The sequence below is a fragment of the Lutra lutra genome, chromosome 9, assembly GCF_902655055.1.
Source record: "Lutra lutra chromosome 9, mLutLut1.2, whole genome shotgun sequence".
Lineage (NCBI taxonomy): Eukaryota > Metazoa > Chordata > Mammalia > Carnivora > Mustelidae > Lutra > Lutra lutra.
Genome location: NC_062286.1, coordinates 116,796,363 through 116,909,161, shown reverse-complemented (window position 1 = coordinate 116,909,161; position 112,799 = coordinate 116,796,363). Strand labels below are relative to the sequence as shown.

The following is a 112,799-nucleotide window of genomic DNA, read 5'->3' as shown; positions in this document are numbered from 1 at the left end:
TGGAATTCTAATTTGAACCTGCCTTCCAGGTTTTTCTGAGGATATATTGGTCAAGAAGGAGAAGAAAACATATTGCATTCGGCACATTAGATTGATGTATAACTTCTAACTCTTTAGAGATATGTGGACCTCCAACTGTAGCCTCGTTCCAGGCCCCACAAATGCCTCTGTTTGATTGTCACTTCTTAGCTTAAACAAACCACATAACCTCTCTGGGCTGTTTTCTTACCAGAAAAAAATGAATTTAATGGTAACTGCCTCATCAGGGATGGTGAGAAAATGAAATGAAACAATTCATGCAAAGGGCTTGGCAGAGTGCCAGGCCCTCAGCGAACAGTAGCTACCCCTCCTTATTTTTCTCTTGTTTGCCCTCCAGCTATCATCTGCCATGATTTTCTCTATGACATCTAAACTGGTCTCTTTTGTAGGATTTCCACACAGCTCCTCCCTACTCCCTCCTTACCCAGTAACCATATAAGCGCCCCATTCTCTCTGCCTAGGCAGATCCCACCCCTCTTCAATTATGAAAACAGCTACTGGTGATTGCACGCTTAGGATGTCTCAGGCATTGTATTAAGAACTTGACATGCATTATCTCGACTCAGTTCTGACGCCAACTCAATGAAGTATTATTATTCCCCAAACACAAAGACACTGGGATCTGGAGAGTTGGAGCCCTGGCAGCTGGCGAGTGGCAAAGCCAGCGGGAATGTGAACCCAGGGAGTCTTACTGCACAGTCAGGTCTTCCAAATACCCAGTCACGATCCTGCGTGCCTCCCCCTCCCTCGGGCCAGCGCACCAGACGACCCCTCTCTCCTTCTGAGGCTGTCATACTCCATCAGTTCTCAGGGTCTGTCTGTGGAACTTCAGCCCAGTAGGGCGGGCACTTTGTCTCACGCCACGTTGCCCACATCAAGGATCCTTCCCCCACCCACACCCCCATCTCTCCTTTCTCTTCCTTCCTCCCGTCCTCCCTTCCATTGAATATTGAGTTCCTACTCTGTGCCAGGCTTTGTGCTCGTTCACATGCAAAACATTACCAATGAAAAAGTCAGGGGCGGATATAATTTTATGTCATTTTTCTCTTTCTTCTTAATGGCTTTCTGTTTGGCTGATTGTTCCCCCCGGTGAGCACGCACCCAAGTTCCTCGAACCCAGTTCCACTGTTGCTTTGCTAGGTAGCTTTGGTCAGAGGAAGGCCCTGTCCCCTTAACTCCCAGCCCCCACGTCTCCTTCTCCGGCCCTCAAATCCAGGCCGCCCTGCCCCCTCCGGAAGGGGGAGTTGGGGGCGAACGCCGAAATCTGAGTGGCTCTTTCAAGCCTCCGTTGCCGTAGAAACCGGCTGCACAGGCCTTGGCGGTCCATTACACCATCCTCCAGCGACTCAGCCAATGGGCTTCGAGCTCCATCCCAGGCGCCCCCGCCCCTTAGCGGCCCGGCAGCCCACCAATGGGCAGGTCCCTTGGCTTAGAGCCCTGCCCTCGGCCCAGGCACACCACCAATGAGCTTCGACCCCGCTCTCCCTCTAGCTTCAAAGTAGGAACAAGACTCGATTTAAAAAAAAAAAAAAAAAAAAGGAATTCTCTAAATTAGAAGGAACTAGTAGTAACGCCTCTGTCAGTTGCAGCCTGAATGATCTTTGACTGGTATTTTATTTAAGAACGAAATTGTTCCAATTACACAACAATATATGTCATTCTGTACTAAATTTGAGACAGCGAAAATGCAGGCAATGAGGATGATATCTGCTCTATGTGGATTTCTTTCATTATAGGTATTCTCATTTAATTTAAAATGGTCAAGGAACCAGTCATCTTCCCTTGTTTATATTTCAAATACATACCAATTAAAGATGCTGTGTTTTTGATGCTGAGTTCATGAGACATTGACGCAAGTAACTAGAAGCCGACTTTTAATCAGTTTGAACTCCTGCCTGAATTCGAAACGTAGTGAAAGTGTAGGATATATGAATATTTATTTTAATCCTCTGAAGAAATTCCATTTTCAAGGTAGGTTGTGTAATGGCTTTGACACCCTAAAGTCTAAATAAACTAAATGTGTATTTAAAACCTTACGTCAGGGGCGCCTGCATGGCTCAACCGTTAAATGTCTGCATTCGGCTCAGCTCATGACCCCAGTGTCCTGGGAACCAGTCCCATCTCTGGCTCCCTGCTCCTTGAGAAGCCTGCTTCTCCCTCTCCCACTCAACCTGTTTGTGTTCCCTCTCTCGCGGTGTCTCTCTCTGTCAAATAAGTAAATAAAATAAAATAAAAAAAATTTTTTTAATGTTATTTTAAAAAATAAACTTTATTTTATTTTTTCAAAGTTTTATTTTCTATTTTTTTCAGTAGGCTCCATGCCTAGCATGGAGCCTAACACAGGGCTTGAACTCAGGACCCTGAGATCAAGAGTGTGAACTTTAACCAACTGAGTCACGTAGGTGCCCCAAAAATGAACTTTATTTTTTTATTTTTATTTTTTTAAAGATTTTATTTTATTTATCTGACAGAGATCACAAGTAGGCAGAGAGGCAGGCAGAGAGAGAGGGAAGCAGGCTCCCCGCTGAGCAGAGAGCCCAACGTGGGGCTCGATCCCAGGACCCTGGGACCATGACCTGAGCCGAAGGCAGAGGCTTTAACCCACTGAGCCACCCAGGTACCCCTGAACTTTATTTTTTAGAACAGTTTTACATTTATAGAAAAATTGTGAAGATAATACAAAGTTCTTTAACCCCCACCCACCCTGTTTCCTCTATTAACATTTTATATTAACATGATACATTTGTTACAATTAATAAATCAATACTGATACATTATTAGTAGCTAAAGTTCATAGTTTATTCATATTTCTCTAGTTTTATCTGATGTCTTTTTCTATGCCAGGATCCCACCCAGGATGGGAATCTCATTTATTCCATAATGCCTTGGTTCCTCTGGCCTCTGGGGCAGTTTCTCAGACATGACTTACTACTATTGGTGTTAACCTTGATTAGCTGGCTGAAGAGGAGTTTGTCAGGTTTCTCCACTGAGAACTTACTTTTCTTTTATCCTTTTTCATACTGTCCTCTTTGGAAGGAAGTGACTGTGCTCAGCCCAACCTAAGGATGGAGAGTTATGTTCCACCCCTCCTTGAGAGGAGAGTACATAAGTTATTTGGAATTTTTCTTTTCTTTTCTTTTCTTTTAAGATTTTATTTATTTATTTGACAGAGAGAGATCACAAGTAGGCAGAGAGAGAGGAGGAGGCAGGCTCCCTGCCAAGCCAGGAGCCTGATGCGGGACTCGATTCCAGGACCCCAAGAACATGACCTGAGCTGAAGGCAGAGGTTTAACCCACCGAGCCACCCAGGCGCCCTATTTGGAATTTTTCTGCAGTGAAGATTTGTCTTTTCTACTTACTTATTCAGTTATTTATTTATATCAGTATGGACTCACAGGTATTTATTTCATACTTTAGGTTATAATCCAATACTACTTAATTTTATTGCTCAAAGGGTTCCAGCTTTGGCCTTTGGGAGCTCAGGTAACTCCTGTGTCCCTTATACATGCCCCCATCTTTGTGTGTTCTTTCTTCTTACTGTTGTTGTTCTTGGGCATTTCCTTCTTTCTGGCACTATATGACACCGCAGGTTTTTCTTGCATATTTCCTGCTCCAGTCTAGAACTAGCTGTTTCTCAAAAGCCCTGATTCCTCCCATTGGAGAATGCTATTAGAAATCAAGATCTGGATGCTAAGTGTGCTCATTGCTATTAAGGTGTCATTTCTTTTAAGCCTTCTCAACAAACAGAACAAAGATATAGGGGTGCCTGGGTGGCTCAGTGGGTTGGGCCTCTACCTTCGACTCGGGTCTTGGTCTCAGAGTCTGGGGATTGAGCCCTGCATTGGGCTCTCTGCTTGGCAGGGAGCCTGCTTCCCCCTCACCCCGCCTACTTGTGTCTGTCTGTCAGATTAATAAATAAAATCTTTAAAAAAAAGAACAAAGAAATATATGTGTATATATTAACCTGTGTGTAAACACTATCTATAAATATTTCTGTATGTAACTGTCTGTATCTATATTAAACCAAACATGAGTTCATATTTATATTTCCAACTCTAATCCATTACCACATGAATCATTATAGCCTTCTCTCCTTGCTTATCTGTAAATTCCCACTCCAACAGTGAGAAACCTAGCTCCCACTATCCACCATCCATTTACCTAATTGTTCAAGTCCCGCGTACAAGTACAGCAGCATCACATTGCTGACCCATACCCTTGTAGAAAACTTTATCAACTAGAGTGCAGTACTTCTGTATACTTCTTTTTGCTTTAAGTTTTACAGGATCCACTCATTTCTGAAGTTACTTAAGTCAGTGCCTTTTTCCCATCCTCTTTGGTGGGATTGTCTTATACATTTGTAATATAATTTGAATGTTTCCTTACATTCTGCATTCCATCTTGACATTCTCCAGATGCTTTAAGTGTTTTTTTTTTTAAATTCTCATGCATTAGCATTTACCCTTTGTGTTGTACACTTCTATGGGTTTTGACAAATGCGTAATGGATTCAACATTATAGTATCATAGAGAAGAGTTTCATCACCCCCAAAAGTCTTCTGTGCTTCACCTCTTCAACCCTCTCTCCCTCAAACCCTGACAACCACAGGTCTTTTTACTATCTCTATCGTTTTGCTTTTGGTGCCTTCTTTAAAAAAAAAAAAAATTTATTTGTGGTGCCTGGATGGCTCAGTTGTTTAAGGAGCTGCCTTTAGCTCAGGTCATGATCCAGGGTCCTGGGATCCAGCCCCACATCAGGTTCCCTCCTCAGTGGCAAGTCTGCTTCTCCTTCTCCCTCTGTGATCTCTCTCATTCTCACTCTCTCTCAACAAATAAATAAAATTTTTTTTTAAAATTTAGAATGAAAAAAATTCATTCTAGAGAGAGAGGGAGAGTGTGTTGGTGGGCAGAGGGAAAGAGAAATTTAAGCAGACTCCATACTGAGTGCAAAACCCAACTGGGGCTGATCTTATTGCCCTAAATCACAAGCTGAGCCAAAACCAAGGGTTGGCCGCCTAGCCAACTGTGTCACCCAGGTGCCCCTGTGCCTTTTTTTTTTTTTTTTTAAGAGAAGACACACAAGAGTATATTTGTTGTTGCTTTTGTTATAGCTACCACTCACTGAACCGTTACCATGTCCCATGTCCTGAACTATTATACTCTCCCATTTTGCAGATAAGAAAATGGAAACTAATGAGTTGAAATAACTCCCTAAAGACTAATTATATTGGATACATTTTTACTTCAAATCCTGGACACATTGATTGTTTAAAATCCCAGTATCTGGAATGCTTGACAGAATTCTGAGTCATCGAAGGGCGTCCACTACATTTAGCCAATAAGATGAGGATGACCTACTTCCTTATTTACCCAGGTCGTCTCAGTTTATTTCTGTTGTTCCAGCATAATTATTAATAGTATCCCTTTCATCATAAACAATATGGTCACTGCCAAAGGAAAAAGTCTAATGAATTTTAGAGTCAGGTTGTAGGGGTAAAGATTAGACTCCAGGAGATGACGAGATGTACCAGTGCTGTGTGATTTCAGAGTCACCACCAGAGCAGCACCTGCTCCCAGATCAAATCCCCTCCCCCATCCAGTCATTTTCCCCTTCTTTCTCCCAATCTGATTAATCCCCATTCCATCAGTTGTGCTGGTGCTGTTAAAATGACTCTGCCATTGTCCTCTTCTCCCCATAAATATGTCCCTAGTTCTGGTCTCTCCTTCCTGTCTTGTGCTTCTCTGAGTCTCAAATTACATCTCATGGATTGGCCATCCAGTGTTCAGGCAGGATTTTTAAGACTTCGACATTTCACAAAGAAGTTAAAAAAAAAAAAAAATCCTCCTCGTTCAAAAGCAAAGCAAAACAAAACAAAAAAACACACGTTTTAAAAATTTGGGGAGAGGAGAAAGTTTGCTCACTTTTTATTTTGCTAAAATGAGAAAAACTTCCATCTTCTATATATTAGCCTTGTCTATTAGAAATATAATAAGGGGCACTTGGGTGGCTCAGTGGGTTAAAGCCTCTGCCTTCGGCTCAGGTCATGATCTCAGGGTCCTGGGATCTGGGCCCTCATTGGGCTCTCTGCTCAGTGGGAAGCCTGCTTCCCCCTCTTTCTCTGCCTGCCTCTCTGCTTACTTGTGATCTCTCTCTCTCTGTCAGATAAATAAATAAAATCTTAAAAAAAAAATAAGCAATGATAGCACGGTGATTATGAAGCTGAAGATCCAGAACTTGAGTTTCTTCAACTCTGTCATTCAATAGGACCACCTGAAACTTTTGGTGAAACAAACTTTATAGTGAAACAAAGAGTGAACCATAGTGTGGCAACAGCAAATTTTATTATTTAGTAAAATTGTATTATTACACTATATTATATTACATTATATTACAATTTCATTTGATAAAATTGTTTTTTTTGTTTTAGGTAGGCTCCACGCCTACCATGGGGCTTGAATTCACAATCCTAAGATCAAGAGTTTCATGCTCTACTGACTGAGCCAGCCAGGCACCCCTGATAAAATTACATTTTACCGAATTTGAATAATATATTTAATCTTAAAATTGATTTTTATTTTCAAAGTGTTTTCTTGTGTTTAAACCATAATGTGACATAATTATCATTGCAAAATATGTATTTTTTCTTTTTTTTTTTTAAAGATATTTATTTATTTATTTGTCAGAGAGAAAGAGAGAGAGAGAGAGAAAGCACACAAGTAGGGGGAGTGGCAGGCAGAGGGAGAAGCAGGCTCCCCGCCAAGCAAGGAGCCCCATGCAGGACTCAATCCCAGGACCCTGGATCATGACCCAAGCCGAAGGCAGCTGCCCAACCAACTGAGCCACCCAGGCTTCCCTCTCTTTTTTTTTTTTCCCCAAAGAAATATCTCAGCGTAATTGAAAACTATTGATTCAATACTCTTTTCCTATTTTTGTACTGTAATGTTTGTTTTTGCTGACATGATTACACATAAAAAGTTCAAAGAAAGAATATTTTCACCATCTACATTTCTTTTCCAGCCATTATCATTAGTGTTATTGCATTTTATGACTATTATTGAAAATATTATCATTTAGGGGTGCCTGGGTGGCTCAGTTGGTTAAGTGGCTGCCTTTAGCTGAGGTCTTGATCCCAGGGTCCTGGGATCGAGTCTTATATCAGGCTCCTTACTCAGTGGGGAGCCTGCTTTTCCCTCTGCCTGCCTCTCCCCTGCTTGTGCTCTCTCTGACAAATAAATAAATAAAATCTTTTAAAAAGGGATGGGGAGGGCACCTGGATGTCTCAGGCCTGCCTTCTCAGGTCTGCCTTCAGCCCAGGTCGCGATCCCAGGGTCCTGGGACTGAGGCCTGCATAGGGCTCCTGCCTCAGCGGGAAGCCTGCTTCTCTCTCTCCCACTCCCCCTGCTTGTGTTCTCTCTCACTGTGTCTCTCTGTCAAAGAAATAAATAAAATCTTTTTACAAAATTTTTTAAAAAATGAAAAAAGAAAAAGAAAAGGAAAAAGTAAATAATGTAATTTAGAAGATATAGGTGTTAAAAAGATGGGGCACCTGGTTGGCTAAGTGGGTTAAAGCTTCTGCGTTTGGCTCAGGTCGTGATCCCAGGGTCCTAGGATCCAGCCCCACATCGGGCTCTCTGCTAGGCGGGGAGCCTGCTTCCCTCTCTCTCTCTCTCTCTCTCTGCCTGCTTGTGATCTCTGTCTGTCAAATAAATAAATAAAATCTTAAAAAAAAAAAAAAAAGATTCTCTCTGTTCCTCTTCCTTTGCCGCTCCACTCCCAGCCCCCCACCTTCTCCAAAAAAAGAAAAAAGAAAAAAAAAGTTCTCTGTCTTGAGTGTCACATGACCCAGGTAGACCACAGATACACTGAAGGGAACAGCAGCGACATGGGGCTAGGAGAGTCACAAGGTGGGAGACAGAGGTGGGAGTGCTAGAAAGGGTGAGGGAATGGACTTCACAATACCCCGTGTGGGGAGGAACTTCAAGTTTGTGAGCTCGTCCCACAAACTGAAGACGCTAATGTGGTTGGAAACTGGTTCAAGACAAAGAAAGTAGGAAAGGAGATCAGATCGGGAGTGGGGGCAAATCAAGCTTGGCCTGGTGGGCCCCATGAAAGCCTAGTGTTCATCTTGAGAGTAATGGGGGAACCAGTGATAAGGGCTTTTACACACAATCAGATTCGTGACTAGAAAATACCATCAGTCTAGCTTCAGGTAGGATAATGAAATGGAAGGAGACCTGGTGGGTGCAGGGACCACAAAGGAGGCTGGTAGGTGCCCAGAAGAGAGGTGATGGTGGCCTGGCCCATTGGGTAGCGGCGGTCATCATCTCTTCAAGAACCTCACTGTCTTCCTATTGCAGTCTACAGTGAACGGCTCGGTGACAAGCCTAGCATTAAAAACCTATGGCCTACAAGATTCAGACTCTGGGGCACCCATTTGAAAGGACTCAAGGTAACCTGTGTGCATTGATAACCTCCACATCTCAGTGGCAGACTGGAGTTTTAGGTTTTACTTTCCAAAATTTTACCTTCTTCTCCGGGCTCCCATAGGAATTTGAGTGTATACTCCCAATAGAACACTGCCTTTTATTCACTCAATAAATATTTAATGAGCCCCTATTATGTGCCTGGCACTCTCCTAGGGATAGAGCCCTAAAACAAAACAGACAAAAATCTCTGCCCTCTTGGGTCTTACGTTCCAGTGGAGAGAAGATGGGCCAAAACCAAGTGAACAAATAAAATAATTCCAGAATGTGAAAACTGCCATGAAGCAAACAAAAAGATGGGCAAAAATGAAGACATCTGACAACATCGAACTTTGGACAAGATGTGGCTGAAAAGGATCTCTTCTGGGGTGCCTAGGTGGCTCAGTTGATTAAGCAACCAACTCTTGGTTTCTGCCCAGGTCATGATCTCAGGGTCCTGGGACTGAGTCCCTCCATGGGCTGAGCATGGATCCTGCCTGGGATTCTCTCTCTTCCTCTTCACCCCCCTCAATCCTCCCACGTGCATAAGGGTAGTGCATATGCTCCCTCTCGCTCTTAAAAAAAAAAAAAAAAAAAAAAAAAGATTAAAAAAAAGAAAAGGATCTCTTCTGTGCTGCTGGTGAAAAAGTTAACTGGTGCAACTGGGAAGTTTGACATCACCTAATAAAAGTTAGCATTCACATGTCCTCAGATGTGGCCATCACAGTTTCCATGATAGACTTCCAGGCACACATTTAGGATTGGTAACAGTAACACTCTTCATAAGAGCAAAACCTGGCAATAATCCAATTGCCCATGGATGGGACAACAGACAGCAAAACTGTAGCATATCCCCACAATGGAAAATGAATCAACCCCACATGCGTGTAATACTTTAGGTGAATCTTAGCACTGTAATACTGAGTGAGAAAGTAAATACCAGAATATTATATGCAGCATGATACCTTTTTGACAAAGCTAAAGGCAAGACAATATATTTTTAAGAAACTGTATTTTCAAAAGTAAGAGAAAGGAGAAATTGCAACCCTCACACACAACCCTCACACACTACTACGGTGCAGCAAGTCCACTGAGACAGAAAGTAGACTAATGTGGGGCACCTGGGTGGCTCAGTGGGTTAAGCCTCTTTCTTCAGCTCAGGTCAGGATCTCAGGGTCCTGGGATAGGGCCCTGCATCGAGCTCTCTGCTCAGCGGGGAGCCTGCTTCCTCCTCTCTCTGCCTGCCTCTCTGCCTACTTGTGATCTCGGTCTGTAAAATAAATAAATAAAATGTTAAAAAAAGAAAGAAAGTAGACAATTGCTTGCTTAGAGCTGGGGGTTAGAGTACAGGTAGAGGAGATGGAGGAGAGATGGATAACAAGCACAGAGTTTCTTTGCGGGCTGATGAAAATAGTCTAAAATTGATGGTTGCGCAACTCTGTGTATATACCATTGCAGCGCATACTTTAAATGACTGAATAGTATGGTCTGTGAATTATATCTTCATAAATCTGTTAAGAGGTCTTTTTTTTAATTTTAAAGATTTTATGTATTCATTTGAGAGACAGACAGAGACAGCACAAGCAGGGCAGGGGCAGAGGGAGAGGGAGAAGCAGACTCCCCACTGAGCTGGGAGCCCACTCTGGGGCATGACATCTCAGAACCTGGAGATCATGACCTGAGCCTAAGGCAGAAGCTTAACCATCTGAGCCACCCAGGGGCCCCATGCTCCCCCTCCCCCCACTTTTTTTAATGTAAAGGAAGTTTACATTACCTCAAGCAAGGGAAGGGAGGAGAAGGGTTGGGAAAGGAGTTCATAGAAGGTTGGTTACTGTCAATGTTTCAGTTCTTGTGTTGGTTGCTGATTTAACTGTTTTTTTTATTTTTTAAAGTTTTTTTTTTAAAGATTTTATTTATTTATTTGACAGACAGAGATCACAAGTAGGCAGAGAGGCTGGCAGAGAGAGAGAGAGAGAGGAGGAAGCAGGCTCCCCACTCTGTTGTAACAGAGAGTGGTCAGGGGAGACCACTCCGGAGAATCCACCTAAGCTGAGGCTAGAACGAGATGCGTCAGCCATGTGGGGATGGGGTGAAAAATTTTCCAGGCAAATGAGATAGCATGTACAAAGGCCCTAAGGTGGGCTCAAGCCTTCTGTGTTTGAGAACATCCAGGAGGCCAGTCCCTTGAAACCCTTAGAATAATAGCAGCTACGGAAAGGCCAGAATAAACCTTTGAGAGTTCTTTTTTTTTTTTTTTAAGATTTTATTTATTTGTCAGACAGAGAGGGAGAGAGAGAGAGCACAGGCAGACAGAATGGCAGGCAGAGGCAGAGGGAGAAGCAGGCTCCTGCTGAGCAAGGAGCCCGATGCGGGACTCGATCCCAGGACGCTGGGACCATGACCATGACCTGAGCCGAAGGCAGCTGCCCAACCAACTGAGCCACCCAGGCGTCCCAACCTTTGAGAGTTCTTAAGCACTGAAAAGAAGGCCATGCCTTCATGTCATTTAGAATAAAACGCCATCTTACATGGAAAAAGTGTAAAAGTGTTAGAAAATTCAAAAAAAACTTTAATTTTCCCATGATTACTTTGGATACCTTCCTTGAAATAAATACATCCACACCCCGCCATTTTTATTATGTTAGTGTCTCTACGTTGTTAGTGCCCAGAGTCCCAGATAACTAATATTTATTGAACATTTACTAGGTATCAGGGACTTGTTCGCAGCCATTATCCCGTTTAACTTGTTCAACAACCATATGAGGGAGAAACCGCTTTTTCCCACTTCAAGAAGGAAAGGGAGGCACTTGGATGCGAATACAGTAATTCTGACTCTGGAGGACTGAACGGGCCAAGCTCCCATTCTGAAGGTTCAAACCCGGGGGATCTACAAATCTCAGCATTCAGCACATCTGCGGAAGAACCATTTGGTCCGGAGCAGGGCCTTCCCCCTCCGAGCGCCCTGTGCCTTTAAGAGTCGCCCCCTCCCTCCCGCCACGCTCCAATTTCCCTCCCGGGCACCCAAGAGCATCACCCCGCCCCCCGCGTCTGCAGAGCCTCACCTCAGCCCTTGCTCCCCGCCCCACACCCTCCTGCTGGGCTCTGTCCCCACCCGCCCGGTGGTGGGCGAGTTCTGCCTCGAGGCTTTCACCCTCCACCCTCCGCCCCGCACAGTGCCCACTACACCCCAGCGGAATTCCACTTTAGAGACCCTGATCCCGACCCCTCCCAGCTTCTGATTCCCAGGGGCGAGACCTCAGCGCCCCCTCCCATCGCCCAGGCCCTTGGCGCCTTGAAGGTGACCTCCCCCGGGGCAGCACAGAGCCCGCGGTGCCCGAGCGGGCTCACACGTGGTGAGCCGGGAGCGGGGAGCGCGCAACCCCTCCCCGCCACGCGCCTCGAGCATGCGTCGCGGACACGCCCCTTGGCCTGGCTCCGCCCCCGTGCCCGCGCACGCTTCTCCAGACTCCGGAGGGACGTCGCGCCCTAGTCCCTCAACCAGCTGGTCGCGGTGTGGAGTGGGACCTGGGATGGGACACTCCCGCATCCTCGAACCTCTCCTGAGGACTGTGAAAAGCAGAAAGTCAGCCCTCCTCGGGACCCTTGGCTGGTAGGCGAGATGCCCCAGGAGATGCTCTGAGCTGGGAAGAGAGAGCTGGGACCACGAGCCTGGGATTCGAGCCCTATTCGGCTGCCTTCCTTGTTCCGAATCCGGAAAGTGGGAGTCGTATTCCCTTCTTTCTCAGGACTCTTGTGGCGCCTCAAACGAGACTTAAAAAAATATTCATTGGATTTGAGACAAAAATCATTTGTCGAGCCCCTGTGTGGCTGGACCGTGTGTGTACTAGGCAGGGGCTACATTTATGAAACGAGGAGTCTGTCCCCTTGAAGAGCTTTCCCGATCCTGAGTCCTCTACATTCTGTTCTGGGATGGTCCAGAAAGACGCCTCCAAAAGAGGAGGGCGCGGAGGTCCCACCTGGCAGCAGGTGTCACTGAATAAGCTAAAAATTTCAAAGGCAACGTGGGGCGGAACAAGCTTTTGGAGGCAGATGGGAAGGGCGCTCCGCGTTCTCCCACCCTCCTTCCAGTCCCCAGCCTAAGAAAAGAAACCGACCTCATCCAACACCCTCCAACCCAGCCGCGAGACCGCCCCGCCCCGCCGCCCGAGCCCCGCCCCACCCCAGCAGCCAGCGATTGGGAGATGCAAATACCAGCTTCTCTGCCCAGCAACGGGTGACGCGTCGCCCGAGCGCGAGGCGTGGCCCGGCCGCAGCCCAAGCGGGCACCTCGGTGTTTACACGGGGCGGCCCCGCGCGCGCCGCAGCGGCCCGCAGACGGCGAGGGGGAGGGGTGGCGCGCGCGCCGGCGGGGCCGCGCGGGGAGAAAGACACTGGAAGGCGGCGGGGCGGGGAGCGGCGCGCGCGGGCCGCGGCGGAGCAGGAGGCTGCGAGGAGAGCCCGCGGGGGCCAGAGGGTGCGATTCCTCCGCCCCCGCAAAACAATGTGCAGCGTGCGGCAGGGCGCAACTTGCCGGAGGCGGCGGGGGCGCGCCGAGCCCGCCTGAGACCGCGCCGCTGACCTTCTCCCCCGCCGTCCGTTGGGCCCGAGCGCCCAGCTCCTCGCTCCCCAGCTCGCGGGGGCCGGGCCGAGCTGCGGGGCGGGGCCGCCCCTCCGTCGCTGCTGCCTCCTCCCCCACCCCCAGCCGCGGAGGATGCGGACGGCCCCCGGCGGCGTCTAGCGGCCCCGGGCCCAGGCGCGATGGTGCAGCAACGGGGCGCGAGGGCCAAGCGGGACGGCGGGCCGCCGCCCCCGGGGCCCGGGCCGGCCGAGGAGGGGGCGCGCGAACCTGGCTGGTGCAAGACGCCGAGCGGCCACATTAAGAGACCGATGAACGCGTTCATGGTGTGGTCGCAGCACGAGCGGCGGAAGATCATGGACCAGTGGCCCGACATGCACAACGCCGAGATCTCCAAGCGCCTGGGCCGCCGCTGGCAGCTGCTGCAGGACTCGGAGAAGATTCCGTTTGTGCGGGAGGCGGAGCGGCTGCGCCTCAAGCACATGGCGGATTACCCGGACTACAAGTACCGGCCGCGCAAAAAGAGCAAGGGGGCGCCCGCCAAGGCGCGGCCCCGCCCCCCCGGCGGTGGTGGTGGCGGTGGCGGCAGCCGGCTCAAGCCCGGGCCGCAGCTGCCTGGCCGCGGGGGCCGCCGAGCAGCGGGCGGGCCTTTGGGGGGCAGCGCGGCGGCGCCCGAGGACGACGACGAGGACGACGACGAGGAGCTGCTGGAAGTGCGCCTGGTCGAGACCCCCGGGAGGGAGCTGTGGAGGATGGTCCCGGCGGGGCGGGCTGCCCGGGGACCAGCGGAGCGCGCCCAGGGGCCGTCGGGCGAGGGGGCGGCTGTCACCACCGCCTCCCCCACTCCGTCGGAGGACGAGGAGCCGGAGGAAGAGGAGGAGGAGGCGGCGGCGGCGGCGGAGGAAGGCGAAGAGGAGACAGTGGCGTCGGGGGAGGAGCCGCTGGGCTTTCTGTCCAGACTGCCCCCCGGCCCCGCCGGCCTGGACTGCAGCGCCCTGGACCGCGACCCGGACCTGCCGCCCCCCTCGGGCACGTCGCATTTCGAGTTCCCGGACTACTGCACCCCCGAGGTTACCGAGATGATCGCGGGGGATTGGCGCCCGTCTAGCATCGCCGACCTGGTTTTCACCTACTGAGCCCACCGTCAGCGGGGCGCGCACGCCCCCAAACCAGCTGTTTACATACAGGAATCAGGTATTGGGGCCCCTCGGAGGCCGAGGCTGGCACCCCATCTCCCGCGCAGCCTCCCCCCTCCTAGACGTGCCCATCCCCCTCAAATCCAGACATGCCCCTCCCCCGCAGACACACCCCAAGGCAGCCCAACCCCCACTCTTTCCCTGACATCCAAGTCCCGCCCCATCTTGCCCCCTCCCGCACAGCCACCAGCAGCCAGCCCCCCTCCTCTACACCGCCCGTCCACTCCTACAGACCTGCACCCCTCCCCCACCTTGCACACGCCCCTCCTCGTGGCCGGAGGACACGCCCCTGCCCTTGCTCCTGAATCCCTCCGCCTTTGCCTAGCCCGCCTCCTCTCTTGTTTAGGGGGGCGCTGCGGCTGGGCGGCACCGCACGCTCCTCCCATGCCCCCCTCCTCTCCCTCGCCGAGCGCCAGGGCCCGCCCCCTTCTCGCGCATGCTTAATGCTTCTTGGGAGGAGGGGGTCAGTCCCAGTCGAACCGCATGCCTCTGTGGCCCGCTTCGGGAAGAATTGGGGCGGGTATTGAACGATCCTGAGAAATCTTTTGATCCGGGAGCCGCGGCTTCCTTTCAACCCGACGGGGCGTCACTGCCTTAATGGGAGGAGCGCTAAGGAAGGGGGAGAAAGAGACTAGCTGGCCCGGAAGGATTTGGTTTGGAGCTTGGAACTCTCCCTGGTGGCATAGCCCCTTTTCCTTGCGGGGTTGCCCAAACTGAGGTGCACCTCCTCCTCCTCCCTCCCCCCCACCCCCTGCCCATACACACCGCTAGGCTGCCTCTACAGTCTACCTTGGTTCCAGAAACCTCCCTTTTTTTTTACCCCACCTGGGAATTGGGAATAGGGTCTTCATCCGGAACTGGACCACGAGAGGACTGCCCAAGAAAACTCCGAACCAAGGCATTTCAGTCTATCTGGGGACAGGGTTCTTGCTGCTCCCCACTCCACCCCCTCCAAGTGCCCCATCAAGTCAAAGGCACACTCGCAGTCTGGGCTCCTCCCTACGCCGACCACTCCTTTCTATCACTCGAGTCCTGTGCCCACAGTGACAGTATTCAGTGGGAGAAACTGAGGCACGTTGGTACAGGGTGGGGGGTGTTGAGACTGAGGCATGATAGCAGCCGGCGTGGCAAGAAGACCCCCACTTTTAAACAGCTGGCTTGAGAGAGACTAACGACTGGGCCAGTGAGACTGAAAGGAGGGTCAGAGTAGTAGAGGTCCGCCGTTTGCGCGTGTTTTTCCATGTGAAAACTCGGGATAGCGCTGCTGCCTGAGGAGGTTGTGTTCCGTTCCGTTCCGGGGTGCCCTCAATGATCCTACCCCTCTTAGTCCTCAAATCCTGCCCCTCCGGCCTCCCCACGCCCCCTTCAGCCCTCACTACCTGTATCTCACCGGCGTGTGTTCACCCTCTTGGGTGTGCACACACTCTCATTCACACACACACAAATCTCAGGAACAAACGGTCCCAGAGTCCTCTCGGACCCCTGCCCAGGGTCTCCGCAGGTCTCTGCCCCACGCGTTCCCGTCGCTGACAAAGCCACCAGCTGCCTCCTTTAAGCTTGGTGCTCCGGCTCTGGGCCTTTCTCGCGCTCTCTCTCTCTCTCTGTCTCTCTCTTTCTCTCTCTTTCTCTCTCTCTCTTTTTTTTTTTTTTAAAGAAAAACAACAACAAAAAGACAATGAAAAAATCCAGAAAACGTCATGTGAGTGAAGAGATGTCACTGTCTGTGGTCTTGGAGAACTAGTCTAGTAGCCGAGGGGAGGGGTCCCTCTGATCTGGGGCACTGGCACCCACAGCAGGACTCCGCCAGTCTGATGCCAGGACTGAATAAAGTGTATTTGCCCCGACCTTGCCCTGTGGTTCTACATGTCTGTGCCTCTCCTCAACCCTCCCCCAGACAGTTTGCCAGAGGGAAGTCCATGTGACTTAGCACCGTGCAGGAAGAGCGGGGGTCCTTTGTCTCCCCCTATTTCAGGACTCTCTGGTCTTCATTAAGGATGACAAACTCATCCCTGCAGGGCCAGGCATGTGACACAAGTGACAGAGTCTGGGTAGACATGGGCTTCCTGACCAACCTCAGCGGGGGGCAGCCACTCACCTCAAGCCAGTCGTGACCTTGTGGGAATGCAGCCCACGGTGGCCAGATTGTTCAAGAGAAGGTAGAAATCTGGATGTTTCTATGAACTTCTCAATTGCAAATGAAAGCTGACTCATAATATTTTTAAAAACAGGTGTGCAGGCATTACCTGGTCCAAGGGGGGCCAGTTTGACCCTGCCCTTAATGAGAAGTAAGAAGGGTCGGCCACATTGTCTGGGCTCAAAAGCCCGAGTACCACCACCCCTGAACACCTGTGTGACCTTGAGCAAATTTACTTCACCCTGACTCTTTTCATAGGATTAACGTGTAAGAACGTTTAACAGTAGCTGCTTCAGGCTAAAATGAAGTTTGAGGTCAGAAATATTTAATAAGATGCTCCCTAAAGTGTATTACTCCATTGTCCAGAGGAGGAAACAGGCTCAGGGTGGCGAAGCAACCTCTAGGAGGGCCTACCAGCAGCCAAGGTCAGAGTTGGGCCCCACATTTTGGTTCTCTCCTTGTGGGTGCTGCCTCTCCTTCCCTGTCCACAGATGGTGTTAGGCTGTCCTCTGGGGGGGCCCCCAGCGGTGGTGGGGTTGGTCCCAGTATCTGGCACATAATTGGCCCGTGGTGTAATTTTATTAAATAACTGAAGAAGAGCAATGGGAGCCACAGTGATTCTTGTCCCTGAGATTCTTACCAGAATGTTCTGGAAACAGAGGAAGGCCAGTTCCGGTGAATTCCTAAAGTTGAACAGAGCCTGTTTCCCCAAGTAAGAACCAAGGTCAAGTGTACAGACCTCATCCAGAGAGGGTATTTGGGGACTGGGATACCCATAGACAATTGAAAAGAAGACTATAGCAGGTTTGGGAGCGCCGGGTTCCTATAGAAAGGGGGTCTGGTTGAGGGAGGTGAAGCTTCTGATTTAAAGCAAGAAGGCAAAAAAAAAAAAAAAAAAAAAAAATCCTCTAGGATAGAATTGAGAAGGTGAGAAAGACAGAACTAGGTGCCACCAGAACCCCCTAGAAGGAGGGACTTGCCCAGCGATGAGAAGTATGTCAGTGGATAGCCTCCTGCTGCTGAGAGCCCTTTGACCCAGGGCAGCCTGCATCCGGTGTCCCAGGGAGATCAGGTATCTAGACAAATGCCTGGCCATTTTGGTTCAGCGCTGGGGACTGGACAGACACCGACAGGCAGCGCCAGTGCACAACCTCCCCCTGTGGTCACTCACCCAGGGCAGCCGAGGCTCTGCCAGGCCTGCAGTACAGTTTGACCCCCTGTACCCAATCCTGCTTCCTCTTCTTTTCACAGGTGTTTATACCTAATAAATATCTTGCACCCCAGACCCTGTCTCAGCGTCTGTTTTGGGGGAACTCGGACCGCAAGGGAGGGGGTGAGGGGCCCGACAGAGGGAATTGGGTCACTGGCCCTCTACCTGCAGCTGGGCACTTCTGATGCCCCTGACCTCGGGAGGGGTCTCTTCCCTTCTCCACACAGGCCGGCAGCCCCTGCCTTAGGGCTGCTCCCTCTCCAGTGGGCATCAGTGAGAAACTGCAGCCTCTGTCTATCACTGCAGATCCCTCCCCTGGTCAAAGCTGGAGAGAGGAGGGGGGTCAGTCTTTTGCCCTTCAGAGTGCCATGGAAGGGTAAAGTGCCAGGCCAGAAGTAGTCCTAGATCACGGTGGCATCTTGGGTGGTTTCCCCCATATATAAAGTTTGGGAGGGGAAAGTAGGAACGGAATAGTTGAGAGACGATTTATCGTTACTTGGTTCTTTCCATTTCAGAAGGAAATGGATTCTGACCTGGAAAAGGCGGGGAGAGACTTGCTTATGTGGGCTCTGGGGACACCTAGAGGCTGAAAGGAATAGGAAGCATTTGAGGGTAGGGGTGGGGTGTGTCCCATTCCAATCTCACTGGGTTCCGGAGGTCATTGACTCATCCCCGTTGGATCCCAGACCTGGGCTTTTTTTTTTTTTTTTTTTTTTTTTTTTAAGATTTTATTTATTTATTTGACAGAGAGATCACAAGTAGGCAGAGGCAGGCAGAGAGAGAGGAGGAAGCAGGCTCTCTGCTGAGCAGAGAGCCCCATGCTGGTCCTGATCATGACCTGAGAGGAAGGCAGAGGCTTTAACCCACTGAGCCATCCAGGCGCTCCTCAGACCTGGGCTATTTGAACCATCTTGTTTCCAAGGCTTTAAGAACACCTGTACACTGAGGGGTTGGTTATCTGTAACCGGTAACAAATTGCCACAAATGTATCAGCCTGAAATAACACACATTTATTGTTTCAGTCTCTGTGCCCTGGAAGCAGGCGCGCCTTAGCTGGGTTCTCTGCTCAGGATCTCCCAGGGCTGCATCAAGGTGTTGGCTGGATTGCATTCCATTCTGGAACTCCGAGTCTTCTCCCAAATTCACCTGGTGGCGGGCAGAATTCAGTTCCTTGGGGTCAAGGAACTGTGTTCTTCCCGGCTGTCAGCTGGTGCCACTCTTGAATCCTGGGGGCCACTATCAGTGTCCTATCTTCCCAGGCTCTCTCACGGAGTGGCACCTTAAGCTCTTATTTATTTACTTAGCAGTTTCTGTGCCCAGTATGGGGCTGGAACTCCTGAACCCAAGGTCAAGAGTCACATGCTCTAAGCCAGCCAGGTGCCCCAGGGAAGGCTCTCTTTTTAAAGGGCTCACCTGATTAGATCAGGCCCACCCAGGAGGTTCTCCCTTCTAATAAGCAAAGGCTCAACTAATTTGGGACCTTAATCACATCTGCAAAATCCCTTCACTTTTGCCATATAATGTAACCTAATCACAAGAATGACATCATCCATCATACTCGCTGGTCTCTCCCACCCAGAGGATAGCAGGTTATGTGGATCCTGCACACCACGGTGGGAGGGGTCGGGGTGGGGGGGAATCTTGGGGCCATCTTAGAACTCTGCTTAACATAGCTGTGGATTCTCAAGTCCGTATCTCCATCCTGATGTTGCCAGACTCTTCTATCTAGCTGCCTCCTCCTCATCTCCACTGGGATGTCCAACTGGCACCTTAAACTTGGCATGCCTAAATATGAATTCTTGTTTCTGCGGTGCTTCCAAGGCTGTTCCCCACTCCACATCTTCCCATCACATGTGACTTAAAGGCCAACAACCTGTTGGTCATCCTTAGCTCCTCTTTTTCCCCATAGCTTCTTGGCTCTACTTTCAAAATGTGTCCTCTGCCCTTATCACTTCTCACCCTTTCAATGGCCACCCTCACAGTCTCCCTCAATCTCTTGCCTGGTATCCTGAACCAGCCTCTCACTGGACTCCTTGCTTTCTCCTTTGCCTCAATCACAGTCTTATTATCCACAGCAGCCAGAGGGATCTGGTTAGACTACAAATCAGATGATGTCCCACTTCTCAAAACCTTCCACCGGTGCCCATCTCATTCAGACTAAAAGCCAAAGTCTTCAGCATGGCCTGCAAAATCCTATGTAACCTAGCTTGGGGCCCCCCGTGGGATTCATCACCTATTGCTTTTTCCTTCCCTTGCCATACCATAGCCACACTGGCTTCCTTGCTGTTTCCTAAAACTACCAAGCACATGCCCACTTCAGCCCTTCTGAACAGCCAACCCTTTTCCAGTTCACTTTGCTGGAAGTGCTCTTCTCCCAGATACCCACATGGCTTACTCCTTCACTTCTTCAACACTTGGCTCCAATGTCACTACCTCAAAAAGGTCTTCCCTAATCATTCTTGTAAAGTATTACACATAAACCTTTAGGCTATCCCCTTACTTTGCTTTATTTTTCTTAATAGCATTTATCGCTGTGGTATTTATCATATACAGTTTCAATTTTGTATCTCTCCCTCTAATTAGTATATCAGCTTCACAAGGAAGGAATGGCTTCTGGATTGGACTCCTTGCCTTAGCTCATTCAATCACTCCTTCACTCACCCAGTCAACAAATATTTATTAAGGGTCTGCTTTGCCAGGCTCTGTGCTGGGTGCTGGCGTACAAAGATGAAAAAGACAGACATGGCCTGTCTTCACTGAACTTAACTCCCAAGGAGGAGAAAGACACATCAACAGAGGGATGGAAATGCACTGATGGAGATGGACAGTGGGGCTGGGGGCACACAGACATGGAGCAGGGCATGGTCAGGTCACTTCATGGAGAAGGTGATGTTTAAGCTGTGACCAAGACCTCAGTAGGTTGTTGTGATTTTAGAACATGGCTACAAGTTCTTTGACATTCTTTCCATAAATTTCCTTCCTCTTGAGTCTGGGCTGCCTTCACAATCCACTCATAACCAATAGAATGTAGCAGAAAGATGCTACAGGTTTCTACACTGAGCCACCAAATAAGAAGTCCAACACCCCTAAGATGGTCATGCAATGAAGAAGCCCAAAACAGGTGCAGAGCCTCCCCATAGGTGCTCCAGGTGATCCAGATCCCTCCTTGGGTGCTGGACTTGTGAGCAGCGGAGTCTCCAGGTGATCCTAGCCCCCAGTCATTCAAGCAGTGTCTTCCCAGCTGGAGTTCAGCCGTCATGGAGCAGAGACAAGCCATCCCCTCTTACCCGGTCTGAATTCCTGACCCATAGAGTCCATGGTTATCCTGAAATTGAGGTTATTCGCACTACTAAGTTTGGGGGCAGTTGGTTATGCAGTGGTCATCACTAGCGCAATAAGACTAAGCAGATTCAGATGAAGGGAAAAGCTTTCCAGACACCAGCAATGGCAAGTGAGAGGACTCCACAAGAGAAGGAGACATGGAAGGGAGTTGGCTGTAGGCTGGCGGGGGTGGTAGGGAGAGAGGAGATAGACTGGCAAGAACAGGAAGGCCTGGAGGGTATTGGGACTTTGTCCTGAATCTCTGTACTGCAGCCCATGGGCTCCTTTTTTTTTTTTTTTTTTAAAGATTTTATCTATTTATTTGGAGAAAGAGAACACAGCAGGGGGAGTGAGAGAGGGAGAAGCAGGCTTCCCACTGAGCAGAGAGCCCAATGTGGGGCTTGATCCCAGGACCCTGGGATCATGACCTGAGCCAAAGGCTTAATGACTGAGCCACCCAGGTGCCCCTCATAGGCTCATTTTAATGATCTGTTTATTTATTTGAAAGAGAGAGCATGTGCACACGTATGGGTGCTCGCGTTGTGGGGTGGACAGAGGATGAGGGAAAGAGAAACTCAAGCACACTTGCATCTTGAGCCTGGAGCTGACCCAGGGCTAGATCTCATGACCCTGAAATCAGGACCTGAGCAGAAACCAAGAGTCTGGAGCTTAATGGACTGTGCCACCCACGTGCCCCCAAACCTGAGGGGTCTTTTGAAAACAAACATGACTGGGGCACCTGGATGGCTCAGTTGGTTAAGTCTCTCACTCTTGGTTTCAGCTCAGGTCATGATCTCAGGGTTGTGAGATCATGCCTCATGGCCAGCTCTGCCCTCAGTGGGGAGTCTGCTTAGGATTCTCTCTCCCTCTCCCTCTGCCCCGCTCCCTGCTCTCTCTCTAAACATAATAAATAAATCTTTTTTAAAAAATAAAAGGAAAGAAAGAAAACAAATGTGACTACCTCCGGAAACCTTTCAGGGGCTCCCCATTAACCTCAGGATGAAGGTTAAGATTCTTGGCCTTGGCATTCAAGGCCTTTTGCAGTTGACTTCTTTATGGTTTTTACAGTCTCTTCTTCAGCTACCAGCTCTGCCCTAAAGCTCTGCCTCAGTCACGCCACTCCCCAAGACAATGTCCTCCTATGCCATTTGTCTTTGCTCCTGTTGAGAAATTAGAGGGAATCTGGACTAATCATCCTGCCTTTTGAGGCCTTAGTTTCCCCATCTATGCAGTTAAGTGGTTGGACCAGAAGCATTCAAGAGCATGTCCCGTCTGGCATTCAGGGAGCCTCTGTAAAGGAGGGGAAAGCTGCTTGCAGCCAAACCTGCCTCTCTGGCTTCTTTTAGGTTGCCTAGCAATGGATGCCAAACATCTCCCCCGTTCTAGGAGGTTTCTTAGCAACCCAGTTTCTCACCCTCAGTTGTTTTCAGGGCTTTCTGTTAACTAAATGAATGTTAAGTTCTGCTCTTTCTCTTCCAAGAAAATCTGCGGCCAAGGATCTCTTTGGAGTCCTGGATCTCATTGGCCAGAACTAATCACCTGGTTTTGTCTAACTTCAAGGGAACTGAGAAATGTATGTGATGCACATGGAAGTTTGGTGAGCGGTCTATGTCTCTACCAAAGTGTTTAAACAAAGCCTCTTATGAGCAGAGGTCTGAATAAAGCCAGAAGCTAGCCATGCAGATAGCTGGAGAAGGAGCAATAAAGCAGAGAAACAAGTACAAAGGCTCTGACACCTTGAGATAGGGGTTTGCCTGATGGGCTTAGTTTACTCAAGGATGCTGGTGTGGCTGGAGCGGTGAGTGAGGGAATGGAAGAAGAGGAGAACACTGAGGTAAGTAAGGTTGTGGGGAAAGGGCAATCATAGGTCCTAGTAAGAAGTGGTTTGGAGGTGCCTGGGTGGCTCAGTCAGTTAAGCATCCGCCTTCAACTTGGGTCATGATCCCAGTGTCCTGTGATGGAGTCTCACGTCGGGCTCCCTGCTCCAGAGGGAACCTGCTTCTCCCTTTCCCTCTGCCTGCAGTTCCGCCTGTTTGTGCTTGCTCACTCGCTCTCTCTCTGTATCTGTCAAACAAAGAAATAAAATCTTTAAAAAAAAAAAAAAAGAACTGGTTTGGGATAGTCATTGCTGTGTAACACACCATCTTTCAACTTAGCAGCTTAACATTGTTCTATTATCTTTCACGATCCTGTGGGTTTATGGGATTCAGTGGGATAGCTCTTCTGCTCACGTGATGTCATCTGGGGGCTCAAGTGGGTGGACATGTCCGAGAGGACTCGCTCACACCATGCCAACTGATACAGTATTTGGTGCTGGCTATGGGCTGGAGGTCTGGCCGGCACTGTCAGCTGGAGCACCAGCATGGGACCTCTCCATGTGGTTTGGGCTTCTTTGGCATGGGGACTGGGGTCCAAGAGGGAGCTTTCCAGAGTGAGTGTTCCAAGAGGAGGGAAGAGGAAGCTGGTCTTCTTGAAAGCTAAGTCCAGAACAGACACAGCCTTGCTTTTGCCATGTTTGGTTAGTTGAAGCAATGGCAGGGCCAGCTCAGGTTGAGGAGCAAGAAACGCCACCTTTTGAAGGGCAGAGTGACAAAGAGTTTGTGGCCATCTTTAATCCACCACAGTTTTCTCCTTTTGCCCTGAGTAAGATGAGATGTCATTAGAGGGTTTTGACCAGGGAATGAGACTCCTATATGAGAATCTGACTCTTGCTTTAAGGATCACTGTGGCTACAATGTAGAGAAGAGACCACTACAGGGCAGGGCAAAAAAACTAGGTAAAAGGGGTTGGATGATGGGGGTCTGAGATGACAGTCATGCTCAAAGTAGGGCCCTGGCAGCAAGATTTGTCCTACTGACACATGACTGTCCAATATGATGACCATTAGCGGCATGTGGCTATTTTAACTTGAGTTTAAAGTAATTATGGTCAGGGGGCACCTGGCTAGCTCAGAGGGTAGAGCGTGTGACTCTTGATGTCAGGGCTGTGAGTTCAAGCCCCATGTTGGACGTAGAGCGTACTTAAAAATAAAGAAGTAAATAAAGTAATTAAGGTTAAATAAAATTTAGAGTTCAATCATCAGCCTCACTAGCCACATTTCAAATGCTTAATAGCCAAATATGGCCAGTGGTTCTGTTCAGAGAGCACAGATCTAGACCATTCCCACCTTTGTAGAAACTTCTGTTGGATAGCACTGGCTTAGTAAACCTTCTCATCTCTTACAGAGTTCTACATCTAAAATGTTTAACTACAACATCCCACACTCTGACCTCAGGCTCCCTTTCTTCCCATATACCTATTTTTGGACTTCATTGAGCTCCTCCGTCTGGAATCCCTGCATCTTCTCCAGATCCATCTGCTCTCTTTCTCAGCTGCCTTTGGCATCCTTCCCCACTGAGCCAGGATCCATCCTGAGGTTCATTATGGGATCTGTTTACCCCTCTGCATTCCCATTCACCCCTCTTTTCTGTCCCACCTGTCCAGGAGAACCCCCTCACCCAAGAACCGGAGTACCAGCAGCCCCCTTCATTTCCGTTTCTCCTGACACTGCCAGAGAAAGTCACAGCCATGCACGCCATTGCCTCTATAGATCATGGCCTCAGAGCCACCAGAGCAAATTCAGATTCTTCTGCACCGTGACTGAATGACCTCAGGTGGGTGATCTCAGGCAAGTGACCTCATAAGGTTATTGAGAAGATAAATTACGCTGGCACCTAGTAAATGCTCAGTAAGTAACATCTGTTACCACCACCACCATCATCATTATTGATTATTCCAAATCTTGACCACATTTTGAAATGATTGTGGTAAAACTTACATAACATAAAATTGTCATTAGTGATGGTACATTCACAGAATTGTGCACCCATCACCACTATCTAGTCCAGAATATTTCTATTACTCTAAAAGGAAACCCATAGAGCAGTCATTCCTCATTCCTCCCTTTCCCCACCCCCTAGGAAACACTAATCTGTTTTCTGCCTCTATGGATTTTCTGACTCTGGCTATTTCATCTATATGGAAACATACAACATATGGCCTTTTGTATCTGTCTCACCACCCTTTTTAAGCCTCCTGTTGAACTAAAACCTTTCTCTTCTTTTTCTTTTTTAATAATTTACATTTAATTGCTGCACCCAGCCTGGGGCTCAAACTCACAACCCCAAGATCAAGAGTCACATGCTCTACCGACTGAGCTGGCCAGGCACCCCTAAAACCATTCTTTCTTAATAGATGATTCTTCTTGTTTTTCTCCAGAGCATTCAATTTATCAGATGTCTTGTCATTCAACTCCCTGCCCTCCTTACCTATAAATTAATGCACCAATAATAGCAGTAGCAACAACAATCATTTGTTGAGGTCTGACTCTGTGCCAAGGTGCTTCACTAAGGGTCTTCAATGCACATCTCATTTCACTCTTATAAACCCTCTGAGAAGCAACCACTAATCTTATCTCTATTTCGTGGTCAGGGAAACAGAGGCTCAGAGAAGTTAAATCATGCAAACAGTGAGTGGCAGAACCAAGATTCAAACCTGGGTCTGTTTCAGGCAGAGTTCAACACATAACCACCACACTGTATCTCTTCTCAGTGGCCACCTTCCCTCCTTCCCCTAGGTCTCAGAGGTTACTGGATCCTTCCTGGGCTGGCTCAAAGCCTATCCCTCCTGTACACTTGACCTCATCCCTTCCCATCACCTCTGGAACCTCTTCCATCCCCTCTCCCATTATTATCAGAGCTGAACCTGATTCAGACAGTTCCGGACTGGAATCATCTGGTTGCTTCTTCACTTGTCTGATGCCTAAACTGGGACGACTCAAAGGCCAAGCCTAGCTGGGACAGGCAACTTTATATGGGCTTCTCCTGTAGTTCATTTTACCCCCTAACATCTCCTGGACCCATTCATTTCTCTGCAAGCCCACTAGGCCAAGTCATAGTTATCTCTGATATGGAGGTTCTTCTTGGATCTCTCTGCTTCCTCTCTGAAGCATTCTAGCCTGTTCTCCAGAGGGATCAGCAGCCAGAGGGATCTTTTCAGTGTGCAGTTCAGAACACATCCCTCCTTCCAAAGCTTCCATGGGTCCCCACAACCCTTGGGTTGAACTGCAAACTCCTTACCTTGGCTTATGAGGCCCTGAAGGGTCTCATGTGTGCTTGCCTCTCCAGCATCATCTCCTGTCACTGCTCAAGGTCTTTAGTTTTGGGCTCTAGGACTTCTCTCTGTCTCTTTTTCTGTCTGTCTGTGTCTGTTTCACACACACAGTTAAATGAGTAAGTAGTACATGTAAAGCACTTAGACAAGCCCTTTGCACATAACAAACCATATATTTATTATTATTACTAGTCTATGTTCAGTTAATATCAATTGAGCTGCCTAGTCAACGCCAAACATGACACAACTCTCTGGGATACAACAGTGAATGAAAAAGTTCTGGCCTCATCTTGGAATTCATTCATCTCTGTATCCCCAGCCCCCAGCACGTGGAAAGACAGAATGGTTGCTTAAGGCAACCACTGGGGTGAAGGCATGTGTGTGCAATGGGGTTTGATGAAGCTCAGAGCAGTGCTGTGACTTTCATAAGACCACACAGCAAGTGTAAGACAAAATCAAGGCTGTGGGCTCATGACAAGGAATGAAGTAGACACAGTTGTCTGGCAAGGGTTGGTTCTCCAGAGAGAGGGGCCACAAGGCACACACTGCCTGGGGCAGAACTGACGGTAGGTTAGGAGAGAGAACAAGGGAGGCTTCCCCTCTGGAAGGAACGGAAGTTTCTCTCCCAATCCCTTCTCCCCAGCCTCAACTTCCTTTTCGAGATAAGAGGAGCTGAGTCTTAGCAAGGGTCAGTGGCTCAAAGAGGGAAAGAGAATGGAGAGAGGATGAGGGATTCGGTGACAGGTGAGGGCCTCAGTAAGAGGTAGGGGGCTCCTGAGAGAGAGAGGGTGAGGGCTGAGAAAGAGAGAGAGAGAGAGAGACTGGAATCTGTGGAGAAAGTGGGGGGGGTGGGCTCAGCAAGATGAGCACTTGTACACTTATGGTGAGGGGCTCCATGAAGGGGATGGAGACCCAGAGAGGATACAATGAGGAAATGACGGCTCCGTGAAGCAAGGGTCTTCAGGGAGAGGGGTGGGAGATTAAGGGAGTGTTGGAGAGTCGGATCAGGAGTTTGAGGGACTGCAAGAGTGGGTGCGTTCTGGGGAGGCGATAGGGTTTCCGCGAGCGGCCTGGGGTCTCAGAGAGAGAAGGGAACTCTGGAAGGAGATAGGGGCTCTCATTCTGAAGGGGTCCGCAATCTGCAGAGCCAGCCCTTGGGGCTGGCGGGTGCCCCCGCCTCACCCCCCAGCCCCGTATCACCCCCGCCCCCCGACTGCGGCGCAGGCGCCGACAGAACCAGCTACTGTTCGGCTCTCGCTCTGGCTCCCGCTCGGCGGAGACAGCAGGCAGAGAGGTGAGCTCAGCCCGGCTCCACGCGCGCGCCCCGACCCCCACCCCTCCTTCTCCTGGGTTCCGGGGAACCCCACCTCAGCCCGCATCCCCAGCCCCGCCACGTCCAACCTCGGACGGGACGGCGGCGCCCAAGCCTTGGTGTGCCTCGAGCTTTGGGAGGTGAGGTCCCAGGAAAGTCGTAGGGGGCAGAGATCTCACCAGCCCCGTCTCCCAGAGATACCTCAATGCTGAGAGGATGGGCAGAGGCTTCGGAGGACAAGACCCCCACCCACCTCTTGATTAAAAACCTATTCCCACCCTTCCGTGCCTCAGTTTCCCCCTTTCCCCTGGGGGAAATGATACGGTTTATCTCGGCCAGGGAACTGGTGGTCCTATCAGAAACAGCGGTGCGGTAGCGAGAGGGAGGAATTGGCCCGATTTCCCTGGCCTTGCCCCCCAAGAGGGCGCCCCTTCTCCCATCTCCGGCAGCGCCGGACACTGTTGTGGGCAGTGGGGGTCCAGATTGGGGTCTGGAAAGGAGAACTGAATGAGGCCCTTCAGGCAATAGGTTCCAACCATCTTCAGGCCCTTGCGCCTATCACCTTCGCGTACTTCTCCCTCTGCTCGCCTCCGCCGCAGTCTCCCCGCTCCGACCCTGTAGCCCCCCTCCTCTTCCCGCTCCTTTCATACTAAGCTCCTTCCCCCCCTCCCCTCGCCTAGGGACACCTCCCCAGCGGTTCCCATGGCAACCCACGTCCCGGGTACTCGCGCGGTGTCCGGAGCATCCTCTCTCTCCCTCCCCCTGACTGCCAGACCGTCTTCTAGCAACCTTAACACGGGAGGAGGAGGGGCCAGACCTAGCGGGAGGCTGCGTCAAGGTCACCTTCCTTCTCCAGTACCAGCAAGATTGAGTGATTAGGTATATTTGAGGTTGAGGGACGGTGAATTGCAGGGGAGGAGCTAACCCAGACCTACAATTCCCGAGCCTCTCTTCCCTGCCCCCTCCCCTAGGTCTTTAATTAATAGTTGCAGCTTTGACTCTGACTGCCCCCAAGCCCCCATTCATTCTCCCCACCCAGGCCTCCCGAGGGCCCGGGCCGGGGGCGGTCCCTGCAGTGGCCACACCCCCTCGGGGCCCCGCCCCACCCTCCTCCCAGGGAGATTCCTACTCTCTCGCGGGACCACTTGTCTTCTTCCTTATCTTTCGTTTTTGGTCTGTGTCTTTTTCCATTCTCTGTCCAAAACTTTTTTTTTTTTCCTTGTCTTTTCCTTTTCTTCTCTTTTTCCCTGAGTTATGGGTAACAGTTGTGAAGAACTGCGATTTATAGACAGGTTATAAGAAGAGAACTTCTGGCGCTTGTGTGGATCCGTGGGGGCTCCAAGAATCACCCCAACACACACTTTGGCTCTGTGTCTGTGTGTGTGTGTGTGTGTGTGTGTGTGTGTGTGTATCTATGTGTGAGTTTCTCCGTGGAGTGTCTTTGTGTGTAGTGTGTCTGTGTGTCTGTTTCTCGGTGCTATGTGTGTCTATCTGAATATGTCTCTAGGTAGTATATATGTGCCTGTCTCGGTATGTCTCTGTTATGTTTGTGTATCCATGTTGGTGTGTGTCTCAGGTGTGTGTGTCTGTGCATCAGTCTGTGGTATGTCTCTGTTTGATTTGTGTGTGTGTGTGTATATGCCTGCCTCTCTGTGCTATATGGGTATGTGTGTGCTAGTGAGTCTCTCTGTGCAGGAGATTGAAAGCTACATCTGATTGGAAATTGGGGGGAGGTCCAGAAATTTGTCTTGTCCTTCAGTGTAAGCACATTGCTTTATTATTATTTTTTAAGATTTTATGTATCTAGTGAGAAAGAGAGAGCGTGCGCATGAGCAGGGCAAGGGGTAGAGGGAGAGGGAAAGAGAGAATCTCAAGAGACACTGCATGCCGAGCCCGTGGGGGCTTAATCTCATGACCCTTGAGATAATGACCTGAGCTGAAGTCAAGAGTCGGAAGCTCCACCAACTGAGGCCCCCAGGCACCCCGCTCATTGCTTTATTTTGTTTGAAGCTGCTCAGGGGTGCTGATGCAGGACCCCAGTCCTTTCCCAGTACAAACAACTCCCCTCCCCAAACCCACCCTTCTCCTCATCCCCCACTTTGGTTTTAGTCCTCTCCATGTGTAGATACACAAGTACTTTCCATTACCAAGCCCTCAGTGTCTCCATCTGTTAAAAGGGAGATTCTTAAGGTAAGTGGTTGCCAGAGGCAGGGCAAAATGTGTGAAGGGGGTCAAAGGTACAAACTCCATTTACAAAATAAATAAGTCATGAGGATATAATGTGTAGCCTGGTGACTATAGTTAATAATACTGTATTGCATATCTGAACGTTGCCAAGAGAGTAGATCTTAAAGGTTTTCTCACAAGGAAGGACATTTATTGGTAACTAGGTATGGTGACAGAGGTTAACTAGACTTATTATGGTGATCATTACAAATACCCAATCATGTTGTATACCTGAAACGAATACGATGTTATATGCCAAGTATACCTCAATAAAAAAGGGTATTATTCTAAAAGGAGGGGTTCTTAGATAGGTTTCCCTAGAAATCTAAACACCCCCCAAGGGATGCCTGGGTGGCTCAGTTGTTAAGCATCTGCCTTCCTTCTGCTCTGGTCATGATCCCACCGTCCTGGGATCAAGCCCTGCATCGTGCTCCCTGCTCAGCGGGGAGCTTGCCTCTCCCTCTCCCACTCCTCCTGCTTGTGAAAAATCCTCAAAAAAACAAAAACAAAAACAAACACACCCTGAGACTAAGAGGGACCCTGGCTTTCACCTCCTTTGGAGTCAAGATGATTTGGGACTTGGAGGCTCTTGCCTTGTGGGGGGCATCCCCGGGTAGGATTTTTTTTAGAGCCTTGCACCTTGAGAGCTCAGCCTGATTGGACAAGTGTCAGTCATGACAGTTACCCCCAAGAGTACCGGGAAGAGGGGAAGATTTTGAGAGGAGGTGGGGATGAGAACCTCTTACTCCAGATACAGGGCTCAAAAAGTTTAGAATAAAAATAATAAGGAAGAAATTACAGTAATGGTAATGACAACTGGTGCCATTCCTTGGCCTCAGATATAGTAAAGCAGGGGTGATTATTAGCCCTGCTCTACAGGTAAGGAAACCAAGTTTCAGAGAGGTGAAAGCACTTGTCTAAGGTCACACAGCCAGGAAGTGGTAGATCTGGGATTCCGATCCAGACCTGGGATTCCGATCCAGACAGTCAGACCCCCAGAACCCACAGTCCCAGCCACTGGGTGGCCTCCAGATTAAACAAGCATATTTACTGGCATCTATAATTGTTAAGCACTGGCCTTAGTGCCCCTATGCGCTGGCTCATTCACAGCGTACTTAGGGAAAGACAAACCAGTACCTAGAAGGCCAGGCTGCGTTATGAGCGTGGGTTATCTAAAATAGGAGGAAAAGCGGATGACGCACAAAGATTCCGGGGGTGTGGGAGGGTCTCACGGATCTCTCCCCCTGTCTGCACCTTGCTTCCCCCCACAGAGATCCACAATGCAAGGCTGTGACCGTTCCTGCAGCTGTAGCCGCGGCCCCAAGGTAGAAGATGGCAAATGGTATGGGGTCCGCTCCTACCTGCACCTCTTCTACGAAGACTGTGCAGGTGCGGCCCTCAGCGATGACCCTGAGGGGCCTCCCATCCTGTGTCCCCGCCGACCCTGGCCCACACTGTGCTGGAAGGTAAGGCCAGAGGAGGAGCAACTTCTGGGATTTCTCGGGGCTGCAGGGAGGAAATGGGATCAGTGAATGGAAAAAGAGATGGTACAACAGGTAGAAGCAACAAAAACCCAATTAGGGGACACCTGGCTGACTCAGCTGGTAGAGTGTGTGACTCTTGATCTCACGGTCGTGAGTTCAGCCCCACATTGGATGTGGAGCCTACTTTTTAAAAAATTGGCAAATGACTACTGTTGATAAGTCATTCAAAACCGTACAAATTTGGGGCACCTGGCTGGCTCGGTTGGTAGAACGTGAGACTCTTGATCTTGGGGTTGTAGGTTTGAGCTCCACACTGGGGATAGAGATTACCTAAAAAGAAAATCTTAAAAAACAAAACAAAACAAAAAACCTCAAGTGGGCTTAAACAAGGAAGGGAAAATACCGCTCACTTTATTGAAAAGACCAGAGATTGAGCAACTTCAGGCAAAGTTCAATCCAGCAGTTCAAGATTTCTCTTAGTCTTCAGGTTCCCCATGGTACCCCTGCCCACGTGGCCCCTTTAGCTTCAGAATCTATGCACATGTTCTCCAAGTAGCTGCTACCATTCTGACTCTCAGCATTTTCACTCCACACCATCCGCAGGAAATCAGAATTTCCTCCAATATTTCCTTCAGAAAAGAAACACTGCTTTCCATTTCCAGGAGTCCTGTCAAGCATTGCATTGGCTCTGATTGGATCACTTGCCTGTCTCTAAACTAATTACTATGGCCAGAGGGCACAGTATACACTGACTGTAAGGAAGTGGAGTTCATCTCAGCTAACTCTTCCTGTGGCTTCTCAATGACACATTGGGGCAGTGGAGGAGAGGAACAGTGAGTGTCTCCAACAGCCAGGGAGAGTGGTCAGTGAGGGTGCAGAGTGTTGGGAAAGGGGTGGAAGTGGCAGTAAGCTGAGTCCCTACAACGGGCATAGCTCTTTGCTAAATACTATAAGGTGATTGGGGCAAAGAGCCCTTCCCCTTGGCTTTCAAAGGGCTTCACTCTACTGGGGAGGCAAAGTGTAAAGATCTAGAGACTTCAGGCCAAGTGATCAGAGGGTGCCAGGAAGGGAAATGTTCTCAGGACCTGGGGTGAGCAGGGAAGACTCCCAGGAGAAAGTGAGTACGTATTTTAAAACTTTGAGAATCTTCTAATTGTCAGGCAATGTGCTAGGCTCTTGAGGACAGAGAATTTAAGATGTGGTCCCTCTCCTCTAGGAGCTCCTAGCTGTGGTTCACGTAGTCATTCTGCAAACATCCACTCAGCTACTGCTCTGTACCAGCATCGTGCTAGGAAGACACCTAGTGACCCAAAACAGACAGTGTCTGTTCTCATGGCTCTCCAGTCTCTCATTCCAGTGGGACAGGCAGATATCACTTACATAGTAATGAAAGTCCATGTTCAAGTGTGCACCATGGTGAGTGCACTGAGGAAAAAATGTGCACAGTGTTTGTACAAATGCAAAGCAGGGGACCTGACCCAGGCCAGGGGCATCCCAGAAGGCTTCCCTGAGGAGGTGAATTTGAGATGAGATCTGAGGGATGTGTAGGAGTTATCCCAACTGCAGGAAGGGGGCAGACAGGATACAGAGATGAGATGGGACCCAAATAATGATGGAAAGAAACTCAAGGTACTGGAAAAACCTACTGCTAAGTGGGAGTTGGAAAGACATTGATCTAGGGGTTTCAAGACTCCAAGTAGAACATGACAGTTTGTGCCCCTCATCAGTTCGATCTTAGGAAGTATATTCTGTGACTCTCCTGTGATTCCCATCTCTTAAGGTTAGACCAAGTTGTTACTGTTAAGTCTAGTTGGGATCACCAGTCAGGCTCACCCTGACTACCTCCCAATCTGTCTGCCTCTCTCCAGATCAGTCTGTCTTCGGGAACCCTGCTTCTGCTGCTGGGTGTGGCGGCCCTGACCACCGGCTATGCAGTGCCCCCCAAGCTGGAGGGCATCGGAGAGGGGGAATTCCTGGTGTTGGATCAGCGAGCAGCTGATTACAACCAGGCCCTGAGCATCTGCCGCTTGGCAGGCACAGCTCTCTGCATGGCGGCTGGGATCCTGCTGGCCATTTGCCTGCTCTGGGCCATGACTGGCTGGCTGAGCCAGGACACCAAGGCAGAACCCTTGGACACCGAAGCTGATGGCCATGTGGAGATCTTCGGGGACGAGCCAGAGCAGCAGCTGTCCCCCATCTTCCGCGATGCCAATGGCCAGTGTTGGTTTTCACCACCTGCCAGCCCCTTTGGGCAATCCTCTGTGCAGACCATCCAGCCCAAGCGGGACTCCTGAGCTGCCCACAAGGCCAGAGGAGGAGCCAGACCTGGGGTCTGGACCATTACTCTGTCCCACCACACCCGACCCTCCAGTTGTCTCCCTAACTTCTCCCCTTCAACGGGGCCCCTTCCACCTATCAGAAGACCCAACTCCAGGTCAAGAGAGTCTGGAGCTCAAATCCCAGTGCCCCTTCCCAGGGATTAGGCCCCAATTCCTCCAAGATGCCAACTTTCCCCAGGTCCTCCCAAAACTTCCCACCTACCCTTCCTTCCCAAGACCCTTCAGGAGCAGAAAACTTCCCTCTCAATCTATCCCCACTCTACTCTGTGTGACCCGGGGAAGCCCCTATTCCTTTCAGACCATCAGTTCCTGTCTCCATACTATGATGGGTTTGGATCAGATTCTAGAGTTCCATGACTTTCCTCTCCCCAGATATAAGCATTACCATAGACAAAGTGTGTGGGGGGGGTGCGTAGTGGAGTCATTCTCATCCTCTGACCCCTTCCTCTGTCAGCTGCTCCAGCATGCCTGCGGATGGGTCAAGAGCGCTCAGTGGGACTTCCCTTCCAGGATGATGCAGAAGCAGTCACCTCCTACAGATTGTTTTCTGTGCGTTTTGGCCTCAGAGCCCCTGAGTCTGGCCCATGATGGGCTCTTATTAACCTCAGTTTACAGACGAGGTGGCTGAGGAAAGCTGGCAGTCCGCGGGAGTGGGGACCCACATCTTCTGCCTCCTCTTGGGCCAGCTCTTGTTCTATGGCTGGAACAGGGGACCTGCCGGACACTTTCCTGGCTTCCAGGGGACCTCCAGTGGTGGGAAGCAGGTGGTCCAGGGAGCCTGGTTGGAGGCCTGATGGTCCTAGGTAGCTCAGAAGAGAATTTGGACATGCATTTAAATGGTCTCTTAGAGCCGAGGGGCAGGAGAACTGGGATGTCTTTGCCCTTCAAAATCCGCCCACTTAGTAACCATCACCCACAGGTACTGACCTTACCCTGTAACATAATGCGTCCTCCTGGGGGCACCAGAACCTTCATCCCGCAGGCTCTCCAGCCAGATGCATCACCTCCGTTCTTACCACTAGAGGGAGCTCCAAGACAGCTGGAGAGAGGAGCCCACGGATCCCGCCCCTACCCTCCCCCTCTCCGTCGCAACTCCACCCTGGAGGGATCTCTTGGGAGTGTCCTCTGTTCTCCCAGACCAGGCAGGCACTACTGCCCCTGTGCCCCACACCCCTTCCCCACTCGGGACCCCTTCCATCTTACTTTCCCTTTCAATAAAGAGCTGGGACGGATGCTGGCTTGGCTTCTTTTCTCCCTGACCATGGGGCATGGGTAGAGAGAATAAAAGACTGTTAGGAGCTCCTGCTGTGTGCTGGACACTTAAATCCACTATTTCTCATTAGCTCCTCACGATAACTCTTTGGGAAAGGGGACTATCATCCTCATTTTATTTTTAATTTAAAAAAAAAGATTTTATTTATTTGACAGAGAGAGATCACAAGTAGGCAGAGAGGCAGGCGTGGGGGGAGGGAGGGAAGCAGGCTCTCTGTTGAGCACAGAGCCGGATGCGGGGCTCCATCCCAGAACCCTGAGATCATGACCTGAACCGAAGGCAGAGGCTTAACCCACTCAGCCACCATCTGAGTGCCTCTCATCTTCATTTTACAGATCAGTTAACTAGTGGTCAGAGAAATGGGGCGACTTAAAGGGAGGATTTAAATGCTAACTTGTTGGGGTGCACCTGGGTGGCTCAGTCGGTTAAGGGCTGCCTTCCGCTGGAGTCATGATCCCAGGATCCTGCATGGAGCCCCTCATGGAGCCCCCCATTGAGCCCCGCATGGGCTCCTTGCTCAGTGAAGGGTCTGTTTCTCTCTCTCCTGCTGCCCTCCCTACTTGTGGTCTCTCTCTCTGCAAAATAAATAAAATCTTTTTTAATAAATTAAAAAAAAAAGTACTGACTTGTTGGGAAGGAGATTTCTCCAGCGTCTTGACAACCCACTGCCCCCATCCTTGAGGGGGAGGTAAGCTCCTGGAGCCCAGAGCTCTGGGATCTGGAGCTGGCACGAGCTGGGATCGTTTCCAGGGCAACGCAAACAGCTAACCCCTATGAGCACTTACCAGAGGGCAGACACTGTTCTCAGTGCCTAACAGACACACATTCATTCATTTACCCTCACAACAACCTATGAGGTAAGGACTATTATTCCCAAATCTGGCTCCCAGACAGCAGGTTTGTATTTCCAACCATGATCACCCGGATGCTGAGTTCCGGCTCAACTATGCCAAACTGCTCCTGTTAACCCTGTCCTTCAGACCCGCCCCTGCGAGTCCCCTCTCCCCTCACCCTCACCCTCCCTTAGAGGGCGGCGCTCCAGCTCCCTGCTGGCTCTAGTCCAACCCTTGGAGCCGTCTTGGCTCCTGTCTTTCCTCACCCTCTAAATCCAACCCAGTGGCTAGCCAACCTCGCAAATACAGCCTGATCCGGCTTCTCTCCGTCCCCACAGCCTGTGGCATTTGTCCCCTCTCAGTATACTCTACAGCGTACCTATTTGTTATATGTGCTTCTGTTACCTGTCTACTCACGCCCCAGTGTGATCTCCGCCAAAAGGAGGATCTTCGTTAACTTTGTTTGCTGACATACCCCAAGGGCCTAGAAAACGCCTGGCACAGAGTAGATGCTTGATAAAAATGGCTTGACTAAATCAATCGTAGTTTTATAGGTGAGGACCCGGAGGCTTGGGAATATTGAGTAGCTGACCCAAGGATGCACAGGTAGCAAGGGGGCAGAGCTGAGGTTCAAACACAAGCAAGCAGTTGAGCTCCTGAGTCCACAGTCTGGATCATTGCATTGCACTGTCCCTTGGTTTGAAGGTGCAGAGCTGGGGAGACGATACTGAGCGCCAACAAACCTATTTAGGAATGTTTGTTGCCCTGTGGAATTGTGAGCTTAGTGTGAACAGATTTTTTTTTTTTCCAGAGAAGTTAGAATCCAAATTTGTATATGAGATGTATCCATTTTTAATTTTTTCAAAGATTTTATTTATTTATTTGACAGACAGCAAGAGAGGGAAACCAAGCAGGGGGGAGTGGGAGAGGGAGAAGCAGGCTTCCTGCTGGGCAGGGAGCCTAGCATGGGTTTTGATCCAAGGGCTCTGGGATCATGACCTGAGCCAAAGGCAGGCACTTAACTGCCTGAGCCACCCAGGCACCCCAGAGATGTATCCATTTTTAAAACATCAGTATGGGGGTTGCTGGGTGGCTCAGTGGGTTAAGCCTCTGCCTTTGGCTCAGGTTATGATCTCAGGATCCTGGGATAGAGCCCCACATCGGGCTCTCTGCTCAGAGGGGAGCCTGCATCCCCCCCCCCACCCTGCCTGCCTCTTTGCCTACTTGTGATCTTTGTCTGTCAAATAAATAAATAAAAATCTTTTTAAAAATTTTTTAAAAATTATTTATTTATTTGACAGAGAGATCACAAGTAGGCAGAGAGGCAGGCGGTGGGGGGGGTGGGGGGGGGAGAAGGCTCCTTGCAGAGCAGGGAGCCCCATGCAGGGCCTGATCCCAGGACCCTGAGATCATGACCTGAGCCGAAGGCAGAGGCTTTACCCCACTGAGCCACCCAAGTGCCCCAATAAATAGATATTTTTTAAAAATTAGTATCTGGTTCAAAATTTGACTGAGCACTGAGCAAGAGGAAACATTCCCAGGGATAGCTTCAACTCCTGAGAGGCCACGTGTGACCTATGACTTGGACACTCTGAGTTCGTGCCCTCAGCTGGACAGAACCAGGGATGGAATTTCACATTGACAAGATGGCCCCAGAAATGGAAGTAGGCCTCTACTCCCGGAATATCTATGTCTCACTTTAGCTTTCCTTCCCAGCTGCCATGGAGGAAGCCAACCCTGGTCTGTAAGCCCAATAAAACCCAGGCCCTCACAAAACCCCATCCCCACAGGGAATCTCTTTTCAGAGAAGCAGAATCCAATAACCAAAGTTAATTCGCACCGACACCAACTGTCGCGTGAATCCTTGAAGCATGTTAAAGGGGGCTGTTCCACTGTCCATACTTTGCTAGGGGGAATGTATACTGGGTTCAGTACTGTTTCCCCAAAGTTCACGTCCACCTGGAGTCTGTGAATGTAACTTTATTTAAAAATAGGGTCTTTGCAGATATAATAAAGTTAAGATGTTCCCATTGGATTAAGATGGGCCCTAATCCAATAACTCATCCTAAGAAGAAAAGAAAAGGGAGATTTGGACATGCCAGACACACAGAGGGCCGATGTCCACCTGAAGACGGAGGCAGGGTCTGAAACGATGTGCCTATAAGCCGGGGGATGGCAATGGTCACCTGTAACCACCAGAAACTAGAAGAATCCAAAAAGTCTTCTTCCCTAAAGACTTCAGAAGGAGGGTAGCCTTGCCCACTCCTTGATTTCACACTTCAGCCTCCTGAACTGTGAGGCAATAACTTTATGCTATTTGAAGCCAGTACTTTGTGATGTACTGGCTTCATCACATGTAGGGCATGTAGAGCAGCCCTAGGAAACTAGCATGGGTGTAGATTGGTGCAGACTCCAAGAAAGACAGTTTGGCAATATCAAAATGGACAATACACGTGCCTTTTGGTCCCCCCCGCCATGTGGGCATGTCTGTTGGGTAAATTCCACATGTAGGAAGAACAACGCAGTATTGTTTGTAAGAGAAAACCTTCGGAAACGACCTAAATGTTCATTGGCAGGGGACTAGTTAACAAAAGCATGGCACATTCATACGCCGCAACACTAGGTGGAAGAGTGAGAACTCCTTTATGTACTGATCTGGACTGACCTCCAAGTTATATTGTTAGTTGAAAAGGCATAGGGTCGGCTCAGGTGGCGATCTTGGGGTCCTGGGATCCCCCTCTGTGTTGGGCTCCCTGCTCAGTGGGAAGTCTGCTTCTCCTTCTCCCTCTACCCTTCCCCACCACTCGTGTGTGCTCTTGCTCTCTCTCAAATAAATAAATAAAATCTTTTTAAAAAATAAAATAAGGGGCACCTGGGTGGCTCAGTGGATTAAGCCTCTGCCTTCAGCTCAGGTCATGATCCCAGGGTCCTGGGATCAAGCCCCGCATAGGCCTCTCTGCTCAGCAGGGAGCCTGCTTCCCCCTCCACCTTTGCCTTCCTCTCTGCCTACTTGTGATCTCTCTCACTCTGTCAAATAAATAAATAAAATCTTTTTAAAAATAAATAAATAAATAAAAATAAAATAAAATGTAAAAAATATAGATAATTGATCGAATACATTTAATAAAGGAGGGAGAAGGGACAAATCTTCCTCACAGGAGAGTTCCAGTCAATAGATAGAGTATTGAGAGAACTAGAAAAATTGCCCCGAGCGCACCACAGTAGTAATAATGGCTGTAGGCCAAACCCACCTATGAACACTCAGGTTAGCAAGTGAAACTTCGAAGTGAAAAGGGATATTTGTGTGGTCTCCAACTCTCTCCCCTGTGAATATGGGCCATTTCTGTGGGAGCTTTAATATGCGTCGCCAGGTCCTCTGATGCCCTCCTCCCCAGGTGGCGAAGCTTGGTTCCCGCACCATCCCGGATCGTGAGCCAGACTTATCTTCCAACAGATAGAATGTGGAAAGGGGAAAAATAGAGACTTGATCGTGGAGGAATCTGTCAGGCACCACCTGAACCAAACCATTAGGTTAGCACCCTCAGTAACAAGCCTCAAGATCACAGGGCCCCCTAACATGATACGACGGGAACCACACTTCACCCTGTGGAGTTCCTCTCCCCAAATTCCATAACTTCAGGCTGACCTTGGGAGAGCCAAACTGAAGGACACTCCAACATATCCGACCATCCCTCTTCAAAAGTACCAAGGTGACAAAAGACAAGGAAAGACCAGGAAACTGTCGCTGATTGGAGGACAGTGAGCAGACAGGGCTGAAGGGTATTTACGAACTCTATTATCTCTGCAACTCTTCCGCAAATCTAACATTACTTTTTTTTTTTTAAGATTTTATTTATTTATTTGACAGAGAGGGAGAGGACACAAGAAAGGGGAGCAGCAGGCAGAGGGAGAAGCAGGCTGCCCACAGAGCAAGGATCCTGACTCGGGGATCGATCCCAGGACTCTGGAACCATGGCCTGAGCCAAAGGCAGACTCCCAACCCACTGAGCCACCCAAACATTACTTTGGGCGTAGAAATGAGATGACAGAGGGGACATCATCATTTGGAAAGCATCAAAATAAGATGGCCTGCGTGGTTCTCAGGCCTACCACCTACAGAAGTCGAGCTGGGGCAAATGTGGCTATCTTGCCAAGTGGAAGAGAAGGTAGAACTGGGGTGTCAAGGTTAGAAGACAAAATACTATGGGGACCGGGTGAATGAGGCACCTGAAAATTATCTACCAAAGATTCAGGCCTGGATTCTGGGAAGGAACACAGCCTCAGCCCAGGGGGGCCTCTGTTGTAGCCTCCAGTCCATCTGAAGGATTTCAGGGATGAGTCACACAGTAAATGTTCTGGTTTAAAATAAAATAAAATATAAAAAAATAAATTAAAAAAGATGATAATACAATTTTTCTTGTCAAGATGGAGTAACAGGAGGGGTGCCTGGGTGGCTCAGTGGGTTAAGCCTCTGCCTTCAGCTCAGGTCATGATCTTAGGGTCCTGGAATCGAACCCTGCATCGGGCTTTCTGCTCAGTGGGGAGCCTGCTTCCCTCTCTCTCTCTGCCTGCCTCTCTGCCTGCTTGTGATCTCTCTCTGTGAAATAAATAAATAGAATCTTAAAAAAAAAAAGATGGAGTAACAGGAATCAGGTTTACCCTTCTATCTGAAAAAGACCAAGGACGTACCAGGAAACGAGGGAGTGAGGGAAGCCCTACAGGACGCTCAGCTGACTTCCCTGGGACGTTCCAGCCTGTGGTGTGGATTATAATAATAAATGAGGAAACAAGTAGACAATCAGTAATGATGTCAGTAAGGGGAGATTCAGATGACGTTATCACCGAATCGAGTTGACAGTTGCAGAGTGCTCCATCCTCAGCAGGAGAATTCACAAGGCCTTGGGCCTTGGTGGCTCCTGGAGACCCAAAGGGCACTGGGGGGACTGAACCGAATTGACACAAAGCCCATAGCTGCCGCGTGTGCCCTCTGGTGTTCCTTCGAGGTGATGGCAGCTCAGTCAGCCAACCATTTCCCCTTCCTCAGAGGGAACCCGGGTTTCCTGTAGCCTGCATTCCCTGCTCGCTGAGGTGGGGGCCCTGGAAGAGGGAGGGAGGCTGACGGGCTTGGGGCAGGGAAGGTCACCTTCTGCTTTACCCGTTTCTTTCCCAGAGCCTGAGCACCAGAGGCTGCACCTCCCTCCTCTTGGATCTTGTGTCCCCTCTCCCTGTTCCTACGAACCCAGGGGACCAACGAGGTGACTTCTCAAGGCCAGCTTCAGAGGAGGTCCTGCACTTCATCCCCAACTGGATCAAAAAGGCATGAGCTGAGGCCACGGCCTGGCCTCTGGGGGTGCTGTGAAGGGCAGGGAGCTGAGATGGCCCAGGGCGAGACAGGAAGTGAAGCCATATTGGTAGAGGTGGGGAAGGCATTAGTGGGAGGTGCAGATGACCAGCAACATCCACGCCCCGACCCTTGACCCTTCCTCCTAAACTGAGAGCAGGCTGAGGAGGGGGGCAGCCTGCCAGGGTTCAAGTCACTCTGTGAGCCGAGGTGGTCCCTAACTCCTCCGAGTCTCAGTTTCTTTCCCTCTAAAATAGGGTGCACCAGAATGGCTGTCTCTTGAGGTAGTTTGAAGACCTATGAGCTGGACAGTGCTTGGCATGTCAGAGTGCCTGAAAAGTGCTAGTGTTGTGACCCCAGAGGCAGAGTCTGAAGTTCAGATGAGCAGGGTATTTATGAGCTCTATTACCTCTGCAACTCTTCTGTAAATGCACAGGTTATAATTGTGGATGACTCAGACGCGGTCCTGCCGTCCGTCATAGTCTGGTGGAAAGGCGGGCCCTGCAGGCGGACAATCGGACGACGGCAGCAGGCAGCATATCGTAGTCAGGGCTGCAGCTGGAGCACCAGGTAATATCACAGCTCAGAGGACAGACGCACAGACACTCAGACAGGAACACACACAGCGCTTGTCTGCTCCATGCTCTGTACTCGGTACCTCACAGAAAAGAACTCTCTTTGTCCTCCCACCTCCGTAGCATGGTGACCATTCTCTTCACCTCACAGGAAAGGAACCTGAGCACAGTGTGTGAGCCTCTTGCCCAAGGCTTCTCAGGTGACATCTGAGCCCAGACAGCCCAGGTCCAGAGTGCCCCATACCTCTGGCATCTATGGATGCAGAAACACACTCATCCCCCGGATTCTGCCAACTGATCAACCTTCAACCTGAGAAGCAATGAGGTCATACCCACAAACCCTCACGCAGGTCCACACAGACACAGGCAGGAATATGGGTGTTGGGTAAATACTCAGGCATCCCGTTTACCCAGATAAACACACTGCTTTATCCTGCCTATGACAAGTGCTCGGAAAATCCTCTGGAAAACCACCTTGAGAATGGTGTATGTTGTTGGGAAAAAGTAATCAGTGCAAATGAGCTCACAGACACATGCATCCATATGTGAATCAGCAGACCCCCACACAAGGCTTTGGATATGCACATAACATGTGTGGGTGTGTCCCAGTATCCATGTGTGTGCACACAGCAGGTGTGTAAATTATTTTTTTTTATTTTTTAAAGATTTTATTTATTTATTTGTCAGAGAGAGGGAGAGTGAGAAAGCGAGCACAGGCAGGCAGAGGGAGAAGCAGGCTACCTGCTGAGCAAGGAGCCCGATGTGGGACTCGATCCCAGGATGCTGGGATCATAACCTGAGCCGAAGGCAGCTGCTCAACCAACTGAGCCACCCAGGCGTCCCCGGTGTGTAAATTATTATAATGGTATGTGTGTAGACATGCTGATACACCCAGTGTGTGTTTGCACTTACACTGCTGCTGATTTTTTTCCCACTGCTACGTTTATTGAGCATCTACTATATGTAAGTGAAGAAAAGTCTCAGAGACATGAAGTGGCTTGCTCAAGGTCACAAAGCTAGTAAATGGCTGGGATTCAGACTCTGGTCCCGTAGTCCTGTCTCCACTATGGAGCAGATGTGTTCAGAAGTGAGTAGTGCCACGGTGGGATTTTCACATGGATACTCCCTATGACCTTGGACACATCGCATCCTGTTACAGGCCATATCCCCACATGTCTGTTCACAAGTGTGTTCCCTTGGCCTGAGTGGTGGTGGGACCTGTGACTCCGGCCCCACTCCAAGTCTCAGCCTGGGCTGGCATCACTAAGGGCTGTGAGCTTCCTGTCCTGGCCTTGCCAAGCCCCAAAGTGCATGACTCAAAGCCAAGCCCTGGACACCGGGCCACCAGAAGCCTGGTGATGGAAGAACCCATGGGATTTCATAAGCATCTGGCCCTGGATGTGCGGTCAAAGCAGGGAGAGGGAGGGAAACAGGATGTCCGCCGGGTGTGTGCCCAGCTTGGCTCCCTGGCTGGGGTTGGCATGGGGAGAGCTGTCACGCTGTGGTATTTGATGCACATTCAGCAGATGTTTGCTGTGTGAGGGAGGGGGAGTGCAGAGGGAGGGGTCAGGACCTCACCATTGCCTGATCCTCGTGGCCCTGAGCAGGGAGGGGAACGAGATCAAGAGGGGTTAATAAATACAAGATGGAAAGAGGAAGGGAAGGAATTTATCTTCTCCCCATATTTTTTTTAATTTTTAAATTTTATTTATTTATTTGACAGAGAGGGAGAGAGCACAAGCAGGAGGAGCAGCAGTGGGAGGGAGAGGGAGAAGCAGGGTCCCCACCGAGCAAGGAGCCCTATGCGGGGCTTGATCCCAGGATCCCGGGATCATGACTAGAGCCGAAGACAGACACCCATCTGACTGAGCCACCCAGGTGCCACGCTTCTCCACGGATCTTGAGTGCCTACCCGGGCTGGGCACTGTGGGTGCTGGGTGGGTGGGACAGACTGAGCCTGCTGTTGCCAAGCCCAGAGAACTCAAATGGCTCCAGTCAGACCGAGGAACTGGGAGGGCCCTGCCAGTGCGAGCAGTCATCTGTGTGTCTGTGGGGAGAAGAGTGTGCAAGAGGTGCGGTGTGTATGCAGGTGTCCACAAGTGCCTATGTAGCTTGGTGTGTACGTGTGTCCCATAAGCACAAGTGTGGCCTCGTTCCTCCCCTCCCAGGCCTCCACCTGACCCCATCCTGTCCCTTCCAACCACACGACAAAGGCCCCCCCTCAACGCAGACCCTGGAGCTCAGGGGTATAGGCCTCCTAGCAGACAGACCCCTCGGGCCCCTCACACAGACCCCTCCACAAGGAGCCCTGAGTTGTGAGGAACACGAGCAGCCCTGGGCCTCTACCTGAGTGCCCAGTCTTGGGGGAGGGGGTGTGTGCCCAGGCTTGTGTCCTGCCTTGCGAGCACCAGAAGAACCTCTGGGAAGTCCAACAGGTGCATGATGCCCTTGGCCACTGTGTCCCCACTGTGGGCATAGGCACTGTCTTAAACCTCATGCTTCAGACCAGGTGGGTGACCTTAGGCATGTCAGCCTCTCCGAGCCCTGGCTTCTCATGGACAAAAATGGAGTGGTGATAGCCACTTCCGGTCTTGTTAGAGTAACACAATGCGTCATGATCTCAATAGTCTCATTATTTTCCCAAAGTCTTAGTCTTCCCAGCGATCCTGTCTCTTCCTCAACAGCAGGTCCTGGGTCTCCTACTTCTGTTTTTCTCATAACTCTTCATCACACAGGATCAAATAAATACTTGCTATAAGAATTTTTGAGCAAAGCTATGCATTCCCCATAAATAATGACAGCCATTCGCGCTTACATAAAAAACATACCTGGCAATTCTGAGCTTTTATTACATGTCAGGCATTGTGCTGAGCACTTTACATTCATTCTTTTGACAATTCATTGAACACCCAGTAGGGGCCCGGCTCTGTGCTAGACAGAAGGAGGGGGCTTCACTGCCCTCCAGGTTTGTCATTTCTGGTGGGGTTAGGAATGCAGATGATAAATAATTCAATATATAGGGGCGCCTGGGTGGCTCAGTGGGTTAGGCCTCTGCCTTCGGCTCGAGTCGTGGTCCCGGGGTCCTGGGATCGAGCCCCGCATCAGGCTCTCTGCTCGGCGGGGGGCCTGCTTCTCCATCTCTCTCTGCCTGCCTCTCTGCATACTTGTGATCTCTCTCTCTATCAAATAAATAAATAAAAAAAATAAAAAAAATAATTCAATATATAAGTGAGATCATTTCAAACCTTGGCAAGTGCTGTGGATACATTAAGACAGGGCTCTGGGGGCACCTGGGTGGCTCAGTGGGTTAAAGCCTCTGCCTTCGGCTCAGGTCATGATCCCAGGGTCCTGGGATCGAGCCCCACATAGGGCTCTCTGCTCAGCGGGGAGCCTGCTTCTTCCTCTCTCTCTCTGCCTGCCTCTTTGCCTACTTGTGATCTCTGTCTGTCAAATAAATAAATAAAATCTTTAAAAAAAAGACAGGGCTCTGGAGTAGAGACAGACCACCAGGACCTGGGTGGGCATGACGCCTCGTGAGTGGTTAGGGAGAGCCTCTCTGAGGAGGTGACATTTGACCTGAGACCTGAAGGAGGAGGAGGAGGAGGAGGAGGAGGAGGAGGAGGAGGAAGCTGGACAGATGGAACAACAAGGACAAAGGCCCCGAGGCAGGACGACTTTGGTTTGTACAAGGACTAGAAAAGGAAAGGAGCATGGTTGGAGCAGACTGAACGGGGGAGGGGGAGAGGGAGGGTTGGAAGGAGACAGGCAATGCTGGTTGTCATTCCAGGTTTTCAGACCTGGAGCTGATGCTTCTAGAGGGCAAGTAACTGGCCCAAGGTCACACTGCTGGCTAGTGCCTAAATAAGGATTCAAACCTAGGTCTGGCCTGGCTCTAGACCCAGGCCTTTTCTCCTTCACTGCAGGTGGCCAGAGAGACACACATCTGTGCAATACCCAGCAATGTCCACACATGGGCACACCCGGACACAGGACCCACACTCTGTCTGCTGGCCCACGATGAGGGGGTGTGGCCTTGACAGTCACCAAGTGTCAGTAGCAGAGAGCCTAAGATTCTGATATTCTTCCCTGTCTTGTGGGGCCCAGTAGGAGGGCTGTTTGTCACCTGAGCCCAGCATTCCAGAAGCTCTGGGCCAAGGAAAGGTCAAACTACAGGAAGAGGAAAAGGGCTTCCCAAGGGAGGGGCGGGAACTCTGGGGTGGCCTGTGGGGGTACAGACATGGGAGGAGATGAGAGAGAAATGACAGCCCAGCCCATGGGCACGCCTGGGAGGAGGAAGGGAGGTGAGAAGGGAGGAAGCAGAGGGAGCTGAAACCTATCTCAGAAGCATAGTCCCTGCCAGGCCAGCACCTGGCCTCCTCTTACCTCTGCTGGGTCACCTCCCCAGATGGGATGCTCACCACTCACCAAGGCAGCTGGGAGGTGATGACCTTGATTAGCTCCTCTTCCCCATCTGGCTTTGTGACTGTGAAATGTGAAAAGATTCATTTGCCAGAACTAGAGAAACATAGGGAAGCTTCATGAAAACACTTCACGTTGGTACAAATCAAAAACTTTGATAAGGCACTGTGCTGTTGAAGTTGAGGGGAAGCAAGCCGTCATACCCTCTGCTAGCCAGAGGTAGATTGACACAATCTCCATGGATGATCATCCAGAAATTTCCATTAAAAGTGCAAGCACCCAGGGGCGTCTGGGTGGCTCAGTCAGTTAAACATCCGACTCTTGATCTCAGCTCAGGTCTTGATTTCAGCGTTGTGAGTTCAAGCCCCTTGTTGGGCTCCATGTTGAGTGTGGAAACTGCTTTAAAAAAAAAAAGCACAAATGCTCAAATTTTTGACTTAGCAATTCTGTTTCTAGGAAATTAGCTCAGAGTTGCCCATGTATAAACATTAGTATATGCTCCCATCTGTGTATAAAAGAGACGATAGTCATCACTGTGTCTTTAAGGAGATACAAGAACATTGGTTGCCCCCAGAAAGAGGAATTAGGGGGCTGGAAACAGGAATGGGAGGGAGACTTCAAGTATTACCCACTGTGCCTTTTGAATTTTGAGCCAAAAATATGAATAAATACAAATATTTAAAAATCTATCCTTGGGACGCTTGTGTCGCTCAGTGGGTTAAAGCCTCTGCTTTCGGCTCAGGTCATGATCCCAGGGTCCTGGGTTCAAGCCCCGCATCGGGCTCTCTGCTCAGCGGGGAGCCTGCTTCCTCCTCTCTCTCTGCCTGCCTCTCTGCCTACTTGTGATCTCTGTCTGTCAAATAAATAAATAAAATATTTTAAATAAATAAATAAATAAATAAAAATCTATCCTCTCAAAAGTGCCACATTCCTGCATGCTCCTTGCCTCCAGCTGACTTCTGTCACTTTGGACAAAACATCCTGGAAGAAAAAAACAACAAAACAAGAGGCCGGGGTGTGAATCCTGATTCCATCACTGACCCACAGTGTGACCTCAGGCAAAATGCTTTCCCTCTCTGATTTGCATCATATGACACCCAGATAATGGCCCCCAGCTCTGGCATTCTGTGTCCTCCTACTAGACCCAGCACCTGGAGGGTAGGCACCACTGCTCCTTGCTTCTTAATTCATCTGATCCACCTAAACTGAGTGCCTCCCATGTGCCAGATTCTGGGTTCTCCATTTCTTGCCCAACAAGCCCCCACCCCCAGTGCCGGTATGGCAGTTGGTACATTATAGGAATTCAGGACACACTTCTTAGCTTACAAACGAGAAATGGGTATTCGGGCAGATGCATGGCAAATGGTGGATGGACGGGTAGATAGATGGTAGATGGCAGCTGAATAGAGTCATGGTTGGGTGGTAGGTTAATGGATTCTTAAAACAACAGCTTTCACTTGACCTTGCAGCTCTCCCCACAGTTGCCACCTGTGGTTTTGGGTTTTGTTCCCTTTTTGCAGCAAAAGACTTTGAAAAAGTGCCTGTACTCATTGTAACTCCTCTTCTCTCTTAAAACTAGTCCAGTCCCGGGGCACCTGGGTGGCTCAGTGGGTTAAGCCTCTGCCTTCAGCTCAGGTCATGATCTCAGGGTCCTGGGATCGAGCCCCACATCAGGCTCTCTGCTCAGCGGGGAGCCTACTTCCCCCTTTCTCTCTGCCTGCTTCTCTGCCTACTTATGATTTCTTTCTCTGCCAAATAAACAGAATCTTTAAAACAAACAAACAAACAGTCCAGTCCTGCTTCTATCAGTTCACCCCATCCCACACCCACTGAAACTGTAATTGTCAAGGGCATCGTGTCTCAAAATTCGACACTCAATTCTCGGTCTTCATCTATCAACTGATCAGCAGCTTTTGACACAGTTGACCCTCTGCTCTGAGCCTCCGGAGCTTCCTAGCAGAATTCTGGCAAGAGCAGCTCCGTTCTCCCCAGAGTCTTTTCAAAGGTCTTCGAAGCTCCAGATGCTCTGAGTCTCTAAGAACTCTCAGACCTCATCCACCACCACCTCCCCTCACCTGTTCCTCTCCAGCCACACCGACCCCCTTTGCCCCAGCACACCAATCAAGCTTCCCCTTGGAGCCTTTGCATAAGCCATTCCCTGGCCTGAGTAACTTGTCTCCAGGCATTCTCATGGCGTCCACTAGACCAGCTTACTCACTACGGCCACTGTCTGCCTCTACCCTATCCCCTGGGTCTTCTTTGCCCACTCTCCTGGCACTTTTTTTTTTTTTTAAAGATTTTATTTATTTATTTAACACAGAGAGAGATCACAGTTAGGCAGAGAGGCAGGCAGAGCTGAGCAGAAAGCCTGATGCGGGGCTCGATCCCCAGACCCTGAGATCATGACCTGAGCTGAAGGCAGAGGCTTAACCCACTGAGCCACCCAGGCGCCCCTCCTGGCACTTTCTAAAATGCTCTACTATTTAGGTATTTTTGTGTTAATTATTTCTTGCCTGTTTTCTTCCTACTGGGATATAAGCACCATTTTTGTCTGTTATCTTCACTTCAATATCCCCACGCTTTAGAACAGTGCCTGACATAGAGGTGGGTATGCAACACATATTTTTTTGAATGAATGAATATATGAATTATTTGATTGACGTTGGAAAGATATATAGGTGATGGATAGATGGATGGATGGATGATGATTGGAGGGTAGATGGGAAAATAGAGAGATAGTAGTAGAAATTTGAAGGCAGGAAATGAGTTATGAGTGAACAGTAGATGGATGGGTGAGGGAGGAACACACCAGTGGTGAGATTTAATCCATTCAGCTGCTACTCACTGAGCACTTACCATACACCGGTGAGCCAAACCAACCGTGTCTGCCCTAAAGGAACGTATAGTTTCATGGGAGAGACAGACATAGATGTGTACCATATATAATTAATATACTTATTAATTATATTAATGTGTTGTTTTATTAATTTATTAATATTTGATTACATATAATTAAATGGATATGTAATTCCAAATTATAGCTCCAAATTATAATGTGTGCTACGAAAGGAAAAAGGGTGCTCTGAGAGAATGATATGGATGAGGGACAGAAAAATGGGTAACAAATGGGTAGATGGTGGTGGCTAGGACTCGGGCTGGGCTGCATTGCTTCAGTGGTCCTGGCCAGCCACATGTACCATCCATTTCCAGAACCAGGGTCTCCCCACACCCCACTTATATGTCTAACCTCAAAGAGACCATCCTCTCCCTCTCTCCAGTGACACAGTCCCTGCTCTAGCCCATCCCCAGTGGCCCTGCCTGACTCTGTGTCCTGCCCCCACCCTGCTGAGTCACACAGTCTTGAGCTACTCAGAGCACGGCTCCATGGGGTTTCTGGTTCAATCCAGCCCTTTGGCCATCTTCTGCCTGGAAGGGGTAAGACTGCCAGAAGGGAAGCCAGCAAGTGCCAAGCTCTTGATGTCTGTTCTTGAGCACAGCTCTCTGTTCTTGATGGACCAGACCTAGGGCTCCAGCTGGAGTTTATCGGGGGGCTGGAATCAGGAGTGAAAGAGTAGAGCTAGGTCTGCCTGCAGCATTATAACTTAATCATGAGCTGGAATTGGAATTTAGGTCAAGGGCCAGTGCTATAGAAAAGACATTAGGGCTCGAAGCCGACAGCCAAGAAAGAATTCTTGAGATGTCTTTGGTGCAAAAGGTGATTTTATTAAAGCAGAAAGAGCTGCACTGGGTCATGAGGAGTGGCCCATTTTATATTTTCAAGTTGGGAGGGGGTTAGGGATAGCCTAAGTCTCTAAGGAATTTTGGAAACAAGGTTTCCAGGACCTGGAGGGGGCTAGTTATTGTTGGGAAAAGGTCATTTATTACCCTCTAATAAAACTTCAGTCATGAGACTCTTCAGATGTATATCAGTGGGCCATATGCTTGGGGGATGATTACTAACATGTATCTTGGAGGGGGGAATTAGAGATTAAGGAAGTTTCCAAAGGAATTTTTATATGTTAAAGTAGACTTACAGGATCCTTGGGGCTGGGGTGGGGGAGGGGTGATGCGGTGTCCGAGGTAGGATTGCCTTTGCCCTCAGCAAAGTATTAACATCGAGGCAGTTGAGTCCCTAGAGGAATGTCACTCTGCCTGTTTCAAACCTGTCAATGGGCTGTAGGTAGTAGGGAAATTTAATAATTTTTCTTCTGCCTTTGTTTCCCACATCAGTCAGGATGGGAAAAGGTGGGTACCTAGATGGTGACCAAGTCAGTGCTTGGTATGGGCCAGGGTCAGGATTTAGCTGTGGCTGTGAGCAGCGATGGGGGCTCAGGCTCTGTCCAAGTTTTCCTCAGGGTTCAGTAAGAGTCCAAAGTCTGGAATAGGGCTTAATTTATGCCCAGAGTCCAGGATCAGGGCTCAGTCAGTGTCCAGGGCACCTGCCTAGTCTTGTCTTTCTCCAGGGACAGACAGAGTGAGCAGATTAGCTCTGGACTCCTTTCTGCCTAGAGTTCCATCATCCACATGGATGGATCCACAAACCCTCTCCTCCTTTCCGTCGCCCTCCCTGGGTCACTCCCTGAGGCCCGGGCCTGGCTCAGTATCCCCCGTGCAGCCTAGCAGTCCTCATTCTGGTGCCCAGGGGACCAGAGTGGGGGTAAGGGCTATGGCCCAGGGCTCTGTGCCTGACCCAGGAGGGCACCTTGCGTAAGTTTTTCTGATGCAACTGGCTGCTGGCTGGACACTTCAGTACCCACTCCTACTCCTCAAGCTTTTCCCAGAAACAGGAGGGCTGGGTAGTGGCCAGAATCAAATAACATAATCCCTTTCCTTCCCTTTTTTTCCTGCCCCCCCTCCCCCCATGGCTTCAGGACCAGCAGGAGGCAGGCAGGCAGGGATCCGATGACTCAGCAACATCTCCAGTATTGGGAGCAGGAGGATCTAGGGTTTCCCCCTCCTCCCAGTGGGAAGACAAGGGAGAGAATCAGGATCCCTGGAAGTGGGCAGAGCCCCCCCTCCAACACACAAAGCCGTAATTATGTGGCTGAGCCCAGAGGACTAGTGGCTGCCCAAGGTCACCCAACTGTGGGCGGCAACTTCAGAACTGGAACCAGCTTTCCTCCTGCTGTCTCTGGCTCCTCCCACTACAGGTCGAGGAGAGGATCCCTCGCCCTTGAGGAGGACATGGGACTTCCCCAGGAACTTCCTATCAGTCTAGTGGAGGATTCTGGAACAGCCAATGACATGGGCTTTGGAACTACACATGCCTGGGTGCAAACCCCTTGGGTTTGCTGTGTGATCCTGGGCAGGTTTCTCCTCCTCTCTGACACCTGATTTTCTGATGGGTGAAAAGAGCATGAAATTCACCCTTAGCTCACAGGGTTGTGGACAGGGTTGCATGAGGAAGCAGCTGAAAGAAACAGCCCAGACCTGCTATATGGGGGATGCACAGGAAATGTCCTCTTACCTTTCCAGCCTCGGCTCTCAAAGCATCTGTGTTGCAGGGGAAAGGGTGGGGGAGGGGGAAGGGTTGAGAGGATCCTGGACCCCTGATCCTGTCTGGAGGCTCTACTAGGTCAATTCCGGTTTTGTTTTGTTTTTTTTTTTTTTTACGATTTTATTTATTTATTTGACAGATAGAGATCACAAGTAGGCAGAGAGGCAGGCAGAGAGAGAGGAGGAAGCAGGCTCCCCGCCGAGCAGAGAGTCTGATGTGGGGCTCGCTGGGACCATGACCTGAGCCGAAGCAGAGGCTTTAACCCACTGAGCCACCCAGGCGCCCCTTAATTCCATTTTATAGATGAAGGCTCTGGGTCTCAGAGCAGCTAAATGACTCGCCCAGTGTCCCACAGCCAGTATAGGTCAAGGAGGTGGCACAAATCTATAGACAAAGACCATCCAGATTTTGAGCCAGACTGGCGGCTTCCTAATCTCACTCTTCCTACTTACTCCCTAGGCCAGTGACATCACTCTCTGAACTCTGGTTCCCTCATCTGTCTCCAGGTGTGAAAACAGGACCCTGGTGGGGACGTCTGGGGGTGTAGTAACATGATATAAGGGAAGCACCCGCATGGGGCCATGCTCCATCCAGGGGCAAAGAGACACATTCCCACACTCGATGGACGGAGCTGGATCACCCAGCAGGACTGCCCACTACTGGGCTGATGTGCCTGGCACTGGTCTCCCTGCCTTTCCCCAAGAGGAGCCCAAGCTGAGGGCTGCAGCTCTCGAATCACCCACTGTCAGTCCCAGATCCACTGGCCCAAATCTGTTTACCCATTTGTACTAGTAGTTCTGTAGTTTTTCTTTCAGTCAGCTCGTTTTTAAAAACGTAGGGAAATTTAGTTAAAATGGAAGAGTTAAATCACTGGCTTAAAATAGAAAGCCATCATTTTCCATAAAGAGGAAGTGACCCTAAAATTGAATGCAAGGAGGCGCCTGGGTGGCTCAGTCATTTGACTGACTCTTGATTTTGGCTCAGATCATGATCTCAGGGTCCTGAGATCGAGCCTCATATTGGGCTCTACGTGGAGCATGGAGCCTACTGGAGATGCTCTCCCTCCCTCTCTGTCCCTCCCCCTCCTCTCTCTCTCAAAAATAAATAAATAAATAAATAAATAAAATAATAGAATGCAAGAACAGCAAAACAAGATTCTTTTTTTTTTTTTAAAGATTTTATTTATTTATTTGACAGAGATCACAAGTAGTCAAGGAGGCAGGCAGGGAGAGAAGGAAGCAGGTTCTCTGCGGAGTAGAGAGCCCGACGTGGGGTTCGATCCCAGAACCCTGGGATCGTGACCGGAGCTGAAGGCTGAGGTTTTAACCCACTGAGCCACCCAGGCACCCCCAAAACAAGATTCTTAGATTTTAATTAAATCCTGTCACTTGCTGAAGGCTCTGACCCTGCTCTCTCTCCCTGGAGATATGTGTCTTCTATGTGTCTTTAACACATAGAAGCTGGGGCCCCTGGGTTGAATGCCCCTTGTTTTCAACTCAGGTGGAGAGCTCAGGGTCCTGATCTCGGGGTTGTGAGATTCAGCCCCGCATTGGGCTCCCGGCTCACCATGGAGTCTGCTTGGGACTCTCTCTCCCTTTCTCTCTGCCCCTACTCCCACCCTCAAATAAATAAATACATCTTAAAAAAAAAAAAAAGACATAGGAGCTGTTAAATGAGACTTTCTCCTCAGTAACTGGAGGAACAGGAAGAAAATCAGAAGGAAATACCCGTATCACAATCTGATGCAATGTTATTTAATAGTCTTGAGACCCTAATACTACCTGGCGTCCTACTATTGGTGTACATTGTATATTTTGGAAAACACTGACTTAATCCAACTCTTTGTTCCTATTTTACAGGGGAGAACAGTAGGGCTCCCAAAGGGGAGATGACCTGCCCACCATCTCACAGGACCCATGGCTTTAGCCAGACCCGGAATCCAACCACAGTTCCTTCCAAGGAATTGTTCAACTTCTGTTGGGAAAGAGGATCCCTCACCCTTGGCGGGGGCGGGGCGTGTGTGTGTGTGTGTGTGTGTAGAACTTATACAGATGAAGGACATGAATGGTGGAATCTCAGGCGTGTGGCAGGTACCAGCCAGGCCAGGTGCAAAGGAAGGAGGCGAGCAGTTGCTTCCAACCTCCATGCTTCTCCTCCCTTGGAGCACAGCCGGAGTCTCTTCCTGCAGTGCTGAGAGCTGGCAGAACCCTAGCCAATAGAAACGCAGCCTGTTGGGCTCAGAAACCAGGGTAGTGCCTTGTCTAAGCCTGGAGAGAAGGAAATTCATAAAAGCCAAATTCTCTCTCCAGGAAAGTGCACATTTTTGTATTCAATTGGGGAGGGGAGTTGGTCACCATTTCTTTTCTTACTTTTTTTTTAAGATTTTATTTATTTATTTGACAAAGATCACAAGTAGGCAGAGAGGCAGGCAGAGAGAGAGGAAGGGAAGCAGGCTCCCTGCTGAGCAGAGAGCCCGATGTGGGGCTCGATCCCAGGACCCTGGGATGATGACCTGAGCTGAAGGCAGAGGCTTTAACCCACTGAGCCACCCAGGCGCCCCTCTTTTCTTACTTTTTAACAAATATTTATGTAGCATTTATATTCCAGGCACTTCACAATATGAAATCATTTGATCCTCACGACAAACCATTGAACTAGGTACTATTATTATCTCCATTTTACAGAGGAGGAAACTGAGGTATAGAGAACTTGAGGAATATACATCACTGGGAAGTGGTAAGATTTGAACCCAGGAACTGTGATCTGACTCGATGATGCCTTAATGCGTTTAATCCTTAGGACTACAATGCAAGGAAGGGTATAATTAATCCCATTTTATAGATGCATAAAACTGAAGCTCAAGGCTATTTAGCATCTATGCTATAAACCCAACAGGTCTTTCACTTTTTTGCTACCTTCCCTGGATCGTGTGCCAGGAATTCTTAGCCTAGGGCTGTGCTATTCAATTTGGTAGCCATTTACTACATAGAGTTATGGAGCATTTAAAATATGGTAGTGTGACTAAGAAACTGAATTTTTTCATGTGATTGAACTTTTAATTTTAAATCAGGTGAAACATTTTTTCCATTAAACACAATTTAATTGTTTTGGTGGAACAACATTTCACTTTAAGCACTGACAGTTTAGCTCCCATGCTGAATTCTTTCTGAACTAAGTATAAAATACCAGATTTTGAAAACATTAGTAAGAAAAAAAATTAGAATATCTCATTCATAATTTTTTTTATTACTTGTTGAAATGATAGTATGCTAGATATATTGGATTAAATAGAATACATTATTAAAATTAATTTCACCCAGCGTGCCTGGGTAGCTCAGTTGGTTGAATGTCCCATGATTGATTTCAGATCAGGTCATGATCTCAGGGTTGTGAGATCGAGCTCCCTGTCAGGCTCTACACTTAGCGGGGAGTCGGCCTGAGATTCTCTCGTTCTCTCGCTCCTTCTCCCTCTGCCCCTCCCCGCCTTGTGTGCATGCATGCTGTGTGTGTCTCTCTCTCAAATAAATAAATACATCTTTAAAAAATTAATTTCTTTTTGTTCTTCTTTAATGCATGACTAGAAAATTTGAAACTACATGTGCGGCTTGTATTTTATGTTCTGTTGGTCTAGAGAACTGGGATTCGACACCCTCAACTGTGACAAAGCCCACCCCCAATCTCGGAGGGCCATACGCTAGGTACAGTTCCAGAAGCCTCATCCACCAGTGCAGGTGAAGGCAGCTGGGTTGCAAAAGTTGTAAAATGTCCCTGGACAGTGTGGCCACTAGAGTTAGCTGCCCCAGCAAATCTCAAATCTGCTTCATACTACAAGCTGGGTGCTCTTGGGTAAGCCCCTTACTTTCACTCATCTGTAGAATAGAGGTCATAGTGCCTATCTCATGGTTCCTTAAGTGCCTCAGGGTCTTTGCACTTACTTTTCCTGTGTCCCCTCAGATCTTTGCACGTCTCACCTGTATCCTCCTTAAGATCTTAGTGTAAACATCACCTTCTGGATAAGCCCTCATGAAAATAGACACTCCTCGGTCATATCTGATAGAGGACAAATCTATCCTATTCAAATCGATCCTATCTCTTTATTCAAGAAAATACATGACATTAGTTTTATTTTTTTAAAGATTTTATTTATTTACTTGACAGAGATCACAGGTAGGCAGAGAGACAGACAGAGAGAGGGGGAAGCAGGCTCCCCGCTGAGCAGAGAGCCTGACATGGGGCTGGATCCCGGGACCCTGGGATCATGACCTGAGCCAAAGGCAGAGGCTTTAACCCACTGAGTCACCAGGTGCCCCATGACATCAGTTTTAAATGATCTTGGTTATTGATTTTCTTTTCTTTTCTTTTCTTTTTTTTAAGATTTTATTTATTTATTTGACAGATAGAGATCACAAGTAGGCAGAGAGGCAGGCAGAGAGAGAGAGAGAGGGAAGCAGGCTCCCTGCTGAGCAGAGAGCCCAATGCCAGACTCCATCCCAGGACCCTGAGATCATGACCTGAGCCGAAGGCAGCGGCTTAACCCACTGAGCCACCCAGGTGCCCTGATTTTATTTTCTTGATAATGGTCTGTCTTCCCACTGATTTATGAGACCTAAGAGGGCAGGGATGGGTCAATCTTGTCACTGTCGAGTCCCCAGCATTCAGAATATGGTCTGACACAGCATGAACCAAGTTAGAAATGTCTGAGCAAACCCAGCACAGTGCTGGTTTCATAGAGAAGTTCAGAGAACAACCAACCCCACCTTTCTTTGTCCCTTATCGCTGTGGGATTTTCCACTTGAGTCTAGATGTCCTGGTGTAGAAAATGAGTTCATTAGTCCCTCCCTGGCAGGGGAGTCTCCAGGGCTAAATGAGATCCCAGAACACCTTGGTGAGCCCTGAAGGTTCTGAACACAGGTGAGCTGGTCCCTGGGGCTCCAGAACCTGAGAAACAAAGGTAACCACCTACGGCTCATCCAACCTCTGCCTGAAGGAGTTATTTCTGGCTCTGGTGCCTTCAGACAGGAAGACCTAAAAGGGATTTCCCAGGAAGGTGCCGGACCCCTAGGGCTGCATAGGGATGCTTCACCAAATAGCAAGTGGCCCCAGGGCCTCCTAGGCTTGGGGTAAAATCCCTGTTTTGGGTGCCTTCCCCTCTCCGAGCCTCCATTCTATTTACTGAGCACTTAGGATGTCCACATAGTTCTAAGCATTTTGTCCCAGCAACCTCTTACGAAGTCCTATAAGCCCATTTTACAGAGCAGGACCTTCAGCTCCAGGAGGCTTTGAAATAGCTTTCCTGAGATTGCCCACTGCGTCTGTGCAAAGGTGGGAGGCTGCACTGCCTCTATCCAATGAACACTTTGAAGTCTGCCCGACCTCAGGCGACCATGCCAGCTCTTTGGCGCTGGAGTCAGCTCCTAAGTCTGCAGTCTTTGCAGAGCTCCTGGGCTGCTTTCCCAGTGTTCGGCCTCAGGCTACCACTTAGTAGGACTGGTGAGCCGAGCTTCCTGATAGCCCAGGGTCCTCCTAAAGTTCATAAGGCAACAGTTTATAAACAGTAAAGCACCCGGAAACTGTCACGGTTTGCTCTTTTTCTCCCCTGCATCCTCGGAGGGAAGGCTATTCTTCCCATTTCACATACGGGGAAACTGAGGCTCGGAAAAGTAAACTGCTCTTTCCAAGGTGATCGGGAGAGCCAGTAGGGGGTGTCTGCGCGGAGCTGGTGAGGGAGGAGGTTGAGCCCAGACACCGCTGGAAGACCCGAGAGGCGAGAGGGACGGGGCGGGGCGCGCTGGGGCGGTGACCCCAGGGGCGGAGCCCGGGGGATGGTGCAATCCCTGGCCCGAGCGCATCAGGCAGCCGCAGATTAGCACAGGTTTGCATCACCCGGGCTGGGACCGGAGCCGGCGCTGGCGCCCGGAGACACTCGCCGCGGAAGCGCCGGCGGCTCCACACGTGTCCGGCTGCCGGGGGCCGGGGGCCCGAGCTCGGTCGCTTCGCAGCGGGCTCTCTGCCACGTGGGAGTGTCCCGGCGACTCTGGACCCTGCCGCACGCCCCGGGCAAGGTATCCAGCGGAGCCCGAGAGGGGCCGGAGCAGGGAGCTGGTGGGTGGGAGGGTGAGCCCTGGCGAAGGTGGCGGCGGTATCCGAGGGGCGGAAGGAGGCGGGGACAGAGGTGTGGGAGTGTCGCCCCGAGCAGTGAGTGTGGGGCGGGGGACGCGTGTGTGCGAGGGCCTGTGGGGGGTGGTGGTGCTGGGGACTCTGTAGGGTCTGTGTCGCTGTAGGCTGAGCCTGCGGGGCTGGGTGGGGGGGATGTGTGTCGGCAGGCGGTGCGAGCTGTGGGGAGCGCTGCGTACTTGGTGGCAGGTGTCGGCCGAGAGCGGGACACGGCTGGGCCGGGCTGGGGTGCCCCGGGGGCGGTTCGGGGCGAGTGGAAGCGAGGATGCCCCGCGCGAGGTGCTGGTCCCCGGAACGCACGGAGCGCCGACCGCAGGTGTGCACCTGGCGCTGTGGCTTCGGGTCGCAGGTTGTACTGTGTGCGCGTGTGTTTTGTCCCTGCGGACCCTGGGGTGTGCCCACACCCGCCCCTTCTCGCAGCCCTGCGACCCAGCCTCCTTCCCTTGCTTCTACCCCTCCCGCCGCTCCGTTTCCGCTGAATCCTCTGCCTCCAGGCACCCGCCGCCTGCCGCCCGCCGCTTCCGCTCCCACGGGAGGAGCCTGGCTGGGGGAGGCGGGGCGAAGCCGCCGAGGGGGATGGGGCACGTGTCAGACCGTGCCGGTGACCTTACTGTTATCAGTCATGCAGTGGGGTGCGTGATCGATGGGAGAGCAATGTGTGTGGATGCCTGGCACACTTGCCCACGGAGGATGAGGTGTGTGTCACTTGATGAAGGCCGTGCCCATCTCTGCCCTTGAGGTTGGTGTCTCAGCTAGCTGGCTGGGACAAACTGGGGTTTTGAGGAGTGTGTGCGCACCTGTCTGCCCTGGGTTCTGTGAGTGTGTGTTTGGTATGACCTGCCTGTTCCCCCAGAGGTGTCGGGAAAGGGCGAGAAGTAGATATGAGGGGCTACCGCCAACCTACAGCGGAGATTCTAGTCCTGCAGTGTGGCCTGCGAAGTCCCTTGCTCAGTTAGTCCACCTGCCGCTGGAGCTTATTCCAGGCCCTACCAGCCTCTGAGACCTGGATACAAAAGTAGCCTGGAGTGCTGCCATGGCCGGGGGAGAGCCACCCCAGGGACAGTCCCCAGAAGAGCACCGCAGCACCTTTCGCTGTGAATAGTGGTAGCAATGGACCAACGGTGCTGACCATTTTCGGACCTCACCCCCAACAACAGGGTCACTCTGAATTATTTGTGTTTTCGTTTCATCGTTGTAAAAATCCTATGGGCTTGGCATGCTGCTCCCACTTGACGGATTAGGGGCTGAGACTGGGGGAGACTACAGGACTTGCCCAGGGCTACCCAGCCAGGAAAGGTGTGAGCCAGGACTAGAACCCAGGCATATCTGTCTACAGCCACCTGCTGTTGCATCCTTACTGCACTGGGATTATGGCCTTTCATTCAGTGTGGGGGTCTCCCTCCTGAGGCAGCCCATGTGCGGTAGTCCATGATGTTTAACCAGCCCCCTGCTGCTGGCTATTTGGGGGGTGTTTCCTGCCTTTTGCTATTAGATACAAGGCTCTCCTGAACAGCCCTTCATGTGTTTAAGATTTTGGTGAGCATTTTAATGGGAGGAGAAATTCCCAGAAGTGGGACACCAGTTAAGGGTATGTACATTTGTCAGTTCAGTGCAGACTGCCAAGTCCTCCTCTGTAACAGCGAGGGAAGAGGGGGGCACTGAACTCCCTTCAGTGCTTTTTCCCCTTCTTTGTAGATGCGAGCCACCCCTCTGGCAGCTCCTGCAGGCACCCCCTCCAGGAGAAAGCGGTTGGAGTTGGACAATGACCCAGGCACAGAGAGTCCCACCCGCAAACAACCTCGAAGGGGGCCCCAGCCCCAGCTGCCTCCCTGCCTGCTGCCTCTGAGCCCACCCCCTGCTCCAGCCCGAGCTCTCGCTGTGACCACTGCCTCCCGGCTTGGGCCCTATGTCCTCCTGGAGCCTGAGGAAGGCGGCCGGGCCTACCGGGCCCTGCACTGCCCCACTGGCACTGAGTACACCTGCAAGGTAGGTCTTCTGGGGTCACTCCCCACCCCACCCCCGGCATCAGAGGGGCCTAGAAAGGGCCTTTGCTCCAGAGGATTATCAGGGAGGAGGCGTCCTTTGGGTTACATTGTTCCTGTGTTTATTGGGGAAGCAGCCAGTGAGCCCCCAGCCTTGTGTCAGGCATGGCCTGGGCTGAGACCAGAGGGCTAAACCTGACATGCCCAGCCCTGGGGAATGCACAGTATAGGCCCATAGTATGATACATGCCAGAGGGGTGGAGTTTAGGGGCTGTGGGAGCACAGAGCGGGAGCCTCCAGTGTGTTCGAGGGGGATGTCAGAAAAGGCTGAGCAGGGGCGCCTGGGTGGCTCAGTGGGGTGAGCCGCTGTCTTCGGCTCAGGTCATGATCTCAGGGCCCTGGGATCGAGCCCCGCATCGGGCTTTCTGCTTAGCGGGGAGCCTGCTTCCCTTCCTCTCTCTCTGCCTGCCTCTCTGCCTACTTGTGATCTCTCTGTCAAATAAATAAATAAAATCTTAAAAAAAAAAAAAGAAGAAGTGAGAGAATGGAGATCCGTGCAGGGGCCTAGAGGAGCAGGAGCAAGCGAGCCATCGGGGGGTTCAAAGGACTTCACCATGGCCAGAGTGGAGGGACAGGAGATGAGGGCTGCCGGCCACGGGTTGTGAAAGCATAAGAAAGGAGCTCACACTGGGCTGGGAGGGAGGTTGGGGGGGGGGGTGCTGAAGATATTTGCACATGGGAAGGATAAGGTCGGGTAGACACCAGAACTCCTTCCCAGGAGGGAAGGACCTGGAGGTCATTGGGCCTAGCCTGTGACCATTTCATAGATGGGAAGACTGGGGTCAAGAAGGAAGGGCCAAGCACGAAACTCATTGTATTGGGCCTGGCTCCTAGGGTGAAGGCCAGGGTTCTTGGCAGAAATCAGGAAATGGGCAGGGTCAGGCCCACGGGACATTGGCAGGTCGTAGCCTAAAAAGACAGTAGTGAAGAACTACAATGATAGGTATTCACTGTGCACTGGGTACTACTTTGATGGCTTAGTGTGTGTAATCTCTTCCAATCTTCACATAGTCCGTGAGGTAGTTACTATTGTTGGCCCATTTTGTAGATAGAGGATACTGAGGCTCATAAAACTGTGGTCACAGAGCCAGGGGGTATCAGAGGTGAGACTGAGCCCAGGGCTGTGTCCCCATGCTAGGACATGGGTTTCAGACACAGCAGGGTGGCTTTGCTCCTGGTGGGCAGGGCAAGGAAGATACAGGAGACCCAGTTACACATGAGACAGGAAGAAGAGGGCCCAGGTCCCTTTAGGAATGCACAGAGAAACAGGTGGACAGAAGCCTCCTCCCGGGAGCAGTGGCAACTGGCTTCTGCTGGGTAGGAGGGGTGCAGTGGGCAGGGGGGTAGAGGCAGACCTATGGTCCAGCCATCGGCTTTACCTGGGCTCTGGGCTGCCCCCTGCAGGTACCCAGTGCTCTGTCCCAGGTGCTTTAAGGAACCCCTGAACTCTGGCTCCTTTTCCTGCAACGTTACAGTTTTCTTCTGTTCCTACTGGGTAGGGGAATCCATGACCAAAACAGGCTCAAGCCAGAAGCACCATGCTTTCTCATGGCCCCAGTTACTCAGAAACATTTAGGGGGGTGTCTCCTGGCACGTGCTTATCCCCATGCTAGCGGGAGCCTTGGGGCTGCCATTTTCACATCACCTTCTCTGCTCAGTGCGTAGAAGGATCACCATCCTGTCTGTAGATTATCACCTATTCATTCATTCATTCAACAAACGGTCACTGAGCACCCTACGTGCCGTACACCAGGCTGTGGTTCCAAGATAGAGTTCTGTTGTCATCAGGCTGATGCTCTAGTGGAGGACATGGGCAGGAAACAAGGGAATAAGCAAAATACAGCACAAGGGAAGGCTGATCCTGAGCCAGGTGATCCTAAAAAAGGGAAAACCAGGAGCTGGGAGAGAGGGGGACAGGGACCATGGGGGAGCAGGTGAGCAGCAGAGCCCAGGAAGGACTCTCCAAGGAGGTAACATATGAGCAGTGACTTGTGTGAGCTGGGGGAGCCAGCCCTGTGGGTATCTAGGCAAGAGCATCCAGGAAGCAGGAAAGGCAAGTGCAGATGTACAGAGGCAGGAACGTGCTTGTCCTAACTTAAAAAAAGTAGTCTTTGTTTTTTGGATTCTTTCTTCCATGCCACCTAACTGTGTGTTAAGACATGCTTACATGTTTTTCCATGAATTAAACATGTATGTGCTTTATTGGTTTATTTTCTGTGTGGCAGAGCCAACATAACATGGGAAGGGTTAAAGGCAGACAGACTGAGTGAGTGTTCCAGCTCTGCCTCTGTTCAGCTGTATTGGCTCCAAGTGCCCTTGCTTCTCTGAACAGCAGTCTGAACCAAAAGAAAAACAGAACACGGTTTTCAGGGCTGCCGCGAGGCTCCCGTCTGATGTCCATACAGCCCCTAGCACATTTTCCGACAACCTCGCCGCTGGCACCACTGCCCCTCTTCCCTCTCTGCTCCAGCTGAACTGATCTGGGGCTGGTTTTTTCTCGAGCAATTCAAGCTCTTTCTTGCCTCAGCGCCTTTGCACTGCCTCTGTCCCCCACCTGGAAAGCTTACCCCATGGACATCTCTGAATTATTCAGGTCACTTTCCCAGTATGGAGTTTAGACCTTTTTCAACTAGGTGCCCCCTTCCTTTTTTTTTTTTTCCCCCAAGATTTTATTTATTTATTTGACAGAGAGAGAAAGAGAGGGAGAGAGGGAACACAAGCAGGGGGAGTGGGAGAGGGAGAAGCAGGCTTCCCGCTGAACAGGGAACTCTACATGCGGCTCCAACCCAGGACGCTGGGATTGTGACCTGGGCCAAAGGCTGACGTCCAACGACTGATCCGCCGGGGTGGGGGGAGTGGGGGAGGAGGCTGCTTGCTGCTGGAGCACCCAGCCCAGCTCCTAGCACACAGTACTGACTAAACGCTTGGCTCTGGCTGTTTCCCAGGCCGGCCAGCACCCCCCACCGCCACCCCCGTTGGCACCTGTGCTCATGCCAAGCCCCCCGCCCCCCCACAGATGTACCCGGTCCGCGAGGCCACGGCGGTGCTGGAGCCCTACTGGCGGCTGCCCCCGCGAGGACACGTGGCCCGGCCCACCGACGTCCTGGCAGGCCCCCGCCACTTGTACACCTTCTTCCGGCGGTCCCACGGGGACATGCACAGCCTGGTGCGCCGCCGCCGCCGCCTCCCGGAGCCGGAAGCGGCCGCGCTCTTCCGCCAGATGGCCGCCGCCCTGGCTCACTGTCACCAGCACGGGCTGGTCCTGCGCGATCTCAAGCTGCGGCGCTTTGTCTTCAGCGACCATGAGAGGTGAGTGTGATCCCGGAGACCCTCCTCACGGACGTACCTAAGAGATGGGCCATGATGGGGAAAGTGAGGCCCACGAAGTCAAGGAACTTACACAAAGAAATGGAGAAGCCCCGACTGGCTCCTGGGCCTGGTTCCCGGGAAAAGCTTGGCTCAGGGCAAATGAAAGCCCCCTGGGCTGCGGCACTGCGTCTGTGACAGTCATAATAGACAACAGTGATGAAGAGCTTGGCTGTGCTGTCTGACTCCATGGGGGGCTTACAAAGAGGAGGTGGGCACTGTGCTTGTTCCCATAGGCAGGGGGGAGGAAACAGGCCCAGAGAAGTCAAGTTACCCCCAAGATTCCACAGTGAAATCGATAGTACAGCTGGGACTCGAATCCAGATGTGACCCTGAGCTTCAGAGGCAGGAGGCCTGACTGCCCATAGCTACTGACTCTGTGTGACTCAGGGTCTCTGGACCTCAGTTTTCCCACTGGTGGGGGAAAGGCCTGGACTGTGATGATGTTTCCAGGAAACCAGGGCCACAGACAACAAGCCACAAGGGGCCCTGAGGTTCCTCACATGGGAACTTGCCTGTGAAACGGAATCCGTGATCTGGGAGGGAGGGAACAGAGGGGGACCTGGCATGCTTTCTCCTCCTCCAGACTCCTGGGGGGTGAGCATAGTGTGTTGGGGAGCACGGCAAGCCAGTCAGGTCCACATGAACAGCCATCAGGGGCATGGATTACCTGGCATGATGCGTGTGTGTGTGTGTGTGTGTGTGTGTGTGTTGGGAGAAGGAGGGCGACCTCATTGCACATATTGTTGTTGTTGTTTTTTTAAAAGCTTTTTTTTATTTGTTTATTTGACAGAGATCACAAGTAGGCAGAGAGGCAGGCAGAGAGAGAGGGAGAGGGAAGCAGGCTCCCCGCTGAGCTGAGAGCCCGATGTGGGACTCGATCCCAGGACACTGAGATCATGACCTGAGCCGAAGGCAGCGGCTTAACCCACTGAGCCACCCAGGCGCCCCGCACATATTGTTTTATTATTTTTTAAAATAATCTCTACACCCAACATGGGGAATCAAACTCATGACCCCAAGATCAAGAGTCTCATGCTTTTCCAACTGAGCCAGGCAGGTACCCACCTCCCACTGCGCATCTTAAACTTTTTGAAATACTTTTAGATTTTCCGAAAAGTTCCAAAAATTGGCGCCTGGGTAGCTCAGTAGGTGAAGCCTCTGCCTTCAGCTCAGGTCGCGATCTCAGGGTCCTGGGATTGAGCCCCACATCAGGTTTCTCTACTCAGCAGGGAGCCTGCTTCCCCTTTTTTCTCTGCCTGCCTCTCTGCCTACTTGTGATCTCTCTCTCTCTCTGTCAAATAAATAAATAAATAATCCTTTAAAAAAAAAGAGAACTTCCAAGAATAGGGCAGGTTACCATATCTCTTTCACCTACTTCCCTTACTGTTAACTTCTCACATAGGCACAGAACAAGTATCAAAACTAAAAAACCAGGGCTCCTAGGTGGCTCAGTCGGTTAAGTGTCCGACTCTTGGTTTCTCAGGTCATGATCTCAGGGTCGTGAGATGGAGCCCTGCGTGGGGCAGGGTGTGAAGCCTGCTTAAGATTTTTTCTCCTTCTCTCTCTCTCTCTCTTTCTCTCCCTCCCTCCCTCTTTTTTTCTCTCAAAAAGAAAAACAAAACACCAAAAAACTAAGAAATTAATCTTGGTCCAGTACTATTCACTAAATCATGGATTAATTCCGATTTCACTAGCTTCCCACTAATACCAGTTTTCTCGCCAGGATCCAATCTAGGACCCCGGCCTATGTTCAGTTGTCCCGTCTCCTTAGTCTCCTCCAGTCTGAAACCTTCCCTTAGTCTTTCCTTGTCCTCCTTGACTTTGACACTTTGGAAGAGCACCAGTCAGTTATTTTAGACATTGCCCCTCAACTTGGATGTGATGGATGTTTTTCTCATGGTGAGATTGATGTGCATTTTGGGCAACAGTATCATCAGGAAGGCTGTCTGGGTGACTCAGTCAGTTGGGTGTCTGACTCTTGGTTTTGGCTCGGGTCCTGATCTTGGGGTCTTGAGATGGAGCCATGCGTGGAGCCCCATGTAGGGCTCTGCATGCAGTGCTGAGTCTATTTGAGATTCTCTCTCCCTCTCTCCCAACTCACACACACATGTGCACCCTCTGTCTCTCAAATAATAAATAAAATACTAAAAAAAAAAAAAAAAAAGAGTACCACAAGAATGATAGGCTCTTCTCAGCACACCGTGTCAGGAGACACGTGATGTTAACCCCAGTTATTTGGTTAAGATGGTGTCTGCCAAATTTCTCCACTGTACGGTTCCTAATTTACCCTTTCTAGTTAATAAATACCTTGTGTGTGTTGGTGGGGGGGCAGCACCTGGGTGGCTCAGTCGGTTAAGCCTCCAACTCTTGATTTCTGCTCAGGTCATGATCTAGGGTGATGAGATTGAACCCCGTGTCAGGCTCCGCATTCAGTGGGGTGTCTGCTTCTCTCCCCCTCCTGTGCCCCTCTCCCTGCTAGTGCTCCTTCTAAAATAAAAATAAAATAAAGTCTTTAAACACACATACATATATATGTACTTCGAGGCTATGCGTGAAAATACGGTTTCTCCTCAAACTTGCCCGAGCATTTTCGTTGGGCCTTTGCCTTGCCCCTAGCAGTTACTATTGTGATGCTGACCTCAGAGTGATTTTTCTAGTTCCTTCTCTCCTTCTACATTTTATTTGAAAATGAACATGCCTTTAGTAAGAAGTAGAATATAAATTTTATAATGATGTTTAAGCTAATACGCAGCTTCAAATAATTTTTTTTAAAGATTTTTATTTATTTATTCGACAGACAGAGATTACAAGTAGACAGAGAGGCAGGCAGAGAGAGAGGAAGGGAAGCAGGCTCCCCACTGAGCAGAGAGCCCGATTCGGGGCTTGATCCCAGGACCCTGGCATCACGACCCGAGCCGAAGGCAGAGGCTTTAACCGACTGAGCCACTCAGGTGCTCCTTCAAATAATTTTTTACCTAGGCTGAGTAGCATCACCCACAGACCTCCTAAGGTGAGAAAGTGCTTCCTTGTTTCACTCGTTGTAGAATGTTTGTAGAAGAGGGTTGGTGGAGATAGACCTGGCTTCGAATCTTGGTTCTTCTTACTACCTGCTCTTTGGCCTTGATCAATGGCTTTACCTGCCTGAACCTTGATTTTTTTCAAATGCCAGCAGGCACCCAGGAAGTGGTGTCATAGGATAATCTTAATAGCAGCGGTAATAAAAAAAAAAAAGGCATTGGTAGCAGAATGGTTATACTTGAGTTAACATAGAATGTTCTGTGGGAATTGTTTAAGGTGGAAGTTGCAAATGGCTGGCTACACACACTTTTTTTTTCTTTGCACCACATACATGTTCATTTTTTTTTTTAAGATTTTATTTATTTATTTGAGAGAGAGACAGTGAGAGAGAGCATGAGCAAGGAGAAGGTCAGAGGGAGAAGCAGACTCCCCTTGGAGCTGGGAGCCCGATGCGGGACTCGATCCCGGAACTCCAGGATCATGACCCGAGCCGAAGGCAGTCGTCCCAACCAACTGAGCCACCCAGGCGTCCCTTTTCATTTGTTTTTAATTGAGATTGGCTGCCGACATTTCAAAAATTGGGATTTTTCATTGACATGATTTCTGGCTTCTCTTGGGGAAAAACGGGAACACGGGACCCCCTTGGGAATGGTGAGTGGTTCATAGCAGTGGCTCTGGGTGGGTGAGAGCTGGGGTTCACATTTCCAGCCCTGTGCCCCGTGGCTCTAAATGGCGTCTTCCTCACAGGTTGTGTGAGGATGAAATGAGATGGACCAGGTAATGAGCTTAGCTCTGGGTCAGGTTCCCCGTGAACACTGCAGAACATTGACGGTAATGTTGTTAGTGGTCCCTTTTTTAGACAGGGTTTGTGCTGAGGTGTTTGGCGTGGTCCCCACTTCTGATTTCTCTCACTTTATTACCTGCCTGGACCCTAAGTTTGCCTCTGGTTTAAGAGGGGCTGTTGGGAAATGTGCTCTTCTCAAAATCCTAGTTCACACTCAATTGCTCTGTGGCCTTGAGAAATGACTCAACATCTCTGAACCTGGGCCTCCTTGTGTGTAAAATGCCATCAACCAACCAGTCTCACAGGACAGGCTCAAGTCTGCCAAATGCGGCAGGCTCTCAGGAAATGGGTGCCATTAAGGGTGAGAGTGTGCAGGGGTGGCATGGGGTTCCCCATGGGAGCTGACCCCTCTGTCTCTCTCCCCCTGCCACAGGACAAAGCTGGTGCTGGAGAACCTGGAGGACGCCTGTGTGCTGACCGGACCCGACGACTCCCTATGGGACAAGCACGCATGTCCGGCCTACGTGGGACCGGGAGATCCTCAGCTCCAAGTCCTGCTACTCGGGCAAGGCCGCCGACGTGTGGAGCCTGGGCGTGGCGCTCTTCACCATGCTGGCTGGCCACTACCCCTTCCAGGACTCAGAGCCTGTCCTGCTCTTTGGCAAGATCCGCCGCGGTGCCTTTGCCCTGCCGCAGGGCCTCTCGGCTGCTGCCCGCTGCCTGGTCCGCTGCCTCCTTCGACGGGAGCCGGCGGAGCGGCTCACAGCCACGGGCATCCTGCTGCACCCCTGGCTGCGGGAGAACCCGATCCCCTTAGCTCCATCCCGATCCCGCCTCTGGGAGGCTGACCAGGTGGTCCCCGAAGGGCCGGGGTTGGAGGAGGCTGAGGAAGAGGAGAGAGGAGGAGAAGTGGGTCTGTATGGCTAGGTAGCCTTAGACTCTCAGCCGCAAACAGTGGACCGAGTTTGGAGTCTCTCCAAGCTCTCTCCTGCCTTTTTTGCACTGAGCCAAACCTTAGTGCCTTCTAGAAGAGAGAAGGGAAGAGGCGTGTGTGGACTGTGCTGTACGCACACCTGTGTGGTTCCTCATACCTGTGCACACAGGCCCGTGCATTTAACACATCATACTTGGGAGTTCACTGTGTGCCAAACCCTGTTCTGGGTGCTGGGAACACAGCAGTGAACGAAAGGCAAACTCTTGCTCCCAGAGCTCCCCACACTTCTCCACGCCCACAGGTCAGTGTCCACACGGGGCCCTCTCCATACAGGTGTCAGCACCCACTTGAGCTGGTGCCTAGGCCCTTCTGACCTGGGACAGTCCCTCTCACAAATTGCTGTGCCAAAGGCTCCTGCCTCTCCCTCAAAACTCAGGACTCCAGACCCCAAGCCATGGTGGGATCTGTGCTCCCAGCAGCTCTGCCTTCTCCATCCAGGCCTGAGCCCAGGATTCGGGCTGGAGGCTCACTAGTTCAAACTGTGAGGCTGGTCCTCATCTAACTCAAGGAGTGCTTTGGAATGAGGGTCCATGTCTGTCCACCTCTGGCCGAGCACCAGAGTTTGGGGTCGGAGGAGGCAGGGTCTTCCTCCTGGCAAGTCTCAAGCCCTATTCTGGGTTTTGGATCAACACTATGGGTTTTGGGTGCCATAAGAATATATTTTTACCTTTTGCTAATAAGGAGTTATGAGATATTTTAATGTCTGCTGGACATTTGTTTGAGCCTCTCCTCCCCATCTCTTACCAGTTTTCCTTATCCCACAGTGAGGCCAGAGGCTTGTGGTGTGTGAGAACAGATTTCCTGCAGCCCAGCGGGTTTTGCACATGCCCTCTCTGTTCCTTCTGGAGGCACTGGTGTCTCTGTTAGGGTACTTTTTGGCTGCAAGTAACTGAAACCCTGGGCCAGAGTGGAAAGAAGGAAATTTCACACAAAGCAAGAAGTCAAGAGGGGCTGGCTGATTCAGCTCTCAGAGCTGTCAGCAAGGACTGGCTCCCCGGGCTCATTCTCTCTCTGCTGTTGTCCCTGGTGACTACGGACACAATGGCCACAGCTGTCCCGTGACCAGAGAAAGCGGTGGGGGGAGGGTGTGGACATTGTAGCCCTGGAGGACTCAGTCCTCTGGAGTCAGGCTGCCTGGAATTAAGTCCACTCACTAGCTGACCCTCAAGTGTCTTAACTGCTCTGTTGTATACCTCAGCTTACCCTTCTGTATAATGAGGGCAACAGTGCCCACCAACTCACGAGAGCTGAATGAGTTATTTCCTGGAAAGCACTTAAACCCTCATTAAAGGTTAACTGTTACTATCACCCCAGAACTCTTTCTTGGGATGGGGAAACTTTCCCAGAAGCCCTCCTAGCAGACATTTGCACAGATTTCCTTGGCCAGGGCTGAGTCCACATGTCCCTTTCCTTGACCAATCAACAGCAGGGAAATGAGGCTACCTGAATTAACCATGATGTGGTACAGCCTCCCTGAGGCTCCTGCTTCATGTGGGAGGGGGAGTGGTCACCTTAGCAAAGTCAAATTCTGGGAGGAGGTAATGGGAGAAAAGCAACGAGGAGAACCGAGGTGTGCCGAATAAGGTTATGGCTGGCTGCAGACAGGTGAGGGAGACTGTCCAAGGATCATCCAGCCACCAGCCTGCAAATGGACGGATCAGTCAGCTGGCCGAGACCAGAAACTTGCCACAGGTTTGTGAACTAATAAAGAGATCTTTTTTTTTTTTTAAGATTTTATTTATTTATTGACAGATCACAAGTAGGCAGAGAGGCAGGCAGAGAGAGAGAGAGGAGGAAGCAGGCTCCTTGCTGAGCAGAGAGCCCGATGCAGGGCTCGATCCCCAGGACCCTGGGATCATGACTGAGCTGAAGGCAGAGGTTTTAACCCACTGAGCCACCCAGGCACCCCAAGAGATCTTTGTTTTAAGCCACTGAGTTTTAGGGTGTTTTGTTACATAGCAGAGCTAACTGATAGACGGACAAGTCAACTTCCTCTCTCTGCAGCCAGGATTGCGTGGACAGGGGTCCCAAGCTTGCTTCTTTCCCTGCTTCCAAAGGACAGTTGGAACCACACAAATGAACAGTCCCAGTTCCCTCACTGAGTGTCCTCTCTGGTACCAGTGGAGTGAGGGGAAGGGACACAACTCATATAAAATGGGGGTGCCCAGTGGCAGGTACTCTGCTAACTTTTTATCTACATACATGGCGGGACTTGTTTGATTCTCACGCAACTCTTAAGAGGAATGTGCTTGAGGTAAGAAAAATGTGGTTTAGATTAGAGAGCAGAAGACTCAGCCAAGACCACACAACAAAGAAAAAGACTCACCCAGTTTTGCCTTGAAGCAGGAACTTTTTTTTTTAAAGATTTTATTTATTTATTTGAGAGAGAGAGTGAGAGAGCACAAGCAGAAGGGTAGAGGGAGAGGGAGAAATAGACTCCCCGCTGAGCAGGGAGCCTGATGCAGGGCTCAATCCCAGGACCTTGAGATGGTGACCTGAGCCGAAGGCAGACGATTAACCGACTGAGTCACCCAGGGACCCCATGAAGCAGGAACGTTTGACAATGTGGGTCAGAGGCAGCCGCATTAGAACTGGCACAGAAAAATGCAAAATCCACTCCCACCAAGTAATGCATGTGGCCACACCCTGGATGCAATCAGTGAGGACTTCATGTTCTGTTTATATTCATATATGATCATTGTAAACGTTTACATTATCAACTGGCGTACATGTATATTATTGCAAATGAGGGACTATAGGAAAAAAAATTTTTTTAATTGTATTTATTTATTTGACACAGAGAGAGAGATCACAGTAGGCAGAGAGGCAGGCGGGGGCTGAGTGGGGCGGGAGGGAGGGGGAGCAGGCTCTTGGCTGAGCAGTGAGCCCGGTGCAGAGCTCTATTCCAGGACCCTGAGACCATGACCTGAGCCAGGCAGAGGCTTAACCCACTGAGCCACCCAGACGTCCGGGACCATTACAAATTTAATTGAGGTTTTTCTCTATAACTGGGAGCTAAACACAAAAGATAATATGTGGCCTGCCCCATTATTATTCGCTTTCGCAATTCAACCACTACTATGAACGGAGGCTATTGGCCAAGCATGGAGCCAGAATGAACGCAAAACGTGGTCCCTCCGCTCAAGGACTCAGCCTAATAGAGAAGCCAGATGTTAAACAGGTAAGCACCCATTCAGAAGCTAATAACCAGGGGCACCTGGGTGGCTCAGTTTGGTTAAGCGGCTACACTCTGCTCAGGTCACGATCTCAGTCGTGGGATCCTGTCCCACGTGGTCCGGTCCGGCTCACTGCTCAACAGGGGGGTCTGCGTCCTCCCTCTCTCTCTCCACCCCCCTACCCCATGCTCCGTCTCTCAATGAAATAAATAAAATCTTGAAAAAAAGAGAGAGCGAGAGAGAGGAGAGAGAAACTAATTACCTCTGTGGTAATTAAGTTCTTTGTTGCCTAAGGTGGGAGTCATCAAATATTCCAGGTGCTCCCCTACTCCCCCAGTCACGTGATCAGTTCCGACCAATGAATAGTGTGTGTGCGTAGCCCTTCTTGGGCTGAGGCCATTGAGAGCTGGTGAACCTTACACCCCTCTCGCAGGCACCTTGAGGCCCACAGTTTCCCCTGGCTACAAGACGGAGGAGGAGGACCGCCAGATCCACACTGGATTTTACTGAGCAAGACACGAAGCTTCCTGGGTGATGTCTTTGTGAGTCTAGGTGTGTCTGTTGGGCCGTTAGGTTTAATGACCAGATTAAGGAAAATTGCCCCAGAGGAGGGGAGGAAATTTCTCTCCATCAGGAACTAGGCTGTAGCAGTCTTTGCTGCATTACTAACAAAAACTCAGTGGTCCCTGCTTCTGTGGGTCAGCAGTGTGAGCTGGGCTGGGGCTGGGCTGGCTCACTCACAGGGTGGCGGGCAGCCCCACTAGAAGGGCCCCCAGGCTCACTCCCAGCTGTGTGTCCTGCTCTGTCATTGTCAGTCAGCAGGCTCCAAGGAGGCAGGGCTGGGTGGCTCCCCTCTGTTCCACCAGGTGTCTCTCCAGCAGGCTTAGCCGCAGCCCCCTCACCTGGTGGTCTTGGGTTTCAGAAAGCAGTAAGAGAGGACAGATGCGAATGTGGAGCTATGCTGGTGTCACACCTGCAAAAGTCCCATTGGCCAAAACATGTCACACAGCCAGATTTGGGAGGTGGGAAAAAAGATTCTCCCTCTGGATGAGAGGAGCTGAAAATGATTTATGGCTTTTTTTTTTTAAAGATTTTATTTATTTGATAGAGGTCACAAGGAGACAGAGAGGCAGGCAGAGAGAGAGGGGGAAGCAGGCACCCCGTCGAGCAGAGAGCCTGATGTGGGGCTCGATCCCAGGACCCTGGGATCATGACCCAAGCCGAAGGCAGAGGCTTTAACCCACTGAGCCACCCAGGTGCCCCTATACTTATTTATTTTAATGGGCAGCACGAGATCTACTTGATCAAAGATGTTGACCACTGTGTACCCAAACACTGACCCTGTGGGCTGTGGTCCCGAACAAATTGCTGGGTGTCTCTGCGTCTCTCCCTGTTCCCCTGCTCTCTGCTTGGCTAAGCCCCATCTGGCCTTTGAGGCTGGACCTGGAGACTCTGTGAGAGTGGGCCAGCCCTCCCCTGTGCCTGTGGTGGGTCGGCCCCCTGGGTGTTTGTTTACAAAGCTGATCCTGACCTCTGCTGACCTGTGAGTCAGACTTTGTGCAGTCGTGCATCTTAGCAAGCTCCCTGGGAGATGCTTCCGAGCATCTGATTTGGAGAAACTCTGTATTCTGGAAAAATCCTGACTCCTTGGGGGAAATCAGAGCTCACTTTAGCTCTTTGCTGAGCTTGCTTAACCCCAGCCCAGTTATAAAATGGGTAGAAGTTCCACCTGACCAGGATGCCAGGATGGGCTCAGAGGTCTGAGAGGTCTCTATCAGGGGTCAGATCTGAGCCACCATGCCTGTTGTACCGACTTTACCTCTCCCCTCACCTGGCTTTGTGGTTCTTCTTTCCGCTTAGCCCCACCTGGCAGGACATTCTATCTCTGTTGTTTGCGGGAGTTACAGAAGGCCAGGGACTATGTTTTGTTCATAACAGTCTCCCCCTAGAACAGTGCCTGGCACCCAGAGCTGCTCAATTAAATGTTTGTTGCATGACTAAATGAAAGCGGTTGCTATGCAGACCTTACATGGCTAGAACAAAGCAGGACACTTGTTAGGGAAGGTTAATGTTTACTGAGCATACATCACATGCCAGGCATGGTTCTAAGCACTTTGTCTGCACTATCTCATTTGACATGTGTTAGCCAGCCTCTACCATGGCCCCCATGATCCTTGACACATGGGATTCATGCCCTTGTGTAGTTCCCTCCTACCCTGAGCTGGGTTAATGGGGGTAACAAATACGATGCTGTGAAAATGAAGAAATATGACTTTTTTTTTTGGTAGCAGTCCTTAAGTAGTGTATTATGTCTTCAAGACACCAACAATGTCAACTCTTATCTTAGAGAAGAATCTTTCAGACCAAGGAACCATCACCCTGATGAGTGGCCCATTTGTCATTTTCTTTCCTTCTTTTTAAAGATTATATATATTTATTTATTTGACAGAGAGAGAGACAATGAGAGCAGGAACCACAGGCAGGGGGAGTGAAGGGGGGGGAGAAGCAGGTTTCTGGCTGAGCAGGGGAGCCCGATGTGGGGCTCGATTCCAGGACCCCGGGACTATGACCTGAGCTGAAGGCAGACGTTTAACGCTGAGCCACCCAGGTGCCCCACTTTTGTCATTTTCATAAGCAGCTGAATTCTTCCCCTTGGATTTCTCAAACTCGTGGGTCCCCAACGTGTAGCTAAAACAAAACCCTACAAATGGTGGCCCAGTGCCAAGGGTGGATGTCCGAGTGTGGTGCCGCACACTGGAGCTGCCCTCACCGAAGTGTGTGGGAAGGTGCGATGCTCGAAGGACCACAAAACTATGTGTGGTCCCATGTTGCATCCATGTTAGATTCCCAAACTCGTGGGCTAGGGTCGCGGCGACGCCTCACTCCCACACAGGGATCCCCTCGCCCTCCCCAGTCGTGGGGAATCACTGTCTGACTGAAGGAGTAAGGCTCCGCCATAAATATATCATGGCTCCTGCCTCACTCTCCCAGATCATCTGCTCTTGGGAAAGCCGCTGCCATGTTTCAAGGACACTCAGACAGACCTATGGAGAGGCACGAGCGACAAGAAACTGAGACGTCCTGCAAACCAGCACCAGCCAGGTGTAGAAGCAGCTTTCCTGAAAGCAGCTCCTCCACCCCAGTCAAGAGTTCAGATGACTGAAGCCTCCGCCATCTTTGCAACAACCTCTGAGAGACTTTGAGCCAAAACCAACTAAGAAGGTGCTCCTGGATTCCTAACCCCCAGAGACTATGTGAGGTCTACATGTTTACTGTTGTTCTAAGCCACTAAGTTTTGGGGTAACTCATTAGATATCACTGAGCAATAACTGACCAGATCCTCAAGACAGTCCTATGCAGGAGGGGCCATCGTGATTACCATTGTACGGGGTGGGGGGAGGCCAAGGGCCAGAGAGGGGGCATCTTGTCCCTCATGCACAGATCGTGAGCAATGGGACTGAGCCCAGGTTTGAAGGACTGAAGAGCCTACCTTCTGGGATGAAGGATATCCGAAGTGAATGCCAGCTCTGCCCTTGAAGCCCCAGGCGAGGACCAGAACAGCCAAAAGAAAATACCTGCCCCCACTATAGATTTGTGTAGGTGACCTCAGGGCTGAAGGGGCCATGACTATCACAAACCGGCATGACTATCACAAACCGGCAGGGTCACCAGAGGAAAACAAGGCACTGGAAGTGAAAACCAGAAGAAACAGACACTCAGAGTTCAATTCGGCAATATTATCAGATATAGATTATAAAAGAAAAAAATGTGCACCACCCTGAAATTAATAACAAGCTTGAAACTATGGCCAAAGTGTAGGAACTTATATCAAGTGAAACAGATTTGAAAACCTAATAGAGGGGCACCTGGGTGGCTCAGTTGGTTAAATGTCTGCCTTTGGCTCAGGTCTTAATCCCAGGGTCCTCGGGTCGAGCCCCTCGTGGGCCTTCCTGCTCAGCTGGGAGCCTTCTCCCTCTCCTTCTCCCTCTCCCTCTGCCCCTCGCCCCTGCTCATTCTCTCTCTGTCTTTCAAATAAATAAATAAATAAATAACATCTTTAAACAGAAAAAAAAAAAGAAAGAAAAAAGAAAACCTAACAGAACTTCTAAAATAAAAATACAATAACCAAAATAAAAAATTCAAAAGCTTGGGGGGGGGCGCCTGAGTGGCTCAGTTGGTTAAGTATCTGCCTTCGGTTCAGGTAACAATCTCAGAGTGGTGGGAGTGAGGCCCACATTGGGCTCTCTGCTCAGCGGGGAGTCTGCTTCTCCCTCTCCTTCTGTGTTCTCTCTTGCTCTCACTCTCTTTCAAATACATAAGTGAAATTTTTAAAAATAAAAACCATTCAAAATCTGGGTTAAACCACAGAGCTCTACAGGCGATTCAAATGTACAGCCCAGGTTGAGAACCTCTGTGTTAAGAGATGCATTTCAGGGGAAAGATAAGTGACCCTAGATGAAAGTCAGAGATTCCTTCATTCGTTTAAGATATAATCCTTGAGCACCTATTACGTTAGGAACTGTCCCAGACACCAGGAGCAGTGAGCAAAATATATAAGAGTGTTGGCCTCTAGAAGAGGGAAACAGACCAAACCAAACCAAACAAAACAAAAACTCCAACCAAGATATGTAAGTAAAATATGTCATTAGATAGTAATATATGCTTTAGAAAAAAGAAAAAATAAAGCCAGGAAGGAGGGTATGAAATGATGGATGTATATGGTTGTGTGAAGTTTCAGACAGAGTGGATGGGGAAGACTCTTGGGTAAAGACCAAACTAAAGGGAGAGAGCAAGCCATAAAGATATTTGGGTTATGGCATACGCAAAGGCCCTGAGGTGGAGTGTGTTTGCCTTGTTGCAGGAGCTAAGAGGCCAATGGGCTTGAGTGGAGTGAACCAAGGAATCGAGGGAGACCTCATTAAAATGGAGGGGAGGCCAGAAAGGGGAGCTCTGACAGGTAGTCTTGGAGGTCCCTTACAGGAGGAATTGTCAATTACACATCCCAACAAAGAGTCCTCAACTGGAAAGAATAAACTACAGGCCCCAAGAGGGAAAGAAAGATGTGCATTGCATCTCCCACAAGAAATCCGCTACCTCTGTAACTCCGCCAATGAGAAACTGCCATCACCCTGAGCTCTTGCTTTTCTCCAGCAGACTTGGTTCAAAGCACCAATTTCCTCCTCCTCAGTAAAATAATATTCCTTTGCTTTGTTAGACTTGCCCGTTGTTTTCATAGCTTGAATGTCCCAAATCGTAATTCTTGGCTCTTCCTGAATAACCCATTTTGCTGGGAAAATAACGGGCTGTTTTATTTTTTAGGTTTAACAGTAGACAGAGAAGGGGAGGCAATCTGCAGTCCGTGGGGGAGGATCTCGGCTTTTACTTTGCCATGAGAGTGTTGGGAACTACTGGGAGTGTTTTGAGGAGTGACGTGGTTTGATTTACATTCTTTTTTTTTTTTTGAAAGATTTTTATTTATTTATTTGAGAGAGAGAGACAGTGAGAGAGAGCATGAGCGAGGAGCGAGGAGAAGGTCAGAGGGAGAAGCAGACTCCCCATGATGCTGGGAGCCCGATGCGGGACTCGATCCGAGACTCCGGGATCATGACCTGAGCCGAAGGCAGTCGTCCAACCAACTGAGCCACCCAGGCGTCTTGATTTACATTCTAGGGACCCTCTGGCAGCAGGTGGAAAATGGACTGCTGCGGCCAAAAGGAGAAGCAAGGAGCCAAGTGAGGCTAGGGCTTCCGTTGGTCTTGGGCATACAGAGCTGAGGATGGGGGCGACTCTCAGGTGTGCGGGTGGGTCCACTGAGGCTGAGCCCCACCCCAATAAACCACCCAAGTCCCCGCCCCCGCATGCACGGCCCCGCCCCCGTCCGGGCCCTGCCCCTCCGTCCGGGCCCCGCCCCCCCTCCCCGCGGCACTGCGGGCGCGGCTGGGCGGGTGAGTAAGGGTCGGGGAGTCGTGGGTCAGCCCAACGGTGTCACTCCGGCCAAGGTCCCGAGGACCCGGACCGCCGTGATCCGGAGTAGGCGGGGACCGCCGGGGACTGCGTAGGTGGCAGCCGCCGCTCGGTGGGCCGGGTGGTGTGTGTGGAGGGGGTGTCCGGATGTCCCGACAATCCGCTGCCCCACTTCCGGGGCCTCCACTTTCACTTTCCCTTCCGCTGTGCTGCTTTTCTCCCCTCCCCTCCGTGTGAGACCGCCCTGCTGGGGAGGCAGTGTTGCTGCAATCCCGGGCACCGGGCGACGCTCCCAGCAGCAGAAAGTGGGGGCTCTCCCCGGGGACTAAACAGCACCCGCATTGCGGCGTCACTCTCATCCCCGCGGGCTTGTCCCGTTTCCTCTGTCGCCCATTGTGGGCTTGGCTTGGTGCCGCCTGCCCTTTCACCTCACACGCGGGGTCCTGCCGGTTCCCAGACCCAGACCCCCGTGCTTGTGATGTTACCTGATTGCCGCTGGGGACATCAAGGCACAAAGAGGGCTCGGGCCGCGTTGGAGGTCACCGGCCGGGGCTGAGTTGCTTCTGGTCGTCCGTCCTCTGCCAGGTGACCCAGGGATAGCATTTCTCCGGAGCTGCTGCCCCCGCCCGGGGGGATGGGCGCAACCACGCCAGATGGACGAGAAGACCAAGAAAGGTGGGCACCCCCTGGAGGCGGCTGGGAAACTTCCGTTAAGAGATGGGCCCCGGCAGGACCCGGCCTCCCCTGCCCAAAAGGGTCCGGAAGAAGCAGCTTTAACCGTGTCCTTCCTCTACCCACCGGTCCCTGAGTTTCCTTCCTTGAGGCCTGGTTGCTGCCAGAAGCTTGTCATTCAATTATGGGATGCCCCTGAGGCCACCATGAGCCAACCTGGCTGCAGTGGGGTAGGGAGCTCCCAGAGGGCACAGAAGACCTCACAGGCTGGTAGGGGAGACAGATCTCAGCTGACCTGAGTACCAGGCACTCTTGCCTCCCCTCTTGCCTGCTCCAACTAACCTCGTAGGACATGTCAGGTCACCACCCTGCTTAATCACCACTCCCCCATCCCTCCTCCCCGGCAACCCGGTGTTCCTCTGTGTCCTTAAAACTGAGGCCAGAGCCCTTGGTTAGCCCACAAGGCCCTTTGGGCTTTATTATCCTCATAATCTTATCCCACTCACCCCCTTGCTTGTTCTGATGGAGCTCCACTGGCTTCTTTCTGTTCTCATCTAACCATTTCTTGCTCAAGGCCTTTGCCCTTATCCTTCTCTTCACCTGGTAGACTCTTCTCTAACTAGGTCTGGACATATGTAGCTTCTCCTTCTGGTCTCAGCTTCAGCATCATCTCCTCCTAGAGGCCTTCCCTGATCTTACCCTGTCTATTTCCTTGCCAGCCTGGATCACAATCTGAATTTTTTTCTGTTGTCTGTTTCCTTACTGGGCTGGGAGGTCCATGAGGAGAGGGACCCTGTTTATCTTACTCAGTGCTGAATCCCAGTTTCTGGGACAGTGGTTGGTACACAGTTGGAGCTCAGTAAATGCTTGTCAGATAAATGAATGGAAGTATGGGGACCTGGGAGTATGAAGGAAAAACAGAACCAAATGAATAGGGAGGTGGAATGGGAGTTTCAGAGACAGCCATTCAGAGAAAGGGATTTTTAAGCTGGGTACTGTTGGATATGTAGGAGTTCACCTTGAAGACAGAGGAAGCAGCATATACAAAGGATAACCACCCCCCTCACCCCCAGCTCCTAAAAGATAAACTCTGTGCTAACCTGCTTCCACTGTGCTGGGTTTCAGCGGAGGAGATGGCCCTGAGACTCAGCCGAGCCGTGGCAGGCGGGGATGAAAAGGTGGCAGTGCAGTGTGCCATCTGGCTGGCAGAGCAGCGGGTGCCCCTGAGTGTGCGACTAAAGCCTGAGGTCTCCCCAACACAGGATATCAGGTGAGGAGTGCACGGGTGGCCAAAGATGTAGGGTTTCCCGAACCCCAGCAGACCACAATGTATTCAGTGATGCTTAGTGGCAGGTTCTGGTTCTGGTGTCAGGAGACCTAGGTTCAGACCCAAGCTCTATCACTAATCAACTGTGAGATCTATGGCAAGTCACCTCCCCTCTCCGAATTTCAGGGTTTTTTACATTTTTAAAATGAGGCAATAATAGTAAGCTATCTCATAGGGTCATTAGAAGGTGTAATAGAATGTTAGTCCTCATGTAACAGAAAGAAACCTAGTAACAGTGGCATGAACAAGTTTGAGGGCAGGCGGTGGAGATGTGGAGGCTGTGCTTCCCAGGGTCTTCAGAGACTCAAGCTTCTGTCCTTTTATCCTGCCATTCATGGACTCCATTGTGAGGTCTGCTTCATGGTCTAAAGTGGCTGTTCCAGCTCCAGCCATCACATCAGCATTCTTGTCAGCAGGAAGGAGAAAGGTGTAGTGTCTCTCCCGATCAGATGGGGGAGGCCCCCAGATGTGGGGCCGCCCACGCCCAATTGGGTGGCAGCCCCAGGGGCTGAAAGAAGTCACCCTAGGCTGAACAAAGGACATAGAAGTTTATTGCATACACTGCAAGGGAGCAGTGGCAGGAGAGCAGAGCAGAGACTGCGAAGAGGCAGACTGGGGGGCTGAAATTAAGGGGCAGAGTGAGGAAGTAGGGGACCGGAAAGGATGGAATTTTCCCTTCATTGGTAAGTGTGCCGGGTGTAAGGTAACCCATTGTCAGCTAATGCTATGCGTGTGTTGTGGTGGGTCTGTTTGGAGGTGGGTTGCTTAATGAGCCTGTTTGCATTCAGCTGTGGGCCCTTTTGCCTTGATCACGTTTCCATTGCTCCAGCTAGTTGCCCCAAAGCGGCCTCCACAGAAGGGCAAAAGGATACCCCCTCCCACACTTGAGAGCACACAGCTCAGAAAGTTGCCCACTTCTTCCACTAAATTCCTGTGGACCAGAATTTATTCTCGCAGCCACGCTCAGCATGAAGGGAGGCTGTGAAATGTGACCAGGTATCCAATAGAATTCGGGGGTTTTGTTAGCAAGAGAAGCGAGGGAGGATGGCTACTGTTCGTCTTTCCCCAGGAGACTTAAACTTGACGTTGTAATGCTTAGCACTGCGCCTTGCACATGTCAGTCACTCAATAAACAGTGGGGTTTGTCTTTTTTTTCCTGCTGCTTTTCTGTTGTCTTCTACTGAAGACAGTAGTTTCATAGTTTGTGATTTTCAATGTTCCTGGTGGATCCCATTTGATTTTTTTTTTTTTTTTTAGATTTTATTTATTTATTTGACAGAGAGATCACAGTAGACAGAGGCAGGCAGAGAGGGAGGGGGGGGAAGCAGGCTCCCCGCCGAGCAGAGAGCCCGATGTGGGACTCGATCCCAGGACCCTGAGATCATGACCCGAGCCGAAGGCAGTGGCTTAACCCACTGAGCCATCCAGGCGCCCCCATTTGATTTTTTTATGGTTTCATTGAGGTAGGGTTGACATACCATACAATTCAGCAATTTAAAGTGGATAGTTCAAGGCTTTTAGTATATTCAGAGTTGTACAGCCATCACCCTCAATCAGTTATAGAACTTTTTAAAGATGTTATTTATTTATTTGAGAGAGAGAGAGCAGAAGCAGGGGGAGTGGCAGAGGGAGAGGGAGAAACAGGCTCCCCACTGAGCAGAGAGCCCAATGGGGGGCTCCATCCCAGGACCATGGGAACATGACCTGAGCCAAAGGCAGACGCCTAACTGAGCCAGTGCTCACATATTGAACGTTTTTCTCACCCGCCTGCAGAACCCCGGTCCATACTTATTAGTAGTCACTCCTCATCTCCCTGCCTTTCTCCAACCCCAGCCTTAGGCGGCCACTGATCTACTTGTTATCTCCAGGGTTGTGCCGAGTCTGGATATTTCATGTAAATGGAATTGTACAATATGTGGCCTTTTGTGTCTGGCTTCTTTCACTTAGCATAATGTTTTCTCAGTTCACCTATGTTGTAGCATGTATCAGAACTTTATTCCTTTTATTTTTATTGTTATTTTTTTAAATAGGCTTCCCTAAGTGTGGAGTTAAGCTGGGGGCTTGAACTCACGACCCTGAGATCAAGAGTCAGATGTCTAACTGACTGAGCCACCCCGGTGCCCCAGAACTTCATTCCTTTTTGTTGCTGAATAATAATCCACTGTACGAATATACCATATTTTCTCTATTTGTAATCATTTGATGGACATTTGGTTTTTTTTCTACTTTTTGGCTAATATGAATAATGTTGCTGTTGTGAACATTTGTGTCTAAATATGGACATATTTTTTTCCAGTTTACTGAGATAGCATTGATATGTAACATTGTATTAGTTTAAGGTGATGTGATGTTATGATTTATAATAAGGAGTATATATTTGGTCTTTGTCCTTTCCTGGCACAAAACTCCTTGGAACTTTGTAAGTAATGAGAGTGGTAAAGGTGCCTTTTGTTATGTGAATGAGGTGACTTTTGGAATGTCCCCAGATTACTTAAGAATAGGGGCTGGGTGGCGTGCCTGGGTGGCTCCATGGTTTAGCCTCCGCCTTTGGCTCCTGTCATGACTAGGGGGAAGGAGGGCTTGATCCTGGGATCAAGCCCCGTGTTGGGCTACCTGCTTAGCAGGGAGCCTGGTTCCCTCTCCTACTCCCCCTGTTTGTGTTCCCTCTCTTGCTGTATCTCTGTCAAATAAATAAAGTCTTAAAAAAAAAAAAAAAAAAGAGGAATAGGGTCTGGTCCAGAGAATCCAACCCTGTGATTAAAGGGTTGGAAATTTCAGTACTATCCCCCTGACGTGGGAGGGGTCAGGGGCTGGAGTCTCCAATGACAATGGTTTAATCAGTCATGCCTGTATAATGAAATCTTCTTAAAAACTGAAAAGTACAGCATTCAGAGAGCTCCAGGATTGGGGAACACATGGAGATTTGGGGAGAATGGTGCAATCCAAGAGGGCACAGAAGCTCCTCACCCCTTCCCATATACCTTCCCCTAAGTGTCTCTTCCATCTGGTGGTTCCTGAATTATATCCTTTTATAAAAAACCAGTGATCAGTGATCTAGTAAGTAAAATGTTTGAGTTCTGTGAACTGCTCTAGCAAATTAATTGAACCTGAGGAGTGGTTTGTTGGAACCCCAAGTCTATAGCTGGTGAGTCAACACAGGTGACAACCGGGCTTGTGATTGGCATGGAGGGGGGAGGGGCAGTTTCCTGGGTGTGAGCCCTCAACCTGTGGACACAGCTGCTGTCTCTGGGTAGATAGGGTGGGAATTGAGTTGCAATGTAGGGCGCCGTGCTGGTGCCCAAGAATTGCTGGGGGCTGTGTAAGGAGCTCCCCTCTTCTTGTCCAACGTTGGAAGTGGAGTCTAAGAATCATTTAGATGTTCGCCATAATGATTTGGTACATGTGTGTAGTGGGCAGTGATGACCACAGTAAGTTAACATCACATACTGACATACTTACAGATTTATCATTATTTTTTTTTAACGATTTCATTTGTTTATTTAACAGAGATCACAAGTAGGCAGAGAGGCAGGCAGAGAGAGAGGGGGGAAGCAGGCTCCCTGCCGAGCCGAGAGCCTGACTCGGGGCTCGATCCCAGGACCCCAGGACCCCAGGATCACGACCCAAGCCAAAGGCAGAGGCCCAACCCACTGAGCTACCCAGGTGCCCCCAGATTATCATTATTTTTAAGTAAACTGTATACCCAACATGGGACTTCAACTCACCCCCCCCCCATCAAGAGTCACATGCTCTAGGGGCGCCTGGGTGGCTCAGTCAGTTAAGCGTCTGCCTTCGGCTCAGGTTATGATCCCAGGGTCCTGGGATGGAGTCCAACATCAGGCTCCTTGTGCAGCGGGGAGCCTGCTTCTCCCTTCCCTCTGCCTGCTGCTTTCCCTACTTGTGCTCTGTCAAATAAATAAATAAATCTTAAAAAAAAAAGTCACATGCTCAACTGACTGAGCCATTCAGGCACCCCTATTTTTTCTTGTGATAAGAGCGTTTAGGACTTATTCTCAGCAATATTCAGATATAAACACAGTATTGTTAACTGTAGTCACCATGCCATACATTACCTCTCCATGGCTTATGACTTGGTATCATACCTATGAAGGAATTATTAGTAATAATTCCTTAAATCCATTTATATTCAAATTTTCCCTGATTATCTCATTAACAATTTTTTTTTAAAGATTTTATTTATTTATTCGACAGAGAGAGAGATCACAAGTAGGCAGAGAGGCAGGCAGAGAGAGAGAGGGGAGGAAGCAGGCTCCCTGCTGAGCAGAGAGCCCGATTCGGGGCTCGATCCCAGGACTCTGAGATCATGACCTGAGCCGAAGGCAGCGGCTTAACCCACTGAGCCACCAGGTGCCCATCATTAACAATTTTTACAGTAGGTTCCCGTCAGGACCCAAAGGAGATCTACATGTAGCATTTCTTAATATTGTCTCTTTTATTCCCCCTCTCTTTTTAATTTAAGAAACCTACTCTGTTAATTTAAGAAATCTACTCTGGGACTTCCAGAATTTTCCCACATTCTGGGCTTCTTAATTGCTGTCTCGGGGTGTCATTTAGGATCTCCAGTTTTCTTGTGAACTTGTAGTTGGAGCTGAAGGTTAGGTTCATCAGGAGTCACTTTTTACATTTCCAGGTGTTTGTCCTCGTTTCCCGATGGCTCCTTGCTGTTCTTGTTCTGTTCTATGATTTTTCTGTTTCCTTTGGGATCAGTTCTGGTTGTTTTGTTTTAACCTTAGCCCTTCCTTCCATGCTTTTGATCTTCCAGAAATGTTGAAGGGTCCTTGAGAAGGCTGGTGTTTCTGGAATGACCCCGGGTTGGAATCCTGCCTCTCACAGTCACTCAGTGCTTACTGGGTAGAGTCTATGTGATCTGGCTGTGCCTCGGTTTTTTATCCTAATATAGTGATGACAACAGTATCTGCCTCGTGGGTTCATGGAGAGCATTAAAGGAGCAAAAACATATGAAGTGCTTTGAAGTCTTGACATATAGTAAATGACTGTTGGTGGCTTGGCTAAGGAGCAAAGGACAGAACCAGAGAGGAGGCTGCGAGTAGGGGAGTGGGGCGGGGCCGATTGCAGAGGCGCTCTGTGGGGGGCTGTGGTGAGTGTGGATTTGATTCTCAGAGCAGTGCAGATTCATTGCAGGGGCTTAAGCAGTGGGTTCTGATCTAGAAGGAAGCCCAGGGCTGCAGGAATCCAGAAAAGATCCCTACCGCAGTCTGGGGGGCCGTGGGCATGTGCACATGTGTCTGTACACGTGTGCGCAAGTGTGCAGACACATACGTGCCAATAGCTGGAGGCCGGGCCTAGACCTGTGACCTTCTCCGCAGGCTATGGGTGAGCGTGGAGGATGCGCAGATGCACACAGTCACCATCTGGCTCACAGTGCGTCCTGACATGACCGTGGCTTCCCTCAAGGACATGGTGAGTTGGCAGGGGGCGCGGCCACACTGAAGGGACGCATCAGGGCACATGCTTCCCATTTCGCTTCCACCTCCCTTTACTCTGGTCTTCCCTTTCCACCCTCTCGCTCTCCGTATCCCCTGCCAGGTATTCCTGGACTATGGCTTTCCGCCCGTCCTGCAGCAGTGGGTGATTGGGCAGCGGCTGGCCCGGGACCAGGAGACCCTGCACTCCCATGGGGTGCGGCGGAATGGGGACACTGCCTACCTCTATCTGCTGTCAGCCTGCAACACCTCACTCAACCCTCAGGAGCTGCAGCGGGAGAGGCAATTGCGGATGCTGGAAGGTGAGGCTCGGCCTCTGAGTGGCCGGGGACTCACCTAGATCCAGGGCGAGGGAACAGAGCCCATGGCTTTTGGTCAGGAGCTCTCACCGGGAGGACCTTATCCATAGTGGGGAAGAGAGGACAAAGGGCACCCTGGAGGGAGCCATTTCAGAGCAGTTCTGAGAGCAGCAGGAGAGGGACTGAGTTTCAGTCCTGGCATTCACCAGCTGTATGACATCTGGCAGTCCCTTCTTGTCTGTTCCTCAGTTTCTAAATCTGTACACTGGATATGATGATGATGATAACAGCGTTTATTCTAAATGTTTTGTTTATTATCTGGAAATATTTCAGACTTACAGAAAAGTTGCAACATTGTACAAAGAATTGTATAACAAACTTCCAAGTACCTTTCACCTGGATTCCCCCAAAAGTAACATTTCACCACAATTGCTTTGCTTTGTCATTATATAAAATTATTTATGTACGTCTAAATAACTTTTTTTCTGAACTGTTTGAAGTTGCAGACACGATGTCCCTGTCCCCTAAATATTTCCGTGTGCATGTTCTTGGAAAAAGGGTCATTTTCTTACATTACCACATACAACTACCAAACTTAGGAAATTAGCAATGATGAAATACTATTATCTAATCCACAGATGTTACCCAGATTTTACCAGTTGTCCCACAAATGTCCTTTTATAGCCAGACACCTGGCAGTGGCGTCATGTCTCTCAGGGCCTTTCAGTCTTTGGTGTCCTATGTTCCTCTGACTTTCCTGGTATTTGAAGAGTCTGGCCAGTTTTGTTTTTTTCCTGTCTCATATCCCCTCATGAATGGATGCAGATCAGTACTTGGCAGGAGCATCTCAGAAATGATTGTGCCTCTAGGTGCAATGACCTTTGGAGCACAGGAAGCCGGTCTTTAAGCCGGGGGCTCGAAGGGGCACTCACGGGTGGAGGAGGGACCCCGACCCTGTGGTAGCCGGACATTCAGCCAGGTGTAGGCTCACCTGTCGAATCTGGGGGGGGGGGACTTCCCCCAGGGAGAAGCGAGCAGTGTGGGGGCGGGGCTCATGGCGCCTGGCTGGCTCAGAGAGTGCACGAAGTGGGCTGCTTGGAAATGCCACCCCCTAAACCCTCCTCCCTAGATCTGGGCTTCAAAGACCTCACGCTGCAGCCCCGGGGCCCCCTGGAGCCTGCCCCCGCGAAGCCCGGGATCCCCCAGGAGCCGGGGCGGGGCCAGCCTGATGCCACGCCAGAACCCCCGCCGGTAAGCCGCCCCCGCCTCCGTGTGCGGGTGACCTAGCGCCCTGCCCCTGACTCCGCCTCCATGCTCCTGGGCCCCGCCCCCCATTCGACGCCTCGCGTCGGAACCCCCGTCCGCCCTGCGCGGTGCTCAACCCCCCCATTCCCCGACTCTGCTCCCAGGTGGGCTGGCAGTGCCCGGCTGCACCTTCATTAACAAGCCCACGAGGCCCGGCTGCGAGATGTGCTGCCGGGCGCGGCCTGAGGCGTATCAGGTCCCCGCCTCGTACCAGCCGGACGAGGAGGAAAGAGCACGCCTGGCCGGTGAGGAGGAGGCGCTGCGCCAGTACCAGCAGGTAGGCGCGGGAAGTCCCGGGACACAGGCCGCAGACTGGGCGGGGAGGCGTAGAACGGGAAGGGAGGCCTCTCCGCAATGCCGCTCCTCCCCCGTTGCTGCCTTGCCCTCTCCTGACCCCACCGCTGGTGGAGACTCTGCACTTGACTGCGACTGACCCTCTCCTGGAGATCTTGGGTGCTGAGACCTTGCTCCCTGGCTGTGATCACATGCCCCGCCCCCAGCTTTGACTTACACACCCACTGTGCTTACAACTCCCCGGGCTGTGACTCCAGTACCCTAGGTCCAACCATGCTTTTGTCCACCTCCTCCGTATCCGCCTGTGACCTAGCTCTTGCTCCACGCAAACGTCACCTCACCCTGGACCCTACTGTTCCTGACCCCTACGTCCCTGTTGTGTCACCCCTGACTTCCTATGAGCCTGGATCCAGCCTTTCACCTCTCCCTGGGAGATTGAGCCCGTCCTCTGTCCTGCCCTTCCCATAGCTCTGCCCCCGATCCTGACACAAGCCCTGATTAACAGATACCACATCCTGAGTGCTCCCCATTCTGATCGGATGCCCCCTAACCCCCCACCTGCATTCCCCTTGGATCTGGAGCTGTCCTTTTCCCACCCCAGCCATGACCTCATTCGTGGTCTTACCTACAGCCGTGGCCCAGATCCATCCTCTCTCCCATCTTGCTTTGCTGCCTAGCTTTACCACCAACTCCATACCCCTGACCCACTCTGTGATCTTGGCCGGCTCCAACCCCACCCCGGCTCAGCCCTGCCCTACTTCTTGGCGGGGATGTGAGCCCTGTTACCTCGGACTACCCCCTCAACCTTAACCCTCTTCCTTTCCCTACCGCCATCACTCGCTCACGTGGTTGCAGCCCCAACCTGCCCCAGCCTGGTCCACTTCCTGTCCCTTGGCTTCCTCCCCTCCGCTCCTGGCCCCACTCTGGCCCCACCCTTCTCAGCATCTAGTCTCCTGCCGGCGACCAGGTCCCACCCCCCACCCAGGGATCCTGCTGTACCCCAGCTTTGCCCCGCCTCCGGGGTATGACCTGGTCCCCGGTCCTGCCCCCTTCCCGGTCTGCCCCTCCCCTGAGACCCTGACCGGCCCCGCGGCCCCACCCCGTGTGCCCAGCGGAAGCAGCAGCAGCAGGAGGGGAACTACCTGCAGCACGTCCAGCTGGATCAGAGGAGCCTGGTGCTGAACACCGAGCCCACCGAGTGCCCCGTGTGCTACTTGGTGCTGGCGCCCGGCGATGCCGTGGTGCTGCGTGAGTGTCTGCACGCCTTCTGCAGGTGCGGCCCCCACCCCCACCTCCCGCAGCACAGCGTTTCTCACAGCCGCCAATTCCCGGAGGGCTGAGAATGGGTGGGGCCCGTGCTCTTACATCTCATTGGATGCCCGCAAAAACCTGCGAGGTAGGCGCGGTCTCTGCATTTTGCATAGGAGGAGTGCGAGGTTCAGAGAGGTCTGCGGCTTGCTCAAGGCCACACAGCTCAGGCCTCTGGTTCCAGCATCTGCTCCCTTTGCTACTGCCTGGGCAGGCGCCTGGGAGGGCAGTGGGGCCCTGTCTCCCGCAGCCCAAGCCGAGCCCGCTCTCTGCCTGGCTGGGGGGCAGGCTGCCAGCCCCGGGCTGTAGAGATCGCACCCTTCTTCACCCCCAGCAGACCTTGGTTGAGTGGCCCCTTGGTGCCAGAGACTGTGCCAGGCCTGGGGATCCACGGGTGAACAAAAAACTGTTCATTCCAGTGGAGAGCCTGATGGTAATCAAAAAATGACTGGTATAATTGTAAATTGTGTTGGATGCTAAGTCCTGGTGAGTTATGAGAAGAAAACAAACAGAAGAACAACCCAGGGCCTCTGCTTCGGGAAGGGAGTCAGGGAAGCCCCACGGGAGGTAGCCCTTGAACAGAGACCAGAAGGTCTGGTACAGGGATGTGCCTGGCTCATCTGTGTGGCCAGAGCAGAGGGATGGACAGAGGGGTGTTAGGATGCACCCCCGGGGTTCTTGTGAGCTGTAGTGAGGGGTGCGGGTTGTTCTGGGCAGGTCGGGACGGGAGGCTGCTGGGGACAATGCGGCCACTGTTGAGAGTGGATTGTAGGGGCAAAGAGGACTCAGGGATTCCAGTGAAGTTGCACCTGCAGTCCCCCAGGCAAGGGGTGATGGGGGCCTGGGCCAGAATAGTGGGGGTAGACAGAGGTGGAGGCCTTGCTGGTGGATTTGTGGGCAGGATAGGAAGGGAGAGAAGTACTGAAGCAAAGCCTACCTGGGGTCAGGCCTCGCCATGTGAGGGGTATAGTCTGGGTTGATGGGGTTCAGAGGACGCTAACCTCCACCCATCACCCCTCTCCCCCTTTAGGGAGTGTCTGCAGGGCACCATCCGCAACAGCCAGGAGGCGGAGGTCTCCTGCCCCTTCATTGACAACACATACTCGTGCTCGGGCAAGCTGCTGGAGCGGGAGATCCGGGCGGTAAGGCCTGGGGGCTGGTGGGGGGGCATGCCTGGAGCTGGCAGGTCTCAGGCTGCACACATATATCCAGAGCCTTCTGGGTGGGATGCTGGGGGCCAAGCAGTGAAGAAGATGGGACTTGGGGGGAAGTAGCTGCTTAAGAAACCGCTGTTGTGAAGGAAAGACAGCACAGGTGTTAAGAGTGGGGAAACCTAGGGCCATTGGTCGCGGTGGCCTCAAGTCAGATACTCAACCTGTGCCTTGCTTTTCTCATCTCAGGGTCAAAGTTAGTTTCTTTGAAGGTTGTCTAAGGTTGTGTGTAAAGACTCTAGAGTAGTGCTTAGCACATGGTGAGTGAGCCCTTGTATCAGCTTGCATCTGCTGCGTAACAAGTTATTCCAGACGCTGTGTCTTCAGCCACTGTTTATTTAGTTCATGCATTTGCAAATTTGTCATTGGGCTTGGATGGGTTTAGCCAGATGATTCTTGTAGCGCCTGATTCTTCTAGCTTCTGCTGGCCCTGGCCAGTCTCGGGTGGGTTTAGCTGGTGGGTCCACTGTCCTGGACTGGTTCATGATGGCCTTACCAGCAGTGGGAGGGGAAGGGCATCTGGGTGTCTTTCCACTTTGCTCTCTCCACCCGGCAAGCTGGCCCGGCCTGCCCACTGGCTGGTGGTCCCCAGGTTCCTAGAGCAGCCAGCAGGGGGCTCCAGTGCAAGAGTGCTTGCCCTCTTCTCTCACTTGCTGCCCTCCCAGTGAGCGTGCTTAAGCCCAGAGTCCCTGCAAGAGGGAACCACCCAAGGGTGTGGAGTCAGGGAGACACAGTAAATTGGGGCCATCGCTCCAGCAGTCCATTCCAGTGCTGTAGGCATCTGGGTGCACAGTCGCCTTTACTGTTACCAGTGGCATTACCAAGTTCTCACCCTCTGGGAGTCTCCATATCCCCCCTTGGAAAATTGACTGTTGGGCTTGATTCATGGTTTTTAAACTGCTGGGGAAGGGGCCTTCTCAGAATTGGGCATCTTGGGATTACCAGGCCAGAACATGAGGCAGGGTCAGAGGTGGCTGAGGTCCACATGGGGAGACCCCTCCAGGCACATCCCCAAGACCTCTGTTCCTTCTGCCTCTCCCTCCTGAGAGCCTCCTTGGCTGCACCTAGTATTTCCTGGAGTCCAAGGGGTCTGCCTCAGCTGAAAAAGGGGAGGCAGAAAGGGTAGAGCTTGGGGAACTTACCCCTACAGCAAGAACAGCCCCTTTTATCTGTTGTCTGTGGGGCATCAGGGAAGGGCGGCTCCAGGGGGCTGCTGAGGCCTTCTCACTGCAGCCTGGAAATCTCCCAGACATGGAGTCAGTCATTCCATATGTTCTGACACCCATGTGGTTACCCAGAGGTTTGTCCTTGAGGTCCATCCCTGCCAAGGGCATTGTGATGGGACCAGAGTTCCTGCCGAGGGGTGCAGGGCCCATGCTTCCCCAGAGCCCCTGGGGATTAACCCAAGACAGAGAAGGTCAGGTGTGGCAGAGGGAGAAAGGGGCATGGATCAGCAGAGTAATGCAGTTATCTTTATAAAACACATGCCTAAACCACCTAGAACTGGAACAGAAATCAAAGAGAAAAGTCACCCACCACCCTGCCATCCCAGGGAGTCCCCGACTGCATTTTCCGGTTTCCCATGTCCCAGACATGACTTTATTCTTTTTTAAATTAAGTTTACTAAGGGAAACTTGGCATGCAATAAAATGCACGCATTGCATGCAGTTGGGTAAGTTTTGACAAGTGTTAACTCTTGTAAACACCGCCCAATTGAGATGTAGAAAGTAGGCATGGTTTTTCCTTTGTTGTTACCAGCAGAGATAAAACAGCTTTTGCTCTGGAGCGCCTGGGTGGCTCAGTGGGTTAAGCCTCTGCCTTCAGCTCAGGTCATGATCCCAGGGTCCTGGGGTCGAGCCCCGCATCGGGTTCTCTGCTCCGCAGGGAGCCTGCCTCCACCTCTCTCTCTGCCTGCCTCTCTGCCTACTTGTGATCTCTCTGTCAAACAAATAAATAAAATCTTAAAAAAAAAAAAAACAGCTTTTGCTCTTTTGTGGTAGAGTGTTTCTAAGGATTATCAGAAATCTTATGGCATCTGTCCTGCTTACACCTCTTCTCATAATAATTCTTGTTTCTCAGTTTGGAACGAATGCTTCAGGGGACATTTGCGTGGTGTCTCTTCTTCTATGTTGTATGTAACAACATCTTCCCCAGCATTGCCAGTTATTTTCTTATTTTTCCTTTTTTTTTTTTTTCAAATTATAGAATATACATAACAAAATTTACCTTTTTTTTTCATGTATACTCTCTGTAAGTGCACAGCTCTGTGCCATTATGTACTCTAACAGAGTTGCGCAGTCATCGCCATCATCCATCTCTAGAACTTTCAATCCACTTTCTGAATGGAGTTTTTAAACACTGAGGGTGATGCAAAGTAAAGAGCTGGGGCCAGGTTGAACTTCATGGGTTGGGGGCTTTCTGGAGGATATTTGGGAGCAAGGAGGGCCCTCACGGGCTGTTCTGAACCCCAAGCAAACTGGGTTGTGGGTTGTGGCCTTTTGGCAGCTGCTGCCCCCTGAGGATTACCAGCGGTTTCTGGACCTGGGTGTCTCCATCGCGGAAAACCGCAGTGCCTTCAGCTACCACTGCAAGACCCCGGACTGCAAGGGATGGTGCTTCTTTGAGGATGACGTCAACGAGTTTACGTGCCCGGTGTGCTTCCACGTCAACTGCCTGCTCTGTAAGGTGGGGACAGGGACCCGTGCTGTCTATCCCCTGGTCCTGCCAGGAGCTCACTGCAGCTCAGTGCTTGTTCTCCTGGGAAGGGAGCTGGGGCACTACTAGCCTGTCAGGACAGATGCCCACACGTCTGTGATGGGGCCTGGCCTGGGCCCCAAACTGAGCCTAGGGTTTGGTCCAAGCCTTGGCCCTCGGTGGAACCTCAGCCTAGACTGACCCCTGACCTTGGCCTCTAACCAGACCCTGTTCCCAGTCACAGACTGACCCCAGCCCTGGCCCCTGACGGAGTCTTGCCAGACCCTGACCTCAGGCTGCTCCCTCCCCTCATCATCTCACTTCTTGACTACTGAAGAGACTGGTCTCCAGCAAGGAGACAGATCTGAGCCTGGTCACGGCCTCAACAAGCTCGGTCTCGGAGCATCGGGCCTGCCATCACGCAGTCTAGCTGGGGCTGCAGCTGTGGGGAGGGGGGGCGTAGGGATTTCTCTGGCCTCAGGACTTAGCGTACATGGGTATTATTATCATCCTATGGGACGACCCTGGCCTCCCCTTCCTGACCCCCTTGTCACCTTCCATAGAATGGGTAGCTGGTGTATACAGCAAGGCCCTGTCCCTGACATCATCTAGAGGCAGTTAGTGCCCCTCAGGTCTCTCAGCTTCATAACCCCTTAAGGAACCTTGTCACCTCGAGCCCCTCACTCTGCCGCAGGCCATCCACGAGCAGATGAACTGCAAGGAGTACCAGGATGACCTGGCCCTGCGAGCTCAGAACGATGTGGCCGCCCGGCAGACGACAGAGATGCTCAGGGTGAGGCAGGGTTGGGGCTGAGGGCCTGGAGACTGGAGTTCCGGGAGGTCTCGGCGGGTGGGGGACTTCTCAGCGCTGTCAGCCGGTCCTGGTGTCATCGCCATCCGGAAGTGGGACCTGGTTAGGACAAGTGGGCAGGTGGCAAGCAGCAGGACGGGTGTCCGCAGAGATGAGGCCTGGGTGGAGTGGTGGAGCAGAGTGAGCCCCTGACTCCTGAGGGGACAGTCGGCTTCCCTGTGTGGGGGGCCAGGGGCTGAACCCCCGTTCCGCCCCAGTCCATGCTGCAGCAGGGCGAGGCCATGCACTGCCCACAGTGCCGGATCGTGGTGCAGAAGAAGGACGGCTGTGACTGGATGCGGTGCACTGTCTGCCACACGGAAATCTGCTGGGTCACCAAAGGCCCGCGCTGGGGCCCCGGGGTGAGTGCTCTGGAGATCAAGGGCTTGGAAGTGCTGTGGGGCGGTGTCCTGGGGGCCCTGCCCGAGAACAGGGCACAGCCCCTGGGCCAGGTCTGACTACTGCCTGTATTCATGCAGCTAGTAAAGTAAGAATGTTCTTTACATTTTTTAAATGTTTGAAAAGTACCAAGAAAAGAAGACTGTCTTGTGAGCTGTGAAAGTGACACGAAATCCAAGTGTCTGTCTGTACTTAGCATGTTCCGGGAGCACTGCCCTATACATCCCCTGTGGCCCATGTGCGGCTGCGTTCGTGCCACAGGTGGGGACCGTATGGACCCAGCAACCTGAAGGTCCCGGCCCCCACCCCACCGAGGGCGGCGAGGCGGCTTCGGTCTGGGGGTGTAGGGCAGCAGAGGCAGAGTGGCCCCCGGCACCAACACGCCCTGGCCTTGTGGTTAGGCCGTTCATCTGGAACCCGGAGATGCCGGCAGGGATGGGGCTGGGGCCTCTCACCCGCTCTCCCAAGTCAGCTGGAAACGCGCATGGGTTGCTCCGTGGCAGCCTGTGGGTGAGCGTAGAGGCAGCTGTCTTTATCAGGAGTGTGGTCGTGGAGACGGGCTCAGCATTGTGTACTGCCGGACGTCAGGAGAGACGGAGGCAGAGGGAGCTGCCCTCTCTCCAGGGCCCGGGCGTGAGCCCACCCAGGATAGGCAAGGGTCCATCACATCCTTTGGCTGCTCTGGGTCCAGGGGAGCATAGACTGAGACCACGTACTTAGGGGTGCCATGGGAGCCCAGAAAGGTCTTACTGCCTCCACCAGGTAGCTGAGGCCGAGAGGGCCGTTGGTAGCAGGAGGACCTGCCTGAGCAAAGGCCTGGAGTGGGAACGTACAGCGCTTGGGGGTGTGATGGAGCAGCCCGGCAGAGGGCACTTTCTTAACCGCCATGACCTTCTCTCCTCCCCATCCTCTAGGGCCCAGGAGACACCAGCGGGGGCTGCCGTTGCCGGGTGAACGGGATTCCTTGCCACCCCAGCTGTCAGAACTGCCACTAGCTGAGGATGGCCAGGTCCCCATGCTGGCCCAGCCCCACATCCCCATGCTGCTGTGGGACAGGGCTACTGCTTTGGCTCTGATTTCTGGCCTGGGAGATGCCGTTGTGCTTGGCTGAGACGGGCCTTGTAGAGACCACAGCCCCTGAGCCGTGTGGATGGCTCGTCTGCAAGGGGTATTACAGGGGGCCCTGCCTAAGCTCGGTGTTGTCTGTGGCTCCCTCTGCCCCAGGGCCTCTGCCCTTCCTCTGGGGCTGGCTGGCCAGACCTCTCCACTCTTCTCTGCATCTCTTCCCTCTGCCTGACACAGACGTAAACACAGCCCTGCCGGATGAAGCCTCTGAGAAACCCATGTGAGCCCACACTCTGCCCTTCCCCCGCCCTCATCTGCTGAATGCTGAGCACCCAGAGCCCACCACTTCCTTGTCGGCTCTCTGGGGCTGACTTTCCTGTCTTTGCTGTCGGAGGTTTGGGGCCTCACAGCTGCTGCTAAGCCCGTTCGGAGACGGGGGAGACCTGGTGCTGTCTGAAGCACGGTCTGTCAGACTTAGCTTCTGGGTCTCCCCCTTTGCTGCCTGTGTGAACTAATTAAAATGGCTTTCCAGAAAGGGATGAGTGTGATGTCGTGAGAGGGCATGAAAGCGTCACGGCCGGTCCCCTGCACGTGGGCAAGACAGTGAGTTCTGTGGGCACCGGGGCAGGGTCGGGGAGCCCCTGGCCATGGTGGAGCAGGGTGTGACCTGCACGGGGATCCTTGCTCTGGTCGGGGCACCCTTGTGCCCACTGGAGGGGCTGCATGCTCTTGAGTCTGCAACCCCCTGGACGGGCAATTTGCAGTATGTCCCGGGACAAGGAAGTGGGCTCTGCCGATGGGCCCCTGGGCGGAGTGGGGCAAGGCAGTGACCAGACGGCAGGCCAGCCTTGCTGCAGACTTGGGGCCCCTGAGTGGATGTCCAGGGTTGGACAGCGATCTTTCAGGAACACATGAAGCTGCTACAGTTGAGGGGTGGGGTGGGGGGGCTGGCCATCCTCGTTTAATACCTCAGGCAAGATGGCGCAGTGTTGGGGCAGCAGCATTTACCCGTCATCACTCCGCTGGTCAGAGATGAAGAAAGCATGTGGTGGGTGTCCATTCTGGAAGTTCTGCTGCCTTTTCTCACCAACCCCTTTTCCCCGTTGAGATCTGGTATTTGATGGCGAACACGTATCTGAGCTTCGATGTGGGTTACCATCACGACAGGCAGAGGGTGTCTCTGCCTCTCAAGGCCTGGCTGGATTCAGGCTCCAGAAGTTGGGTTATGTGGCTTTGGCTGGGGTTAAGCGATAGGGCAGGGGTCATTCCGGTCCCTGGATAGGCACTGCCACCCCATCCCTGAAACACAAGACTCAAGAGTAGACCCCAGAGGCATCTGGGTGGCTCAGCTGGTTAAGCCAACTGCCTTTGGCTCAGGTGATGATCTCAGGGTCCTGGGATCGAGCCCCGCATCGGGCTCTCTGCTCAGCGGGGAGCATGTTTCTTTCCTCTCCCTCTGCCTGTCACTCCCCTGCCTGTGCGCTCTCTGTCAAATAAATAAATCTTTAAAAAAAAAAAAAAAAAAAAGACTTGACGCAAGACGCTGGAGAGGAGATGTCTGAGAACATGAGTGCCTTGTGTTCTGCTGGCCTCCCTGTCCTGGGAGGAAGAAAGGGTCAGACAGAGCCCCTGCCTGGGAGGAAACAGAACATGCTAAGGGGAACCTGGCTGCAGGAGAGTGAGATGGGCCCCAGCGGGGGTGGGAGGTGTTCTGTCCCCAGCACCTCCCCCATCCTGCCGAGGGCTGGCCCCTGGGGGCCCGGGCACAAGATCTAAGCAGAGACCGTTCTCTTAATGCAGAGGGGATGAACTGACGAGCCACAGGCTGTAACCAGTCTACCCAGTATTTTAGAAATTTGAATTGGTTGTCAATGATTTTAAATTAAGAGATACTACATAAAGCCTAGATGCCCAGCGTCTCTTGAAAGAGACAACACCTGTTAACCCTGGTCCTCGTTTCCTAGGTCAGGACTGGGCCACAGTCGTGACTGGCTCTCCGGTCACCCAGTCCTCACCCCCAGTACGCCCACGCTGTGGCCTTTCCCGGGGCCTTGTACCATTCCTTGTCCAGTAGCATTAAGAGGTACTAATGGGGTCTGTCTTTCCCCACGGCCGTATCAAAAATGAAGACAAGACAGGCCCCAGGGGCTGTGCAGCTCCACTCACTCGGCCACTGTGCCAGACGAGTCCGAGAGTTTGAGTGTGATGCAGCCAAGCAGAGGGTCAGGAGTACAGATTGGAGGGGTGCAGGGCTCCCAGGCTCTGCCTCCAGCACCAGACCATACACGCCAGTGGCGTGAAGGAGCCAGGACGGGCGGGTTCTCAAGGGCTCCCTATGTTGGATCGGGTGGGGGCACTTCCCTCTCCCAAGGGGTCAGCCCATTTCCAGGAGGCCCCGACTGCTGAAAGCCCCATGCAAACTTACCAGGACAGGCTGGAAACCAAACCCCACGGGCTTTGGGACTGGAGCACCCACATGAGCAAGCAGCCAGAGGTCCCTGCAGACGTGGAGGATAGTCTCCGTCCTGGGGCAGGAGACGGTGAGTGGAAGCCTGCTGCTCCGATGAGAGCAGCTGCTGCTGGCGAGGGTGGCCGTGGAGGTTGGGCTGCCCAGCCCCTGCCGAGCTGAAAGGTCTTCCTCTCGTGTCTGGGGCTGACATGAAAGCCCCCGCACTGCAAAGGCAGGAAGTTGAGGCAAGCCACAACCTCACTGGCTCACGGAGGCTGCTGGGCCAATTCCAAACCCGTCTGTACCTCTGGAGAAGACCACTATGCGAGTAGAGGGCCTTTGTAAGGACAGGGGGAAAAGGCAGCAGGAGACACAGAAGGGTGAGGGTAGTAAGGGGATGAGGGACGCAAGACGGGGAGAAGAGCAAGCCGGCTGAGCTCAGGGCCCATCACCTCTTGGTGGCATTTGGCAAAAGCCTCCGGCCTGTTCGTCCCTGTAGTCCCCACGTAATCCCCTGATGAGCCCGGTGGGCCCCCTGGCGTGGGGCTGACTAGCGCATTTATGGACCAGTAAACGTTCACTGAAATGGAAGTAAAGCCCTCGCACGTGCTTGCACACCTCTGCTCACGAAGGCTGCCGGTGTGGGGAGGGGCCGATCCCCAACTCACAAGGCCAGGAAGTGACACACTAGCCCTCCCGCCACCCCAGCTGTGGTCAGGAGTGTCAGGTCAAGGGGCAGCATGGGGGCTGGCCTGTGGTGGTGGGACAAGGCCTAGAGTTGCGTGATGCCTGTCCAGCTTGGGCGCGCTCCCATCTCTGCTCTGGACCAGGGAAGCATCAATAAACGTCCTAGACAACAAGGATTCATGCCTCCGAGATGGCCCCAGGCTCAAGGTGGATGCCACTTGGTACTGCCCTGGGCTCCCACTGTCCAACGGTTGGCAGTGTTAAGAGGTGTTGGTAGAGTTTGGCTAGAACAGCTCTCAACACCTCCTCTGAGGAGGCAATTACATGTGGAGATAAAGTTGCATTCACATCAGACTTGGATTACGTTCCAAACCAAATGTCCGCTTTTAGAGCCTAAGGCATCTCCAGAAGTATGTGGAAAACAGGCAAGATCCCCCCAGACAAATGTCCCACGCCACCTGTGCTGCTTAACTGGGACCAGTGCCCCCAGGCAGCACCTGGAGTGTGTAGGTCATACCTCTTGCAGGTGAAATAGAAACAGGACTGCAGGTGTTCCCCAAGCTCTCCAGGTAAGTCAAGGCCAACTGAAGTCCCTAGACTCCAGCGCAGTCCCAGGCCAGGAGTGGGAGGTGGGGGAGCACAAGGACGGAAATGTCAGGAGATTGATTAGTAACCACATATGGCTGTTTATTTTATACAGGGCTCTGTACAAAATATTTACAGATATTCTTTACAGAATAGTAAACCACCTGAAGATAAAAGGATAATGCTTTCTTCTCATTGGCAGGGAGAATCCTGATGTCAGCAAAGCTACCAAACAAATGAACCCCCTCCTTACGCTACAACAGAAGCCTGTGCCACTTGCTTTCTGGGATCCGAAGGCTGTGGCCCCGGGAGCCTGATCTCACGCCCCTTCTTCCCTCTTCCCCAACAACCCCTTTACTCTTTACAGACAGGCTCCAGTGCTGGGCAGGAGGTGCAATGCTGCTGTCCATCTGTAAAGGTGATAAGGGGACAAACCTGCTGGGGAAGAAGACTGGGACTCCCTGCTGCATCACCACCTCTAGGTCCTGGAACAACTTCCTCTGTCTTCATGATCCCACCACTGTCTAGAAGAATCCATCCACATTACACTTACCCCAAGTGGGACTCCCGCTACAGAAAATGACCCCTCACTTTAACCTTTGGTATTAAAGTGCTTAGTGTCACTCACGTGACGTGGCGGAGACACCTGCGCTCACAGCTCTGGGCTGCCGGCTGCCCGGCGTACTAAACACCCTCCACTCTGCAGTCTGGAGCTGCTAAGGGAGAGGACTTCTGGCACATTCACTTTAAGAAAACACCTGCCAAGAGAACAGTGCCCAAGAGACAGGAAAATGAAAGTACATGGCTGCTTCATACTCCACACCTCGATTCTTTAAAGCAGCGAAAGGCACTTTTTTTCAAGCCAGCGTTCATCGCACACAAACTTGGTTTCGCTTACAGGAAAAGCTGGCCAGGACTGAATGATCCATCTTGTCCCCTAAGTCCTGGAGAGTCCTCCAGAAGCTTGGGGCAGGGGCTGGCTGGTCTCGGCCTCTTCTGCGCTCTTCAGGATGCAGTGTGTCCCTTCTGGTGGCTGACAAGTCTCCAGTGACATTTCCAACCAGGAAGGAGAGACCAGCAGTTGAGGAGATAAAGTGAATCCCCCCAACGAAGCCAAGGCAGGAGTGAGTGGGAGCCTACTTGGGAGGAGAACAGTGGTCTGAGGAGAAGAGGAAGGAGAGCAGGCCTGGGGGCGCTCTGGAATTGTGGGGCTGGTGACACACAGAAGCTCTAGCTCGAGTGAGATGTTCAACAGTTGAGCAGAAAGGAAACTTCAGGGCCTTAGAAGCTCATCTTGCTGATGAGGACTATTCTTCCTGTGAAGGAACTATCATTTTTAGAGTGAGGGTACCTTACGTGTTGGGCATATGTAATTCTAAAAATAATAATAAAAGTGTCCTTTAAGAGCAACACCATGTGGCTTGTGGGAGAGAAAAGGGAGGAAAAAGAAGGCAGGCAAAACCAGTTTATCTCTGGGCCCTACAAGCTCACATTCCTTCCTGTTTGACTGGGAATGCCCAAGCGATTTCTAGGCTGAAAATAGGTTGGATTTACCTAGTAACCTAGTTCACGTCTGTCTGATTTCTGACCAGCTAATGGAGCTGCTCTCGAGAGGGGCCGACCTTACTCCCGGCTAGCAGCCTCTGTCCCTCGCCTCCAGTCCAAGGCCTAACTCCCTCGGCCCAGCGGCAGACAGAACAGGAGGCACCTGGCGGCCCCACTTACTCACTACAGGGCTGCCAAGAGGGTCCCCAGTAACCAGGCGAGGCGGGCTCCCCAGCAGCTGGCAGCTCCCTTAACCCACAGCACCCCCCTCCCAGAGGCGCTGGTGGGGAGTGTGGGGAGCAAGTGGCGGGGAAGGAGAGGAGTCCCACTGCTGGGCCCCGGGGGCAGCTGCCAGGTGCCAGCAGCCTCTGAACGGAAGGCGGACCAGGGGCAGGTGGTGGGGGGGGCTGGGCAGGAAGAGAAAACCCTTGACAGAAACCCTTTTAATAAAGGAAATGCCACCCCCTCCCAATCCTTCCATGGAAGGGTGAGACCTCAGTTGTCAGAGGAGGACGCGCCCTCCCTGGCCTCTAGGGGAACAGCTGCAGCTGGAACTTCGGGGCCCACTCCAGGGCGCTTTTCACCACAGCCAGGGCGGCCCGCTCCAAGCGCCACCGTCAGCCCCATCACCGCCAGCTTCACAAAGCGGTTGGTCCTCGGTTTGGTCAGGACGTCTTTCGTTCGGTCCTCAGGTCGCAGGAGTCCCCGAAACCGCTGCCGCAGCACCATGTCAGGCCTCTGCTGGGCGGACGCCAGCTCAAAGTCTTTGAAGGTGGAGGCGGCTGTCCTGCAGGGGTGGAGAGACAGAAGAAGGAAATGCTATGAAGGAAGAGAAGGAAAGAACAACAGATCCTTACAGAGGCTGAGGGCAGAGCTGCTGCTGCTCAGAGGCTCTCCTTGACAGAGACCCATGAAGACCAAAGGAGGGATTCCTCGGGCCTGAGCTTAGAGCTCTGGAACTATCCCCTGGCCCTGACCCCGCAGACACCATCCCCCACCACTTCTGCTCATTCACAGACACCCCCAGTTCGGCCAGAGCCTCGGCCCCACTCACTTCTCGGCCTGCTGTTGGGCAGCTGCCTCCCGAGCCAGTTCAGACGGCGGAAACTGAACAAACAGGTCTCCGGCTCTACTGATCAGCGTCTCATAGGGCAGGTCCTGAGGGATCTGGGACAACAAGTGGTGGACCGAGGCCATGTCACAGTCACAATCCAGGACTTCCTGCTCTCGATACAACACGATCTGTGGGGAGCAAGGCCTTGCATCAGAGATCGGGCCACCCACGCACGGCCTTCGCCACTTACAAGTCCTTCTCCTTAAAGAGGAATTTAAATCAGTAAGATGGCAGACTCTTGCATCCAGCTACGAAGGAATAATGTATGCATGCTTTTCCCAGGGGGCTGGCCCTTCCTGCTACAGGCAGACTTCCGCCCCAGGATGTGGAAGGCTGACCAACGAAATGCAGGAGGTTCTTTAAGGAGGAAGAAAAGGAAAGGGATCACAGGGAGACTCCTGGAGCTCCCACACAGCAAAGAATGGTTCAAAGCAGCAGAAAGAACAATCCTGCTCCCCTTTCAAAAGCCCTGAAGGGTGTCCATGCGCTCCCACCTCCGCCCTGACCTCCACGATTCAGGCCGTCCTAAGAACTGGAACCCCACCAAGCCCTGTCAGTGCTCCCCCGTCGTGGCGCACCTCCTCTCTCCCTGGCCTGCAGCCGGCAGTCTCTACTAGTTCCGGGAGAGGTCAAGAGGAACACGGACAATTCGTAACACGCAGGAGCATTTTAAAGGTCCTGAAGAATCATGCAGGAAACAGATCTCTTTAACTTGGTTTAACCAAGTATTTCCCAATCCTATTTTTACACAGGGCCTCATCCTTCCCCATGATGCTCATTCACATTGCACAAAGTGGTGTCTGGGGGCATCAGTCTGGGAAATGCCATCTTTCCCACCTTCCCGTAATCACCAGGTTTCCCTTGAGGGAAAACGATCAAGCTGGAATAGGTGATGGTGAATCTAGGTGTTGGCCTGTGGCCTGTACCTACCACGGCTGCGAAGTAAATGGGCATCAGTGGGTGGCAGGCCAGGAAGAAGTCATATAACCGCACGACGTGCCTGAAGTCAGACAGCACATGCCCGAACCAGGTGATGAGCCAGCTGAGGGCAAAGATGGTTCCCACCTCAGCACTAGGAGCAAGGAAATTCAGATGTTAGATTCCCCGATGGGCTGTCCCTTCCTGCTCCCTGGAGCATCTTTGTCTCCAGTGCTCATGAGAAGGAAGAATTTCGGAAATAGACTTTCTGGAAAATTCAGCCCCCTAGGAATTCAGTATCTTCTCACCAAATACAAAGTCCTCAAAACATACCCACCATCATGACACTAAAACTATGATGGGGTCCTGACTGCCTTATCTCGATGGATGCTTTCCTAATGCCCAACCGATGTCAATTACAGGAAGCAACAGCAGCTGTTTTCACAGAATACCATGGTTTTCTTTCTGAGAAAATCCTATATCCTTTTGGCAGACACCGGCACATATTCTCAGGCTTAAAGACACAACTGTATTAATTGTTACCATGAGATGATTGAAACATCTTAAGACAAAGACATTATTTAAAAAAAGGGGGGAGGGGGAAGTGAGGCATTGGCCAAGGACTAATTTCTAATTACACAAAACAGAAAAAAGAAATCATATGAGATTTGCAAAGAAGCATTTCTTCCCCTTATACCCTGGAGAATAAACCGACAGACGGCCTTGTCCTTCTTGATTCGGGATCTTACAGTAGTATGTCCTTCTCTTGCAGCAATAACCTCAAAGTCCACCTCGGCACACTCACCTCCCTCCACCCCCAGATGTGACCTCCTCAAGGGCTGTGACATCTTGCATATTCCGCTCCCATGAGCACAGTACCGATTAAAGTGCTCCCAGACTTCAGAACTGAATTATCCAGCTCGCTGGCGAACAAAAAGGACAACTTGAAAGAACTTAACACTGGTCAACACGTGACGGCGGTGAGATAGAGCTGGACTTGTGAAGAAGAGACCAGGGCCCGGAGAGAGTCAAATGGGTGTGGGTGCGCGTGTGCACGGATGTACCTAAGTGGAGATGCGTACGGGGGTGCCTGGGTGGCTCAGTCATTAAGCATCTGCCTTTGGCTCAGGTCATGATCCCAGGGTCCTGGGATGCAGCCCTGCATCGGGCTCCCTGCTCAGTGGAAGGCCTGCTTCTCCCTCTCCCACACCCCCCCGCCTGTGTGCACTCTCTCACTGTGTCTCTCTGTCAAATAAATAAAATCCGTAAAAAAAAAAAAGTGGAGACGTGTACATACCTCTGCATGAAGTCATGCAGCTCGGGATTCACCTGGTCAATGATGGGCATCAGATAGTTCAATATATGCTTGGTGTTGTCCATTGTTGGATCCATGAAGTCCCTGGAAGGAGACAATTCGGTGAGCTCGGTCAGATCAAATGCTCAGATCAGGGCCGAGTGGGTAGAACGGGGTTCCCACCACTGGAAACACAGATGAGCAAATGGGCCGAGGACTGAGCCCCAGCCTCGCATCTGCCTGCGCCGGTACCTGAGGTGGTGGGTGGACAGTTTTTCCACCAGGGAGGCCGTCAGCTTCTCGCCCACCACCAGCAGGAACGTGACCACGATGTCGTGGTAGCCCTGGTAGTAGTGCAGCTGGGGGTTGCGCTCCAGGACCAGGAGGATGATGTCGATCAGCTCTTCCTGGAGCCCCTCTCTCTGCTGCTCCGGCATGCCTGCGGCGGGGAGAAGGGAGATGCACCTGAACACCCCGAGCAGCCTGCTACCATGGAGGGGAGGAAGACGGTCAGCAAACGATTCGCCAAGGAGGAGTTATGAACAGCCAGGCAACACATCTAAAACCCCCGCCCCACCAACACTACTCGCATATGGGAAAGAGCCATGGGGGCGGCGGGGTGGGGGGGACCACCGGCGCCCCCTCAGCCCGCTGCCAAGGCTGACAGTGCTGGGCACGAGACCACCTGCCCGTGTGTGCCCCCTCACATGGCACCCTGAAAACAACTCGGGTTCGCCGCTGGGGGTTGCCTATCGGCAGGCACCTGCCCAAGTCTACACATGACATAATCCAAACTGAGGGAAATTCGGTAAAAATAACCAAGCCATAAAACACAGAGGAACTTCTCCAGGATCAAGGAGGCTAACGAGAGGGAATGACTGAATGGGAACTGCTTGCACTCGTATAGCCTTTTCCTTTAAAGGACTTTACAGCAGTGAAGGGTGAGACCTGAATAAAACCTACACGTTAGTAGCAGTGGTTTTCAGTATGTTGCTGATTTATTGTAAGAGCCTTGTTTTTTGGTTCTTTTGTGTTTTTTTAAAAGATTTTATTTATTTATTTGACAGAGAGAGAGATCACAAGTAGGCAGAGAGGCATGCAGAGGGACAGGGGGAAGCAGGCTCCCTGCTGAGCAGAGAGCCCGATGCGGGGCTCGATCGCAGGACCCTGAGATCATGACCTGAGCTGAAGGCAGAGTCTTAACCCACTGAGCCACCCAGGCACCTTTAAGAGCCTTGTTTTTAAGAACAACACCCTGAAATATTTAGGGGTAAAGGGACACCATGTCTGTAACTGATTCTTAAATAGTTCAGGAAAAAAAAAGTGTGTCTGTATGTGTGTGTATGTGTGTGTGTGTGTACAGGAGACAGACAAAGCAATATTACAGCAATACAGCAAATACAGTTAAACGTTAACATATAAGGAAATCTGCATAAAAGGCATCTAGGGAATTATTTGTCCTATTTTTGCAACTTTCCTATGGGTATGAAATTATATAAAAATAAGAAAAGTAAGAGTTGCATGTTTTCCAAACTAAGACTCACAGGAATATATCTTGATCCAAGACATATCTGGAAACCCCTTCTCAAAAAAGCTTCCTCTAAAAGACCCAATTAAAAGAAAATGGAGTTAATGACTACGGTTAGGGAAAGTAACCGAAGTGGTAAGAGAACAAGACTAAACTCTGTTTGAATTTTCAGAGTAAGAGAGGTTAGCTGAGCTCAAAAGAACATGGATGTAGGAAGAATATGAAACCACATGGAAAGTGCAGCCCACACAGCGAACCTCACAGACCAATGTTCCATAAATGGAAGAGGAAGAAAGGGTTCAGAGGAAAAGCAGGTTACCTAGAGGGAAACGAGGGCACCTGCCTGCATGGTCTCATCCAAACCGGCAGGAGAGGGAAAGAGGACTGGGCCATGGGCAGACATTTTTATCAAAAGCAAGCGGGCAGGCTACTGGCTACACAGGAATCACGAGCAGAGGCTCAAGCAAGATTTAAGAGGCAAAGTCCAAGCCAGAGCATGGTTTCAGAAGAGTGAGGCAATGGGTTTAGAGGCTCCTGTCCCCTTTAGCAATCCTCCTTTCTTCATTGACCTCAACAAAGGTGAGGCTGCCAAAGGAAGAGAAATGGATCATAAACATGAGGTCTGTTGCCCAGCTTCCTTCGCTGTGAACATGGAGACAAGAGTGGGTCATGCTCAAGTTTCCCGGAATGGGAAGTGATTTTTTCAGACCCTTAAAATGTGCAGGGAATGGCCTCCCTTCTGGTCCAGGGACCCAACAGAGGCATAGGTAAGATATCCCTATCTGTACATCTAATCAAATGAAGGTATGATACCTCTTAGTGCCCCCTTGTAAACCCATCTGCTCTTTAAGGCCAGGTGATGCACCTAGCAGTCCCTATGGAGTCTCTTCGGTGGCTCTGAAGGGGGGAAAGCCTCTAGGTCTTTCATCCACCACCTCTAGGCCAAGAGAAATCACTCTAAGCCAGGCTTTCAAGGTGGGGGTCTGAACGTGACTGAGCCGGTGAGAGAATGTCTCAGCAGACTGAGAGTACAAAGGGCCCCTGAGGAGGCAGGGGCCCCCTCGAGGTCACACTGTGGGCCCGGATGGAAGCAGCAGCATGAGGACATGTGCAAAGCTGGGACAGCAACTCCCAGGTGGCGGGACTGAGGGCGCTTCTCACCAGGCGGGAAGCGCCGCAAGGAGCGCCTGACGTCCAGCAGCACTTGCTGGTAGTCCTTGCTCACCTGCCGAAGGTCCTTCCCTGTGGGAGAAGAAGGAACATGTTATTGCAGGAATGTCTGGGAAGCCAGATCAGGGACAGAAACGTTCTCGTGTGGCATCAAGGGCCTGGAGGACATCCTTCAGCTTTTTCCTGAAGAGGGCGGGACACCAGGAATCCCCAGCTTAGTTCCTTCCACACAGGTTGTTTCATTCAAGTCACAGCGACCGTAAGAGGAGGGACGTAAGAGGAGGGACGCACACTGTTTGGGGTGAGGCGGAAGGAGCAGGAGAGAAGTCAGGAAGCCAGAGGCCTCTTGGAGGCTGCTCCTGCGTGTCACTGGGGGACTGCTCTGAATTTCAACGTCCACGTGGGTAAAATGGGGCTATTTCCTTCCTATGTACCTCTCAGGTGACTACGCTGATCAAACAAGATCACGAATGCCGAAAGCACAGATCCCCGGGAAACCCGAACATCTGTGCAGCCTGGGGAGCGCTGAGCTGTTCAGGAAGGAGCACTAAGATACACTCACACAAAGAAGAATGTAACCTCTCTTAACCCTGAAATTTAAAAACTGGACACTGCGAATAGGAGCCTGTGCTCGGTGGGGAAGTCCAGGGCAGTGTGAAGTGAGGCTACAGTCTCTAGCTGTTGAAAATGGAACCGGTGTACATTTCCCTCAACCCCAACCCAGTCTTATCTAACAGGTGCACATTTCCAGCACAACCCAAATCCAAAGCTCCCAGAGGAGCCTGCGTAAACACTTCCCCGCATATAGACTTCATCTTCTAAAGATCTGGAAAGTCTGGAATCTGACAGAAGAACATCATCTCAGGGTTTAGAGTGTGAAACGTGGCAACATCTTTTCCTTCCAACTGAAGGCTGACTGCTCTGACGCAGCCGGTTTCCAACAGCCAAACACTTACTGGGCTGCCCAACAGGGCCCTGAGAGCATCAGCAGAGGCTGTGGGACTCGCGTGTAGCACCTGGCACACAACAGGAGCACAACCAGTACCTGCCACACGAATGAAAGCTCCAGCACCTGGATTCTGGCCATACATAGCAGGAAAGCAATCAATGTTTGTTGAGTGAATGAATGACAAAGTGGACTCACTGCTCTCCCATACTTTCTTGGTATTTTGTATTATATTCCAAGGAACTGCTTTCTCATGGGCCTTGCAAACAGTTAAGTAACAGCCTTTCTTTTCTTTTAAAGATTTATGTATTTATTTTAGAGAGAATGTGCACAAGAGCACATGGGGAGGAAGTGCAGAGAAAGAGGGAAAGAGAATCTCAAGCAGACTCCTCATTGAGCACAGAGCCCCACATGGGACTTGATCCCATGACTGCGAGATTGAGACCTGAGCTGAAATCAAGAGTCGAACTCCCAGCTGACTGAGCCAGCCAGGTCCCCTAGTAACAGCTTCTCATATTATTGCAGAACTTTAGAATTCAAAACGATCTTAGTATTTCCCCAATAAAAAAAAGTTTTGTTTTGTTTTGCTTAAGGACCAGAGACATATTCTCTCTCCCCACGAACCAGTGTTTCTCAAAATGAGTTCATCTGCACCATAATTAGCTGGGGAGCTTGTTAAAATACAGGTTTCCTATAACCCACCTCTAAGTGAATATAGAACCTGGAATAATAAACTCCCCTACCTAGCCAATAAAAGCTATCGATCAACCTAATAAAAGCTCATTCCAATTTTTGAAGAAAATTCTACTTATCAGTTTTAGAGTGGGCCCAAACACGTTCTAAATTGCTTTAGGTTTACTCATTTACTGTTAGCTTAAAATGAGTATAAAAATCAAAGATCCTGGAATTCTTTTTTTTTTTAAGATTTTATTTATTCATTTGAGAGAGAGTGAGAGCAAGCGAGAGAGCACAAGCAGGGGGAGTGGCAGGCAGAGGGAGGAGAAGCAGGCTCCCCGCTGAGCAGGGAGTCCAATGTGGGACTCGATCCCAGGACCCCGAGACCACGACTTGAGCCGAAGATAGCCCAACCAACTGAGCCACCCAGGCGCTGCCTGGAATCTTTTATCCTTGTGTCTTAGACAAGTTTCCCTCAGAACCACCCCCACCATTACCTGATATAGGAGGTGGGTCATTGGTATTGACATTGAGGAGCTTGGGCCACACTTTCTGCCTGATCTCATCAGTGAGGAGCCCTCCTTCACTGATAGCCATGCGTCTAAGGGCAGCCACATCGGTGGGGTCACTGTCCAGGGCCTGGTATATCTCTGCCACTTTCTTTTTCTTTTTGGCGTTCAAGTCTGCAAAACAAAGGGGAAAAGGCATCAGGTGCATATTCAGCATGTGTGCATTTTCTGTGCTGGGCTCAACCTCCTTATTTGGTTTGAGGTACAAGTAGGTATTTTTAAAGTTGACCTACAGATCTGTAATTAGTGCATAATGTGCAAAACACTAAGGAGATATGCCATATAAGTAACGAGAAAGGAATTACAATGATAATAAACACTCAGGGAATTCAGGCATATCTGACACTATTAATGTTTTGGAATAGAATAAAATGCTTGTTCTTTCCTAATAACAAACTTCACAGAACAGACATATGTCTTTATATAAAAACTTTTTCCTGTTGTTTATATACATGCCACCAAAATTCAATACTTTTAAAACTCTGTGAGAAAAAATTCTCCAGTTACATGCTAACACAACTGGTAACATCAGAATTACAGAGAGATTTTTTTCTTTTCTTTTTTTTTTTTAAAGGAGACTCCACACCCAATGTGGGGCCTGAACTCATGACCTAGAGATTAAGAAGAGTTGCACGCTCTATCAAACGAGCCAGCCAGACACCCCTACATAGAGATAATTTCAAAAGCAGAATATTGAAGGTTGTATTTGGGTCTCCAGTGCGGCTGGTACTAAGGGCAGCATGTCGTGCACACAGAGCAACTGCTTCTTGGAGATCATGTGAGTTACGGGTGTGCAGAAAGTAATGTTTTAAGCATCTTATGTCCTTATGTGATAGTTTGTGATTTATACACTAATATTTTACTGTGTTTAAACTCCTTTTTAGGAAATTGGCTGAAAGTCTGTGGTTGATGTATGTCCTATGGTAATTTTTCTATCGAAAATAATATGTTAATATGCTTTCACAGTTTATTGTGGTATATCTAATTTTAGGAATAGCAAATGCAATAAAAGTTAAACAAGACAATACCAAAGAGACGTTACAATACCGTGTAGTATAACTGCCCCAAAAAAGGGATGTGTGGACACCAAGAGCTCAAAGAGGCTGCTGGAGGTCAGGCTAACTTGAGAATGCCTTACTGAAGAGTGCAATTTCAAAAGGAAGGGGACATTTCAAGAGGTAGGTGGTGGGGTAGGGAGCAAAAGCTAGACTTGGATCCAAGAAACACAAGGTCCTTTCATCTAACAGGAAACAGACTCATTTGAGAAATACTGATGTAGCTTAAAGAAGGTGCACAATCCAGTTAAGGGGAAGGTAACACTGGCGGGAAGGTTGGGCTTTAGAAGGGTCACTAAGCAGCTTTCCTTAGTAACAGTCTATTCTGAGACAAATTGTTTCCATCACCAAGACACACATTATTAACACCATGAAAGTTGGTACTAATGGTCCTGGTTACCTATGACAGCGGTGACATACAAACCACACAGAGGCATCACTGGCCAGGAGTCACATGCACCCAGAGGTGCAAACAGGAATACAACACAGGTGACTCTTCACCCAGGTAAACCTGCTCTCCTGGCTAGACTGTTACTTTCCCTGGTAACCGAGTAGGGTGACCTCCTGCTCCAGTTTGAGAGATTCTTGGTTTATGTCTATAGTCCTGGCATAATTATCCACAGTAAACCCCTCCTGCTAACAGCACTCTCAGAGAAGTCCCAGTTTGGATGTTAAGTTAAATGGTAACTCTACCTAGAGATCATGAAAAAATCAACTCTCAATTCCCTCTGTTAGCATAGCACCTAACAGGTCTAATGTTTGTTTATAAGATGCATCAAGTTCTTAAAGACTGACCAACTGACTGACTGATTGATTTAGAGTGTGTGCATGGAAGGGGGCGGGGAATGGGCAGAGGAAGAGGGGGAGAGAGAATGTCAAGCAGACTCCTCACTGAGTGGGGAGCCCAATTCGGGGCTTGATCTCACGACCTTAGCCAAAATCCTCTAAAAGTTTTTCCAGGGGCACCTAGGTGGTACAGTCAGTTAAGTGTCCAACTCTTTGTTTCAGGTCAGGTCACGATCTCAGGGTCATGAGACTGAGGCCTGCATCTGGCTCTGGCTCAGTGCGGAGTCTGCTTGAAGAGTCTCTCTCTCTGCCACTCCCCCTCTAAAACAAACAAGTCTTAAAAAAAAAAAAAGAGGGGGCGCCTGGGTGGCTCAGTGGGTTAAGCCGCTGCCTTCGGCTCAGGTCATGATCCCAGGTCCTGGGTTCGAGCCCCACATCGGGCTTTCTGCTCAGCAGGGAGCCTGCTTCCTCCTCTCTCTCTGCCTGCCTCTCTGCTTACTTGTGATTTCTCTCTGTCAAATAAATAAATAAAATCTTTAAAAAAAAAAAAAAAGATTTTTCCATATCAGCAAAATACATATTATCTACACACTTAATAATGAAATCTTATGTGAGAGTACAAAATTCCATACTGATTATTTGGTTTAAGCTTACATATCAAGAAAGCTTTAGAGTCCTTTTTAATTTTTTTTTTTTTTTAATTTTTGAGTAAATTCTACTCCCTTGAATTCCCAACCCTGAGATCAAGAGTTGCATGCTCCACCAACTGAGCCAGTCAGGCACCCAGAGAAAGCTTTACAGTCTTTCAACAGAAGTTACACTGAAACCAACCAATGTTGGCCAAAATCAAAACAATGGAAGACCCAACCAGAGGGGAGAGAGATTCCCTCAAACAGATACCTCCTGTCCCATCCCTTGAACTCGTAATGCTGACACTGGAAACTAACTTAAAATTTTATGTTTGAACTTCATACCTGTACCAGATAAAGACTGTGGGAGAGGAAAGCCTTACCTTACTTGGAGTAAGGTTCCTACTAAAAACAAAATAAAGTAACCTCTGTTTCTGGAAGTCCTAATTAGTTTCAACAAACAGTATCTAAATTAGCAGAGATCCATTAACTACCTGAAACATGAAGACAAGCATGTATTAAGAAAAACTGCTTGGGGCGCCTGGGTGGCTCAGTCAGTTAAGCATCCGACTCTTGATATCAGTTCAGGTCTTGATCTCAGGGTGGTGAGTTCGAGGCCCCTGTTGGGCTCTGTGGAGCCTACTTAAAAACAAAACAAAAAACTGCTTTACCCCAACAATAAAGAAAAATATTCTAGAGAGTAAACCAATCTGATCATAAAGTCTACAAAGGAGGGCTTCCAATATTAGTAACTTTGCCAACAATTCTCCAATATGATTAAAAGCAGAACAAAACTCTCATCTCCAAATTCCTCACAGAGAAGCAAAACCAAGGAAACTGAGTTAAAGTCTCAAACCTAGGCACATTACAACAGGTCACAAAACCCATACTGCTTCGGGCACTATTATGCCATGAGGACAGATGTCATACAAAAACACTAGCAAAGGGTTACAAGGCCAAAGGCCCCAATGAAGTAATATGAGGAGTGAGTAGGAGGAAAGGACGATAACAGAAAATGAGCCCAGACAAACAAGATGTGGACACCAGGTGCTTCACCAAAATGTGGGTTGCATATGTGGCTGGATCTATTATGCGTAACACCCATCAGAGGGCGGAAAATTGGGAAGTCTACCTTAATCTTAGGAGAAAAAGGGATTATTTTCCTCGTACAGAGTAAACATCACTAATTTTAAGTGTCCTGTTTTAGCTGTATGTAACACACATTCAAAAACACTTCACAACCATGATTTCATAGAAATTACTGCTTAGTATGAAACTATAAAAATCTGACAGAATTGTTTTCTTCTACACAATTAAGTAACATTAAAGTAGACGGCATAGGATGGAGATAGAAAGTAGATTAGTGGTTGCCAGGACCTGCAGAGACTGGAGAATGGGGAGTGATGGGGGTTTCTTTTTGGAATTAGTAATGTTCTGGAATCAGACGGTGGCTATGATTGCACAACCCTGTAAACGTGCTAAGAACCAGTGAACTACACGTTTTAAAAGCCTGGATTTTAATGGCAATTAAAAAAGAAATAAGTGGTGCACGTACACTGCGTAATTCAAGCCGGCGACAGATGAATGAAGTTTGGGAAACGTGCCTTACAACTAGGGAGGAGGCACCAGGAGTGTGCAGACGTGGCCGGACAGCTTCGAGTCGGGGGTGGAGGCTCGGCCTCAGTTCTCGGGGAGACCCAATTCTCCCCAGACGTGACGAAGCCGGACCAGATCCCCCGCCCGTCCTTCGCATTGGGGACACGAGTCGGCCAGCAGGATTCCTCTGGTCTCAGCATCCGCTGACTCCAAACTCCAGAATCGCTTCCCTTTTAGACGTAACCCGGCCCATCACCCTTTTCCTCTCCCGGCGTCCCGACCCCGGCCCGCCGCGCTGGGCACAGCCCGCGCGGTCCCTCGGGGCCCCCCAGCCCGCGGCACCCCCAACCCCCAACCCCCGGACGCCGCCTGCGGCCGGGGCCGCTCCTCCGACAGCTGTCTCTAGCCTAACCCCGAAGGGCCGTCCCTGCCCCTCGGGCCATCCCCGAAGGTCGCTCCTTGGCGCCCCCGCAGGCTTCCGTACCTGTCTTCTCCGCTCCGCCGTCCCAGCGGCTGGAGGTGGGGCCGTCGCCCTGCGCACTCCGGAGGGCCATGTCCCGGGGGCCCGGGCTCGGGCCCGAGCCCCGGCTGGTGACAGAGCTGAAGGAAGACGCGGCTATGGCCGCGGGACCCACAGCCGGCTCTGCCGGATAGGGTAGAATCGGTCAGCCCGCGGCGCGCAGGCGCGCAGGCGTCCCCGCGCGGGCCCCGCCCCCGCGCCGGCACGTGACCGGCGGCTGCGCCAGGCGGAAGGCGGTCGCGGGGACACACGCGCAAGCGCTCTAAGAGGCGAGAGAAAGAGCGCGGAGATCGCGCCAGGGAGTTCTATACGAACTGTAGAGCCTGGCAGGCATACTTGAATAAGTGTGTTCAGGATCAGATTTTGCCATTTCTTTTGCTTTTCTTATCTGTAAAATGATACTGATGATGATAAACTTACTGAACTCACAGAATTATTGGGAAAGTTTCTAGAACACTTAGAAGCATATAGTAACTGCCCCACAATTGTGAGCTATTATTTTTTTAAAATATTTTATTTTTTTGACAGACAGAGATCACAAGTAGGCAGAGTGGCAGGCAGAGAGAGAGGAGGAAGCAGGCTCCCCGCTGAGCAGAGAGCCCGATATGGGTGGGGCTCGATCCCAGGACCCTGGGACCATGACCCGAGCCGAAGGCAGAGGCTTTAACCCACTGAGCCACCCAGGCGCCCCTGTGAGCTATTATTTTTGTTTACCAAGGATTTTACCTCCATTTCACCTCCCCACGCGAGCTCCCGTCGTCATACTTGGTGACTTCAGGGTTCAGTAGAACCCTCGCATACAGCTCCGCAGGTTGTGCGCTGCTCAAGGCCAGAAAGTGGGGTTCACATAGATGGTTACGTGAGCTGTACCCTTTCGAAGGGTACAAAACTGACTATTCACCCAAAATGAGCACCTATCTTATCAGGTGCTCTTA

General features: G+C 51.0%; 5 protein-coding genes and 1 pseudogene across 8 annotated transcripts; 5 read left to right on the top strand and 1 right to left on the bottom strand.

The window, feature by feature from the left end:
• Positions 1-12,862: 12,862 nt before the first annotated feature.
• Positions 12,863-17,690, top strand: SOX12 (SRY-box transcription factor 12). Its single transcript, XM_047746367.1, has one exon. It carries the CDS (start codon positions 13,260-13,262, stop codon positions 14,211-14,213), a length of 954 nt encoding a protein of 317 aa, XP_047602323.1. The 5' UTR covers positions 12,863-13,259; the 3' UTR covers positions 14,214-17,690.
• Positions 17,691-22,722: 5,032 nt separating this feature from the next.
• Positions 22,723-34,676, top strand: NRSN2 (neurensin 2). Of its 4 annotated transcripts, none has more exons than XM_047747229.1 (3): positions 22,723-22,772; positions 30,899-31,093; positions 32,980-34,676. In XM_047747229.1, exons 1-3 carry the CDS (start codon positions 22,749-22,751, stop codon positions 33,403-33,405), a joined length of 645 nt encoding a protein of 214 aa, XP_047603185.1. In that variant the 5' UTR covers positions 22,723-22,748; the 3' UTR covers positions 33,406-34,676. The 4 variants fall into 4 exon arrangements, with proteins under 4 accessions (XP_047603185.1, XP_047603188.1, XP_047603186.1 ...); XM_047747232.1 differs by lacking the exon at positions 22,723-22,772 and adding an exon at positions 26,814-26,833; XM_047747230.1 differs by lacking the exon at positions 22,723-22,772 and adding an exon at positions 27,297-27,383.
• Positions 34,677-39,598: 4,922 nt separating this feature from the next.
• Positions 39,599-39,894, top strand: LOC125109882 (60S ribosomal protein L37-like; annotated as a pseudogene).
• Positions 39,895-57,236: 17,342 nt separating this feature from the next.
• On the top strand, positions 57,237-68,463 carry TRIB3 (tribbles pseudokinase 3). The gene is given in 5 exon segments (XM_047746748.1): positions 57,237-57,502; positions 59,258-59,548; positions 62,621-62,913; positions 67,209-67,308; positions 67,310-68,463. Coding segments are annotated over 4 exon segments (1,077 nt in total). The 5' UTR covers positions 57,237-57,502; the 3' UTR covers positions 67,703-68,463.
• Positions 68,464-76,830: 8,367 nt separating this feature from the next.
• Positions 76,831-94,332, top strand: RBCK1 (RANBP2-type and C3HC4-type zinc finger containing 1). Its single transcript, XM_047744431.1, is given in 14 exon segments — positions 76,831-76,890; positions 77,495-77,584; positions 78,707-78,851; positions 84,257-84,350; positions 84,477-84,675; positions 85,802-85,923; positions 86,082-86,097; positions 86,100-86,254; positions 87,384-87,544; positions 88,610-88,721; positions 91,296-91,475; positions 92,179-92,277; positions 92,553-92,696; positions 93,648-94,332. Coding segments are annotated over 13 exon segments (1,530 nt in total). The 5' UTR covers positions 76,831-76,890; positions 77,495-77,562; the 3' UTR covers positions 93,729-94,332.
• A 3,264-nt stretch (positions 94,333-97,596) lies between these two features.
• Positions 97,597-112,037, bottom strand: TBC1D20 (TBC1 domain family member 20). The gene is given in 9 exon segments (XM_047744432.1): positions 97,597-99,663; positions 99,665-99,851; positions 100,119-100,306; positions 101,109-101,250; positions 102,394-102,495; positions 102,643-102,829; positions 105,080-105,160; positions 107,207-107,392; positions 111,829-112,037. Coding segments are annotated over 9 exon segments (1,212 nt in total). The 5' UTR covers positions 111,899-112,037; the 3' UTR covers positions 97,597-99,594.
• Positions 112,038-112,799: the final 762 nt, after the last annotated feature.

Coding starts and splice junctions, on each gene's coding strand:
- SOX12 (XM_047746367.1), top strand. CDS start 13,260: ATGGTGCAGCAACGGGGCGCGAGGGCCAAGCGGGACGGCGGGCCGCCG.
- NRSN2 (XM_047747229.1), top strand. CDS start 22,749: ATGGAAGAAGAGGAGAACACTGAG. Junction 22,773..30,898: donor AAGAAGAGGAGAACACTGAG/GTAAGTAAGGTT, acceptor TTCCCCCCACAG/AGATCCACAATGCAAGGCTG. Junction 31,094..32,979: donor GGCCCACACTGTGCTGGAAG/GTAAGGCCAGAG, acceptor GCCTCTCTCCAG/ATCAGTCTGTCTTCGGGAAC.